Here is a 109,813-nt window from a genome sequence, read left to right as displayed (position 1 = left end):
TCTTCAATTTGACAAATGTGGCCGATCTGTATAGTAAAAATAAAAAAAATATGAACTAATTAATTACTGTCGTTTGGCAGATCTGACGCTTCTGTCATTGCTGACTAAAGAGAACTGCTACAACTAACAAAAAAATAGTTCAAAAATATGCCATGAATGTGTATTTCATTTTTTTATTTTTCTGTTCTTTTTTTCATGTTTTTTTTAATCATCATAAACATTTTTAAAAAAATAAAAAATTTACAACATTATTAAAAAAATACTTCCTCAATCTCTAGATTTTTTTATGATTATGTTTTTTTTTTTTTTTAAGACAAAACATGTTTATATTTTACAAAATAACTTTTTTTTTCTTCCAACAGGGCAAACGTGCATAGCACGTTGAAGCACTGCTAACATTTAAACTGTGATGAACAGGTGTAAGAATAGGTGCAACAGGGGCTTGCATATCTGAAGCGGTTGGAGACATAGAAGACGTGTCTTCTTTGTCGGCTTCTTCATTTATGTTCTGGTTTTGTGGAGAACCAGTTTCTCCTTTTGCTGAATAAAAAGCAGAAGTAACTTGAGAGGAAGTAGAAATTCCTTTCATTTTTAAAGCAGGTTTAACAACAGGTTGGGCTGTTCTTACAGAATCTTCAAGAAATTGATGGAAATTGATATCCTTTCTTGGATTGTTCTGAGCAGGGCCAACAAAACTAGATCTGGAACCAGCAAAAGAATTTCTTCTTCTACTACTGGAGGTTTCAGATTTATCAAAAGAAATTTTAACATCTCCATTGAGGTATTGCTGGATGATGTCAACATCAGCACCCAGAGCAATATTTCTTGGAGGCAAGGGCATTTCTTGTTCCAAAATCCATTCATTAGGAAGAGAAATCTCATCCCAATAAATCCTTTTCGGAATTTTAATATCCACATCTGAAGAACTACTCTGGATCAGAAGAGTATGCTTTCCAGAAGGTTTTGCAATGGCTTTTGGATCTAAATTCGTTTTTAAAAGACGATAATAAACCCTAAAAATCAAAGCAAGAGGTTTACTTCCTTCAATCATATGATATCCAGAAGTTAAAATGTTTAAAATCAAACATTTCAAAATATGTTTGTCAGTCAAAGCCAACGTAATATTAGGAAAACAATCAAAATGGACTGGTCCTTCAGAAAGAGAGGACTGGACCATTCCGAGAATGCTATCCTCAAACCCAAGGAATCTGCCATCTCTTAAACAAAAAAGAACAGAAGCATTGATGCCTAACCTTGTTAAAGGTTTAGCAGCAATTTGCACAGAACCTATGTGAATATATTTAAATCCCTCTTTTATAAAACTTTCAATCTCCTTACTACTGAGAAGAAAACATTTTTCTTGGGATTTAGATATACTATAGGTTTGTTCGACTGTTCGAACATTCAAAGTATTCAAAAAAGTATTTTTTAACCAAGTGGTTTTATAAATAGAAGATTGTTTAATATCTGGGATCTTCCATGATCCTAGATTAGGAGATAGCTCTTCTCCATAAGAGCAATCCTCTTCATTAACAATTTCAGGTGGCAAAGTCGATCTGGAACTAATTGAGGAATTACTCCTCTTCATCCTAACAGGTTTTGATCCTAATCTACAGGGAAGGTTGCATCTCAAAGAGGCTGCGAACTTTACCTAGTGTGAAAGCTACTTCAACCCAGTATGCCATGATGCCTACCTCGGCTTTGATGGGTCTTATAAGGGTTCCCTCAGTTTCTCACACTCAATACTGAACCACCTAGTGCAGAAACTCCCGCACCCGGTAGAAGATGATCAAAACAAGATAGAAAAAAGAAGAATAATGTGCAACAACTAGATACCAGATTGGCTCTGATACCAAGACAGCGGAATGGAGAGAAGAGGGATTGAAGAAGAAGAAGAATCTTTTGCTAATGTGCAACAACGTGTATATATATATATATATATATATATATACACGATCAGGACACGCCATCACGACGTACGATTCGCGATTTGAGCTGTTCATGAAATTAATATTAGACATAACGCGATGCATGGTTATAGTAATTAAGATTCAAATTAATGACCCAATTGCAGTTAGAAATTTAGAATCATGGCTGGTGCACGTTGGCATACATTATAGCCTGTATATAGATCAAGAATTCTATCTGCATTTATTTTTTGTGTACTTTTTATACACTCTACTTATGTAATTGATTACGTATTAAAAATGAATTGACACAGTTAATCACATCAATAAAATATACAAAAAATATATAAAAATGATTGTATATAGCAAAGTTCCTATATATAGATAGCCCTTCAAGAGCTTGTGAAATAGCAGAAATTCACTTAATTATTTGATTTCTTGTTTCCTTTCTCTTTTCAATAGTTTGCCCCTTTTAATTTTCATGATTAATGGCCAAGTCCAACGCAATCTGTCATTTGATATATTTTGTCCCTAATAAAATTTTCAAAATTACATATAATGGCTTCTATGGGGTCAGGATATATATAGTTAATTAGGATATTAACTTATATAAGTCTAGTTGGCCAAATATAGCTCAACAGTAAATGAATCGTACGTTTAACCTCATCAGAAATTGAACAGCGTATTCCATTTCATCCTGATCAATCACTTTCTTTAAAGCCCAACAGGAAAATCTCGGGTGACAAGAAGAATTGGGAATCGTTTTACAGTAGAAAATTTATCTCACACATCTTTCAATCTAGTGTAACACGAACTCACAAAAGATTGATCTTCAGTCAAGGAAGCAAGATATTTCTTTAGTTGAAACAGGCTAGGATCATTACGTACCTTGAATAAGTTGAGTCTCGTTTGAATGTTGAAATGAGTTTAGATGATAAAATATTATTTTTTAATATTATTATTATTATTTTAAAATTTAAAAAAATTCAATTATTTATTATATTTTATATTAAAAATTAAAAAAATTATAATGATAAATTAAAATAAATTGAAAATCCAAACGTACCCGTTCTCTAAACCTCTTCAATGATGGGAATGTTGATAACACTTACAACAATTTCTTTAGTAAGGGAATTAAGAATCCATGAAATGACCGTGTCATTGCAACGAAACCACATAATATGCAATGGTTCAGATTATCTATAATTTAAGTGAAAGCTTCATCTATAAAACTTTTTTAGATTGCGTTTGAATGTTGAGATGTTATCAGATTATCTGAATTGATGTGTAAATAATAGTATTTTATGAGTACTATTTTTTAGATGTGTTTAAAGTTGAGATATATATTTGAATGTATTAAATAAATTGATATGGGTTTAACTTTTTATGAAAAATTAAAAAAGTAGTAGATCACATCAATGATTGATTTGAGATTGGTTGAAATCATTTTACAACCAAACATGACATTATTCTTAGAATTAGGAGCTACCCACATTGATCTGCCTCTTGTGTAATAATTGTTACCATTCAAGGGCTGAGAAATTAGAAGAGAACCAGGACTCTCACCAAGATGAAAAAAAAAAAAGAAAGGAATTTGACAAATCCTCTAATAGAAAAGCAGGGCTTGACGAGGAAGCCATACCAAAGATGGACGCGGAAGCCATATCATAAATTATTGATCTGATAAAGCCCATAAGCAATCTTGCCTGTTGAATTAAACAAGAACAACGGAGAAGTGCAGGGAATCTTGGATGAAGGAAAAAGAAGTCAGAACTTGTGTGTATTTTCTTGATTATCAAGATTCAAAGTACATATATCGAGTCTCTTTTATATACAGAGAAAATATATAACTAAATTGTACATATTTACACGTGTCGAGCTATAAGTTAATATAGGATGGTTAATGTCTTTTGTAAATGTTGTAAGAATAAAAAAGAAAAAGATAATATAAAATGTTGGATCCACGTTTATCCATAGATAATATTTTATATAGAGAAATCTATATATATATATATATATATATATATTATATAGCTATCCACCTTTAAATTATAAAAAATAGAGTAATAATACTCATCATTCTATTATGGAATATTAGATGACTGAAAATTATTTATTATATTTTATTTGTAAACCTATAATTTAATATCACATCATGGAATGATGAAAGGTTAATGAAAAAAATGATAAATAAATTTTTTCAAAATATTTATCTCAAAATTTTGTAAGAAAGTTCAAATCAGTTCAGTATATACCTAATTTGAAACCAATGACTGACTATTGAACCTTTCATGTTGACATCCAAGTCACAAGTGAAATGTCAAAACCATGACACCTCAGCTAAAGCTTCTAGAATAGGCTAAGAATTGTTGGTGCGTATCCTCTAGACACTCTTGTAATTGTAGTGGCAGAGTCTCTAACAAACTCTGCCCTTTGCTCTGTAATTTTTGTTATGCACATCACATGTTTGTAAAAATGTCCATAAGAATATTCAATTTGTAATCTCTATAAAGCCACACTGTACAAATCACTTCTATCAATAAGAATTATAACATTTTCATCATCTGCAAATTCCATCATGGTATCAAGAGCCAGTAAGTGACTCACGTCTTTTTTCTTCTTCCTCCCTCCCTCCCTATTTTCTTCTTCCTTTCTTCTCTCTCATGGCCAACCCTGTTTCGGACAAAGATGGTTCTTCTTCCATTCTCATCCAACTTCCAAATAACTTCTCCCACATAGTCTTTGTCAAGCTTACATCCAACAACTATCTTCTTTGGCGAACCCAAATTGTCCCATACCTTTACGGTCAAGACCTTTACCATTTCATTGATGACTCCTTGTCACCTCCACCCCTATAACCCCTCCATCTCCATCTCCATCTTCCACTCCAAGTCTTCCCTTTGCTCCCAAACCCAATCCATCCTATCTTCAATGGCGCCGTATCGATCAACTTCTACTTAGTGCTATTCTTTCCTCCTTTACCGAATCCATCCTTACTCAAGTTGTCTCCTCTCGCATATCTCGTGAACATGGTTTCTACTATGGCTTTCTCTAGAAACCATGTTCACTTCTCAATCCCAAGCGAAGATATTTCAAATTCGTCACCAGCTCACAAATCTCAAAAAAGGCTCACTCTCTGTAACAAATTATTGTTGAAAGGTTCGTCTCCTCTCCGACACCATGACTGCTGCCGGCAAACCACTTCGTGACTTTCAAGTGGTTTCGTACTTCCTAAATGGCCTTTCCTCTGATTTTGATTCCTTTGTTATTTCTATGTCTACCTGAGCTACGCCTATTAGTTCTACTGAACTATTCAATCTTCTTCTTACTTTTGAGAGCCGAACATCACTTAACACAACCCAGCAAGGCCAACTCCCAACCCCCACTGCCAACATCACCACTCAATCTTACTCTAGGGGTGGCAGATCAAACTTTCGAGGAGGTTGTTACCCTTCTCGTGGCAGCAAAAATTGGGGCGGTAGAACCTCTCATAACTTCTCTTCTAATTTATCTCCATCTCTTTCAAACTTCAACCAACCAACTTATCAAGTCTGTAATAAGACTGGTCATGTTGCTCTCCAATGTTACTACCGCTTCAATTAAGCCTATCAGTACAACCTCTCCAAACCCCCTTCTGCTAACTTCACCTCTTCTCGACTTTATTCTAATACTCAGTGGTATCATGATTTTGCAGCTACCAACCACATAACCTCAGAGCTCCAAAATCTTAATCTCTCAACTAAACCTTAACATAGACCTGAGCAGATAACAGTTGGGGATGATAACACTCTTTCAATAACTAATATTGGTGATTCTCGAATTTATTTTTCTTCCTCTAACTTTATTCTTCACAATTTGTTGCGTGTTCCTCACATTACAGAGAACTTAGTTTCTGTCTATCAATTCTGTTGTGACAATGGTGTTTATTTTGAATTTCATAATTCCCATTTTTTGTGTGAAGGACAATCAAACAGGGACTATTCTCATCCAGAGACCAACGCATAATGGCATTTACCTTTTTCCAACCCCAAACACCATCACTCTCTCCCATGTGCCTCATGTTGGTGAAAGAACTTCCCTAGCTCAATGGTATCATAGAGTCAGTCATCCATTTCTTCGACTTGTCTTCTAGATTATTCGCACCAAATGTCTACCTATTGTTCCTACTAAATCCTCTTTTTATTGCTCTATTTGTCCTTTGGCCGAATTTAGATAGCTCTCCTTTAATATCAATACAACTCGTTCTTTTACTCCATTGCATTTATTTTTTGTTGATGTTTGGGGTCCCTTGCCTTATATTTCTCATGATGGCTTTCTCATGATGATTATAATCGACATACTTGGTTTTTCCCGATTGCCTCTAAGAGTGATGCCACATCCACCTTCTTGCTTTTTCAAAAAAATGTTGAACGATTATTCGATGCTAAAATTAAAATTGTGCAAAGTGATTGGGGTGGTGAATTTCGGTCACTTACCAATATTATCAATAATCAAGGAATAACACATCGACTCTCATGTCTTCATACACACCAATAAAATGATGTTGTAGAGAGAAAGCATCACCATATTATCGAGATAGGCTTTGCCATTTTAGCAACGACCTCTCTTTCTTGTCAATTTTGGTATGATACTTTTCACACAACAACTTATCTCATCAATTTTCTCCCGTCTCCATAACTTCACAACAAATCATCTCACAATCTTCTTTTAAAAATTGAACCTAATTAAACATTTCTCAAAACTTTTGGGTCTAAATGTTGGCCCGCCCTACAACAATTATAAAATCCATCCTCGTTCTCTTTCTTGTATTTTTCTTAGATACAACCCAATACACAAAGGGTATAAGTCTTCGTCTCCCTGCTAATCGTACGTTTGCTTCAATGATAAATCCTTTCCCTACTCATCCTTCATTTTGGGCCTTAATAAAAGAGCAATGCTACGCAATCTCCTATCTTCTACACACTATATTTTTAAAAAAAATTTAAATTTTTTAATATTTTTTTTGAGTTTATTTTTTTTAAACTAATTCAATTTTTCTATTCATTATTAATATATTAAATATTTGATAAAAAATAATAATAAAAAAAAAATATGATGCGTAGAAATTATGTAAATAATAAAAATTTGTTTAGATTTTTTCTTAATAAAACAACGTCAGTTCTGGGCCTCAATCCTCCTCACCAAACCCACACATATCTCCCAATCTTTGTACCCACTTCAGTAAATTTATTTTTCTTTTTCTTTTTTACTGCTAATGCTGCTAGAGAAGTCAACACATATAAAATGGTCGTGGCCACAGCGTTCAAAGTTCAACGCTCTCCTTCCTCTGTGCAACTGGTACAGCCACAGTCTTGAGAGAGAGAGAGAGAGATGGATTTCACAGAGCTGAGAGAAGCAATAGAGGAAGTGGAAGCAGTGGATGCCCATGCCCACAACGTCGTCGCTCTCGATTCCACCTTTCCTTTCATCCGTTGCTTCTCCGAAGCCGACGGCGACGCCTTGTCCTACTCTCCCCACTCCCTCTCCTTCAAGGTATTCTTCTCTACTCTACTCCGACACTGTTGACAAAGTGAGAACTGGGTCGCGGTCACTCGGTGACTGTTTATTAAACGACTCAATCTCGATCCAAAGTGATATATCCCCTGTTTCTAACTTATGTTTCACATTTTAAATCAACGCCATATTTCATTTTTGTTTATGGTTCTTTTTGCACTCTTCGATAGTCTCTGTTCAAGGAATTTTTTTTTAAGCTAAAATTCGAATGGAAAGAAAGAAAGGTAAAAGTAAACAGGTAAATGACGTCAGTAGAGGACAGCATGACAATAGCTTCTGTCTGGAAAGTGCATTTGAGATAATCCTAAACAGCCATTATTCACTCCTAGCACCTCACATGTTTTTACAGGATGAGTGTTTTTCATAAAGTATTTTTCACAGAGCGTGAGGTGATGAAAAATGGCTGATGAGAAGAATGAATTATTCAAGTATAGTTAATAGATTTTCAATACAATAACCTTTTGTGATGATTTTGTTTTCGCAATCAATTATTATTAGCGGCAGCCTTGGGAAAAAAAAGAGTTGCGATGTGCATTAGTTAAGTCTCTAAGCTTACGAAGAATTTGGGTTTATGAAGTTATGAACTGCCAGTCACTCATGCGTGTTAGGGTACTTCCGTATTTCCGTAGTCATGAAAACAAGATTGCAAGATGTTGTGTATATGGGAAATATATCGGTCGTGGCTGTACCGTATAAATTTGTCGAAATTGAAGTTGCTATTCAAATTCAGTATCAATAATGAATGCGCTGTACGGTGACCTGGGTGTTCCTGGGACCAACTGGCAACATTGTTTTTAGGATCTTAGAGAATGTTTGGAGAAGGAGATAAGATGAGAATTTTGTGAATAATAATAAAATAGTTTGTGAATAATAGTGAGATATTTTGAGTTAAATATTTTTTGGGTTTTAGGAAAAAAAAAAGAAAAAATTGAATAAAAAATATTATTAAGTTAAAATATTATTAGAATATAAATTTTTAATATTATTTTTGTTTTGAGATTTGAAAAAGTTAAATTGTTTTTTGTTTGAAAGTTTGAAAAAGTTAATGATTAGTTTGAAAAAGTTGTAATGATTAGTTTGAAAGTGTTTGTATTTGAGAGATGTTTGAAAAAGAAATTAGATAAGATGAGATGAAATAAGATGAGATGGGATGAAATTGGATGAGAATTATTTTCAAACATCACCTTAGCGGTAAAATAACGTTTTGATTTCACATGATATATCCTGGGCCTCGTTCTTGGGTGCAAAAGCACTTTTGATGCCTGTGCATCAAAGCAGAGTATGCTGCATTATCTTTCATCGACTTAAATGTAGTAATAGATGCTGCTATGACTTGTAGCTGCATGGCAGTTGAGGACTTGGAAAAAATAATTCAAGGGCTTCCTTTCTGACTGCATTGCTTTGTGTGTGGCAGAGAAATTTAAGGCATGTTGCTGACTTATATGGATGTGAATTGTCCTTGCATGGGGTGGAAGAATTTCGTAGACTCTCTGGATTACAGACCATTAGCTCGACATGCTTCAAAGCTGCAAAAATCTCATCCATACTCATAGATGATGGAATTGAGTTTAACAAAAAGCATGATATAGAGTGGCATAAAAGTTTTGCTCAAGTTGTCGGTAGAATACTGAGAATCGAACGTCTGGCTGAGAAGATTCTTGATGAAGTAATATACATTTATAATTTTCACTTTTCTTACTTGCATTTTATGGTACTAGAAAAGTTTTGAGCATTTCATACCATTTGTAATGCATGCATATGATGTTCTTTTTATCATCCTCTTTGTTTTAGTCAAATGATTAAACAATGCTAAAGATATTATTTGTTCTAAGGCTTTATCTTATTCTTCAGCTGGTCATACTTTTCATCTTGATGTCCAACTCCATCCCCCCCAAAAAAGGGGAGAATATGCTTGTTCTATGAAAACAATTTATTTGCTCATCGTGAGGCCAAAATATTATGCAGTTTTCATTTTTATCGATAACTTTAATGTCAACTATGCTTTTGAATCTTTGATGCATCTGTAGTTATCAACTCTCTGTTGCATGTTTATGTTTGTTCCGTAAGTATCATTGCTGGAACTAGAGAATTGGCTATTGCTTATGTCTGCAACTTCTTTTGAAAGCTTAATGTCAATCTAAACAGAAGCAGTTATAATTTTTACCTTTCAAAATATGCTCTATGAGTACATTTCTACTTTTTTCATTTCACTCGTTGTGTCTCATTACTTTTCTTGTACCTTTCTTTCGGAGTACTTCTTTCTGTTTCTTGTACATTTTTTATTACGCTTCCATGCCTATGTGAATGAGATATTGATGACCTGCATAGTTTTTTTTTTTTATAGTCTAGATGTAAGTGACGCAGTAGCTTTTTTTCTCCAGGGTGAGTTTTTGAGAACTTGAACATATATCTGTACTCAATTCATCAGCTGTTGCTCTCTCGTTGTCATTATTATTTTGGTATTATTGACTTAGCATCCCTTGTAAAAAAAAACAAAAACAAAAACAAAAGCATCCCTTACTCTCTGCTCTCGTGAACTCTTTGTTCTTTTAAGCAAAGGTCCATGTAATTTTAACGTTGTAATTTATATTTTTCATTTGTATATTACTTTTTTTTGTTTTGTGTTCCCTAGGAGTTGCCAGATGGATCAACTTGGACATTGGATCTTTTCACCGAAACTTATCTGGGAAAGTTGAAGTCATATCCTTTCAGCTTGCTACGAATTTTTTGCTATTATGTTGTCCTTACAAATACTAAAAAGAGAAGCATGTTTCAGTTGATTTCCTTATCATCTCTATCACAGTTGCTAACCAGATATATGGCTTAAAAAGCATAGTTGCATACCGCAGTGGCTTAGAGATAAATACATATGTCACAAAAATAGATGCTGAAGAAGGTCTTTCTGAAATTTTAACAGGTGAGTATAGGTTGTAGAATGAGTTTTCGCAGTGTACACTGCAAGGTATACTAACCAATTTATCTTTCCAGCTGGAAAGCCAACCCGCATTACGAATAAGAACTTTATTGATTATGTCTTTACACGTGCTTTGGAGGTTGCTCTATGCTTTGACTTGCCGATGCAGATACACACAGGGTAACAAAAAGTCTTCAAAGTGATAAATTGCTTAACATTATGCTCTTAATGATAGCTGAGAAGAAGAGGAGCAAGAAATGAAAACTTGGAATCTGGGTGGATCTTTGAAAGGGGTTTCTTGGGAATCCTACTTACAGCTGGGGATGAGTTGCTTGCTTTCAAATTTCTAGAGATAGGGAAGGGCTTTCTCGAGTCAAATAAAAAACATACCTGAAACACACTGGACTTAATTTTATCTTAATGTTTGGGTTTCCATGACATAAATAAATGCCAAGGAGGTGGACCAAGTCTGGTCCACTTCTGGAAAACCAAGCAGCTTCTAAGATTCTATGTTGTTGTTGTTTGTCCTTTTCTCAGCTATCAGAAAAAAGTACTAGAGCAGTCTGTATATTCTTACAGTGTTATTTTTCCTACTAATAATTTTTTTTCCTTTTTTCCTGCAACTAGTTTTGGAGACAAGGATTTGGACATGCGGCTGGCAAATCCCCTCCATCTCCGGACCCTTCTTGAGGACAAGAGATTTTCTAAGTGCCGTTTAGTACTTTTGCATGCATCCTACCCATTTTCAAAGGAAGCATCATATCTGGCCTCTGTTTATCCCCAGGTCAAATTTTGTATCAGTGAATCAAACTTTTGGACATGTACTTTTGATGATAAACTTGGAAGTTCTCTTACAATTAATGCAATTCCATTACTTTCAGGTGTTCCTTGACTTTGGGTTGGCAGTTCCCAAGCTCAGTGTCCACGGAATGATATCTTCCATCAAAGAGCTTTTGGAGCTAGCTCCACTAAAGAAGGTGATACCATAAGAAAGTCTAAATAAGACTTACTCAGAAGTTTAGTATAGAAAAGACAAAGGATATGTTGACATTTTCTTGCTAAATTAGTCTCCACATCTACTTTGTGAGAAGAGCTTCTTTACACTTCCTAACATTCCACTATTCCCTCCCCTCCCTCCTTCTTCCCTTCCTTTCTAATCAATAGACTCGCTCACCTACTACTTGGCTGTGAAATGCATGCATGTTTACAGAAGAAGCATCCTAATGCATAGGAAGACGACAACGGTTTTCCTTATGTATATACACCTTTTTGTTTTTGGTTTGTACTAATACCAGTTGGTGCTAATCATAAATGAGTTTGCAGGTGATGTTCAGCTCTGATGGCTATGCATTTCCTGAAACTTTTTACTTAGGTTTGTTAAAGTGAATATGTTTGATACCAATTTATCCATGATCAAAATGAAAGTTTTTAACATCAAATCATATCAGATGCCAACAGTGCTTACTTCAAACAACCAATTTTCATTTTTACAGGTGCAAAGAAAGCACGTGAAGTTGTCTTTTCTGTTCTACGTGATGCATGCATTGATGGAGATCTCTCAATTCCCGAAGCTGTTGAAGCTGCTAAGGACGTCTTTGCACAAAATGCAATTCAGTTTTACAAGATCAATTTATCTTATGGTTTAACGAATAAATTAACTCCTTACTCTGTGAAGATGAAAACAAATGCATCAGATAATGATGACTCACTTGTTCGCATTATATGGGTTGATGGTTCAGGGCAGCAAAGATGTCGTGTGAGTACTTTTTTTTCCTTTGATGTGATTTGGGCATGTGATTGTCAATTTCTGAGACAAGCATAGGAATATATTTAGAAGTTGATACAGAAGCACAAAATAGGTCTGTCAACTAGGAAAGAATGACTTGGGTCTTTTGTCCATTACAGACAGAAACGATGGAATCTCAAAACTCGTTATGTTCAAGGGTGACATTATTCATGTTTTGTTGATGAGTACTGTCTTCCACAATATGAAGCAGGGTGGCTTCCTTTATATTGTTTGGGACAGAGAAAAAGATAAATTAAACCTGTTTTCCTAATAATGCTAGCTGCATGCATCATGCTATCTATTCGTTTTTTTTTATGGAAGTAACTAGCAACACAATTGTTGCTTGTAAACCTCATGTCATGACATTAATTAGCAGCATGATGTGTCATACTATGTATTTATTTTTATAATGCATTTGTTTTCTCTCCTGTGCTTTCTTCTTTTGCCTTGTTGTAATTGCATAATTCGATTATGGTAATCAGATCAGGGAAAACTAGGAAAATGCATTCACTTTTCATAGACAATGATCTAGGATTAGCCTATTAGCCTGCCAAAATTAAGCTGTAAGGGTTTTTTGTATAGACATTGCAATGTATTTTGTTTCAGATTGTTTTTTGTGCAAGAAGTTCAAATGTATAACACAATGTCTCCAGCATAGTACTGTCTGTTGGCTTAGATCCGCAGTCATATTTTCAATATTTAAGAAAAATCATCGAAGTATAGTACAAACTTCCATCTGTTTTTGGGGCTTGTATATAACTCTTTTGGATTTAGATAATGCTGATAAAGTCTATCTAGTTTGATTTTTCTTCTTCTTCTTTTTTACCAATTTGTTGTCATTGTTTCAGGTTGTTCCAGGGAAGCGCTTCAACAATATTGTTAGAAAGAATGGTGTCGGTTTGACATTTGCATCGATGGGAATGACTTCTTTTGCTGATGGTCCGGCAGATGAGACCAATCTAACTGGAGTCGGTGAGATCAGACTAATTCCTGATTTGTCAACCAAGTGCAGGATACCATGGTACTAAATATCTTTGAGAATCTGCTGGTCCATTTTGCATAATGTATTCCTCTGTGTCCATTTTGAAATTCATGGGTAGCAGCATGTAAATTAGATTTCCCATATCCCTCGTCTCCATCAAATATTGAGGGGTGAAAATGAAGATTGCAAATCCCCTACATTTTTCCCCCCAAAATAATTAGGATGTTTAATAATCTGGACTTCATTTTGACCTTTGATGAAGTGTGCAAAACCCAATAGTGTGGACGAATTTTATCCTTAATAATTTAAAAACTTCTCATTAAAGGTTCTAGAAACATCACTCTCTTTCTGTTGACTTGTAACGCCTTAATGGAAGGCCCAAACCACATAGTCTATACTCCAAAAGGACTAGTCAATGATACAATTGGAGTCCCATCAGAACCTTATAAAGAGCAAGACTTCTTCTTCCTAAGCAATATGGGATCCCATACACCATCTACAATGGACAAGCCCGACGAGGACGTCGGGAATATGATTGTGATACCTCATATGATATGGATAAGGATAGGTGATGTATAGGATCCAACATTGCTTGGGAAGGAGAAATTCTTGCTCTTTATAAGGTTCCAATGGGGCTCCAATATTTGTAACGCCCCAATGGAAGGCCTAAACCACATGGCCTATAGTCCTTTCCTATACTCCAAAAAGACTAGTCAATAATACAATTGGAGTCCCATTGGAACCTTATAAAGAGCAATAACTTCTCCTTCCTAAGTAATGTGAGATCCCATACACCACCTACCCTTATCCATATCATATGAGGGTATCACAATCTACCTCCCTTAAATTCCCGACATCCTCGTCGGGCCTGTCTATTGTAGGTGGCACGGCTCAAGTCCCACATTTCTGGTTGGGATAGGCTCTAATACCATTTGTAACGCCCCAATGAAAGACCCAAACCACATGGCCTATACTCCAAAAGGACTAGGCAATGATACAATTGGAGTCTCATTGGAACCTTATAAAGAGCAAGAACTTCTCCTTCCCAAGTAGTGTGTGATCTCATACACCACCTACCCTTATCCATATCATATGGGGGAATCACATGACTTCTATCTAACATTTGGTTCAATATTTTTTAGTTTTTTTTCTTTTCCCTATTTCAACCATGGTATCACTAATTAGGTTCATGTTAATGGCCTCCTTTGTTTTGCTTTATTTATTTAATTTTTTACTGGTATTTATGCCCAGTAATTGGGCTATGCAAAAATAGACCTACAACCGTGCACTCAATTTATTTGGTGCTTCTGCTAAGAGAGCATCTGAGGAACATAGAATTATTTATCAGTAAACTAGTTTTATTTGCAGCATATCTGACTCAGCAAATCACTCTCTTCTTCAACAGGAAAGAACACGAGGAAATGGTTTTGGCTGATATGCATCTTAAACCTGGTGAAGCATGGGAATATTGCCCAAGAGAGGCCTTGCGAAGGGTTTCAAAATTTCTGAAAGATGAATTTAACTTGGTATGGAGGATAATTAATATGTTAATTGCAATCTGGTTTGATGTTTAATTTTCAAATGTTGTGTCCAGGAAATGAATGCAGGGTTTGAGAATGAGTTTTTTCTCTTGAAGAGTGTACTAAGGTATGTCAACCTAGGATCGCTAGGTCAGTTCGTTATTTGTGTATCCTGTCAGAACTATTATTAGATGTAATTTAAAACTTTTGCAGGGAAGGAAAAGAAGAATGGGTGCCAATAGACTCAACAGCTTACTGCTCTACATCAGCATTTGATGCTGTTTCCCCCTTATTTCGTGAAATTATTGCTGCTCTTGATACCCTGAATATTCCAGTGGAACAGGTACAAAACAGAACTCATAACGTTCATTTATGCTTATTTGCTTAATTTTGAAGCAGTTTTCTATTGGAGATGCTTGATTGCACTGATTTTGTTAATCTCTGTTTCCATCTTTAGAGGAAAGATATTTTGCATATTACTTCCTGATTTAACCCTGCAATGCCACTACTTTCAAAGAAACTCAAAATTTCTGCAAAATTCAGTGTGAAGCATTTGCATGCCGGATCTTTTCACTCTGTGTCTATTGCTGGTCTAGGAATTGGCAAGTCATTTTCTACTGAATCCTGAGTCTATGAAGCCTGCCTCAGTTATATGTTTGATAGATGGACATTGAAATAGAAGTACAAAGAGGATGTAAATCTTGTAAAACATTAAGGAAACTACGGATTAACCTTCTTTCTATACCTGCAGAGAGGTCAAACTTGAGTAATCTATTCAGCCAATAGCCATTAGGCTTGCGTTGACTAACAACATTCTTTGACTTTGGCTTCCAAACTGGCCCAATCTGTCAAAATTGCAGCCTTAGTCCCTGAAGATCTTTTGCATGAGGAATGAAACATAACCATATTTGTTTAATGCATCTGTGTTGTCAAGCTGAATTTTACAAATGATTTGTGATAATGGCTTTGTTCGAGATCACTTTTTCTTTTTCTTTTTTGCTTTCATAATTTGTTTACTATTATTACCTCTAAAATTAAAGGCTACCCATTGTTTTTCTGTTGACATCAGAACTGGAAGAAACCCTATGTTGTTTTATCTGTCTAATTTAATTTGTTCTTTGGCATGGGGAAGTGAACTGTGACAATCTTTTGTTAAAAAGAATCAAAGGCTATTCATGCCGATACTGTCAAGACTTCCACTCTATATTAGTCTTCATGTAGCAAATAGTTTATAGTTTATACACGTCCTTGCAACTTGTCTGAACTCAGCCAAGATTAATGACTGATCTATTTTGAATCTGCTTCCCTCATTTCCAAACTTAGCCATTATGGATGAGACCAAAATTGATTGTTCAGCAGAGGCTGGCGTGCCCTCTGTCTGCAGGACTTCTTCCCAGGTTATTGATTTTCTATCTTGGTGATTATGATTGAACATTCATCAGTCACTTTCCACATTTTCGCTTTGTTTGATTCATTAATGAAGCCATAGTATCTGTTTGTTTGCAAAACCCTGCTTAATTCTTAATAGAGGTGACTGCAATGCCTTGCTGTCTGTTCCTGTATGTTCCATTGTTGAGGGTTCTTGTAATTCAAGTATTAATTGCCTTGCCTTTGTTAACTCTTCTTGTATTTTATAGGTCCATGCAGAGTCTGGGAATGGTCAATTTGAGCTGGCTCTAGGGCACACCACTTGTATTTATGCTGCTGACCACTTGGTTTTCACCCGTGAGGTTATTAGGGCTATAGCAAGGAAACATGGACTACTAGCAACTTTCATGCCGAAGTAGGTGCCGAATAATAGTTAATTTCTTTCATACAATAAGAGAGAGAATTTTAAATGGTTCCTGATTTTCAAAACTTAGGGGGAAAGGCTAGCCACTAGTGACTCCACATCCAATTGACAGACTTAATGTGGGAATACAATTTTTTATGCTGTGATGTCTATTGCTCAATACAAGTGCAGAATATTTTAATGCCTTTATGTTTGTAGCATTTTCTTCTTAATGTTTCACAATGTGATAAATTTCACTACGTAACATGGTTGACTCTACTTAATGGCCAGGTATGCTTTACATGACATTGGTTCAGGATCCCATGTGCATATCAGTTTGTATCAGAGTGGAGAGAATGTTTTTATGGCATCAGGTGGAACTTCTCGATTTGGAATGTCCACTGTTGGGGAGGAGTTCATGGCAGGTGTTTTACATCATCTTCCTGCAATTTTGGCATTTACAGCGCCTGTTCCAAATAGGTAATTTATTTTTCACATGATATTTTACAATTTGATGTAGTTCTTATTATTGTCTCTGACGATGTATTTGATGTCTATTATTGGCATATACCTACCAAGCTGAGCACTTTCATCCAGTCCTAAAAGAGAAGCATTTTTTAAGTTAGTTTGTACTCTCTGAATCCGTTGTACATCCACCACAGCAAATACAGCTTGTCAAATTTCCATGTTACTTGTCAAATTTCGTAATTCTTTTTATTACCCTTTATAAGTACAGTGAATAGATTACCTCAAAGCATCTTTAAATTGAGAAATTTGGGTCAATTATCCAAATAATGTTCCGATCAAAAGATATTCTTATTCGTCTTCTTTATCTTTTCATAGTCTCTCTTTCTCTCTCCCTATGCACATGCGAATGTGTGCGCTCATGTGGGAGGTGGTTGCACATGCAAGGCCACATGTGTTGCTGCATGCCTAATGCTCAAGTGCATTTAATTGTTTTACTTTTCCCTTCCTTTTTCCTTCTTTATATAATTCCTAAAGCCTCATCAGAAGTTCAACATTTTAGGGGCTGTCTTTGCCAGGATTGGAGTTTCAAATTTTCTGTTTTGTAAACTTTTTGCGTATAATGGAACAAATTTGTAATGTAGATATTTATACAATAAAAGTTTGCGTGGGATGTAAAACTTAGTAGGAAAGTAGTATCGTCGGGTGTAATTTTGTTCTTTATATGTTGGTTGTATAGTTAGAATTTTGCTTTATATGGGCTGTTTTCTGCTTTTTTAACTGTTATTTGCCTGCAGTTATGATCGAATAGTACCAAATACATGGAGTGGAGCATATCAGTGCTGGGGAAAAGAAAACAGAGAAGCTCCACTGAGAACTGCGTGCCCACCTGGAATTTCAGATGGTCTGGTCAGCAACTTTGAAATTAAATCATTTGATGGGTGTGCAAATCCACACTTGGGATTGGCTGCTATAGTTGCTGCTGGCATTGATGGTCTTCGGAGGCATCTTTCTCTTCCTGAGCCCATTGGTAAAAATGTGGTCTCTTACACATGACAAGTTGAACATTTTTTTTATAGTTACGGAGGTGCATGATGACGTTTGTTTATGAAACAGATACAAACCCTCATAGCCTTGCTGATAAACTTCATAGATTGCCAACATCACTTTCTGAATCATTAGAAGCTCTTCAGAAAGAGAGTGTCTTCAAAGATCTAATTGGTGAAAAGCTTTTGGTTGCCATAAAAGGAATTCGCAAGGTATGTACCAAATAGGCCTTATGAATGGTTAGCTTGTCGAATTCATTGGCTGTCGGTTCCTAACTTTGTCACTACCCAAACTCCTATATAATATATTGGTGGTTAAGGGAATAAAAACCACATTAAAGAATAAAAGTAAGTTTGTTAATATGAAATGGCATAAAGCGTTCCAAAACATTGACCCAGATATGGACATATTCTGTATAACTTGCCTTAATTTTTCAAAGATGCCTTGAGTTTATTCATTAAAAAAAAAAAAAATCAAAGATGCCTGAGTAGCTTCTGAACTTTTGTCAATGAATCTTGAATATTTCAGCGCATCTTTCTTGCCTGCAAAATAGCAAGATTTCTATGTTCCATGCTGTAGAACATAGCAGAGCATGCTCAGGCATCTTGTACTTTTCTTGGTATGATTCAATAGCATGCACAGATGCCTTGTACTTTGCTTATAAACTAATCGCAAATATAGGCTCAGCTGACGCATCAAAGGCATAAAGCACACTTTGAGTCCTTACTGTCCGAGATAGCAAAATTTGTACCTGACAAATTGCAGGATGAGAGTTCTAAAATGCTGTTATTGAACCATTCTTAAAAGGTTTTTTTCATCAGTTTTGAATGCAAATTACAATGCTGTGTGTGATTTCTTGTTTGCAGGCGGAGATTGATTATTACTCACAGCATAAGGATGCATACAAGCAACTTCTACACCGATATTAAGCCTGATTATTTTCTGGCTCTGGTCAGGTTGGTCGATAGTTGGAAACATGTGGACGATCCCTTCTCTCTGAACTTTGTATTCCCTTTGCTGCTTATTATTAGAGAAACAAATCGTATGGAACAAACATTTGTTTTTCTGCTTTTGTTGATTGGTCCCTCATCTCATTGTCGGAACAAACAAATCGATAGATAAATATTTTGGTTCACTTCTTAAACGTGCAGACCAGTCACATTAATCTCATGTAAATTGGAAAATCAACCAATTTAGTTTGATAGATATTATAGCAAGCATTTTGAAGGAAAATGGATCCTACATTTCCAAAAAAAAAACATGGGGCTATTGAAAGAGAGGTTACAAAGATAGAAAAAGTTTTCCTTTTCTATTATCCAATGTGGTTAGGCAGAGCGGGAAAGGAGAAGCTGCACCACCACCTTATAACTGCATCATAAAAATAGCACCCTTTCAAAATATAATTAACCAAATTGGGTATAACGAACTGACTGAAGTTAAATCTAGTACCATATATACAGGCCACCTCTATAGTGAAATTGGAAAAAGGAAAAGCTATTTAAGAGAAAGAAGTAGGAAAAGGGCAGGCATCCTGTTATTCGTGTCCCCATGGTTTTGCCATTTCAAGTCCTCTCGGTTTCATTGTTGCTGCTAATTGCAGTACTGCCTCATGATGCCAATGCATGGAAAAGTGGCGGTCATGATCACCATGCAGTGCGAGCGACTTTGCCCAAGCACCATAGGCCCAAGTTCAAGCCCGGCCCCTGGAAGCAGGCTTTTGCAACCTTCTACGAAGGCGGTTCCGGAACATTCGGTATCACCATTATTAATACCCACCCTTTCTTTTATTTTGTTATGAGACTTATTAGTTATTTCTCATTGCTTGATTTTCCTTTTATGGAAAAAAAAAAAAAAACAAAATATTTTTTTAGATTCTTTGTTTTTGATATATAGATGGGGTATTATATAATAAGCAAGAATAAGACAATTCTAGCTAATAATTTCTTCTATATCTTATAAAATATTTTCTGGCCCATGAGAAATTTTTTCTATTTTTTTAGGATGAACAGGTATTGCCAGGCCTGGAAATTCTAACTAGCAAGCAAGTTAATAAGATTGATATTGTTTTCTATTTTTCCCTTGGCCTGGCCTAAATATGCAAATATTACGCAGATCGATTTATGCAAAATATATGTATATATATATATATATTTATGATCAGTACGTAAGTTGTACATGCGCTCGGTTATTAGGTAAATGGGAAAATTTAAGATGCAACTCGATCGTACGTTAGTGAACATATATAATATATAATATATATACGTATGTATGCATGTATAAATAGGGGGAGCTTGTGGATACGAAGACGTGGTGAGTGAAGGGTATGGGCTGGACAGTACAGCAGCACTAAGCACTGCTCTGTTCAATAAGGGTCAGACATGCGGAGCTTGTTATGAACTAAAATGTTGGAATGACCCTAAATGGTGCAATCTGGGTGCCCCTTCTCTCTTCGTCACTGCCACCAACCACTGCCCTCCTAACTACAATCTAGCTAGTGACAACGGAGGCTGGTGCAACCCTCCTCGTGAGCATTTCGATCTTGCAAAGCCTGCTTTCCTCAAGGTTGCGCAGTCGTACACGGCTGGCATCATTCCTGTCCAATATCGCAGGTTTGTTAGTTAATTAATTAAATAAATAATATATTCCTAGCTAGCTAGCTGCAGCTTGCTTCAAAATGAGCTTCTTCATCGATCGGTTCTATTTCACAAATAAATATAATAAATATATAAATATATATGCAGGGTTCCATGCAAGAAGCAAGGAGGCATTCGATTCACCATAACGGGGAATCCATATTTCAACCAAGTATTAGTATGGAATGTGGGGGGTGCTGGAGATGTGACGAGCTTGCAAGTGAAGGGTAACAAGAACCTTAAATGGACATTAATGAAACGGAATTGGGGACAGAAGTGGGATACCGATGCAATGATGGTAGGGGAATCACTCACCTTCAGGGTTAGAGCAAGTGATGGTAGATACTCAACCTCTTGGCACGTTGCCCCCAAGACCTGGCAGTTCGGTCAGACCTTCGAAGGCAAAAACTTCAAGTAGCTGGCAAGCATGCATATATACATATATATATACCTGTATTGATTATGTATTAAACCTCCTCTCTTCACCTAGTCTCCTGATCTCGCTCCATCGCTAGCTAGCTGCATGCTACTACTCTTGTCTAGATGATCTGCAGCTCAATCTTCTTGCTTGCTTTATAAACTTGATCAGTCAAGTCTTTGACCACATCTTGTATGATGCTATTATGTATATCACTTTGAAAAGGACGGCCAGCAATTAAGCCGACCTATTAATATCTTCAACAGCTACTACCACATTCCATTCACTACTGCATGCCATCCCACCGAAATTGGGTCTTTCTTTTTATAGCAATTAAAAATAAGAATTATGAAATTAATTTAGATGATGGCAGATTTTGGCGCAAAAAATAATAAAAATAATAATAATAGAGTTCAAAACAAGGCAGGCCTTCAGTTCGTTCGGTACAGTAGAACGGTTCCTTCTCTATTGCAGTTCTTTCCTCGTTTTTCTAAACCTTAAAAAGGCATGGGTTCAAACTAAAAAATCATGGACTCCACTCAACGAAGCTCCAGATGTTTGGACTCTTTGCCCTTCTTTTGGTTTGGTGATAAATGAGATACACATCGAATTTGGCACAAGTATTATTTGACAGCGCCAAAAAGTGTTCAATTGGAAACTATTTATGATACTAATTATTTCCGATCAGAATTTATAAATTGCTCGCAAATACAAAATATCCACAGTAGAAGTGTGTTTTGAAGAAGCCAAGACTCCTTGTAAGTTCTGTTAAGAAACAGTAGATCACCACCCAAAAAAGGAAAAAAACAAAACAAGTAATTCAAATTCCTCACTAAAATCACACTAGATGTCACAATTACAACTGACAGCAACAAAACTTCTAAGCAAACGGCCCTCTTTAAATTACAGAGGCAAAAACCACCCGCCTAGATTTGCATGAAAAAAGGATAATCTCAAGTTGTTTGCCTGATTGACCTTTAGGATATACTTGGTCCAGTTTTTCTTACCTCACTTGTCGTGTGTAAAATATGGAATTTCTTTTGATTGTATAGTAATCCAAGCCTTCAATTAACTAGTAGCAACTTTAATTCCAGCATTGTTTTCACAAAGTCATATGCGCCCGAGCTTGATGTTCCTCTCTAAAAGTATCAGGAACAGTGTCTCGACTCTCACCCTAAAATTCATGTCCAACCATGCATATCACTTCATTTCTTCTGTTTCTTCTTTTTCCGCTTTTCTTCTTTTGTCTCTAACCTTGCATCTAAACGTTTTGAATGTTGTGCTCGAATTTCTAGTAACTTTGATTTTGCATCTCGAAAGAGTGCATCGGATCTTGAAGCCATTAATTGCTGGAAAAACAAATACAAAAATCACCTCGTATCATTTGTTTATTTATTTCTGGCCAAATAGCATATTTCGAATACAATAGGCGAGAGATTATGAATTAATATTCGCACCTTGATATGATCCATAGCAGCAAGGTTGAAACCAAGTGTGTCTTTGCATTCCTGGCACAAATTAAGCCATCATCTTGTCAAGAAAGCATCCTAACTTTCTCCTGTTTTTCTTCTTATCATGGATAACACAAATTGATACATATGCAAAAAATTAAAAAGGCAAGGTCCAAGTTCCTGCATTATGTATGCCGGATTTTCACCTTAAATAATAAAAAAGAAGTATTATACATACAAGACTAATTATTAACATACATTACCGTCCCATCATATGCCCTTTGACAAAGCAAAAATGAGTATATGAGGATTAGACAGAGTTGATAAGATAAAATTTGACACGAATCAGCGGGTTACAAAGGTACCAAGGTTGAAGAGTTGCCAAGGGAGAAACTAAATGGTCTCTTTTGTAGGGACGGTTCTAGGGAGGACACTTTCTTGGGTAAAAGATGAAATTGTTGGTTTCCTTAGGAATCTTCTTAGTGGTAGGTACCTTTCTCTAAGGTACCATTTAGATGGATAACCTTTTATGGGTGTGAAAAGGAAAGTTTCCTATTCCACATGTCTTGACCTCGCTAACGAAAATTATTGATGATGAGATTCAAAATACTTTCTTCTCTAAGTGCAAAACTAAAGTCTATGATTACCTTGACTCTTGCATAAAGAATGCTCTTAAGAACTGTAAGCACGGGTCTGGCAGCAGGAGTAGTAACCAACTGATTATGATGTGTCTGCAATAGCACTGTAGCGACCCTGCAAATGAGCTCAACCTGCAAACGCAATGCAATTAGTATGACTCCAAAAGCTGTTACAATTTGAATACTTATAATAGAGCCTATGCTCCTCCTAATATTCCGGGTTAGAAGACAAAACAGAGAAACAGAACCTTTTCCCTGCGAAAGATTTAAAAGGACATGTTACAAAAAGATGATGTGACACAAATGGTTCTAAAATTGAAAATACAGACACCCTAAAATAAACAATGAAAAGATAAACTACAAAAATAAAAAAGGGATGATAATTATAGACCACTGTTAATTGGTAAATTACAGGCATTTACAACACATGTATCTTACTTATTAAAAAAAAAAAAAATACATATGTATCTCCAAGCATGCCAATGTTTTTGCAACCTGATTTGGCAGAAACATCTACCTTATCAGGATTTGAAGTCCAATCCTTCAAGTAAGATATAAGCTTCAAAGCATCAGAGAACGGTAAAGCCTGCACAGTAAAGATACTGTCAGTTAAACTCCATATCTTACTGACTAGATGAAAAAGGGGAGAGCCCTAACCAAACCAAGCGTAACCATGCATTAATACCTAGTAAGACAAGGTATACAAGGTATCAGTAAACTGTCCACTTAACAGGGCCGTTCTTTCAACTTCTAAAACAATACTTTGTGGGATTATAATAGAGCAGATAAAAAACTACTAATTTTTTAACATAACAATTGTCTTTGAAAAAAATATACTTTAGCTTTTACAAGCTGAAAAATATGTGACACTAAAACAATACATAAGTAGAAGTGAGCAATCCCTAACACATAGAACAGGACAAAACAAGCACGAATAAGTTGACTCTGCCCAATAAGGAGATCCAGAGTTGGACGGGAAGAATCATGGTTCGACCTACTCTGCAGCATGCTTCATTGTACTAAGATAAAACGACAGTGAAGCACTCAGATGGACAATGATTAGGCTCCGTTTGGATACAAAAACACTCTCAACCTATCTCATCTAATCTCATCATTACAACTTTCTTAAATTTTCATACAAAATATAATAAACATTTAACTTTTTCAAATTTCAAAACAATAATAATATTAAAAAATAATATTCTAATAATATTTTATTCAACTCATCTAAAACTATCTCATCTCATCTCATCTCATCTCACTATCAAAACCAGCCCTGAGTTAGGGAACCCTGGCAAAATAAATTTAGCTATCAAATATTTAAGGTTACGAGTGCTCATCCAGGGAAGTTTCTTTTAAATTTAGTAGATCCCTTTCACACGAAATGGGAGGTGCTTTAGTACAACTGATTTACATGTAATTGCTATTTAGTTCCTGACTGTACAGGATAATATTGCAGCACACTTACCAGCAACGTTTGCTCCAGATCATTAGTGTGAACATTAGAAAGTGCACGGAGAACATAATCAGATGGCGAGTGCCCAAGCATGATGACATTTGGTTGGAATTCAGTAACTTTCCCCCTGTTTCTCTCATCCTGAAAGTTACAAAGCCAACCAAATCGATATTAATATAAGAATGAACTCAAAATCATGTCATAGACATTCCATGGACAAAGTCATAAGTATGATAGATCCCTTCTACACAAAATGGATGGAGGAAAGAAGGGGGAGGGGGGCATGTGGGTTGGTCTAATATCCAGGAAAGGTTCCAAAAATTTGTGAAGAACTTTTGTTACAACTTCCCCATATAAGTTTGAAATTAAAAGCAATTTTAGCAAAAGCACTGAATTGGGACTTCCGCTTACAGTACTTTTTCCATGTGGGTCCCAAATCACCTTTTTTTTTTTATATATAAGTAAAATAATGTGGGTCCCAAATCACCTTTTGCTTACCTAAAACACAAGAAAGCCCCACTGCAAACTTTCCTTTTGCCATCCAACCAATGGTATTTAATGGGCATATGGGCACATCATACCAACCAGAGTGGAACAATAATGGGAAAAAATAATCACCTCATGTTCAGCAATACGCTTCAGTTCTACCTCTGCTAAGTCTAGTGCATCAATAATTAAGTCGGTTGCTGTAAGGGTTTCCTGAGTCTTCTTCCCTGCTAAGGCCACAGCACCCTCCTCAGGGACTTCCTCTTTGGTTGCATACCTGTTTTCAAATGCATTGTCAAGATCAGATTCGAACATCTCCTCCAACCTTTTTTCTTTCTCCTCCTGCAAATTCAAAAGGCACATTTTACTTGGTTAAACATTAATCACAAAGATCCATATATAAATCTGAATTAAGGTTTTTATTCTTCCTTTTGATTAAATGGAACAATATTAGCATGGAAGTAACAAACCTCAATGAAAAATGGTTCTTCAGTACGATCCCAACGACGTATGGATCGGTCGTGAGATCCAGTGATAATGAAATCACCACGGTTGCTGACTGCAAGGCACCAAACATCCGCATGATGTCCCTCGAGTGTTAAAAGCAACTCAAATTTATCAGCATCCCAGTATTTTACTAAGCGGTCTTTCCCCACGCTAAACATGTAATGAGTATTGTGCACAAATTGCACTCCCATAACACTGCCACCAAAATAGATTATCAGAATTGTTTAAAAAGATGTGCAAACTCTAAAAGAAAAATCAGGTGGGAGACTGACATAAGGAACTCTCAAATTCCAATAATTTAAGATTATTTTTCGAGGGTGTAAACATTCTTATTCAACGCTCAACATCCATCAAATTTAAGTCTATCAATATGCAGTACCTATCAGCATGAGCAAAAATGGACTTATGGCAGTCACCAAAATCCAAGCCCCAGATCTTTAAATTTTTGTCAGCAGAGCCAGTCACAATCAGATCGCCATCAGATGAAATATCCATACATAGCACAGGTAGCTTGTGACCATATAAGGAAAGAAAAAATTTAAGTGAATCCGCAAAGAAAATCTGCAAAAGGCATAGGTAACAGAATCAGAATGACATAACTGACACAAAAGCAAATTGAAATCCAACTTTGGATTGCGTTAAAATTCACCCATGTGGTAACTTATTAAAAAACAAACCACCCATGTGGTGACACTTCCTTGGCACAATATAAAATAAAGTAAGAAGGGCTCGAAAGAAATATCTCCAATCCACTATTCCAATGAATATAAATTCATATTAATACATATATAATTACCTATATAATTATAAATACCTAAATAAAATAATAAAATAATATATATTTTATAAGTAAAAAATAAAATATATAGTAGTAATTTATATAAAGGAACATGGGACAGCCCAATTTAATTGGAGTCATTTCCCAATTTGTTTTATTGTTATTAAACAATGTACTAACTTGTTTGGGATGTTTGTTGGGATTTTCCTCCCCTATTGTTTTACTACCCTTTTATTTAATATAACTGTCATATTACCAATAATTTTTTTTCTTTTTTAAAAAAAGACATTTGCCCTTCCCCATTGTTTGTACTATCCTTGTATTTAATATAATTGTCATATTACCCATTAAAAAACACACGAAAGAATACATAGAAGGTCCACCTACAATAACAAGATATTAACTCTAAATAATTTTAAAAAAAATTAAATAAAAGGAGACAAAACAGTTATGCATCCAAGGAAGAAAGAATTGGATGAATATAACAATTCAAATCATCCAAAATTCTTGTGGAATCAAATTTCAAAAATACAATGATCCCTCAATTATCAACTTAGTAGGAATCTTCTACATGGAACACATCAATCTAAAACAATGAGAATGTGTAGAGTTGAGCTGATGAGACCTTCACTGTACAATCCAACAGTGCAACAGCAATATATTTAGCATCAGGGCTTACTGCAACCACAAGAACATCATCGTTCATCTTCATAGTCCTCACATTTGAAACTGTTAGGTGTTTAGTATCCTGCAAAACACAAAGAACTCCTTTTTTATATAGGTAATTGAAAATTTTATTGACAAAAAAAATAGGCATAGCCCAAGTACACAAAGCGTACAAGCAGAACACAAATCTCTAACTGACATAAAAACATCCACAGGCAGCAATAATCATGGGTCAAAGCCCAGGAGAATGTAATTTTGGACCACTTTCGGAAACAATTATGAAAAGGGAAACAAACAGACTTAAAAGATTAGATATAAAAAAAATGAGTGAGAGAGAGAGAAAGGCTTCTACAGCATCCAAATTAGCATTTCACCAAATGAGTCATCCATTTTAAATTCCACGTGCTCATGAAATTTAAGCCTTAAACCAAAAAAGAAATGCCACACATTGACACTTCAAAGTGTGAAACGACAATTACATCTGAATTTTGTCCACCCTAGAGATAATTTATATCCTTAGTTGAAATACCCAACTATTTACAATCATCCAGAGAAGATAACTCAAGTTCACGTATCATCAGTGGAATCCATTAAGCTTAAAAAAGGTTATAAGCTCATAAAAAATTGTTTCAACATGGAAATACAAACAAAGGAATTTCAACTTGGAAACATATCCTAAATCATAGGTACAATACACATCTTAGAAATGGTAAGTGTGAAACATATCCTAAATCATAGGTACAATACAATTCTTAAAAATCTTAAGTGTGAAGAACATACTTGACCAGATTGCTGCTTAATCCGGTATTCCCAGAACTTAACATCATGATCAGCACTTCCGGTGACAAAACCATTTTCATTGGGAAGAGCTGCAATTGACCGAACAGAGCCACCATGAGCTTCCACTGCTTCAAGGCAAGTTCCACTCCCCATGTCAATAATTTCTAGAGTTCCTTCTTTAGTTCCAACAAGTGCATACTTGTTCTGAGGAATAATTAAACCACATAGTCCGTACCCAGAGTCAACAGTTCGAAGGCAAGAACCAGTACTTGGATTCCAAATTTTTACTGCATTGTGACTAGTTGACATCAAAAGAGAGTTGTCTGAACTAAGTGTTACACTTCTGACATCAGAACGATGTCCTTGGAGCTCAAAAGCAAGTGATCTTGTGGCATCACTGTTATCAATGGAATAAAATTCCAATAGATTGTTGTTCAAAGACAATGCCAAGATGGCCAAAAAGTTCTTTGGAGTCATTGGACAGAAAGAAATGGAACATATTTTTTTGCTAGCCCGCACAATATGAAGAAGCTTAAAAACATCAGCGGCAGTAACCAATGGGATATTTCCGTCCTCTCCAGTTCCAAGATTTGTGTCCCCATTTTCCATAACCTCAGCTGCCCCTTTTGCAGCTTCTTTTTCTTTCTTCCGATGAAGCCTCCGTTTTGCTTTACGCTTTGCTTTGGCCTCATCCAGTATGCTGAATATCTCGACGGTCTTTCCTGCAACTTGACAGGCAAGCAAATTCCCTGATTTGTTGAATTTCACAGTTGAGACTCTATCTTTGCTTTGTCGCCGAATTTCACCAAACAGTTTCAAAACCTCCCATTTGTTTTGAGTGGATGAATCTCCATTTATCCAAGATACAGGTTGTCCATCTACCAAGTCATGCTTGAGAGCGTAACATCGGAGTTCTACATCTGCAGACCCACTGACCAGAAATCTTTCCTCTGGATCAATGTCTATGGACCATATTTCACTGTGATGGCCACTAACTATTTGCATACAGTGTTGAGTTTCAAGATCCCATACTCTCAAGAACTTGTCTTTGGAGGAACTAACAAGTTTCTTACCGGAATCTAAGAAAACGAGGTCAGTGACCTACAATAAATGAAGCAAATAAACAATAATCATAATTTAAGGAGTGAAAGATATATAAAGTAAGAAAACTAGAATGGATGAGCCAAGCTAAGCCCAGTAACAGTTTGAATGTATGGGTTCAATACAAAAGCTGTAATGACAAACCTGATCACGATGCCCGCGAAGGCGATACAGGCCAGTCTCGCCAACCACGTCCCATAGTATTATATCATTATCCCTGCTTCCAGAAGCAAGCAAGGATCCAAGCTTATTGAATCGAAGTACAGTCACAGCCCCTTTATGTCCATTTAATGTGGTCTCACAGGTTCCTTTCTCGCTATCCCAAATTCTTATGCTGCCATCTGCATAGCCACTGGCGATCTGCAATTAAAACTCTCTCTCATGTATCAACAACACACGTAAAATCGTAAATTGAGAATTAGGGAATGGTGGGGGACACCGTCTTCTGGGAATAGAGAACAATAAAAACATAGGATTTAGCTGTTTCAATATCCCATATTCTCGTGTTGGCTACTACCTTTCCGCAACACATGAATTACCAATAAATTGAAACATACATTTAGATGTTAAAAACTAAGTTATTATAAATAAAAATCTGGAAAAATATATATACATAAAAAAAAATTAAAAAAGACGAAGGTTTTCAGCACTTTAAACCCTATAAAACTGAAGCATGGACACCCAAAGGTGAGCTTTTTTCACATTCTAGGGGCACCGAATACAGAGCGCTAGGTTTCCTCTCGGTCGGATTTTCTCTCTCAAGTTTGGTTTTCTTCGCCTCACTTTCGCGTGAACCAAACACAACGCAAGGGAAAAGAAAATAGCAAAAAGTTGTCACCATTGAGGAAGGGGAAGAGGCAATGGAGGTGACGGCAAGAGAGGGGCCGCGAGAGGCAGGCGAAGGAGCAAGATTTTTGGTACAAAGGCCCTGGCGTACGTGCCAGACGCCAACCTTCTCGAGCGCCGGAGCTAGGAGGAATTTGCCGGAGCTGTCGTAAGTGATGTTGGACTCCACGGAGACAATGACTCCGAAGGCCGCTGCCGGTTCGTACCGAAGGTAGGCCTTCACCATGGCGGAGCTGGCCTGGCAGCTGCTTTGCTTGTTTGATTGCTTTGGGGAGGTTTTTAGGGTTTAAGAGTTGAAGGGGCTTAGGCCCAGCCGCCTAGCGATGAAGGGGGCGTAAGCCTCACCCCTTTTTTTTTTTTTTTTCGTTTGATTGTTTTCACATTTGTCCTATAAATTTCTTTAAAATTAGACTAAAATATACACTTTTTAAAATTTTCTCTTAAATTTTATTTATTTTTTAAAAATTTTATATATCTCGTTATCTATCATTTTCCTATTTTATTAAAATAATATTTTTTTTATTATTTTTTTATCTCGCTTCTATTTACAAATTTAACTACTCACTATTTTATATTTTTTCTTTGTTTGAACTATTACTCTCGAATATTTTAAATAAAAATTTAAATTATTTTTCTGCAGATATAATAATATTTTAACTATTTTTTTAAATTTTCTTAATATTTTAAATTATTTTTAAAAATATTACTTAAAGAGTAATGATATTCATTATTTCAATTTTCATTATCTCATGATATAGTATTAGAAGATTTGAGATTATTTATTATATTTCAATTGTGAACCTATTATCTAATATCACATCATGAGATGCTGAAAAGATAATGAAAAAATAAATCATAAATATGTTTTTTCTTACTTAAAACTATAATAAATATAAGTATGAAAGAAAGTGTAGATGATTGAAATAATCATTTGTTTTATTTTTTATAATAAAATATTTATAAATAAATGATTTAAATATGAATAGTGATACTATTTACATCTCACAATCTGTTCCTAAAATAAGAAATCAGATGAGAGGGATTTTTGTAAAAAAAAAAAATGCTAAAATGTAGAAAATTATAGGCTTTACGCATCCGGGTGAGGATCCTCTTGGAACCATTGAATTTATTAGGTAACTCGAAAAGGCGTTTACTCCAATTTCTCTTTATTGCTTCTCTCATTTCAATATTTATCTACAAACTTTTTTAAATACTTTCATAATACAAATAGGGTAGTGATAGGCTTACTACCTATCTACTACTCATCTACTACTTGCAGTATTTTTATTTTTTTATCATTTTATTTTAAGTATTTTTTTAACATCCTTAATCATTAACAAAAAATTAAAAAAATATATAAATTTACTAATTATCACTTCCTTAACTATTAAGTAAAATAAAAAATTATAAAAAAAATCAAATATAAAAAAAGTAGTAAATGAGTAGTAAAATGATAGTAACCCTATCATTTTCCATACAAATAACATGATCTTCTTATTATATATATTTATATTAATGTTTCATAATACAAATATCTATATATATATATATATATATTATATTTTAATAATTTAATATCTTCTAATAATACACAAATATTAAATAATTAATAATTAATCCTTATTGAAAATTCAAGTTTGGCCCAATCAAAAATAATGTCATCAATTTTTATCTTATTGGTAATGAAAATTTATATTTACAAATTAGTATGAAAAATGCACACTCCACATTATTGATAAGACATAGTTTTTATTTGTAATATAAGTTTAAAATTAATTTTAATTGATAACACGATGCGTCAACAACATGCAAAGTGTGTCCAACACACTAACTTGCAAGTATAAGAACTAATTCATAAATCTAGATATGTGAGCATGTATCATTATGTAGTATATATGTTCCTTGCTGTCCTATTATTTTTCTTGTGCAATTGAATTATAATATATGATGCTTATTGGAGTTAAGATTATAGCAATACAATTAAAAAAAAATGCAGTGAAAAAGAAGTATATAATTTATTGAAAGTTAATAAGAAAGAGCAAAGGATATGATAAGTTGATTGTGGATCAAATTATTATTATTATTTTATAAACTATTTATGGACATTTTGCAAATACTAAAATTAGGGGTGGGTAGCTGGGGCCCCGCTGCCCCACCCTACTTTCGCTCCGCCCCCGCATGGCAGGGTGGGCAATCCCGCTCCGCCCATGCGGGGGCGGGGCACCCCGCCCCACATTTCCCCTGTTCTGCCCCCGCTTACATTTTTATATATATATAAATATATTATATACATATATAAAAACATAAATATATATTTATATTTTACAAATTGTGTATATATAAATATATATTACAATTTATTAGATTTGTTCACAAAATATGTATTCGCAAATTTAAAAACTACATAGTTTAAAAATTAATACATTACAATTTACATAAAATATGCACTAGCAAATTTAAAAATTACAAAATTTTTTAATTATAGTCATATTTACAAAATTTAAATTTATAATTTGTATTTAAAAATGTATTTTTAATTACTTTTGCACTTAGATATAATTTTTAAATGAAATAAAATGTAGTGTTTTTTTAAGTAGAATGAGGCGGGGCGAATTGAGAATCCATCCCGCACCGCGCCCTGGGCGGGGTGCGGAGTGCGAGGAAGGTGTGCCCTCGCCCCATAAGGGGCGGGTAGCACCCCTGACTAAAACTATATATATATATATATATACACACACACACTCGCGCACTCATTGTAATACTATTTTGCAACTTATTGGCTAAGGGTCCAAGTCTTGGTTTTGATAATAAGTTGAGATGGGACGAGTTGATATGATTTGTGAATAATAATAAGATATTTGAGTTAAAATGAGACGAGTTATAAATAATTTGAGTTAATATATTTTATGGGGTTATGAGAAATTAGAGATAAAAAGTTAAATAAAATTAAAATTAAAATATTGTTATAATATAATTTTTTAATATAATTTTTATTTTAAAATTTGAAAAAGTTAAATTATTTTTTAAATTTTGTTTAGAAGTTTAACAAAATTATAATGATTAAATAATGATTAGATGAAAATTTTAAATATTTAAAATTAAAAAAGTATTTATATTTATAATATTTAGATATTAAAATGAGATGAAAGCATATTCCTATCCAAATAGGCCTAAGTCATCCATGAACAAAATGTAAAATACAACCATGAAAACATGGTCCAGCAAATAACAATTGAGATCTCAAACCGGGACTACTCACTTGGGGGCACAAACAAAGATAGGCATAGGCCTGGAATCGAAGCCCATCAGTACTCTCCTCTCCTCTGTATTATATATAGAACAGAAAGGCCGTTGGGACGCATGTCAAGTCCCCCAACGGCTCACTTCTTTTGCCGTTCTCATTTGTTTTTGTTTATATTTGTTAGGTTGTGTTTGGATTTTAAATTGAGTTGAGCTGAATTGAGTTTTTTATAAATAGTAATAAGTTGAGATGACTGAATGAGTTTTGTAGAATCTATATAAAATGAGTTTAAGTATGTTTGGATGTTAAGATGAATTTAGATATATTTATATAAAATTATAAATATATGTGACGTCATAACTGGCACAACCGGTAAAAAAAAAAAAAATTAAAACCATGCAACCGGCTTTCATTCTTTCACAATTGTGTAAACCGATCAAATAGAAACATGAAAATCGAGGAATGGAAAGAAGTAGCCAAGGTAAAATGAAATAATAGAAGTGAAACTTGATATGATGTTTGTCAGTGTGGGGCCCAAAGATGAGTTGTTTATTGAACTTCCATTCAATAAAAGTGAACCTTGTGTTTGGATGTCGGAGGCATTCTAAAAATGAATTCATCTAAGATAAGTTGATGATACAAACGAAGCTTTAAATTTTATTGTTTTTGTCGATTATAAATTCATATCAATTCATTTTATTTTATTTTATTATTATTATTTTTTTAAGTTTCTACAAAAAAATATAATAAATAATTCAATTTTTTTAAATTTTAAAATAATAATAATATTAAAAAATAATATTTTATTTAATTTATTTAAAATTATTTTAACTTATCTTTAAATTCAAATCACAAGATTATATAAATAATAAAACAGTACTGGATGGGCCATCTATATAAATAATAATAATAATTATTATTATTATTAAACTAATCCAACGTCCTTATCATTTTGGATAGTTGAAGTTCCAAGAGGCTATAGATATTATTTAATATTTATTGGGTTCGACGACCTAATCTTACTTTTTACCTTTTTATGTAATCAGTCGTATGAATAAAATATTTAATTTGATTCGTAAATTAAAATCTTAAAAAGAACTTAATGGAGCCTACCCACTTCATCGATCTCCAATTTATTATTATTATTATACCCAGCTACCTAATTGTTCATCGATCCTCCGGTCCAGAACTAGCTAGTGCCTAGCTGCCAGCAGTACCACTGCCGTTTTTACTTAATTCACGATATATAGTTCCTGGTTCGTTAAAACTTAATCATTGCTGAACGTTGATATTTTCACACGAATTAATAAAGAGATAGATGGATCGATGTAGTAAAAGACATTATATAATTATGAACGGTACTACTGTCTGTCGATTTTTATAAGATGAGGCAAGTTAGTGGAAGATTTTTATTGGCTCAGCGCGCTGGCCCGACACAAACACGGCAGATATATATATATGCGTTAGTGAAACAATGACTAGTACTTACTTCATGGACCAAGGAATCGTATATTTTGGTACAAATGTAAAGCTGCTAGCTATAGAGCTGTGACTAAATTGGAATCTGATGCCTTAATTACACAAACGTGTCATGTGTATATATATATAGATATAAAATACTGTATATATATGTCAATATTCGTCTCATCAGCCTACATATGTAAGTTAGGAAAGGATGTTCTTAGGTTGCGTTTGGATGTTGAAGTGAGTTGAGTTGAGTTGAGTTGAGATAATAAAATATTGTTAGAATATTATTTATTATTATTATTATTATTTTAGAATTTGAAAAAATTGAATTGTTTATTATATTTTGTATTGGAATTTGAAAAAATTGTAATAATAAATTGAGATGAATTGAGAAGATTTTTAGTTCTAAACAAAGCCTAAATGTCAGAAAGCATACAGTAGACATTGAGGACATTCCAAACTGCTTGCTAGCTTTGTTTTAGCAAAGGTTATGAATGAAAAAAAAATGTAATTAAATGATCAGCCAAACACGTACACAAGTACGTTGTACATGTTCACCTAATCAATTACGTACTACTTCACATATTGTATATGTATCCTCTCTCTCTCTCTCTCTAAGTCACATCACGGCCTCTATCACAAATGCCGGGAATTCTTTATGCGCATCTTATCAGCACTATCTTTATTCCCACATATATACTACCCCATTGATTCATGTGCTGATCATCATACATGTCCGTGCCCATGATCGATGCTTCATTATGATACAGACCAAAAGGTTCGATCCTCCACTAATGGGCGGCTTCCCTTCGATCCACATCCCCCCAAGCTAGCTAGCTTCTCAAACAAATTATACAGCTTGGACCCACGCACGAGAGAGAGCTCAGAGATCAAAATTTTTATATATAGATAGTACCACGTACTTGATCTGTTCTTATTTGTTTTTCCTTACTTATATTTCTTTGTTTTGTACAAGAGAATGACTTGCCAAATATATATACGTATATATAAGAAACAGACAAGTCCAACGATCATAAACTATATAGATTTTTATTTTTTTTTATTTATTTTACGGTTGCGCTCATGCTGATCACATCCAAACTTATAATAACGTTTTGATTAAACAATGTGGTGGTGGTGGTGGTGGTGGGTGGAGAGAGAGAGAGGGGAGGGCATAACTCAAATGCCCACGAGGTGACAATAAGAAAAAAACAAGAGCATTTTGTGAGAGAACCTTAGCTTTGGGCATGGGGGGGTCAATGACAGTTATGTGAGATCTGTCTCGAGGCCGACAAAAAGAAACCATCTTCATCATTCGACGTTGTGATTTTTAACTTTTTTCATATATATTAATTAGTGGGTAAATTAAGGAGAAAATAAAAAGGAATTAACCGGCGGTGGGGGGATCCAGGGAGGGGGCCGAATGGTCGGCTGCAGATGAGGATAGAAGTTTGAAACTTCGACAGTGACAAAATTCATTAATTAAAGATGCTCGCAGACCCGAATAGTAATTAGCCGACCTCTTTTTATATCATAATTAATTAATTAATTAATTAACTAATTAATATTATTCATGATCATGATAGGACATCATATTGACCCATCATCACCATCCATCTGAATAGATATATAGCGCATGGAAAACATTATTTTGCTCATTTTGTTTGACCTTGACCCTTCTATTTAATCGTTGGTTAAAAAAATTTATTTATTTATTTTTATTTAATAATTAAGAAAATAATTTTAAATATATTGATATATTTTTTTATCTTTTAAAAATAATTAAATATATTAAATAAATGTGAAAAGAAAAAAAGACAAAAAAAAAAAATACCTAGATGGTACGACCTGTAATGAAGGTTGGGCGACACATACGATTTTTATTTATAATAAAAATATTTTATTTTATCTTATCATTATAATTATTTTAAATTTATATATAAAATATAATAATTAATTTAATTTTTTAAAATAATAATAATATTTAAAAATAATATTTTTTTTAATTTTTAATTTTTATTTAAAATAATCTAATTCCATTTCAATATTCAAATCACACCTAATTCCTTTGGATGGTTGTTGGAAGCACCAAAATGGACAATAATATGTGCTGTCTCTCGTGTATAATCCTGTCGGCTCGTAACAAGAAGTAATATCAAGTGGGAAATACGACGAAATATTGTCTTGGTCCTCGCTTAGATAGTCAATATCATCAGAAGATCGGTAAATAATAACGAAATGGGTTATAAATACATTGAAATGATTTAAATTAATATATTTTATGAGCCGATTTTAATAAATGAAAGAAAAAATTTTAATAAAAATATTATTAAAATATATCTTCTTAATATTATTTTTATTTTGATATTTAGAAAAGTTGAATTTTTTTATATTTTGTTTTAAAATCTAGAAAAATTATAATAATTAAGTAATGATTAGATGAAAATATTGAATATTTAAAATTGAAAAATATTTATATTTATGATGTTTGTATATTGAGATGAGATGAGATAAATTTTAAAGATTTTATTATCCAAACTAGACCTTAATTAAAAGCTCGCGCGCATTAATTTCTAGTTACTACTAATTAGTTTCTTAATTAATTATTGTTAATTGACTGAACAGATTTAATTGATTTTGTAATTCCAGGGAGGTTTTTCCTTAATTTTGTTTCGTAGTACTTTAATTAAACAACGATCGATGAACTAAACAAGTTAAGTATCGACGTTGGGTCGATCGATCGACACCGCAGAAAATAGAAATAGGAAAAATAATCTTTGTCAAATTAATACAGCCAATTGTACGTAATATAAAACATCTTCTTCTAATTATGTAAGCATGCAATATATATATATATATATATATATATATATATATATAGTTGTTGATCAAACTTGATCCGTTCGCATGTATTCAACTAATTAAACCTTCTTAGTTTTGATACATTGTCGTTGCATGTATATATTAAATAAATATAGTTCATTATGTATGATCTGTCATGACTAGCTGAATTCTCATGATATAATATATCGGTCGGCTAGTGCATGCTTTATATATATGTATATATATATTGAGCATATATATCATGATAACAACTTTAATTTCTTGCTGTAGTTTTATAGAAAATGGAATCCATATATACGCACTGATCTCCACTCCAGATATCAAGCTGCATGTGATTGAGATCAGATGGTTACGGCGGGATCCTTGATGATCAGGAGCAAATGGATATATATATAATTTAATAACTGATCAACTAGCTAGCTAGGAAATCAACACGTACGATCATTTTGAACAAAGTATATTATATATATATATGCAGAAAAATGTTATTCATCAGTCTCTTCATGATATGATAAGTAAAACATAACAATTACTTTTCCAACCATTTTATATATCCTACGACATAAATAATGAGACGATGATTAAAAAAAAAAAAAAAGGAGAGTAATATATAGTACCACGCGGTACTGATCTACCGATGGAGGCCAGGGCTCTCTCGATCGTTAGAATGAGGATGTATATATCTGCGAATCAGTTTGATTTATATATATAATATCCCCTCATTTTTAATATATGTGTTCGATCCGTTGCCATGATTTCAACACATCTGTTAATTTTTGCATTGATCATCACGAAAACTGATCTTAAACTCCAAGAAAAATTACCGACCTGTACAGCAGCTCGCACTATATATATATATATATATATAGATGTATTTTTGTATCGTATTGTCATAATTTAATTGAACATGGAGTCGCTTTCCCGATTTATTTAATTTATCTACCAAAATGTCAAGGATATTAATGTTTAGATGGGGGGGGAGAGGTGTTTCTCTGAGTCCTTGTAAATTACTCAAAACAAATCATTTAAAAGCATATATAGCCAATCAATGGGCAATCATGCGCGGCCAGCTCCTTTACGCTGATTTAAGAATTAACTATTTGCAACTACCAGAATCCAACAAAAAATGCGTTTGCCAGATAAGAAATATAAAATAAAGAACTAATTAAACTTCTTAAAGCTGTCCATGCAGTAGGGGACCCTTTAGATTTATCGGTGAAGCATCAAAAACAAACATACACCACGAAAAGTATCAGTCAACTTTCATACATGCACGGAACAAAGACGTATAAAAATAATACATAAATATATATATATATATATATATATATAATCTGATAATCTGATAATATATAATCTGATTTTTCAAATGAAAAATCTGAATTCAAACCTCATCTTAAGAAAAAAAAATAGAAAAAAATAAAGCATTTGATGCTGCCAATATAGAATTTTCACACTGTCTAAAATTCATGTTTGTGGAAGAAGATAATCATTAATTTTGGTGAGAGGACCCTACGCTAACCTTTTAACTCGGACCATTGGTTGCATTGATACATTTGTAAGTCACCTAAAAAATAAAGAGGAATATCTTATTTAATAAGCAATGCTACTACTTCATTATATATTTGTCAATTTTCAATTATAATACATTTTCAATATATGTTATTTATTAAAAATAATAAAATTTAAGATAAGTATTATATTTTTAATTTACTTGTATTAATTACAAATGTGGTGTGGGCCAACTTCTGGGTCAAAATTCAAACCCCAGATATAGATGTCATAAAGTTATTATATATAAGAAGGACGTGGGTGAGCTACCAACCGGACTTTTAGTTAATATTTTTGACCGTATGTATATTGAAATGACATAAGATGATTTTATATAAAAGTTAAATAAAATATTATTTTTAATATTATTATTATTTTATAATTAAAAAAAATTAAATTATTTATTATATTTTATATAAAAATTTAATAAAATTATAATGATGAGATGAAATAAAATTATTTCTATATTCAAGTAGAGCCTTAATTTTATTAAAGAATGTGATCTCAATTATTAGAAACACAACCATAATTTAAAAATCTGACCACCTAACCTCATTCTCATTCATATATACACACAACAACAAGACAACAACTTAATTCTCCATAAATTGTTTTTTTTTTTTTTTCAATATGCTATTTAAATCAAATGATTTTCATTATTTCTGACTGAGAGTTATTTTATATTAAAATTTTTAAATAATTTTCTGTGTTGTTTTTAATAAAAACAAAACTCGCCGCAGCATAAGATAAAAGCCAAGATTGCCCCTGGATATTTTATTTGGATAAATTTTATTTTAATTAAAAATGTTTCATTGGCTTTGACGGAGAAAAGAAAAGAAATTAAGGGGTAGGGTATTTACATACATACCAGTTGCTAGTAGAACCCAGCTTCTGCTTGGGATTCGATCCCATCTTCGTCAACGTCGACAACGCTGATTGCTGCAAAAGTAAGTACAGGGAAAACAGAGCTTCAAAAAGTCGCCCTTTGTAACAACTACCGCCTCCACCCATTTTCAGCTCCCTTTTAACTGCTACGGGCCCTGCAACTTCCTCTTCCTATCTCTCCTCTTAAGGTTGTACACATATACACAAGTTCTTTCGACATATTTCTACATCTATATGCATCCACGCGTGTATTCTTTTCGCTTTCATTCTCGCCCGTCACGTTTGTTGTTCGCCGAGTATGTACTGGTTTCCAGTTCATTCTTGTCTAACTTTCACTTCACTTTTGAGATTATTTTTTCATATTTTTGGTTTCTAGGATATTCACTTTTGTAGCAGAATTTAGCTGAAACATGCGATCGTTTGGGAATCAGAACCGGCTTTAATTTTTATTTTATATGTTTGTTGCTCAGGTTGTGGATGATTTACATATATTTCAGACTAAAACAAAAACAAAAACCAAAATATTATTGACAAACAAAATTTAGCTGACTAATTTTCTGAAAAGATTAGTCACTTCAAATGACTGGATCTTGAGCTGTCTTTGCATCTGTTTGAAAATTAGATGAGTTTCGGTCCATATTTGAAAATGCCTTTTCCTTTTGATCCCAAAAACCTTAAACTTGGACCGGGGATACAACTACTTTTAAGTTCGTTAATAAAGATTTATTTCAGCTCCTTTACTTCTGGCCGGAAGAAAGAAGGAAATTGATTTCCAAAAATACATTTTTCCTCCGTCCATTTGGGTAAAGGAACTCAATGGAATAACTGGACAGTAGCAATTTTGAAAGAAGTTTCTGTCTAGATATGTAATTTAAGAATGCAGTTCCGAAAATTGATAAAGATCTTTCTGCTCACACTTGCAGATAGTTAAAATCTCGATAATCAGTTCCTCCTTGTTCCGAGTTACTTTCTTTTATGTCTATGCATCTTGTTTCTCTTTTTACCCAGTTCTTTTTCCAATTCTTGTATTCTTGGGTTTGATATATTAAGTGTGGAAATTCAGTAAGAAATTATTCTCCCATTAAGCTATCTTGATTCTTGTGCCATTGAAAGCTTCTATTCTGCCAGGGTACTCATAAGTCTCTAATCTCTTCTCTGCTAACAGTTCAAAGGACGAGGAGTTTTAGGGGGGATAATTACAAGTCCACAATAAGATCTTTTTGCGATATCCAACATTGTTGGCTTATGAGAGCGTGTGAGACAGTTATAATATTGTAAGGAACTGTTTCCTTCTGGGCATTATGCATGTCTGGCCCTGTGGCCATCGTTGATAACGTGGAAGGAGCAATTTCTCATGCAGAGAGAACAAAATCTCTTGATGCCAGTTCCGACAAAGACCGCACATCCCTATCAACTAATGGTGAAGTTATTCATACTTCTGAAATTGCTGGCTTTAGAGTCGGGGAGCTCTTACTTACCAATGGGGAATCATATTCCGGCTCATTGCTTGGCAGCATCCCTGAGGGTAGAGGGAAGTATGTCTGGTCAGATGGTTGCATGTATGAAGGTGGGTGGAGACGGGGGGTGAAGCATGGGAAGGGAGAACTAAAATGGCCTTCTGGGGCAGTCTATGAGGGTGAATTTTCAGGTGGCTATATGCACGGTACAGGGACATATATTGGATCTGATAATTTGACCTATAAGGGACGATGGCGGTTGAATGTGAAACATGGATTGGGATATGAAGTTTATCCTAGTGGAGACATCTTTGAAGGCTCTTGGATTCAGGGTGCAGCAGAAGGGCCTGGTAAGTACAGCTGGGCTAATGGAAATGTTTATCTAGGAAACATGAAAGGAGGCAAAATGTCTGGCAAAGGAACTCTTACTTGGATGAACGGGGACTCATTTGAAGGAAGCTGGTTAAATGGAATGATGCATGGATTTGGAGTGTATACATGGAGTGATGGAGGCTGCTATGTTGGAACTTGGACATGTGGTTTAAAGGATGGAAAAGGATCATTTTATCCCAAAGGCAGCCGACTGCCTGCTTTACAAGAACTTTACATCAATGCCTTGAGGAAAAGAGGTCTGTTGCCAGATTTGAGAAAGCAGAACCTTGCACATATCCATCATGTGGCTTCTGTGGAAATGGAAAATGCCAAGGTCGGTGGGAGCCAGAGATCTCGTCATAGTTCATCCGATAAGCTCTCCAAGGGAAGTCTGTTGAATTTGGACCAGACTAGCAACAGGAATGTTTCCCTGCAAAGGCGCTGGAGTCTTGAGGTATCAATTGAAAAAGTGATTGGACATGCTTCGTCACTAGGGTTAACTGAGTCTGTCCAAGAAGGCGGTGAAAAAGCAGTGGAGATGAACATTCCAGTCCTGGAACGAGAATACATGCAAGGGGTATTAATCAGTGAGCTTGTATTAAGTAGTAGTTTTTCGGCATCATCTAAAAGAGCAAAACGCCTACAAAAGAAACTTGCAAAAGAGGTTAAGAGGCCTGGTGAAGCAATCATTAAAGGTCACAGGAGTTACGACCTAATGCTCAGTTTACAGCTTGGAATCAGGTGCTCTCAAGTTTCTGACTCTTACTATATCCCCTTATATAGGCTGTTTCAGTTATGACTTTTCATTACACTGCTCTTATCTTTTTCAACTTTTTTTTATAGGTATCTACATTTTCATTTGACAAAAACCCGTGTTGTTTCTGGATAAAATTATTTTATTAAACTCTAACCATTTCTTTTTAAATAAACAGTTGATTGTAGATGCATGATCTTTCGTTCTTCATATAATGAAAAGTATATAGCGAAATGTAATTATCAGACCTTTATGGGAAAGACACATTCCACTCATTGCTGCAGAAATCTACAATTATTTTTGTTGTTGTCTCATATTCCGGTACATTGCATTTTGGAGTTGCTGACCATGCATTAGAATATGGACAGATACACTGTGGGGAAAATTACACCAATACAGAGGCGAGAAGTTCGGGCATCCGATTTTGGTCCCCGGGCTAGCTTTTGGATGAACTTTCCCAAAGAAGGATCCCAACTGACACCACCCCATCAATCAGAGGATTTTAAGTGGAAAGATTATTGCCCAATGGTTTTCAGGTGAGAAGTCGATCTTCGTTTCATTACTGCTGAGTTGAATCTTTTTTTTTTTTATAGGTAATCAAAGATATTGTATTTATAGAAATAGGCAAAGCCCAGGTACACAGGAAGTATACATGAAAAAAGCCTAACTAGAGGTTATAATAGAAAGAAGAAGATCATGGACACTAAGTCCATTACAAACTATAGCTCCTGCCCATAGGAAAAAAGACTTGAAAAAGAAAACTTTAAGCTCATCCATTGTTCTCTCTTGATCATCAAAACATCTACTGCTGAGTTGAATCTTACATGCGGCCCATTTATTTTGTATGATGGTATGCTTGCAATGGTCATTCCTGATGTTTTGTGAGCTCCTATGCTTCAATTAGCAACATAACCAGAGCAATAAACTTCTTTCACTTGCTGAGAGGTTATGTTTTTCAGAAAGTTTTGTGATTGCAGTGTTCCTCTTACTTGTATTAATAATTCATGCAGGGACATTTCTTGTTGTTAGTATGTATTGGAAGCTGATGAAAATGTTATTCACATGTAGGAATTTACGGGAGTTGTTCAAGATTGATGCTGCAGATTACATGATGTCCATTTGTGGGAATGATGCTCTCAGGGAACTTTCTTCTCCTGGGAAAAGCGGTAGTGTTTTCTTCCTATCCCAAGATGATCGTTTCATGATTAAGACGCTACGAAAATCTGAAGTAAAGGTTTGTCTATTTCTCTAGTGGAAAAGATTAATAGTATGAATAATAAAGAAAAAGAAAGGATTAATAGTGTTTGATGGGAATTTAATTTTTTTTTTTGTTGCAATTACTGTATTTTTTTATACCTTCATAGCCTCATTGCTACTTATCTCTGATGGATATTTCTTGGTAAATGATAACAATGTTATTTCACAAGGTTCCGATTTTCAAATAATGTATTAAACTTTCATTGCCATCATATTCTCGTTTCCTTCTTTTACCAGAACTCTTCAATATATGTTTGTTCAGGTAATTTTTTTATCCACCATTGTAAGCTTTAAAAAGCATCATAGACTTAGGGATATCTTTCTGCTCTGTAGTCACCAACTTATACTGTTAGTCCTTAATTGCTCATGATTGTTGAGAATTGTCTACTTACTAATCACTTCTACCAAGTTTGAATGTGGTGGTACTGTAGTAGTTGGTATACCATTGATGAAATTGCTCATTGATCTTAACTGAGACTAGACCCAGTTTTTGTATTGGTAGTGAGCAAATGATGGATGACAAATGATTGATTTATGACTAGAAAGCCAAATAAAAGATTGAATCCAATCTAATGGGGGCAGAGAATAGGTATTATGGTGTGTGGGTATTTGCATATTAGATTTCAAAGCATGGGATTTATTTGTTTTGAGACGAGGACCATATTTGATATCCCATCTCTACTGTGAATAAGTTTTTGAGCAACGGTACATTTGCTATAGTTAAATGTACATTTGCTATATTTTATTGTATTTATTTCTTTACTTATAAAAAAAAAAAATGTACATATAGTTTTTTCTTTTTGCCTGTCATTATATGCCTCTTAAGTTATAGTGACCACAGTTTTGAGGTGCAGGTTCTTCTAAGAATGCTTCCAAACTATCATCATCATGTGAGGTTGTATGAGAACACTCTCATTACCAAATTTTTTGGCCTTCATAGAATCAAACCTTCAAGTGGTCAAAAGGTAATTGGCACAATAAAGCTTCGTTCAATACCAAAAGCATTTTTCCATGGACGCTAATGTTGTAGCCATTAGTTCTCTTTTACCGTTTATGATCCACAGGTTTCAACTTAATTTTGATCTCATATTAAGTTGACTCTTGCATGACTTGTCTCATGTTCCCTCTCATTAAACTTACTTCAAGAATGTGTGATGCTGAGGGATGGAGGGAGTTTTCTCAACATATCAGTAATGATGTGGGCGATGGATCTATGATACAATTTTTACATGATACATGGTGTGGAGATCAGCCTCTGGGGTCTTTATGAATCTATTTTGCATTGCTCAGGTTAAGGATGTATCAGTAGAAAGATCATTTACAGTTCTTAAACGGATCTTCTCAATGGACTGTAGACTTTATTAGTGTGGCACAGGATTGGGAGATGTATCTCTTTAACTCATTCTTTGCTCGATTTTATTCTGATCGGTTGAAACAAGACGAGGAAGAGACGTTGGGCCATCTGGTCCATGTCTAAGAGATGGATGCTTGAAGTCAAGTTGTTCTATAATGCATTGATTCTTCGCAAGTGCTAGCTTTCTATGGAAGTTCATTTGGAGGAGAAAGGCCTCCCAGAGAGCGGCATTCTTTCCTTTGGACAAGGGCATTAGGGAAGATCTTTACTTTGGACAACCTACGCAGGAGACATGTTATGGTGATAGAGTAGTGTTGCATTTGTAGGAGGAACGGGGAATCTGTAGATCACTTCTCTATTGTGAGATAGCCAGCACTCTTGGCAAGCAGTTTTGTATCTTTGGGCTTAACCAGGTGATGCCTAGACAAGTGTTAGATTCATTAGAATGCTGGAAAGGAAAATTTGGGAATCATCATAGTGGGTTTATGTGGAGATAATTCCGCTCTGTTTAATGTGGTGCATGTTGAGAGAGAAACAATGAGAACTTCGAAGATAGTATGAGGATGGAGGAACTCAGAGCTTTCTTTTCTATTACATTTTACCATTGAATGGCTTCTCACTTATGTTTCTCTTGCTGTAGCTTTCAGAACCCTTTTTATTTTTATTTATTTATTTTATTTTATTTTATTTTATTTTATCTCTTCTTCTAGTTTGATGTATCTGATTTATACTCTCCATGTACTTGGATAGTGCCTTTTGATCATTAATAAAATTAATTTACTGGTAAAAAAAGAATCTCATATCACAATAAGCTAATAGTTAGTTCATATTTAATTCCTACCATGCAGTTTCGCTTTGTGGTAATGGGAAATATGTTCTGCACAGAGTTAAGGATCCATCGAAGATTTGATTTGAAAGGTTCTTCACTAGGACGCTCTGCAGACAAGGTTGAAATTGATGAGAACACTACACTTAAAGATTTGGATCTAACCTATTGCTTTTATTTGGAACCCTCTTGGCGGGAGGCTTTATTGAAGTAAGTGATACTATCAAAGCTGCTATGTAAATTTCTTTCTGACTTGAAGTTTACATATCAATTGCCTGTGGCTTGGATGATATGGCAGTAGACCCCAGGTTACTACCTGATGCTGGAAGCAAAAATATGAAGATTGCAAGACAATAATCTGTCCATTAAAAGTCGTGCTTGTTATAGTTTCTGTCTTGATGCCATATTTGTGTGAAACATTCCAAATTCCAAGTTGTTTCATCTTTAGCCTACTGACAAATTTTTGTTGGTTTTAGTTGGCATACACGTGTTAGGCTTGCTTAAAATTTAAAGTTCTAATTCTTTATTGTTGATTGTTCTTTTCTTCTTTTGTTGTTTTAAGTGGATTAGAACTCTGGCATCCATCTTATGCTGGCCTTGTGCATATTGTTAACACAGATATGGGCTACACTTTCCTCATATTTTTTTTTTCCCTTTAAAATGCAGGCAGATTGAGATAGACAGTAAGTTCTTAGAAGGACAGCACATTATGGATTACAGCCTTTTGTTGGGTGTGCATTATCGAGCTCCCCAACACCTGCGCTCTCTCATGTTCAAGCAAAATATAACAGCAACAGATGGATTGGCAATGCTTGCAGAAGAAGGTAGGTTTTATATTTAATGTCTTCTGTTCAAAATTCGGTTCTCTTGCATAATCTGTTAATGCAACTGTAAGAAGGATCTTGATTAAGGGAGGTTAAAAAAAATGAGTAGGACTGAAAACTAGTGTCATGTAATACAACATCTGGAGAATTATCAAGTAATGAGAGATTCTCCTTGAGCTATTTTTCAGTTGAATTAGATCAACACACTGTGATCTGAAGGTGGTACATGTAATCCTGGGACATAGTTAGTGGTTTGACCCATATCGTTTTTGTTATTTTTACAAAGGTGTATAGTAGCAATATTCATTAATCTAGAGGACAGATGTCAAAATTCTGGTGGTTATGTTTCAATTCAGACCCTCTAGAGAATGAGATCTCCAACTACCCACAAGGCCTTGTTTTGGTTCCTCGTGGAACCGGTGATGGCAGTGTTGTCGTGGGCCCTCACATCAGGGGTAGCCGACTACGAGCATCCTCTGCTGGTGATGAGGAAGTTGATCTCCTGCTACCTGGTACAGCAAGGTATGATTTCTTGAAATGCCTAGTGTGTTAATCCTAGTGGCAGTGATGGTGTTTTTCTTATTCTTTTTTTGTTGGGGGGCGGTGGATGAAGTAACTGATGGTTCTCATATGCAAAGCTTTCTGTGAAGTATCCTTTACCTTTGAAGAAAAATATGAATGTTGGAAAGCACTAGACGGTTGACTTTAAGATCGTAAAATGTTTAGATGCTTGATCCCTGCTATCAGTCGAAAGATTTTCTTTTTTAGAATATCTTTAAAGCCTCTTCCACTTTCACCCATCATAGCTACTGTTGTATTTCCACAGAATTTGAATTCTATTTTTCTATGCGACCTTGTTAAGCAGGCTACAAATCCAGCTTGGTGTGAACATGCCAGCAAGGGCTGAGCAGATTCCGGGAAAAGAGGAAACCCAAATGTTTCATGAGGTATACGATGTTGTTCTATACCTGGGAATAATCGATATTCTGCAAGATTACAACATGAGTAAGAAGATTGAACACGCATACAAAACTCTTCAGTTCGATTCCTTGTCCATCTCGGCCGTGGACCCTACGTTCTACTCTCAGCGCTTCCTAGAATTCATTCAAAAAGTTTTCCCTCCAAATGCTGCAACAAGTTAAGTTTTTTGGGTCTAAAAGCTTAATATTTTTCTTGTGGGAAATCTTTATGATGAGTTGTTGTATAAGAATAATAGTGGGCGGAAGCGTCATGCAAGTTGTGTTGTAAAGTGTTGTCAAACAGGCGAAAGTCAGCCCCCCTCCTAAGCACATCTCAAATGTTGGTTGTTAAGAGTGAATTTGATTCTGTTCTCATGGTTAATTAGTTTTCTCTCGAAGCACATCCATTGCTCAATTTGCTTTCATCCCTTTCGCACTCCGCTATTCGCTAGTGCGACTAAATACTAATAATATGGCAAAAATTGTGAAAAATAAAAAATTAAAGCAGGGAGCGATTTATCTTCGGTTAGGTTTGGATAGTGAGTTAAGATAAGATGAGTCGGGATGAAAATTAAAATTTGAATAAAATGTTAGAATATTATTTTTTAATATTATTATTGTTTTGAGATTTGAAAATGTTGAATTGTTTATTATATTTTATGTAAAAATTTGTAAAATTTATAATGATGAGATGGGATGAGATGGATTGAGAGTGTTTCTCAATCCAAATTGAGCAATAATACCCTGCCAGTCTCATATCAAAACTTTGTCCGATCGTCCCCTGCGGAGGGAAATGTTATAGTATTATAAGAGGTCTGATGAGATTCGAGAACATTCGCCAAAAATCGAGGAGAAAAACGAAAACCTTGAGCTCTAGCTATACATCATGGGCTGGGTAGAAGAAACAGCCACACTGTTACACTCCAGTACATGAACAGTGATGGACTGAAGTCATTGTGGGCTTTTGTTGGATCAGTCCTATTGGTTGGATCTATGGCCATTTCTTTAATTTTCAAGTTACCCTTGAGTCGGGTCATGGCCTATTTACTGTTGTTAGCTTTGATTGAACTGTCTTTATTTTTACGATCTTGCTAAGTGGCCTTGGGCCCATTAGTTAGTAGAGGAGGTCAGTATTTGTAGTGGTATAGGTTGCATTCGGAAGGCATCCAGAAACTTAAGTAGTGATTTAAATTTAGAGATGAGTTGAAATAATTTATGAATAATAGAATAAAAGTTAAATTATTTATTATATTTTGTGTAAAAATTTAAAAAAATTATTTTGAGATTTGAAAAAGTTGAATTATTTATTATATTTTGTGTGGAAATTTGAGAAAGTTGTAATTATGAGATGGGATGAGTTAAGATGAATTGATGTGGGTTTTGAATTCAAACAAGTAATGAAAATCCTATTTTTTTTTCTCTTATCATCTTCTTCCTCTTTTATTTGGAGGTGCTCCTCAAAGCGAGCGAGCGACTTCAATGTATTTTTTTCTCAGTAATTTGAGGTGTATTACACACACGTCCATTGGACGTAAGAAAGATGCATCGGGTAGCCTTCGGCTTGTTAGTTCTGCTCATCCTTCATTGTCTGAAAATCCGAAGGTTAGCACTGGTGCCAAAAAATTTGTATCGAGGTAACCTTTCAACTCTTTCACTTGTAAAAATATATCCACTGAATCATGGTAAACCCCGCAAGAATCAATATGGTACATTACGTATAATAACCAATCCGCCGTTATAAATTGGTAAAATCATGGTACCCACCATTTTTTAAGGGGGGGAAAAAACTCCAACAATGTTCATTTTCAGGAGCTACTAAAAGTAAGCTTATCCCATAAACCGGTGGCAATGGTTGGGACCCAGAAAGCCTACTCAAGATGATGCCATGGTGGGCATCTACGTTTAACTTGCCATCTAATTAAGAAATGGGGGGCATTCATAATCGAAGGGAGCAGCAGCCTGCCGGGGTCCCGCAGAATAATTAAGACAAATCCACCTACAAACACACCAAAGATGTAATCTTGTTCAGGGGCGCGCAGTATGCATCTTCGTTATCTTCATTAACACAAGCCCGGTAGGTCCTCTCTCTGTCTCTGTCTCTCAGATGGTTAATTTGGTTGGAGCTCAAGCTTGAGTGGGTCCGTAAAGTCGGTGCGCTTAAGCCTGATCGCTATATAAAAAATGCCTTTAGGCTCTTAGCCTTTTCTTGCCCAACCCAATTCAGGAGCAAAAGACAAGTAGTACATGTCAGGTTTATAATGTATGTGGTGGAGGCAAATTAGAAGGAAAAAAAAAAAAAAAAAAGTAGATAGTGGGACTACTTGAAGGGGAATATGCAGGGTTGAACAATGAATGGTGTCCCCTTTTCATGTTTTAGGAGTAGGTCGTTAATGTTGCACTAATCCACTATTCATCCAAGGCACTTGCTTTGGTCCTAGACATCCATTACAAACGTTCCTAATCTGCTTGTACCAAAACTTGCGCACTTTTAGTACATTATAATGTAGTGAAGTAAGAAGAAACAAATCCCACTTGTAGAAGTGATCTCCTTTTAAAGACTATTCCAATTTTGTAGTCAACAACCTTAGTCCATTCGTACGGTTGATTTGTCAGCTTGTTCGGTTTGTGATGCACTGATGGCGATGTCGACTGCCTTCACCTCGGTAATATTAATTACTTTTATTCTAAAGAAAACGATGCCTCACAATACTATACATTTAAAAAGAAACAAGGGAAATGAAGCAGCTCATCACCGTCCCATAACTGATCTACGTTGGCCTACACGACCAACAGGCTCATCTAACAAAAATTTCTTCATGGAAGGTGAAAGCCATATCAGATAAAATTTCTAAAGATTGTGGCCACAAAATATGATTGCAGCAGCAGCTCACAGACAAGCATGCAAATCTTGAGTTTAAGCACAAAACAAGCTAATGATAATGGAGCTCCTTGTTGTCTAGCTATTTGATATTAATGGGGTCACATCTTTGTTAACAAACAATCAAGGTGCCTCTTCACCTGGTGGGGCAGGAAGCTAGGATACAACACCTGTTTTCTTTCTTTTTGTGGAATTTTTTATTTCTGCTAATTATTTATGCTTTTTTGCAAACAGAGTAACGATATTCACAAAAAAATAGTTCATCGGATTTAAAGTCACCAATTAAAATTACGTTCATACTGGTTCATTTACCCCCACAAACAGACAGAGCAGGATGCCGCGAAAATGGAATGGAATAGCATCAGCATCTAAGAATAAGAGAGAGAAGAGAAAAAGAAAAGAATAAATACGTTGGAATGGTTTGGTTGTCAGAGGTGTTGTCCAGATAGCCGTTTTCTTTAACTTCCCACTTTCTCTGTCTCAAGATGCCCCCATTATTATACTCTCTTTCCTCCTTTTGCTCTCCATCTCGCCCCAACCCCAACCTTATATACATTTCTTTCGCTCTTCCTTTTAGACAGAGAGAGACACGCAGAAAAAGCACTAATCCTCTGAAACACACGTAGACAGGGAGAGAAGGTAGATACACCATCTTGTGTCTGAGGACTAATGGGTTCGTCTTCGGGTCAGAGTAGCGGCAGCTACGATCTCTCATTCAAGATCTTAGTGATCGGAGATTCCGGCGTCGGAAAAAGCAGTCTTCTTGTCAGCTTTATCTCCAACACCGTCGAAAATCTTTCACCCACCATTGGTACTTTCTTTTTACGATTATTATTGTTGTTTTTTAAGTTAACTTTCACTTCTGTTATGTCCAAAGATAGTAATTTTAAGTTCTGCTGGGTTGAGTTCTCTACTTTTCTTGGGTATTCAGTGAATGGAGATTTAAAGATTTGCGATGAAGCTAGTGTGGTTTTTCTCTTTCCACGATTTCTTAACAACCAAACAGAGTCTAAAACTGTTGGATCTATGACCAGATTCTTCAAAACTTTGATGTTCTCCAATTTCTAGATTAGTACAGAATTATATATAACTCGGTTGTTTTGAGTGTTTGGTTTAGCTGCTCTACAATTTGACTACATGAGACTCGTCAAAGGGGAACCCAGTTTATTAATCTTGAGTTTTTGGATTTTAAAATGTGTAAACCTTGAAAAAATGGGAGTTTTTTCTTCTTCAAAGCTTTCTCCATCAATACAAGTTACTTTAAAAAGTTGCGTAATGAGTATGTATGATTATGTACCTTCGTTTACCTATAAAAAAAATTATGTATGATAATATCCCTTCATTTTTTATTAATCAATGCAAGCATTTCTAATCCTCTATGCATTTGGAAGGACTGAGTAGCTTATGTGGTCTATAAATAGAAGTTCGTATTATGTGTAGGCGTGGATTTTAAAATCAAGCTGCTCACCGTTGGTGGGAAGAAATTGAAGCTCACAATTTGGGACACTGGTAAGCTGTGGCAATAGTGCATTCTCTCACTGTATGCTTCCAATTTCAAATCTACAACATATCTGCCTAATGTGAAAGATCCCAGCAAGCTTTCGCTCCCATTCTTTCCCATTTTAGCCAACTTGTCAAATAAAAAGAAACAAAAATCTCAGAAAATTTTTTGGTCGAAATAAAGCCATCCACTGACTCTAGATCTCTATTGCAGCTGGACAGGAGAGGTTCAGAACATTAACAAGCTCTTATTATAGAGGTGCCCAAGGGATCATTCTTGGTATGCTAGCAGCAACAATTTATTCTTAAAATCATGCAAGGAAATATCAACTTTATTAAATTGGTGTATGGATGAATCTTTTTTTTTAGTACACCTGTGCTACCATTCCTCCCATTTGAGATGATATGTGTTATAGCCAAAGTGGAAGAGCGATCTTGGTGTCAGATTTACTGCTTAAGATGGGGATATTTACTAATGTGGCAACAATCATGAATTTTGCAACATCACTTGTCCTTCCACTTGCAAAGTTAACTCTTGTAGTGTACTAAGTTTTTAAAAAAATTTCTGAGGAAAGCAGGGCAGAGACGCTTTTATACAAAGCTGAATAAAATTAATGTGTATTGTCTCAAGCATGATCTTCTAGACACTGTTCTTTAATTTGTTTCTTTCGTAACTGTTTTTCAAATTCAGATATAGGATATAAAATTCACTGTTGCTGGAAAGTAAATTACAAACCCAACAGGAGGTGATCCTGCCATGCTTAAAACTAATATTTGTGATTTCTACCATAAACATTAGATTCAATTCTCTCTCCAATATTTTTTCTGCTATTGGCTTGTTGACTTTGTTCCTAACCTTTCAATAATCTATATGCCCATAATTTTAATAGAGATATTACTGATTTATTCTCTTTTATTTTAGTTTATGATGTTACGCGTAGAGACACCTTTACAAACTTATCAGAAGTATGGGCTAAAGAAGTGGAACTCTATTCGACTAATCAAGACTGTGTCAAGATGCTTGTTGGGAATAAAGTTGATATAGTAAGTTTAATATTCTCCATATCTTACATATAAAATAAAAAAATTCTCCATATCTTACACATTCTGCCAATAAGTTTACAGAAACTTGGCTACACACTCTTTCTGAAATGACTTTTAATGTTGAACTTCTTAGCTAATATATCTCGTTTTACATTAATCTTACTTTAAAAAAAGAAAGTAATGTCTCGTTTTATGTGTACCAATGGATACTCGTGTTATATCCCCTTGACTCTTGAAATATGCCATGAATTTTCATATCTAAAGTGAGCTGTTCTTGGCATATTGTAAAGGTATGTGGTAAATTGCAGGGTGCATCTCCAAGAGTGTGTGTTTGCTCATCACTTTTCTGCTGAGTCATCATTTACTGCATAACTTTTTCCTCAGTTTTTAGCAGTATATGTTTTCCTTTCAACTATAAAAAACTTCATGTGATTATTTGAAAACTTGACCATTACTTGTAAACTAAATTTTCTAATAGAAAGCTCTGAATTTATTTACTTAGTTAGTAGCTATAACAGCTGATATATACGTGGTTCCAGGACTCTGAAAGGGTTGTAAGTAGAGAGGAGGGAATTGCAATAGCAAAAGAGCTCGGATGTTTGTTCCTTGAATGTAGTGCTAGAACAAGAGAAAATGTGGAGCAATGCTTTGAAGAACTTGCGTTAAAGGTAATGCTTATTCCATTTGACATTCCGTTGATCCATGTAATCACTTTATGGTGCCTCCCTCTCGATAAGTATAAGCATGTCGTGGCTTATATGTTAATTATGTTTCCAAGTTATGATGGGGTTATGTCTCAAGCAATGATAGTTTGGCTGGCTGGAATGGCATAAGGGGAGGGGAATGGTCGGGTGAGGAAGGGTTGGACAAGGCTTGGCCAAAACTATGATTGCCATTATAAGTAATGATTTGGCCATTTGTTCTCATTTTTGAGATTATTTTACAGATAATGGAGGTTCCTAGTCTTTTAGAAGAAGGGTCGACTGCAGCAAAAAAGAGAGACATTTTGAAGCCTAAACCGGAAAACCAAGCACCTCCAAACCAAGCATCTCCAAACACTATTTGTTGCTTATAATGCCTCCAAATAGTCAAGACTCACTTCTCATGAACGGATCATGTACATGTTAATGAAATATTGGCAATCGGATAACATGTATTAATATACCCATGTTATGATCAGAACAAATTGCTTCTACTTTTCGCTATTTAAAACATGGCTTTCTGCTTATTAGTTAAACAGTAGTTTTTTCCCCTTTTCCTAATCACGATGCATATAATAAAAAAAAAAACTATGTAAAATAAATAAGAAATAAACATATAAATTTCAAATTTATATTTTTCCATGAATAATGCCAATTTTATATCTAAGTTTATCATATATTGCAATTAAAATGTGAGATTAAACTATGGAAACGATGTATATAGAAATTATATATAAACAAATAGGTAATATATATGTAAACCATAAACTAATTTTATATTTCACTAAATAATGTATAGCAGTAACATATATTTAAAAAAAAAATTTTAAGTAGCGCAATTATATACCACATGGCTAGCTATTCAATGAGTGTAAGGATTTTGGTTAAATACACTTCTCTCGTATAATTACAAGTTTTAAAAGAGAAATAATCTATTCTAATTTAATTTTTTGAAATAAAATAGAAAAAACAGTAACTATAATTTTTTTTACAGATCATGGCGGCCCCCTCGTCTTCTTTTTTCTTGTCATTGTTTGTGAGATCTCTTTGTAGTTGTATTACTTCTCTTATATTTCTATAGGTAAAAGGCTAAAACATGAATATATCATGCGGGATGGGACTTTCTTCCTCTTAACGTTAGGTGTCTATAAATCTTTACATGAACTCGATTAAAATGTAGCGCATTAAGGTTGATATCTTAATGGGGTTTGATCATTTAATTAAATAGCTAGGATTGAGTACTCTTATACATTAATCCAAACTTATTTGGACTGACCTTGTCGTCCATGCATGCATGCCATGCCATGTGCTTATTATCTACCACCAGTAATACAGTAATACATATATATATATATATATATATATTCTTCTTCTTCTTCTGAGCTTTCTGGGAACACAGACATTGCATAACTTAATATATCAAACAGGCCGAGTTAAATGCAGAGTAATTAGGATCTGTGATTTCTTTTCTTTCTTCCTTTTTGTCTTCTTCTTACTCCTTGATTTGTAGTTGAAACCTAAAAAAAAACAAGTATAACTTATTAGATGGAGAAGAGAAGATTTTGAAATCCAATGTATGATTTTGAGGATGAATTGCTGCCTGACGATGATGACTGTGAAGCGGATTTTGCAGAATTTTCAACTTTAAGGACGGGGCTTAGGCTTACTCAACCAGCTTTTAGTATTTGAGAACTCATCATATTCTCTTATTGTTATGAATTAATTTAATAATATTTCTCAAACCAATTTATATTGATATTTGGGATGATATTATTCATTTTAAAAATATATATATTTTTAGTATTAGTCATATCTACGGAGAAGGAAATGTTTTAGCAGACAATCTTGTTATTTATAAGAGCTTGATTTTGAGATATTTTTTTGTAACTCATTTTTTATCTCTTTGTATAAGGTATTTCTTCCTCATAACTGAATTTTTATTAATAAAATTAGGAAATATATATTTTTTTTAAATCACGTAGACATGATTCTTGGAGGGGAGAGAGAGCGCTCCCCGGGGCCTTGGGCTTGAGTAGGGGGTGACAACTGACTGATGCGGTTTGTTTTTTCTCATTTCTTTTTATGGGAAATGATACTTGCAGTCGTGAGCGTGCAGTCGCCGTGCAGTCACTTTGAAAAAAATGAATAAATAAGGGACCCACTTGAAAAGAAATTAATTTTTTAATAGTAGACCCCACTCTTTTTCAAAGCGACTGCACGGCGTTTGCGCATTCCACGACTGTATGTAGCATTACTCTTCTTTTATTATTTCCTACCATCAATTTAGTACTCTATAGTATATTTAAAATTTTTATTATTTTAAATATTTTTTAACATCTTTAATTATTAAAAAAAATATAACTTTATTAATAGTTACTTATTTAACCATTAAATAAAAAAAATATAAAAATAAAGAAAGTAATAAATAGGTAGCAGAAGATAATAAATCTATCATTAAGTAAAAAATTTAAGTGAAACGACATCATTTTATCTAAGATATATATAAAAATATATATATTTGTTCAATCGGCCATTTCGACGGTTTGAACTCAAACTCAAACTGAACCGATTAATGTGGATTTTAACAAATTTCTACTCAAGCCGATTTTGTCGGTTTTTGTACAACTATAGGCTTGAGGAGAAAGAGAGAACTTAATATGGGAGGTTTAGCAATTCAAACCAATCTGAAAACTCTTCTTTACAGTAATATCTTACTAACGTGTTTGGAAGAACAAAAATGATTGATATTTACAGTTATAAAATATATAAATATTATTTTTAAAAAAAAAATAATTAAATATGAGATTTATATAAAAAAATTAATTTTTATTAATAGATTCTAATTTCTTTGAAAAAAATGCTGTCCAGCCCATAACTATATCATTACTAAAAAGTAAAAAACAAATACGAGAAATTTCGGATATTAATACAGAGAGTTGGGCATGCGCCACGCACGTGTGACCCGAACTGTATAATGTATTTGGCATTGTAAAATCTTACGTTGCGAGGTTTATAGGATTCGTCTTGCTGTTCTGCCAGAAAGGAGATAAGGCCGCCTTCTTCAGAGGTACATTAACAAAAACTCCATACAAACAGTTATAATCAAACATATTATACCTTCTTTATTTCTTTTCTCTATAGAAAATCCGTGCTTCTCCCAGGTAACCATAATCTCCTTCTTTCACATCTCAATTTTCCTACTCTCTACTTTCCTCTAACTTAATTTTCTTTTTTGTTGGGGTTTAGGGTTCTATCAAAATTTCAATTTCTCCCATCAATCTCACCTTAGTAAATACATTTGCGGATTTCTTTTCTGTGTCTTTTTCTTGTTGTGTCAAGAAATTGTTAATTTTTCCCTCTGATAAGTTACTATCGGCATGCTGTGTAGTTGCTTTATAGATAGACAGCGAGCACTGGCTGTACATATTTTGCATAACAATTTCTTTATTCTATTTTATAATGGTTGAGGAGTTTTTTTTTTTTTCCCTACCGGAACGGTTGATTTGCTAGGGTTTAAAACCAGCTTTTATTTTGTAGTTTTTTTTTTTTTGAACCTAAAGCTTGTTCTGTGGACCACTTGCTGATTGTTTATTTATACTTGGTTGGAGTAGTAGGTCAAATTTATCCATGGCGTCCCTAATACGTGAATGGGTAGGGATCAACACGTTCGCCTCTGCCACACAGACCAAATTGCTGGAATTGCTGGGAAAACTTAAGCAGGAGGTTGTTTTTCTCATACCTATATTTTGGGATCTTATTAACGAACGTGCTTGCTTGCTGGCGTGTAATTGACCATTTCACTAAAGCTTGGTACATGTGGTGTGTATGGTTTTATATCATTGGGTTTTGAATTTTTGTCCATATATTGGTGTAGAATGTGAACACATTGACAATACTTGTAATGGGAAAAGGTGGTGTTGGGAAGTCATCAACTGTTAACTCGATCATAGGGGAAAGAGCAGTGTCTGTTAATCCATTTCAGGTATAGGCCGAACTCCCTGTTATGGCATTTACGTGGTATCCATGCTATGCTCTTCATATTGATGTATATGGATTTATTTGTTTTCTTATAGTCTGAAGCACCTACGCCATTTATGGTATCACGATCAAGAGCTGGGTTTACTTTGAACATCATTGACACTCCGGGACTCATAGAAGGAGGATACATCAATGACCGGGCACTCGAGATTATTAAACGGTATGTTCTTTCTTGACATGAAATGGGTTTACAATTTCCTCATGAAGTATGTGCTGGCTATGCTCAAGGAATTGACATCAATCTGTTTTAATGACTATGACTTATTTTATCGTAAAACCCTAACTAGGTGTTTTTCATGTATACTACCTGTGTACCTGGGTTTGCCTATTTCTATTAATAAAATTTCTATGATTACCTATCAACAAAAAAAAAAAAAATTGACTATGACTTATTTTCTCTTTTCAAAATTTTCTTCACTTCTGTTCACTGTGGCTGGGTGTGTGAGCAGTTTCCTTCTGAACAAGACCATCGATGTTCTCCTCTATGTGGACCGTTTGGATGCATATAGGGTCGATAACTTGGATAGGCAGGTTGTTAAAGCCATAACAGATAGTTTTGGTAAAGGAATATGGAATAGGGCTGTGGTTGTTCTCACACACGCTCAGCTCTCACCACCAGATGGATTACCTTACGAGGATTTTTGCTTCAAAAGGTCTGGGGCTCTTCTAAAAGTTGTTCGGCTCGGTGCAGGGTTAAAAAGGCGTAATAAGCAGGTTTGTTTTCTTTTTTAATCTTTTCTTCTGATTCTACTTATGGACTCTCATTTTCTTGGCTTTGTTTCTGTTTAGGCCTTCACTGTAGTGTCATTTTCTTTTTCTCTTTGGTGCATGGAGAGAGTTGGATGACTATTTGTTCACTCATGCATCTTGTGGTGCTGGCAGGAAGTCCTGGAATTTGATCTATCTGTTGTAAAATTGAAATCTGCTTTTGGTTGGAAGGCTGCTACTAGTTGATTCTCCTCTTAAGTTGTTAGCATTTCTGAATCTTTTAAGTTTTAGAAGTTAGGTGTTTCTCTTTTCTTCTTTTTTCCCCCTTCCTTCCCCCCACCCCGCCCCCGGTCGCGCGGGGGAAAAAAGGAATGAAAAAAGAAGGCGACATTGATGATGAGGCCTTGATGAGCGACTTCTACAATAATGAATCTTAGGATATGCCGGAGTGTTCACAATTTTATTTCTTGGTAGAGTACCATTTTGTGTAGAACTTATAGTTCCTTTATGTTGGAGCTTAGCAAGTTGAAAAAAACTTTTGTTGGAAAATAAATTTATTCATGAAATTTTGTTGTCGATTTTGTTTCTGGAAACTCATGTCTATTTTGTGTTTCTCCCTATAGGATTTTGCTCTCCCAGTTGTTTTAGTTGAGAACAGTGGAAGATGTAACAAGAATGAAAATGATGAAAAGGTTAGTCATTTCCCTGTTTCAGTACATTTAGCATTGATGTTTTTTATTCTATGAGAGATTTGAGAAGATGGGTTGTGCTTTTTGGTGACAGGTTCTCCCAAATGGAACTGCGTGGATTCCTGATTTAGTCAAAACTATCACAGAAGTCGTGTCAAATGGAAGCAAGTCAATTTTTGTCGACAAGAAGCTGATTGAAGGGCCAAATCCCAATGAGAGAGGGAAGTTACTTATTCCACTTATATTTGCATTACAAGTAAGCTTCTGAGATTTTCCAATGGTGTCTCTGTTCTCATCTGATGCAGGGATTGATGATCTCATTGACGTCTTCTCTTTGCTTGTTGACAGTATTTCTTTGTGGTCAAACCAATAGAGCGCGCAATCGGGGATGATATTGAAAAGGAGAGTAGACCATCATGGGATAATTAGGGTGTGACCAATCTTATGTAACCTCTGCTATCATGAAACTTAATTTTGTTAATGTTGGCATTTCTATATTCTGCAGTAGTAGCAATCTGCGGCAGATGGACTCCTTGGTGTTTTGAGAGAATTCGGTTTCTTGTACTTGCAATCGGATAAATTATGCTCTTTGAATCGTTGTTTCTGCCACTTCATTATATCCCTTGTGACCTTTTGTTTTTATACAAAACCAAGCACTTATAGGGGGGAAATGAGCTTTTCATTTCCCTATTAACTGACCCGTTCCAAAAAAAAAAAAAAAGTCCATATTATTCGTGTTAATTGAAAAAAAAAAAGAAGGAAAATACAAAGCTAAAAGGGGATAAATTGTTGGTTTCCTACGACTCTCTGAACCTTTGCTGTCATGAAATCTTCCTCAATAAGTACTCCGGCCGTTAGAAGAAGGGGTATGAAAGTTTGATGCTGACCGTGTGGATTTTGACCACTCACCGTCTGCTCTCTCACCAAAGTTGACCCCAAATATTGTAATATATATAACTATAGATTTTGATAATCACCCTTTCAAATTATTTAAAAAAAACTTATAATCTACAATTTATAAAAAAAAAAAAACCTTTGATAATCAAACACGCATGAATAGTTCTTTACACCACATTTTCTTCTTACTAAGCTATTTTTTTTTTTTTTTTGTCCTTTTGCTCTTTAAATTTGGACTAAAAATCTTAGAACATGATTTTATTTTCTTGCATAATTTAACAAAAAATAAATACAATCAACCAACGTGATGCGACTTGATAAACTTCATGATGGACTGTATGCATGGCAGGCCTTGAACCAGTTCATGATTTTGATGAGGATCAACCTAGCTGCTTGGAGAAGGATGAAAAACCCATTTTCCTGTCATGGAATAGTTTGTCACTGAATCAGATCTCAAAGAGGGAACCGTACTTGGTATTCTCTATATCATTCTTGTGTTTGAGGCTACTTTTATGCATATTCCCAGTGGTCTTATCTCGTCTCAAAGCCTTTTGGTTTGATGATTGACAATGCTTTCTATCAATGATTGATTTGCGTGCATGGTGGATCAATTTGGTTTGATGATGTTAATTAATTATGGTGGCACCTCATGTGACTTTAATTAATTCTGAAATCGTATTTGTAGATTGGGTTCAGTTTTTTCTTTTATTTTTGGTAACACTCGTATTCACGATAAATATTGCTGGCATGATCTTATATCTTGACCTCATCCACCTGACAACACATGAAAATGATAACTTTCAAGCAAGGTCTTGTCTACTGATCCTTCAATGAATCAGGGAGCGTTTTGCTTAATTGGGATTGTTGTTCTATCACAAGTACACAAAGAAGAGAATATTGACGAAATTCATCATCATGAGTCGTGAAAGATTCCTCTTTCAAGGGTAACTTGCATATTGAGCATGCAGAACGTATATATAGGAATTAACCAAATCTGGGAAATCATGTCTGCAAAGATTCTAATTAGTTAATTAAGATGAGATATTTAGAACCCAAGGCCAAGGGATATTGTTCGAAGATCCATTCTCTCTAATCGATCCCAATTCTCATCAAAACAATATTAAGAGTTTTATTACTTACATGAATTAATTACACACCTAATTCTTATTATATATATATATATATATATTATGCATTGGACCACTTCATTGATCATGCATTGGGTGTTCAAAAAGACTTGCTTTCACTTTTTTACTTTAAAAAGTTAAAAACCTTAACCCATCACTCTCATTCCAAGCCAATTCTATCAAGCAACCCACAGCCTCCTCCCTCAAATCATGGGAGCAAAAAGACTAACAAAGGCAATAGGCATCTCTTCAATGTAAAAGTGCCCACGCCAAGGACCAAAAGGAGAACCTTAAATCACACTCTTTCGAACGCAAGCCATTTGAGTTCACCTTTAACCACACTCTCATTATATTTTAAAACAATTTAACTTTAAAAGGATAACTAATTAAATTATTATCAGGTTGAATTTTATATAGGACGGAAGGAGTAAACCATTAGAGAATAGAAAAATAAATATTTTGCAAGAACTACCCATCAAAGAGGGCAGCCAATTCTCCTAGGTGGGTCCATCCTCCCTCTGTCACCCTAATTAGGATTGATACGAACTCAAATCATGTTCTATATCCCCTGATCCCCAGCTCATGGCTTCAATCTTCACTCCAAGAACAAAAGGACACCACCGCGGTGGCCCGCTGATCTTGTTAGTGATGGAAATTCCACACCAAACTCCATGAGAGCCACCACCTTCTTTGATTCAATAATTCAACACCCATAATTCAAACCTCCTCAAACCACAAATTGCAACCCCTTTCTTTCTTCCATTTCCAAGTTCCTCCCTCTAGGAAATGGATCTTGATGAGTGGGAATACCTCCGGCCTGATGACGGGTACCTTGATTTTCATGCAGTCGGTGAGAAAAAGGCGTTCTGGGGCAAACCTAGTTCTGATTCAAAATCTGTTTTCAACATGAATTACTTCCTATGCCCATCACCAAATTCGATGAAAATCACTGAACCACCGGGGCTGCCTGGTCAAGTTGTCAAAGTTCCAATACATTTGGAACCCACAAGTGGCATCGGCAAGGCCGCCGAAGATGGTGAACCAGTGAAGGATATCACCAAGGTTCCTACTGAAATCAGTGTTATGAGACCAGTAGTTATCCTCGAAAGACCCAATGTTCCTAATACGGGAGTTCTGGAAGCTGATGAAGACGTGGTTTCTCACGTTTTCTTCAAAATGAAGGAAAATGAATTCGTCGACATGAAAAAGGACTCCCCAAAGTCTAGTTGTAGGGGGTTTATGCCTCAAATTGACACAAGTACGTTTCAGTTTGAGGATAAATTAGGTGAGTCCTTGGAGAGCAAGACGACTTCCCCAAGAACCGAAGCTGAGAACAGGGATTGTTGTGATAGAAACAAAAAGGTCACTTGGGAAGAGAGTGGTAGTGGTAGTCTTAACATATGGAAATGGAGCTTTACTGGGATTGGTGCTATTTGCTCTTTTGGTGTTGCCGCTGCTACAATCTGTATTGTGTTTTTTGGAAGCCACCAAAGAAACAAACAGCACCAAGAGAGTCAGAAGCTTCGGTTCCGGATCCACAGCGATGACAAGGTGGGCAAGTTTCTTATGCCTCTTCGCATTATTGTAACCTACTTTTTTTTATTCATTGATCGGTTTAACCTTATTGCATAGATAATTCAGAAATATTGCTGTTTTGGTAAATGATCAGAGATATATTAACTATGATGATTTAATACTTGTTGGGTTAAAGTTGATTTTACTAGGTATGCATACCATTTGAGATATTGAGATTGTAACTAAGAAATTCTAAAAAGGAAGAATGGGATGAGTGATGGACTCTGTCTCTGACTACTACTACTACTACTACTACTCAGATATTGTAGACAACATATACCATCTAATTAGATGTGATTGATTGCATGCAGGGAATGAGCAAGCAAGCAAGCAAATTGAAGGAAGCAATTTCGGTAGTAAGAGGAGTTCACAATCCCATATCCAGAGCACACATTACTTTTGGTGGCTTATCTGAGGCTAATTAAAGAAAGAAAAAACAAACGGATGGAGTTAGTTGTTATGCGTAGTTGTTGAATAAGGGCTTTAGACCCATGTAAAAATACTTGAGTGTTGAAGAGGCATATTACATACCAAACCCTCTTCGTAATCTATAGTTTAAAGTATATGGTCTATTGTGGTGTTTTATACGAATGCATAGAAACAAATGATAGTAATAAAATAATATCATATCTCTAGTCTCTAGACAGACAGACAGATTATAATAAAAAGAAGAAGGAAGGATTTTATTGGACACAAACCCATAAGAAAATATAATTTGGATGTGATAGCCCTACCCACAATCCATTCTAATTGCGCATCGAATTCCATTTCTTCCACATACATCGGCCAAAGCACAAGATTCTAATCATTCCACACCCGGGCGGCTATTCTTCTTCATTAATTTAGTTTTGCAGAGTAGAAAATATCACTATGAGCAATGATACAATGACAACCTATCTACCTTTCATTTACAACTTATTAATAAAAATATATATTTTTATAATTTAATCACGCAAAGCTTCTTCTGTCGTAGTCACGCGGTTCAATCAGGCATGCATGCGTACAGGAGTGCCCAGGAAATACAAATGATGCAAAGCTAAACGTCGGTCTCCCATCAAAATGTCTACTTTTTTGTTTAGACAATTAGCTTTGATGGCGTCATTTGCGTGGAGGAAGGATGAAGATGAGTGAATGACTAAACACCACACAATCCTTTTTTTTAAATGAAATTTATTTAATTTAATTTTTTTTATATAAATCTCATATTTATTCATTTTTTTAAAAATACTATAAATTTTATAAATATCATTTCTCCATCCCCATATATATATATATATATATATATATATATATATATATATACATACTAGCAGTGATAAAGCATGTTTGCCACATCTGTCAAATTGAAGAAACAAATAAAACGTAACTTCGAATATTAAAATAATCTAATGTATAAGAATAAAATTATTATTTATTTATATTCATCATTTATTATGAAATTTAAATTATATTAAAAATTCAAATTAATTAGATAATTTTTTTCTCTTAAAAATATATAGTAAAATTTCATCATTTATTTAATGATGAAAAACTAATATTTTATAAATTAAAGTTAATTTTTAGTGTATAATATAATATTATTCTCTTAAAAATGTTCAGTAAAATTTTATCTTTTATTTAATGATGAAAAATTAGTATTTTATAAATTGAAGTTAATTTTAAGTGTATGATAGAATATTTATATTTTAATTATCTATTTTATGTTAGTTTAAATCAATATTTAAACTTCTATCGTTAGATTAAATCTGAAAATTAAAGATGGAGGGTTGGAATTTAAAATCCAAAAAATCAACATTTTTCTCCACTTTTCCTTTCTATCTCTCTCTCATTTCCCACGAACGTTTGCCTAATTTAGTTAAATAAGAATATTATCATATTTAAATTATTTTAAACTCTAATTATTTATATGATTTTAATTTCTTAAAAATATTAAATAAAATATTATCATTTATTTAATGATGGAAGATTAATATTTTATAAATTAAATTTGATAATTTATGTATGATATGTTATTTATTTAGTTAATTAAAGATATTATCATACTTAAATTATGTTAAAATTTTAATTATTTATATGGTTTTAATTTCTTAAAAATATTTAATAAAATTTAATCACCTATTTAATTTATTTCAATGTTTTTAATTAAGTTAATATTTATGTATATTCAAATCAGTATTTTAATCTTTTACAATTAGATCATTTTGTTGTGATGATGTAGAGAGGGATGCGAATTATGGTATTACGTCGCACACTGATATTCACACGGACAAATCCAAAAAGAAACAGAAAAACCAAACAAACATGCGAAAGAGCGAAAAAAAAAAAAGAAAAAAAAGAAAATCTCTTTACTGTTAGGAAAATATCTTCCTATAACTTAAAAGAGGCTATTTTCATATTACTGTTCATTACTGTTAATGAACAGTAATAAATAGTAAAGAGACTGTGTTTTTTTTCTGTTTCTTTTTGTTTTGGGTTCGTCCGTGTGTATGTATCTTCATATATTACTGCTCATCAACAGTAATAAACAGTAAAGAAGATTTTTTTTTTTGCTTCGTCTGTGTGAATGCCAATATGCGACGTAATATCGCAATCCGCGTGTCAATGTACGACGTAATACCGCAATCCGCGTCTCTCTCTACATCATCACAACAAAATCACCACAAAATACCATAAAATAAAAAAATCATCATACAACTCACCAAATCAACACACAAGTTTTTACACAAATCGCAAATTACAATCATCAGCAGAAGCTTAGGAAGGAGGGAGAGTCAGTGAGAGAGAGAGAGTAGACATGCATGAGAGATAGATTGAGACCATGGGTGGTTGGAGTAGGTTAATGGTGGCCAGAGGTGGTGCCAATGGAATGGACGATAAGACTCACCGATGCACGACGATACCGAGCTGGACTGAGGAAGATTCGACTGAGAGAGACAGCATACATTTTTAAGAGAAAAAAATTATATAATTAATTTAAATTTTATAATAAATTATAAACATAAATAAATAATAATTTTATTCTTATATATTAGTGTGCAATAACGCGAATTTATTTAGCTTCTAATATAAAATCTTGATTAAAAAATTAAGCATCGTGAATCATACGAAACATAGAATGAAGAGACGAAAAAAAATAGGGAAAAAATGAAAATATCCAAAGCTATCTAGGAAAGGAACAGGAAGAGCTACATGAAAAGCGTCCCTTTCCCTCAAACTGCTTCGGTTTACTTGCTGTATGCCCCTGTCTGAACCAAACGGCGTCGTATTTGAAGTTTCCTTTCTTCGACGTCTGGTTATTCTAGAGGCAGCCCAAACGGATAGATAGAGAGATGTATGTGAAAGAAATACAGCCCCAATTTATAAAAAAATAAAAAAATAAATTACGAAAGAAGAAGAAAGACATGTCCAAAGGCTGTTTGGGGGACCATTTTATGGGAAAGAGAAGCAAATACTCCCCCTAAAAGAAAAAAGAAACCTTTGATTCCATAAAAATGAAGAATCGATCTGTGCCTCGTAACTAAGCCAGTCTATGAAATCGCTAGTTAGCTTCATAAGGCTACTCTTTGAGGCATTCTTACAAAACAATCATATTTCAACGCTCAGACAAGGAAGAGAATAGAAGAAGAAACGCGGCTGGTTTCAGATGTTATGAGACATTGAGAACCATCACGACTAGGTTAACTTCGACGCCTTGCGAGCTTTTAAAATGCGGGATCACGCCCTTAATTACTAAGATGCCCTTTATTTTCTCTTGTATAAAAAAAAAACAAAAAAAAACATCAATAATTGGGGCTTCTATTCAAAGAAAATTTTTACTCTATCATCATTTTTTTTATTATATTCTTATTATTTTATTTAATGATGTAATATTAAATAATAAATTCATAAATAAAACATAATAAATAATTTTTAATCATTTAATATCATTATAAGATGATAAAAAAAAATGATGAGTAACATTACTCAATCCGAAATAGTTCTCGTATAAGTTTTTATGATAAATTGTTTATTTTTTTGCAAGACATTATTATTATCTTTAATACCAATTTTCAGTACCCACTTGCCAATATTTTGTTTGCCAATAAATAAGTCATTTGTAGAGGAATCAATCCAATCCATTTTTCTACCGTGATCTTTGAAAGGACGTCGGCAATCATTTAGAGCTTGTTTGGGATGATCTCATTTCATCTCAATTTTTTTTTTTAATTTCATTCTCATACATTACTCAAATACATACATTTTTTCAATTTTAAATATTCACAATTTTTATCTAATCATTATAATTTTACAAAATTTTTAAACAAAACATAAAAAACAATACAACTTTTTTAAATTTAAAACAAAAAATAATATTAAAAATTTATATTATAACAATATTTTAATTTTATAATATTTTTTCTCAACTTTTTATTTTTCATTCTCCAAAACCCAATAAAATATCTTAACTCAAATTATTCACTACTAATCACAAACATTTCACTACTATTTACAAAATTTTCATCCCATCTCATTACCCAAATATCAATTATATATACCCCATATATATATATATATAAACATATGATTTTCGAAAAAGGGCAAAGATTTTAGACCAGGAGGAGGGATAATATTCGCTCATCTGAATGATGTTAAAAGAGAGTGGTAAGTTTGCATGGTTTTTAACTTCTCTATTGAGTGTGTGCGCTTTTTTAGTCTGGATATGATCCCTAAAATTGGCTCAAGCAACATCTGTAATTTGTTGAAAGATTGGGTTTCTTCGCAGATAATTCCTCCAAGAAAATCATTTTCTTTTTGTCCCCCATACTAATTATGCATCTGCCCAGTTTTGATTCTAATGGTGTTATTTAAAGGACTCTTTAACCACAACAGCCTCTTTTCCATAAATAAAACGCCTGAGCATAGATGAGAAATAACCCAAAAGAACACCTATTCTATTTGTCCCTATTTCCACCAGAATGATCTTTTTCGCATTTTTCATGATTTTGAATCTCTCCACGTCCAGAGAAGGCAATTGCTATGCGCTGCACGATCCAACATAACCAGAATATGTTTGTTAAACATGTATCTTTTCTTTTCTGATCTGAGATCAACCAGTTTGAGGCTTAGCAGCTTGAAGCATTTCCACTACAAGAGTCTTCACATCCCTAACAAGATACAAGAAGATGTTAATTTTCCAAGGAAGCAATTCACCCAAAGCCAATGCAGCCAAACATAATGGTTAGCAACCTTCTAAAATCATTATCCTTCGTTAGAGACAATATCCTTGTTCAAAACAAATTTCTCTATCAAAATGGAAGCTTAAACTTTCTGAATTCCAACTCCTACAATCTAAACTTATGGAATTTTTATGTGTAGTCAAAGTGAAAATACAACCCACTGCAAAAGGCTGGGAAACGTGTTGTCTATAACTCTATATCATTACATTATGATTATGATATTTGCTATTTATTGGTATCAATGCATATTCTGATGACTTTCTAAAATGGAATTAACACCATTGTGGGCTTGCAGCATAAACTCCTATAATTACCGCAAAACAAAAGTAAAAGAGCAAATATTACGAGTTCTTTCAAATAAAGTGTCTCACTTCCTATCTTCTGCACGTCTAGGGAAAGGTACTCGAAGCTTGAAAGTGTTCCCTTGATAACCAGCCTAATAGAAGAAATAAGAGAGTTCAATAAGGTAAGCATCAAAACCCAGCAAACGAGTTAGAAAAGAATTGAACAGATAGACTAGCATAGGGAAAAAACCCTAGAAAAAGACTATCAATTTTTTATTTAAAGGCACTAACAAAAGAAAATGTCAAATACTTGGTAGAAACCCCATGGGCTCGAGAGAAGGCATGATTTTCTTAAATGCACAAAGAATAAGTACCAAAAAGAAATAGTTAAGTATTATCAATACCTTAACATTGAAACCAAGGCTGTCCAAATCCAGCATATAAGCAGAGTCCACCTACAGGGATAAAAAATGCAGCCTTTATATTATTAACCAAAAAAGCAATCACTCCCCAACATAAAAAAAAAAAAAAGAAAAAAAAACACCTATGGGTGTTGGTAATTTTCAATGGCATAATTAACACATCCAGGCAATTGAAGCCACCACATCACTTGTATTCACAGCTAGACCCAACCAATTTTAGCTTATGGTAACCAGTTCATTCTAATTTTGACCAGTGGGTGCAGTCTGAGTAATGATGACAATGATAGATATCTGAGGATGAGCTAAAAGAAAGAAAGAAAAATCTGCAGCTTCCTGCTTCAGATGGTAATAAGATGTCCAAGATCAAATTACCGGAATTGATGTCCAGTGTTGCACGATAACTTTTGTATCTTCAGCATGATCTTTATTCATGTGAGACTGAGAAAGAATAGAATTTCAATCAGGACGGTTTTGACAAGAAAAATAACAATGCGGCACATAAGACTAAATTAAGATGTCAGTACCGTAACAGGTTTAGAAAACTGAGCAATCGGATCAACTTTTGCAGAATTATACTCGTTTGCACTGAACTCTGAAATATACAACGAAAGAAAGATGTATAAACTGAGTAGGGAGGGAATGTGGTAAAAGGTGTATAGCAACACAACAAATAAATTCATGGGACGTGCTTAAAACATATACAGAACCATGCAACAATTCAGCAGCAAACACATAAGTGACTTATCTTAAGCGATCTGCGGAGTATCAAATCCCTCCTTCCCTCTCAAAGATGGAAGGACTTGAAAAAGAACCAGACTATAATTAAAAGGAAAACTAAAAGAGCAGTTGGTTGGTTCACAAACCTCCTGATCCTAATACGGCTGTGGCAACCCCTGAAACATACCGTACAACTTTTGGTACGATTTGCATAAATTGGAAGTCACCAAAGTCAACCTTCAGATCAAATTTTTTCTTTCAGTTGCCCACTTAAAAAATATAAGTAAAAAATATTGTTGAGAGAAAGGGAGAAGAAAAAGGAAGCGTGTTACAGAAAAAGAGTGCTAACTATACAAGTTACCCAAAATGCATTTGGATGCCTTGCCAAATATGCTGTACGAATGGCAGCTCTCTCATTTTCAGAAACCTATACAATTGGTACAAACCCAAAAAAAATGTGAAGTTCTTCATCTTAATATGCCGTGAACAGCATAATATAACGCCAAAACAACAGAGTAGAACAAAAACAGAATCAATTAATGCCTGGTTTGGGTAGTGAAACCATCTCAACTCATCTCATCTCATTATTACAACTTTTCTAAACTCCCAAATAAAATACAATAAACAATTTGATCTTTTCAAATCCCAAAACAAAAATAATATTCTAACAATATTTTATTCAACTTTCAAATTTCATCTCATCTTATATCAACTCACTATCCAAACTATGCCTAAGACACTATTTAACACTTGATATAGGTTATAACTTACAAAAATAGCATCACCGTGCAGGGTGATTACTAAATCAGTCCTGTCCTCCACATCTCTAGCCACAAGCAATGAGCATTTCGGATTAGCAGTTAAGTCCTGTAAAAAACAGCAAGATGGGAATTTGAGAAGACTAAAATTTCTAGATAAAAAAGAAGAAAAACTTTACAAGCTTTTTAAAGGTAACATTAAATCCTGTGCCCACAATGATACATTTATACATGCATAAACATATGCACTCACACCTAGAAACATGTGTATATCTTTAGTCACAAGGAAGCAGGAAAAACCTAGCTTTCTGGCTTAAACTAGCATATATGGCATGCGTGGATAGTAACTGAAGAGTGCTGGGTTCAGCAAATACTTATGCAACCAAACATTGGCAGAAGTCAACTCCAATTGCCAGAGCATAATTAATATGGGAGCATTCAACTCATTTCACTTTGCTATCTATTATCAATAAACTAATTCAAAATTTTAGCTAGGGATGGAACAAAGATTGTTTCAATTTTAACTGTATAAGTGATGTATCATGAATCCAAGAGAAAGAAACTTCATAAATTCAACATGAAGGTAATATTCAGTTATAGTTACAATCCTTCAACATAGAGATATGTATTAGAAGTGCACAAACTTTTGTATGAATCGCCAGGCTGCTGACTGCTAATATTAGGGATCCATCTGCATCACAGGCAAAATCAACCATTGACCCCGATGGATAGCCCTCATGCTTCTGCACATGAAAGGAATGCAGAATATGATTAGGCAAGGAGCATTGGATTGGCTGAGCAGTGAGTAGCACGATCAAATACAAAGCAGCTTCAAGATGCCAAGAACATCCGGAGTATATCAGAGCTTTGATTATAACATCACAAACATTTGGTGAAAGCTAATGTATGAGTGATATATATTTCTATGGCCCCATAGGCACTCCGCACTTTTTGGGTAAACATATAAGCAAGCACAAAACAAACAAGACTAAAACCTTATCCAATATCATTTTGTTAAGAATATAATACAAATAATTAAATCTATCATTTTCCATCAGTTTAAACTTTTGAGATAAGTGATAATTTTACATAGTATCAGAGCAATGGTCGTGAGTTTGAACCCTGACTCTACACGCTACTCCATTTAATTAAATATTTCAAGAGCCCACTTATTGAGGTAGAGTCTAATCCACATGTGAGGGAGAGTGTTAAGAATATAATACATTTCACGCATTTAGGTGAGTAAGCAACTATACCTAAAAGTAAATCAGCTGCTTATTTCAGTGATCGGAATCAAAGACCAGAATCAAGTAGGAAACAGAACAACACCCGGACTTATTATTAATTTAAGTTTGGGTGTGGTCAAAACCTGAGAAAAGGTAGATAGCATCCCGCGCACACTGTGATCAAGCACAGTTCGAATCTCCTCAATTGGAGGAAGGCGAGCAGCTTTTTCCTGCGAGAACAAGGAGAAAAAATATAAAAAGAAAAATTCCAAAAACGCATCGTCCATGTACGATGTTTCCAAGGTTTGTGATGGTAATGAGTAAGAAAGAATACCTGATGTGCTTGAATCAGTTGAAATACATCGGAAACATCTCCAGGTGAGGTCTGATTCAGAGAAAAATGCCAACATCATTTTACCATTCAATCACGTGGCGGTTGAGTGTTTTTACTAATGGTTGATAGCTATAAATTGTTCACCCATGAAGAAGAATTATATAATTTCCTATTTGCTTCTAAAACAAAAGAAATATATCGATCACTCATCGTAAAAAAAGGCTAATCGATCAAAGAAGTCAACAAATTAAATAGGGATAATAGAGTTGAATTTGAGCGACGGTTATGAGAGCTGGAACCAAGTTTTCATTCATTCAATAAGTATGAGAGAGAGAGAGAGAGAGAGAGAGAATAAAAGTAAGTACCGGAGGATTGGTGATTGATGAAGGAGAGGAGGATGAAGCGGCCATTAAGAGAGGAGGAGGAGAACTTGAAAGCGGAGAGAATAGCGTAAAGGAAGGGCGGAAATGAAGAAAAGGAAGGGGAGAGTGAGGGGATTTTCTGAGGACATTTATGCGAGAAAATATGAAGAAGGTCTTGGTCGTCCACGGCGATACCAGAAGAGTCGTCATCTCTTCCACTCGACACGGCCGCAACTACCTACCCACCCTTCACCCCCTTTTTATTTTTATTTTATTTTTGTAGGTAATTTCTTTTCTTTTTTATTTTTTATTTTTTATTTTATTTCGAGTCTTAAAGCTCCAATATCCCATCTTCCATCTATCGTAATCAACTTGCGGAGTAATTCCAAGAGTGATGGAAAGGAAAAAAAGAATTGGCTCTCTGTTGTATATCGTGAAGTGAGATCAGCATATTCATTCATTGCATCTGATTTTCTAATCTGCTTGCCTTCTCGTCTAAAAATTACGTGACTTCACTTCCAGGTTCAAACAAACAAAACAGAATCTTAAAAAATAAATAAATAAATAAATATGGCGCCTCATCAAATCGCATTGCAATTATTTATTTAACAGATTGAACCATATCTACAGGGAAAAATCCCTAACAAATGAGTAATGACAGATTTACAGTATTCAAAAAGAGTTGCCATCATCGTTAAATTCAGGATTGAATACAAAGACAAAAAAAAAAAAAACCCTCACCACCATCATTACTAATAACTATTTTTAAAAGTAAATTTCCCAAATCAAGGTCCCCAAAGAAAAAGTTATCCCTCAATGGATCTATAATAAAACACTTTACAAAGGAAGAAAGAAACAGAAACAGATTCAATCCGAATGGGAATAGTCGGGATCGTCGTCTTCGTGAAGATGGGAGGAAAGAGGGGGAGAGCAGAGAGAGAGGGCGATGCGGTGCAAGTGTTGGAAAGGGACGCAAAAGAGGATGTGGAGGACGCGATCGCTGCTCAATCTCTCCGGATTGCACGCTATGTATTGGCATAAGTCTGCGGAAACGTTGGCCACCCAAGCCGCCATATGGCTGTTCAACACCATCCTCGCCTTTCCTCTTTCCGTTGGTTTGCTCCGAAATGGGTAAAAGCGTGTTTGGGACGAGACGAGACGAGACGAGGAGGCTTTGCCTTTACCACCTGCCTCTACATTTCATCCATAATTTCTTCGTTCCCACTTATTCATCTTACATGCCGTGCTTTTTTTGTCTTCTATTGTTGCCATTATATATTTTCCATTAGAATAATAACAATTTAATCAATCTATAACTTTATAATTAATAATATTCTATATATTGTACATGTGCGATCATAGGACTGAATTGTAAATATCATACAATTTATTGAGAGCTAATTAACAGCTACGACTAAACATCTTACCAACATTCCTATTAATTACAGAACAGTAACATTTCTCTATAAAACTATTTAATACATAATTTGTAAGGTTTTGACTTTTGATTGAAAGGAGAAATAATATTCATTTTTTTTAATGAAAATAAAAAGAGTATCGTAGAAGTATTCCTCTAAACTCGCGGTTATAAATGAGAACATTGAGAAGATCAGATGAATTAAACATGAAAACTTATAAAATGAGTTTAAACTACCTCTCACCAAATCTCGCCTCCTAGAATTTTTCTTGAAATAAAAAAGCATCAATACTGCAATTAAGTACCATTTAATTCGGCATGCCTAATCGGCCAATCTCAAACATAATCAACATTGTCTCTTACCTTGGATAGATATTAGATAGAGTGGGGGGGTTACTATCCCAATTTTCAATCGACGACAACGTTCCATTGTCAGATCCAAGATTTTCAATTTTTTTTATTTTCTCAAAATCAAATCTACCAACAGTGTTGGAATGAAGATCAACAACAATAACCTCAATCCAACTTATTAAACAGCGCTTCACAAAGCAATTTGCCAGTGGTGACCTTTCTAATCTCATACCAACAAATATGGAATCAACCCAACTAGTTTATATAGAGCCATTTCTTTTCTTGTATTTCTTTTTTTTTTTTTTTTGGTTCTCTGTAATTTGCTGAATTTGAAAGTTTGTTGAGGTATACCGTATTCCACCCCCACCGTATAATGAGTTATCATATGCCAAAAAACTGGAAAAAAAAAAAATAATAATAATAATACAAAAAGACCTCAATTACCTTATCAAAAAGCTAAAAGAAAACATGCGATAAAATTGTGGTAAAAAAGAAAGAAAGAAAGAGGTAATTGGTAATAAAGTAAGGCAGAGTTCCACAGAGTTTACAGCACATATCCCATATTTTTCACACCCTGCCAATCTAGACAAAAAAATCAGAAAATATTAACTAAAAGCAATATTCCTCATTTCAAACACTTCGAGCCCACTGTTTCTCTACTGAAAGCCCGAGGGTGTACAAAGCACGGTGTATGCCACCACTTGTGTTTAAAATGACATCCTTTACTTTGAGGGTGATCGATTGCTCAAGATCAGGCACAAGGTCAATCACTGATCTTCAAGATATCCTTTCTCCTCCAAGTAAGACACTACTTGCACTGCCATGGCACCTGGTGTGGGGCAAAACCCATCTTTTTGTTGTATTTCAATCTGTAGAAACGTGGAAAAATTATTCCTTTCAAAAAAAAATATTTATTTTTTTAATTTTAAGGTTAAAATGCTTACTCATTTATCGACTTTGATATCCTGGCAGACATGAATACAATTAGTTTTCAACTTTTCATCCTTCAATAAAGACATACCTCGCAATTCAATGGTGGTTCATATGGATCATCTATCCCAGTAAAACCTGCAACACAGTAAGGTTATTTGAAAGCAGCCAAAAGGTAATGGGCAAGAAATATTTGTTTATCACTGATATTATTATTTACCCTCCAAATGCATATTACAAAGTAGGGAATTAGCGTCTTGTAAAATTAGGTAAATAACGTATTTATATAGTTGCAAAGGAAGCAGAGGAAGCCACCATAATAGTAGGGCAAAAAACGATTTAAATTCAAAAAATATAAAACAACAAGATAATCTGTGGTACAGTAATAACAGCAATGGACTAGATGAGAAAGAATAGGTGCTCCTACAGCACCTCCCTCTTGCTAAAGAAGAACCAAGGAAAATCTCACAAAAATTCCAGGAATTAAATAACACCGAGTTGGCAATTCACAATAGCATCATGATAATTGATATGTAATGCTCCAATGGAAAGCTCAACCCAAATGGCCTATATTTCAAAAGGACTAGTCAATGATACAATTGGAGCACCATTGCAAAATTGAAAAGAGCAAAAACTTCTCCATCCCAAGCAAAGTGAAATCTCATACACCACCTACTCTTATCACTTATTAGAATGGAGTATCTCCTTATATTCTCGATGTCCTTGTCGGGCCAGTCTACTGTAGGTAGCATGGCTCAAGTCCCACATTTCTGGTTGTGATAGATTCTGATACAATTTGTAACGCCATGGAATGCTCAAGCCACATGGCCTATACTCCAAAAGGGCTAGTCGATGATACAATTGAAGTCCCATCGGAACATGATAATGAACAAGAACTTCTCATTTCCAAGTAATATGGGATCTCATATACCACCTACCATTTTATCACTTATCAGAATGGGGTATCACAATGTATATGGTTAAATAAAGAGTAAAACTATAGAGCAACCATTGTTTATTAAGCACACCCTACACTTGAAGTGGATGTCCTTTTTTTTTTTTTTAAACCCATCCCGCGTCCCCCTCCCTCTCGTCGCAACCCCTCTCCCTCTTCCCTCGCACGCACGCAGGTCCTTGCCGTTGCAGCCCAAATCCGCCGCCGCCGTTGACTAGGCCTCCCACTGCAGCCACCGAACACCACCACCGAGCCCTTCCTCCTCCCCCAGCCCGAGGCCCATAGCTCCTCCCTCTTCCCTCGCATGCACGCCCTTTCTCTACACAGTTTCCCCATGTCCCGGCTTAGATCCGCCACCTATGGCCGCACATCGCCACCCACGAGCATGCCGGACCTCCAACCCTCGGACATACCCTCCTTCCCCAGCCCACGCCGACCTTCCTCTCTCCCTCACGGCCATATCTGCACCACCATACCGCCACCTCAACAGTCAGCAGCACCACTAGCTCCACCATAGCCTCCCCATGACCACCCCTTTCAGATCCAGCAAAGGATGGGCGACGCGAGTGGTGGGCGTGGGGGTGGGGGTGGGGGGAGAGGATGGGCGACGGGCGGGGGGATGGGCTTGGGCAACGCAGGGGGGAGAGAGAAAGTAAAAAGAATTTGAAATGGGTGAAATCTGAGAGAGGGAACGTGTGAAATGTGGGTTTTGTTGTAGGGAGTTTTTGGTCATTTCCTTAAGCCACGTAAGGTGTGATCCGGCTGCTCCCCAAACAGTGGCTGCTCTCCAAATTTTTTCTTTAATAAATATTGATTGATGTGCATAATAGATTCACTTGAAGATACGATAAGAAAAAAAACAATTCATGTGCCATGATCCATAATAATGTGCTGACAATCCATACCACATGAGGTGGCTGTCAACTCAACCATGAAATAGTTGAGGGTCAGTTTTTAGTTTTACTACCCTAATTAGTCACCAAATAAGGATTCACGTCAGCTATTAGGGATGCTCATATAAAGTTAAAATAAGCTCATACATGATTTCTCTATAACTAAAAAAAACTTTATTTACATAAGGGCGATGCAACATGGGAAAAGTAACCACACTAATATTCATGTGGTGTATTCTTGGGTTCTTTCAAACTGATGATTTTTTTAATAGATAATCAAGAAGTTTTATTCATAATAATAGGCATAGCCAAGTAAATAGGACGTATACACGAGTAATACATAACTAAGATTTATTTACAACTGAAATAAGAAACTCATGGACATTAAGCCCATTAAGATCTATCTCCCCAGCCCAAAGCAAACTGATGATGCAGAGAACACAGCTTATAATGGCAGGTAAATAGTGGCCCTTTCTTTTCTTTTCTTTTTTATTGGCACCGGGTGTCCAGGAATAGCGTCCTAACTAATCTCAGGGGTGCACAGGCCCTTGGCAAAGAGTTTCCCGCAAATGCACATCGGGTAATTCAAGGGGATAATCCCCCAATCCGATGGCCCCTAGAGATTGTTTGCACCCATTAAGATTCGAACCTTGGAAATTGGAGGGAGCAGACCACCGAGACCAAGGCCTTTACCACTTGAGCCAACCCCTAGGGGTTGGTAAATAGTGCCCCTTTCTAAATAGTGTAAGGGGTTTTTAGTTACACATTACAATTTGTTTTCTCCCCTTCTCTTATTGGGATTGATTTTCACCTAATAATAAGCAGACATAACTAACAAAACAGATAACAGGCTCTTTCTTTTCTTTTGGGGGGAAAAGAAGACATCATGTCAATGCACCAAAAGTGCACGGTAAGCATGTTAAAAAGCATACCTTTGATCTTTCCAGCACGTGCCAGCTTGTAAAGGCCTTTTGTATCCCTCGCTTCACACAATGTTAGAGGCATGTTCATAAAAACCTGTTTACATAAAGGTAAAAATGAATTCCACCTTGAAAATAAAAAAAAAAACCAAGTCAAAACCATGCTAAACCTCATGAGGAGCCTTGCCTCAATAAAATTTGCATCTGGCAACATTGCACGGCAAGCATCCCGATCTTTTCTATATGGAGATATCAGACTCGCAATACAGATCAGACCAGCATCCGCAAAGAGTTTTGAGACTTCCCCTAGATTAAATAAATAATAACTTAAGCACAACTCATATGCTGTACTGAAATTGACCAAATGCTAGCCTTCACATTATAATAGCCCTTAGTAAACAATATGACAGACAAGTGAACTTAAATTCAATATAGTCCTCACTGCTCAAACACCTCCAAGTCCAAAAAATTGTCTGTTGTTTTAAAAAAAAACAAAAACAAAAAGAAGGAAAAACAGAAACTTACCAACTCTCCGTATATTTTCAGTCCGATCTTCTGGTTTGAAACTGAGGTCCTTGTTTAGTCCATGTCGAAGGTTATCTCCATCAAGGACATACGACAGCTTTCCCCTAGAGTGCAGTTCTCTACTTAGTGAACATGCCAGAGTGCTTTTTCCTAAACAATTTGGACAAAAGAGTTCAGCAAGGCATAGCATCTACGTCGAATATAGCAGACTACTTGATCTGCATCGTACATGGTCAAACCATCTCAAATTACCCTGCCTCATCTTTTCCTCAATGAGAGTTAGTTGCGCACACAAACATATGCATGGGGGAAACTAAGAGAAACGCCAGGGCACCTTCTAGTCAATAGATCACCCAAATTGCATCCAAAACCAATGCAAGATGATAAAAGTGCAGCGGACACAATAGATGTAAGCCTAATGTCAGATTGGAAATTTACTTTATATGCAAGCCAGCTAGAAAATAAAGTCAACAACCCAAAGTCCAACTTGGAAAAATATGGCATAATATCTACAACAAGAAAAATACCACAACACATCCCTAAGAGCCATGGGCAAGGTGCTAATCTAGGGTCCCTACAATATAGAATATGAAAAAGAGGCTAGTCAGATTAAAAACCAAACCTGATCCGCTGAGACCCGTAATCCATACGACACAACCTTTTTGATTAAGTAGCTTTTGCCTCTCAACCTTCCCAACTGGACATTCTTGCCAAAATATATTTGTTGAATTGCTCAGAGTAGACATCGGAAACTTTCCTTCTGTTCCTTCCCACATATAAACGTCGAATCATTAACAGCAATACAAATATGAAGAATTTTAATAAAAGGTTTTTATCGTCCAAAGTCAAAGATCTCATATTATAATCATATGTTTTATGGTACAAATATAAGAAAAAGGGGACAGAAAGTATCAAACGAACACAGAAAAAAAAATACCCAGATAATGTATGTAGACATATACCTCACACATGAATATGATAAGAAAAGAAGCAAGAAATTTTGTCCAGCAAAGAGGAAGTTTGACATTAGGTATTCAGGGATTGGCTGGAGTGGAGAGACAACCCGTTATAGTTGCCAACCAACGGCTCAAAAAAGGAACAACAAGACTGATCGGGTTAATTTCGGGTCTTCCACACTGATCTAGACACACGCTATTCTGTTAGTTTAATTTGAAGATTCAAGGGCAATGAAGAAGCAGAGAATGCAGATATATGGCTATACTGGAATAAAAAAAGATAATGTCGGGGAACAAACTTATATCGAATTGAGAAAATGCGCCCCCCCCCCCCCGAATTTGATTGATTGTGTATTTTGCGGAAATAATAATAAAAAAGTGCGGTATAAATATGAAATAAATGGGAAAAGTCATGTTGAATGAAGATTAAATTTGGAGACAGAAAGAAAACTGGTAATTGATGAACGTAAAAGCGTACAGTAGCACACATTTTCCATAAAGGAAGCGGACACTTGGGGTTAGCATGACCCATGAAACAAAACGATCGTATATCGGATATATCACAGAGAGAGAGAGAGAGAGAGAGAGAGAATACCTTTTTGCTGGTTTGGGTGAGAGGGAAAGCAGTGAATTGTGTATACGGTGGAGGAGGTGGTGGTGCTCCCGTGCTTTTGGGGGGTTCCATTTTGTTGAGGGGTATATATTGTTTTTGGTTTTTGGAATGAATGAATCTGGACGCACACCGAGTCGAGTGCCACTGCCTCCACCTTCTTCCTGTTTTTTAGCTTTTTTCTTTTTTTTTTTTTTCCTAAAAAAAGCCTTCGCGACTTTGTGTGTCCGTGTGAATGATGCATCTTCGCCGAATCCAACGGAACCTTAGCTTGTGGTCCTGTGGACCTGTGGTCAGTCTCGGATGGGTCCCAACCTTCCGTTTTGGGTGACGTGGAACCTGTAATTATAAATTTATATATGGTTTGATAAAGAGTTTGTGCCATTGGGTAAGACTAAGATTAGTGTGGTGTATTAATAAGAGAAATGGTATAAAGAAGTCTTAGACCATACATATATATCTAATTAATATGGAATTTTTTATTTTTATTTTATATTTAAATGCACACATATTTTATCATTAAGATAGAAGAATAAAAATAATAAATCATATATTAATTAGATGGTAATAAAAATAAAAAGTAAATAAAGATATATTAATAATTTTAATAAAAAAAATGAAATAAAATCGAGAGAGAATGAAAGTAGATGAATAAGATGGGTAGTATCAATAATTTCTAGAAATAGAACGTCTAGGGATCGGAAGTGATGTTAAGAGTATATTTACACCCTCCAATAAAATTGTAATACGTATAAATTTTAAGAAGTGAACAATAGCAGTAATTATAGGGGATGAGTTCCACCTCCAAGCCAATCTCTCTTTCCCCACTTTCTCTCTCCTTTGAAGGTCTGATTTTCTCTCTCTCACGATCTCACCTTCTAAATACCTCTCACTCTCAATCTCAATCACGCTCCCTCTCTCTCATTGCACTCGATTTTGGGATCTCAAGCCCAAGATGCTTATAAGGAAGATGATAAGTTAGCCATTGCCTTTGTCTTATCAGAACTCCACCCAGAACTACAATTCGAATATTGAAGAATAAAAAAATCTATTCATCATTTATTTTTTCACCATTTTTTTATAATTTCATGATGTAGGATTAAATGATAGATTTATAAATAAAATATAATAAATAATCTTTAATTATCTAATATCACTTCATGAGATGATTGGAGGATGATGAGAATTAAGATACTCATCAAAGAATATAAGAGCACGTACAGACTATCACATCACGGTGGCACAAAGACAATCTCAAGAGTCTATAAGAGAGAAATCATAGTTAGGGATCGGAATCACTTCCATCATTTCAAAGAAGGATCTTGTTCTCTTAACGATTACTGTTACTGGTAAACTCCACAATCTAGATATATTGTACGAGTTATTTTTCCAACTGTAGAACAAATAGAATAAAGAGATTTGAAGTTATTGTCCTATAGAAATAGAATAGGTATGTAAAAGGCCCAAGATAATCGTTGTGGTATAAATGGATGAGGTGTCTAATGTTTGTCGTTTGATCCAAAATAAATGGTTTTGATTGTCTTTTAAGATAGAACTCCAACCACCGATTGGATAGGTGAGAATGAACTTGCCAGAGTAGGAGCTCCACAACTGATTGTGTACAACAAAAGGTTGGTATTGAATATGGCCCATTATGGAAACGTCTACTTTTAAGTTCAGCATATGATTACTTGCTGTTGGTCTCGTTTGGTTATGTAATTTAAGTGAAATGAAATGAGACATTATGTTAAAAATTGAATAAATTATAATGATTATATAAAATAAAATAAAGTGAGATCATTTAAATTTGTGTAACGAAATGAGTCTAAAATTTTGATCTTGTTAAGAAGACACCTTTACCTTATAATTTATATACAAATGGAGGGAAGTGGAAGCAATCTTGCTCTTTCCTACTTTTCTGCACAAATAATTAATTGGGCTTGATTCGGTTCTTGCAATATTATTTATTATTCACAGTTTGGATTCCACCTAAATCTAATGGCACTCTGATTTTCTACGTAAATCAGAAGTTTTCAGGACATATATAAAAGTTAAATATTCATTACCTAACCTAATTAAAACTTATTCTTTGAAAAGCATTGATTACTTTGATTCACTTTATCTAAAGAAAACCAAAAATTAAGACTACGTTTAGATGTTGAGCTGAGTAGTTAAATTATTTATGAATAGTAATGAATTGAATAATAAATAAAATTATGTAGAATTCATCTAAATTAAATTTAAAATATATTTAAATGTTAAGATGAATTTAATACATTTTATAAAAAATTTAAAAAAGTTATATATCTCACTTATAAAAATATTAAGTTGAAAAATATTATAGGTCTCACATATAAAAAGATTTTAAATTAGGATGAATTTAAAATTTTAAAAATTTAATATTTAGATATTAAATTCAATTTAAAATTAAACTAAACTCAACTAAATTTAAAAATCAAACGCAATCTTTTAAGTGCTGGTATAAATACAAAGAGATTATATCCTGTGCCATGGTGGAGGAGGCGGTGTTTGTAGATTCTGACACGGAATTCCAACAATAATTCTCTGTGGGTAGCAGTAGCTAGTGGCAATCAACGTTCCCCTCCATCTTTCTATCATCACTACTCTACTCTGTGGCCCCATTACACCATAGTGCACCTGTGTATGCATTTATGGTTTGAGTAATGATACATACTTAATATTTTTATAATATTTTTTATAATACATAATATAAAATAAAGATATTTTTGTAAAGTGTTGTTAGTTTTATATAATATTTTATAATAATACTCTTTATTTTAAAATATAATTGTGAAATATAATATAAAAGTATTATGTGTATATTATTTTTTCATATAGTTTTGGATTACAGATTTCCTTTCATGCCCTTCTAATCAGTTTTTGTACGGAGTTTCATCTTCATCTATTTCCGATTTACTTATTGAGGAAGGTAAGAGGAAACCAGCAAATATTGGAAAATATAATAAAAAAGAAAGAAAGAATAATCCAACCATCTCTCTTTGGGTTGATTCGATCGTCGACTTGTTTAAATGGACTGTGACGTCCACTAGTTGAAGAATGGAATAATTTTTAAGTCCCAACCCAACCCAACCCCCCCAAACTCATGGGAAGGAACTAAAGCATCAAATCAAATTTCTTCCTTTCTCATAATCAAATCAATCATTGTTAATTTTAAGCTTATTTTGAAATCAAAAAAATCTTTTTAATTTGGTGTATTAAACATGCATGAGTGCTACACTCGTTTAATAATTTGAAGTGTTTTGAGTATCATATCATTGCAACTTTTTTATGATTTAATTGCATGTTCATAAAATTAGCAAACACAATAATAAATTACAAATTAAGGAAGAAGCCTAATTGGCTACACTTGTTTGTTTTTCAAAAACATCTCATCTCATCTCATCTCATCTCACCTCATCATTACAACTTTCCCAAATTCTCACACAAAATAAAATAAACAATTCAACTTTTTCAAATCCCAAAACAATAATAATATTAAAAAATATATTTTAACAATATTTTATTCAACTTTTTAACTTTAATCTCAACTCATCTAATCTCATCTCATCTCTAAAAACAAACGGTAATTGTAGCTGTAGATGGACGGAAAGAGTTTGGTTTCTTATTTATCTCATCTTTTAATTGTCACTTTGGATGCGTAGTAGGTCTTCTTAATTGGTGTAGTGGAAATCCAACCTTTTGACCCTCCATTCTTATTGGTTTCTGCGCCTTTCTTCCAAACTTCTCTCAATTATTATCTTTAATGGAGAAAAAAATATCATTTTCTGGACCACTTCCTTAAGACTTATTATATTCTCAATCAAGTAAATCTGTAGAGTGAATATATTATTCACATCATTTAAATGATAAAATTTAATTTTTAAAATTCAAATTTTAAGATTTTTTTTCTATCAAATTATGTCTTTACTAAGTGTATTATTCACACCGACTTATCAATTGAATTTTTTTTTTAATTATTATTAACAATGTTAATGATCATTTTAATTAGAGTGAGAAGAGAAAAGAGATCAATTAAGTCTTGTGCTCCACTCGATGTGGTATATTTTAGATACATGAATAAAATTTTTAGCAATGGTTACATCAGAGAGAGATATATAGTTGTATCATGATCGATCCACTGTATATAAACACACATTGATTCATCTTTTACCCTTTTTTTCAAACAAATAATAATAATAACGTATACAATATAAAGTCAGGGACTAAGAATAAAGTTGAGAGCATGATCAGTAAGGTATATACTATGATATAACAGATATATATATATATATATGCGGTGCTCATTCGGATATGATATATAAACGTTCACTTTCAAATATTGTAAAATGATGACTATATATATATAGTTGAAGATGACAAGTAGATGCAATTGATGACCCATTAGCTAAGCTTAAAGAGAATTTCAACAGAAGGCAAGTTGTTGAATAAAATTGATAGAAAGCTACGTATTAATCAAGTTTTCCTCTTTCTTTGTTTCTTTTTTATTGGCTTTAGCTTTCCTCATTGTGCATTCTCTGTCTGACGACACCTTCAAAAGCAAATATTTAAAATTAAATAACCTGATAATTATGATTATGATTATGATTATTGACGCACACACGTACACGCAAGCAAACACTGAGACACAGAGCTAGCTGTTAATCACTATGCCATTCAAACGGACGGGCAAGGAAGGAGCAGAGAACATTAATATGGCAGGGCAGCTACTTATGTTTCAAAAAAATGACTCTTTTGCAATAATAATAATATGGCAATCGCGTTGGATTGCACCTTCTTCCATAACCATTTGTTGCTTTGCCTTTCCACGTTTGATTATTGTTCTTCTCTCTCTGTCACTCTCCCTGTTGAGTCATTGACTGGCAAGCGACGAAAGAGTAGTAGTAGTGTGAGTGTGAGTGTGTGAGAGAGGTTAATGGAAGATGAGTTTGATATATGCTGTGTGGTAAAAAGGGTATCATATTCTTTTGAGAAGCCTAACACATGTTGGATGACCTTCATCTCATCCTGTCGTCCTATTTCCACAGCCTTCTCTCTTTTGTATTTATGTCAGCACGATTCTGGATTTCATTTGCACTGATTCCCGGCTTGGATTCCTCTCGAATTAGATTCTTATTCCTCCTCCGCTTCTCCTTATTTATTCCTAACTAGATTCCCTCTTATATTAACTTGTATCTAGCCCTCGTTTCTTTCAACCCCAGAATCAAATTCATTTGCTAGCTGCTGAATTTCAAGGTTCAATATATACTACTCTCTCTCTCTCTCTCTCTCTCTCTCTGGGTATGAAACCTATAACATTCCTCTCTATCTTGTAAATGTTTTGTTTCACTCTCTTTTGGTAATCATTCCGCCATCCTTTTCTTTTGTGTGTAATCATCTAATTTCTTACTTGGTTGGAGCTTCATTATAATCTTCTACTTCCCCACCAAAGAAAGAAAGTCTTGTCCGAATTCAAGCAGAGAGATCTAAAAAGAGATGCAGCCCTCTGGTTTGTGAGTTGACCTTTGGTGGACTTCGGCTCTTCTCTAATATCATGGGCCAAGTCCTGGGTTTGGGGCAACTTTTCTATTCCTTCCATCCATTTATATCATTTTGGGCTGGAAACATTAATGCCATGGTCTACATATGCTGACATTTTAAAATATCTTAGGCTCTAATATAGGTCCAAAAATACGAGTATGGGATTCTAACAAATTTAGTTTATAGCGGAATAGTTAGCAGTACAGAAATAAAAACCTTTTTTTTTCTTTTAATCTGATTTATTAGTCTTTTACGAACTGAAAAATCCAGTATTCCATGCCTAGATTAGATTGGTAACGCTGGGTCGGATTCAATCTGTTCTGAGACCATTAGCGATATCATGTTCAGAACAAACACAAGTCAATCTCAATATTTCAATTTAAAAGACTGGCCGGAGGGGGTTATAAGGGGGACAGGTTCATGTTACGGAAGGAAGAAAATTAACAAAGTACCGCTACTGGAGAACTAGCTTACCACATTCAATCAGACTCTGTGGATATTACAACGCTAGCTAGCTGCATGGTGTCAAAATCCATTGGATTAATTTATTACCACATCGTGATGCACAAACCTTATATATTATATATGTGCAAGGCATTTGAATATTATAAGAACACCATTGCCATGCTTTTCAATCTGCAATTCTAAGTTTCAAAAAATAAATATTGGCCAGGGTCTCCTGACATTGTGCCCATTTGCTACTTGCCTGCCTGCAGTTCTGAAATCTTGAGGTCATTTTCCTAGTTTTGTAGATGCTTTAGCAATACTGACTAGAATTTTATCGAAATATTCAGACCATTAAAATTGCTTATACATTAATTATCGAGCAAATACAATTATAGAGATATGCCACTTTTGAGTGACGACAAATGGAAAATGCATTAGAGGCCTTTGAGTTTGATTGCTTATTCCACCGCAGCATGAGGGGTTTCTTTCCTGTATTATCTTTGGAATCTCTTCTGAGAGACAAAGCAAAAATCTTTTTCAATAATGGGTGCCTCTAACTCTTATGCCAACAACTTTGTCTGCTGTTGCCTTCAAAATGCAAACAAGTATTGGTGTTTAGTAACTTCTGCTTGGCCGCAGCAAGACCCACATCACATGTCTCATATGTTTTCTTATAAATTGTGATGTTGATATCTCTCATTTTATGTTTTTGCAGCATATTGCAATCAAATGATAACTGTTAGCTGCTATTTTGTCTGATTGGAGTGAACGAGCTTTTGATCTAATCTTTCTTACTTGCGTCTATTAATATGTTCTTGATTATTGTTTGTTATCGACTCGGACTAACTGCTATATATATCTCTTGTGCTAATGACAGATTGACTTAAATTGACCCATCTTCCTTCCTTGCATCTGCAAGAGAGAGATCTAATTTCTGTGTTTTGCTTTACAGACTGTTTTCAGACAACCATGAATGCACTAGTGGCAACCAACAGAAACTTTAAGCTGGCAGCTCGGCTTTTGGGTTTGGACTCTAAGCTGGAAAAAAGTTTATTAATTCCTTTTAGGGAAATCAAGGTGATTAAATGTCTTGATATTCTCTCCCATTGCAAATTCTCTCTGATAATACCTATGTTTGAAACCGTAATTGCTTTATCGGATAGGAAACAAACAAAAAGGATCACAAGAATGCTAGAACATTTTCATGAAATCACTGGATGTTCTTTCTCAATTAGCTGTCAACATCCATTCCGTTGTCTACGTATGTTCGATTATTTTTTTTTTTTTTCTAAAAAAATGTTAGTATATATGGTCTATATGGATGAGATTAGACACTTTCGGTTAGTTATTTCAGCTGCATATGCCAAGCTGATTATAGAGCACACGATATGAGGCTTTCAGTGCTTAAAAGGCCTAGACTATATTATCATACAAAAACTATGATTTCATTGTTCATTTGTCCAATCAAGTTTGACTTGGTGACTTAAAGCCTCAATGCACACTGTTTACAGGAACTGCTACACCTATCAAGCGGAAAAGTGATCATAATTTGATGATTATTTAAGGATTTTGCTTATGTTAGGATAACCATGAGGCAGATTTGCTTATTGAGGACTCTAATTTCCTTATGCATACCGATTTGATCTAGTTTGTCCGACTCTTCTTTAACTGCTTTTAAGCAAAATTGCAGGTTGAGTGTACCATTCCCAAAGATGATGGCTCTTTGGCATCTTTTGTTGGGTTCAGGGTTCAGCATGACAATGCTAGAGGCCCAATGAAGGGAGGAATCAGATACCATCCAGAGGTTATTTACATTCTGATGTTTGAAATCTTTTGAAACAATGCTAGAGGCCCAATGGGATGATTTTATGGATGATACAGGTTGACCCGGATGAAGTGAATGCTTTAGCACAACTGATGACTTGGAAGACAGCAGTAGCAAATATCCCATATGGTGGGGCGAAAGGGGGGATAGGATGTGATCCCGGGGAATTAAGCATCTCTGAGCTAGAAAGACTTACAAGAGTTTTCACCCAAAAGATACACGATCTTATTGGAATTCACACAGATGTTCCAGCACCTGACATGGGAACAGGTCCACAGGTCAAATATATATTACACTCGAATCTTGTTAAAACTGGCTGTTTATCTTTAAAAGGTGGAATTAGTTTCTGTGTCTGGACTGGACTGGAGGTATATTGAATTTTGAACTGATTTTGGCGCTTATATCTGGTTTCTTTTTGTTTGAACAGACCATGGCCTGGATACTAGATGAGTACTCGAAATTTCATGGATACTCACCTGCAGTGGTGACTGGAAAACCTACTGTAAGTAGATACAGAGAAAGAGAGTCCAGCTCTCTCATCCAATTGTAGCTATGGTTTTAATAGACCTAATTCATTCTTAAATGTTTTTTTTTTATTTTTTATTTCTTATTTTTATGTAGCACATGCACTATGGAAATGAATTTCGTGTTCCCTCATTGTGCCAAGTGCAATGACATTCTTGTGAAATCACTGTGATTCATTCTTTTTCCAATAGAATTTGGTCCTTTGTGTGACAAGGGTCCACTTTTTTTTTTTTTTTTGGCCCTTATACTAGGACCTTGGTGGATCTCTAGGCAGAGATGCGGCCACCGGACGAGGGGTTCTCTTTGCAACTGAGGCTCTTCTCAATGAGCATGGGAAGAGCATCTCTGGACAGCGGTTTGTCATACAGGTGAACCTTCCATATCATGCTACTGTTTTGATCTTTTGGAAATGTGGTACTCTAATCGCTTATCATCCATCTAAGCCGTCATATTATATATATTCTCAGGGTTTTGGAAATGTGGGCTCCTGGGCTGCTCAATTGATCAGTGAGAATGGTGGGAAGATTGTTGCTGTAAGTGACATCACTGGAGCCATTAAAAATACAAAAGGAATTGACATCCCAAGGCTACTGAAGCATGCAAAAGAACATCGAGGAGTCAGAGATTTCGATGGTGGTGATCCCATTGATCCCAAGTCAATATTGGTTGAAGACTGTGACATTCTCATCCCTGCTGCTCTTGGAGGTGTCATCAACAGGTTCTTTTTCTTGCTATATATATATATAAGACAACAAATCCTGTTTGTAACAAATGAACCTTGTTTTCTTTCTATATCTAGAATGCAACAAAATTCAAACTTGATTCATTATTAGGATCGGCTAACTTTCTGTTTCACGGATTAATTTTGAAAAGTGCCTAACTTTTGGTATATGATTGAAGGGAAAATGCAAATGAAGTTAAAGCCAAATTCATTATTGAAGCAGCTAACCATCCAACTGACCCGGAGGCTGATGAGGTCAGTGCTTCCTGTGAATATAGTTAGTGGTGGTGGTAGTAGTAGTAGTAGTAGTTAGAAAAAAAAGAAGAAGAAGAACATTATAATTCACAGCAATTACTTGCAGATATTATCGAAGAAAGGTGCAGTTATCCTTCCGGACATATATGCAAACTCAGGAGGCGTTACTGTTAGCTACTTCGAGTGGGTTCAGGTATAGTACTAATTTTCCTCCTCTACCGTCAACTCATCATTCTACCCCGGCCGCTTTCCTTACACGTGGTCGTCTCGTCTCTTATGCATCTAGTTTTCAGATTTTGCATTCCGTTTTTTTTTTTTTTTTCATTTTTGTTCCGGAAAAGGTGCATACAGATGCAGAAAGTAATGAATAACAAAAAGAAAGAAAACAAAGCCATGCTCTGTTCCAAAAATACCAAAGCCGGTCATCCATATGTGAAAATTCAAACACATGTAGCACATATGCAAAGCATTTAGGACTTTTGTGTGCGTGTGTGTGTGTGAGAGAGGGAGAGAGAGAGAGAGATGGGCAGTCCTAAATGCGTAGTTGTTAAATATGGTTATGAAACTGATTTGGTGAATGAATGCAGAACATCCAAGGGTTCATGTGGGATGAAGAGAAAGTGAACAATGAGCTGAAGAATTACATGACAAAGGGTTTCAAAGATGTGAAGGAGATGTGCAAGACCCACAATTGTGACCTTCGCATGGGAGCCTTCACCCTTGGAGTTAATCGTGTTGCACGGGCTACTGTTCTCAGGGGTTGGGAAGCCTGATCAGACTCCCCAGATTATTATTTGGGGAGAGGAGAGGCTCCCCTTATGTTGTCGTGTCGAGGCTTTTTGGTTGTGAACTCTTCGGAGGGCTTTGGCTTTGTCCACCCAATAACCCCTATAGAGAGTTCTTTTTTTAATCTTTGTGCTTTTCTTTTTCCTTCTCCTTATAATTTTCAAAGTACCTCTATTGCACACTTCTCCCAAAAACTATTTTGTGTCCGTATTTTGCCTTCTTGTGCAGTTGTGTGCCCTAAAGAATGTCTGCCACGAAGCCCATACATAATATAAACCGAAAAATACTTCTCTGGACCTTCTAATCCTTAACTTCAAAGAAAAACTTCCCTAGGCTCCATTGGCTTCAGTCCTAAATTTATGAAGACAACTATTTTTTTTCTGCAAATAAATAAACGACTATGTTTTCAAATATTTTAAGACATAACTTACAATGCACTCAAAGGTTCATCACTGAATACTCCAAAAATAAAATAGTGGGGATTTAATATTAAGAAAATGATATTTGCAACTCTAGGGTATGGTACGCAAGTCCTGCAGTCTCTTTAAAAAAAGTAGTTAAATCTGATACCCACATAAAAAAAATATTTTAAAAAAGTATGCAAAACTCGCACACTCTAAGATTGTATCACGCTGAAGATATTTGGCCCAATCATGGACCGCATTGCATACATGCCAACCCTGGATCAGTAATCATGGATAACCTTCTAGAGGGACCCTAACCAAATCACAATTGTAGCATTCTCGAACTAAATGGATTCTAGCCATTGCAATTAGAAAAAGATTACAAATACTCCAAAAACATCCGAAAGCCAATATCCAAATGTGTTCAAATTCTGATTCTTGAGTCCATTAATAATATTACAGGCTGTTTTATGACCTTCCTCTGCCTCTAAAGCCACCACCTCGGCCACCACCTCTAGGAGGGCCACCTCTGCCACCCCTTGGACCACCCCTTCCACGAAAGCCACCACCCCCACGGCCTCCACCTCTGAATCCACCACCTCTGAATCCACCACGACCACCTCTAGTTGCAGCTTGTGGCTGTCCCCTACAACAACAATCCACCATTGCAGTTAGATCTGACAGGTAAGCACATCGGTAACAAGTCTCTAATTAACCATGAAGAGTTTTTCAATCATGTTTTTTTTTTTTTTTTATTGGCACCGGATGTCCAGGAACAGCATCCTGGGGGTGCACAAGCCCTCAGCAAGGAGTTTCCCACAAGTGTACATCGGGGTAATTTAAGGAGAAAAATCCCCTAGTCCGATGACCCCTAGAGATTGTTTCCACACAAGGGGATTTGAACCTTAGACCTAGGGGAAGCATAGCCCCAAGCCCAAGGCCTTTACCACTTGAGCCAACCCCTAGGGGTTTTTCAAGTATGTTTCAAGGCATGACTTAGTATACATTAATGAGATACAGTATAACTCTTCCAGCAGCATTTGGGGAGATATCATAGTGGTAAGCAAATGAATCAACATCTAAAATAAAGACGGCATCAAGAGTCAAGTCTACAAAAGACAAAATATAAGCAAATCAAGAATGAATAACCATGTTATTATCGACAACTGAACACAACCAACTCCTTCGACAACCACAATATAGAGAACATGGGGGACAATGACACTTGAGATAGCAGCTAAGACATACTTTTGGTTATTATTAGGAGCACCTAAAACTAAAAGTGCAACGTGAAAACAGCGGAGTAAAAATAAAAGGCACCTTTTATTTATTTATTGAAAAGAAAATATATTGGTCCTCATACTTAGGCTGTTTAACTAAAAACAAGTAAGAAATAAACCATTTATAATTTTATCCTTGATTAGTTATACCAATTATTGTTACAGTCTAGCACACTACTTAATGAGTATGCTTTTCATGTTGAGAAGCATGACCCAAGGCAGTGTTTTCTCTAATAAGGTGCCAATTCATCGCGGTTTTTTTCCTTTCATACCATGCACACAAAGTGTACCCTAAGATTATGCATTTTAGTTTTTTTAGGAATGCAAGATACAATCATGGGTTATGCAAGTGCCGCACACTCTTTTAAAAAAAAAGTGAGTAAATATGGGATCCAAAAAAATTAATTTTTTAATAGTGAACCCCACTCTTTTTCAAAAGAAGTGTGCAGCGCTTGCACAACTTATGACTGTATCTAACATTCCTAAAAAACCTAAAATGCATAACACTAGGCAAGATATAACTTTGCACTCTTCTTCACATAGTGCTCCATGCCAGCACATCCAGATGCTTAATTCCTGGCAGCCTGGGTGTCTGGCCTGTTTGGCCATTCAAACCTGGACACTAGAATCTATCACTAGCATGCCTCTGAACCCATAACAGGCAGCTTTCATCTTTGACGTGTAATGAAAATTAGCCCTATATCCCTCTTTCACAGGCACTTGGCACAACAGACTGGTTTAAAATTGCAATGCCTTCACCTGCCCCTACTTTCAGACCCACTCTCTCACTATAGGTCTTTGGTATACATAGAGATATATGCTGTAACCTCCGATATCCTACATACGCGCATTAATATGGACACACACATATGCCATATTCAATGAGCATTGAGGAAACAAGCGTCCAGGCAAATATGTAGTACATTTCTTGCAGCCAAGGAAAATTTTGGAATCAGTTAAAAAATCCAAATGATAAAATGCACCATTTTCAACATTATATGGGCTAGGAGAAGAATATACTTCGGCTGAGGCAGAAATCTTGCGAGAGGCAAAAGCTTTGCAGGGTCAATGTAGAATCTATCCCCAGGCGAATATGAAGTTGCAACAATTCCTTCCATCATTTTAATTGAAAAATACTGCATATCAAAACAGGAAAGTCCAGATGCGTCAAAACTAAACGCAAAAGGCATAAATCACAAGCAATCAGAAACACAATGCCAGGCAAGCGAACTCACAGATTCATTGATGGGGCCGAATATTTCATCAACTTTCCCTATCTGGGTCTTGTTCTGCAGATATATTGGGGCGTTGAAAAAGGGGATCTTCTCGTTTGTGAGCCTTGTGACTGCATCACCCTCACATGCATGAAGGAACGACGAAACCTCTGCAGACACCCGGGCATACATTACTACAACATGACTGATGAAATTGTGAGAATAAACATAAATCTCAATTTAAAAATCTAAAGTTTCAACGTAATTTGAGGACCTAAATTATATGACCAAAATGAATGGCCTTGTTTCCATTGCTTAAGTTTCTAAAAGTAAGGAACCCAAATCGATCATGCAAGGCAAAAACTTCCCTTGTCAAAAGATCCTACTCAGAAAACCCAAGTTGAACATTTTCTTTTCATTTTAGTGATTCCTCAGAAACCAAACAATAAGCTAATATTGGAAAAGATCGATAAGATAAGCAAACGAAAGTGATTTTCTTTTCTGCAAAGATGTCTCAGAAATAAGGTATTGCAAATAAGAGTAGAAACTATACGTATAAATAAAAAAAGAGAACACCATTCTTTTATGGGTTTTACAATACTTTGCATTGTTTTCTCAGCAAGTAAACAGAAAGGAAAAAGAAACAGACCAACGACTTGGTCCGGTGGGCCCTCGTCGCGAAAGCCACCGCCACGACCACCGAAACGGCCACCTCCTCCTCTCCCTCTGAAACCACCTCCACGTCCACCGTCTCGGCCTCCCCTAAAACCACCACCGCGGCCGCCGCCTCTTGGGGGTCGCATTGTTTACGGATTTAGCAGAGATTTGGGAAGAGGAGGAAAAGGGTGAGTGCCAACTTATAGATATCATATCATGGGTTTCTTTAGGGTTTAGGGTTTTATATGCTTCAAAATGACTGAATTGCCCCCAACCTCACCATAACAGTTGTACTAGAATAGAGGATTAAATGATAAATAATATTTTTAATTGAGTTTTTAACTCCGTATCATATCATTTTTGTTTTAATTTAACTATTTTGGGAGTTTTTTGTTTATATTTTTATGATTGCTTTCACATGTTTCAGGTTATTTTATTTAATTTATAAATTTAATTTCTTTTACATTTTTAAAATACTTTTGGTTTTCTATATTATTCGTAAGTTTTTTTCTTGATTAATAAGTTATTACAAGTAAAATGTTGCGTGGTATGCCACATCAGCTTCTGTATCGACCTGGTAATGGCTAGTATCAAGTTGTTCCTCTTTACTTACCCTTTGTTGAAAGAAGAGCTTGTCATTGAAACGACAAAATTTAAATCAATTGTTTTGGGATTATTCTGTTACACAAATAATATAAAATGAGATGAGAAAAAAATTAAATAAAATATTATTAAAATATAATTTTTATTTTAAAATTTAAAATTTTTAAATTATTTATTATATTTTATGTGAGAATTTAAAAAAATTATAATGATTATATGAGATCTCATTTCATTTTCCAAAGCAAATCTGACCTTAATTAATAGCCAATTGAATCATGAATAACAAACTATACTTAGATTCGAATGGTATTTTTGTTCACCTTAAGAAAATTTTCCTAGTTTAATTAATATTACAAATTCGCAAATTAGAATGGTTCTATTTTTTTTTTTTTTTAAGAGAAACTGTCATCATTCTCATTCATAAAAAAAACTTACATCCTTAACCGAATATATTATAGAAGGTCTTTATATCAAACATAACATCATAAATCAAAATAATATAATTGAAGCGCTGTCAATACACTATTTTCTTTTGTGACTAGTATGATATTTACTATTATTAATACTCTCTACAGAATAGTTTTAATTGACAATGAGTGTACAACTTTTTTTTGAAACTATGCAACCTTGTTTTAAAATGAACATATTTTACGTAAATATGTAAAGTGATGTTATTTTTATAATTTACTTTACAAAAAGACTTATCATTTAAAATATAACTGCATAAAAGATTGTAAAAAAATTTCATTGCCAAAAGGCAAAACTGTGCGTCTCCCAAAGGGCCAAAACCATATGCGAAGCTAGCTTTCTTTTGCATAGCCCTAGGCTCGAGGAGATGTCACTCCCTTGCTTGTGAAGCTTCCGGCAAGTGTGGAAATGAAGCTTGAACAGAGAAAGTTGATGGATGTATATGATATGTAAATAGTCGTAAAAAAATAATGAATAATTTGTGAATAATGCTGACCTATTTGTAAATAATAATAAAAATAGTTTAAAGCTACTTCACTTACCAAACACAGTCAGTCTTGAAGAGAAAGCAAACAAACTGCGAAGGCCTCAAAATAGAAGGCTTTGGTTTTACTCTCGAAACGGTGGTTTTTATTTTGGAGATGTGGGTTTCTGTTTTTGGACTCTTGGTTGGCTATTCTCTTTTTTGTTTTTCACATTTAGTAGCTCTTTTCCACCCTCACGGCAATCTCAGGCCGCTATGAAGCAAAACCATGGCCAATCGATTCGATTTATAAAAAATTTAAAAAAAAAAAATTGAAAATAACCGTCATGAAACACCACTCTGGCGGCAATTGCCAGGTTACTATTCGCGTTTATGTTTTTAACAAACCGTTATCCCTCTCACTACCTTAGGTTGGTCAAAGGCTACATTTGCTTTCCAACTCGCATTTTCTATTCTTTTCTTTTACCTTTTCAATTTTCTTTTTTTCACATTCATCGCTGAGAAGCCTCGATTTTATGTAACCTGTAACCCACCCAATCCCAAAATCAAGCCTGCAAAGCTTTTGACTCACATCTGCTTGGGAGGGTGGGGTGATTTGATTTCCCCCAAAATATACACTCTCCACGGATCAGCAAACAGTCCTTCCATAACATATCGAAGCAATGTATAGATTTTTCGACCACTTTTCCTGCAAAACAGTATACATATACACAAGTGAGCAATCATTTTCGCATAACCAAAAAGAAAAAAACAGATACTAACAGAATAATGAACCACAAAGAAAATGAGAAAAATCTGTTCCCTGGAAATCAATTAACTATACTCTAGAAAATAAGCTCCTCTTTTCATATCTACATTTGTATTTCTCTACGTTTATTCCTTAAGCCGGACCTTCCACGTGGAAGTAACTCAATATTACCGAGACCAGATTATCTAAACCATCAATTCTCACAAGCAAGGCTAAGTCAAGAATCAGTAGGGATAATCTTATAGTTAGTTGAACACACACATCTCCCTTTACAACATAACACTCTCAGCACCCAACTCATCGCACCTACCTTTACATGGGCACTTGGGAAGGCAGAGGTACGCAGAGTTTCTTGAGTTTCATCTATCAATTTACGTTTTGGTATGCTCAGGATAAAGGCTGCTTGATCAGCAGTCGCAGCCATAGACGTTATCCTGTAACCACTTTCCCATCGCCGATGAATTCCTTCACTTGGATACAAAAAATCAAGCTCCACAACCTTGTACCAATGAATTAGACGGGGGGGAGAGAGAGAAAATGAATCAGCTCAACTCAAAAGAAGCCTCAACTGTTGAACATTCATCAAGGCTCGACAAGTCATTGGTATGGTGTTAATTTGAATTTGAAGTCTTACCTGATCTGAGAATCCAGCATTCCGGGACATTACAACACCCCAACGGCAGCCAGCAGTTGTCATGGATGTAACATGGAAACCTTCTTTCCACTTCTTATTTATCCACTTGAACGGGAAAGATTCACTCACTTTGTAAGATTGCTGAGTGTAAGGAGTTCCTACAAGATATAAAAAAACTCATCAGACAACGAAAGGCATGCCTAGGGAATTGGATATTTAAGGAGACAAATACTACATAAAACAAGTGTGGGTTTCCTTGATCAAGTCAATTTTAGGCAGGGATCAGCAATTGATAGGCCCAAAAAATCCTGCTTCATATCTGAACTGGCATCTTCCTCCAGTGGAGATAGGCATCATAACAGATATTTAATACATTAGAAGCCATGATTTCACAAAGACAAAGTTGATGCGGCTGTTTCAGAGGTGACAGAGCTCAAGTATTCAAGTTTTGCAGGCAATTGCGTCAGGTGGTAAGATGGGGATGCCATTGGGTAGGTCTCAATTTCAAATCTTACCAACCCCTAAAAAAAGAAGTTTGGGATTCAAGCCCTCAAATAGATATATAATTTCAAAATTTCTTGTTAAAATTTATAAATATATCAAATGAGTTGATTATGTAAAAATAGAGTTGTGGCAGACCGGAGACCTGCTAAACCACACAGGGGCGTGCCTGAGAGTAATTGTAAGCCCCAAAACAAGCTGAATTGAAGCCAGACTAAACGGTATTATATTTCAAGCCACAGAGTTGTTACCATAGAGATTGCGTCAAATGAATGAAGAATCTTTTGTAGTGTTGTCTCTAGCAGACACCCATCTAAACATAAATTTTGACAAGGTAACATTCCTAAGATGGTAATAAAACTAAGAATGCCTGAAGGTATAACATTTAATGCCCATCAAGAAAGAAGATTAAATAAGCACGCCGAAAGGCCAATGCTCGTAAAAAGATATAGGGGGGAGGTTTGGATAGTGAGTTGAGATGAGATGAGATAAGATGAGATGAAAGTTAAAAGTTGAATAAAATATTGTTAGAATATTATTTTTGTTTTGAGATTTGAAAAAATTAAATTGTTTAATTGTATTTTGTGTGAGATTTTGGGAAAGTTGTAATAATTAAATGAGATGAGATGGTTTCTGAATCCAAACAAGGCCATAGTGAAAAGAAGAAATGAATATTTGAGACAATAGTACCAACCAAAGACAACACGCTATAAACCATTTTATACGGTTTGGTCTGACTAGTGATACAGTTTAGGAATGAAAAATATGGAGGAAAATTGCACACACAGACACACGGTATTAGCATAGATAGTTGCCAACCTTTGGACATAACAACTAAGGAACTCCCATTAGCTGCACCAGCAATTGAGCTGATATAGAAATTCTTTTCCCACTGTTCCATAATCCAGTCCTGATGAGAATCCAGACAGAGTAATTGAGATAGTCAATATATCTACTCATTTATAATCACTCACAAAAGATAATAGCAACCAATACTTTTTGGATTACAACCTTATGCAGGAATACTGCTGACAATTCATAAACCTGGGCAGTGAAACCCGTTCCAGCATCCATTATTAGGGCCCAGAGATTTGCTGCGGAAGCCACACAGCTGATATGCAATCCATCTTCATTACCCTTGTCTATATGCTGACGAAGCCTGGAATCTGCTACATTGTAGTGATATCTGCAGTCCAATAAATTTTTTAATCAGTGCCAAGAAACATTTTGCTAATTTCAAATGTAGAAAAGTTGCACTTTCCAGGACAAAAGTGGTCATCCTATTGCATTCAATCTCCAAACAAGCATGCATATATCTATTAATGACAAAATTGCACATCCTACTGAATTCAATTTGATAAGAAATTAATCGAAGGGGGAAAGAGAATTAAGATGGAGGACTTCCTAAGAAAACAATATGAATAAAATTTAACACATAATTAGTTTAAAAGTTAAATTACCTGATAGCAAGAAAATTTCTCAGAAAATCATTAGTTATGAAAAGACAACTCATAAGCAAGAGGCATGAGGCCAACTGACACTCTACGATCATCTATCATTAATTGCTTTAACCATCCAATAACTTTCTCTAATGCAATAATAAACCCCATTGCCAAACAACTTAAAATCATGGCTTCACATCATATAGTTGTTTCACAACTTTTGCCGCAACCTTAACTTTTACTTCATGGAGTACCAGAACAATTAGATTTCAATAGCAAGCAACAAACTCCAGTAACAAAAGTTTATGCAGCTATGAATATCAAACTGCAGTCATATACTCAATTTGAGATATTAAAGCCAGAAGTTTATTTTTCAGGTATATTTGGTCAAGTTAAAATTGGGAAACTTTAACCTGATAACCTATTTGCAAAAACTATATATAGACAGAAAAGATACAATACAATGACATACGGGGGAACCTGGAATGATAAAAAGGTAATTACGAAATCAAAGTAACCACGTATATTACCATGATGCAGGAATTTCAATCCAGAACTTCAAAATAGGACAGAGATAGAGCAATATGTTATAGAGAAACAACCATATGAGCAAAGTAGGCCATAAACCAGAACATGTCAAATTAAATTAGTAGGTAAATTTACCTTTGCTTCATGGGACGACGTGCATTATACACTGAAATCCATTGGGTAGCAGGACTACCTAATCGCAATTTTTTCTTTGGTTGCTCATCTTCTTCCAAATTTATAAGCAATCTCCCCCGCTTTTGCCCAACCTAATTATGCAAAAGACAACAAATGTGGGCAAGAGAGCCAAATATAAAATCCAACTAGATATAGATACAAAAACATATTTCTATGCATATATATATATATATACACATAGGGGTGGAACTAGGATTTGGTGCGTGGAGGGGCGATTAGCAAAGTGTGTCGTATGTATGGGTGAACAGTAACCGATATTTAAGGTAGTAAAGTGTGTCACCGATATTTAACATTAACCATATAAGGTTGTTATCTAGGGACAAACTAAATTATTAAAGCCACCCATCTAAACCTCTCACTTGAGCTCCATTGGACTCAAGTGAAAGATAAAAATTAAGATAGAAATAGTCATGTAAGATTTTTTGAAGCAAATGATAAAAATTAAGTAAACAAAGATAAATTTTTTTGTTGAATCTAATTGTAAAGTCTCTATAATATAGATAGAAATAGCTATGCAAGATTTGTTGCATTCACTCCTAATTGTTAACTTGATGGTAGTATATATGTACTTACTAACAAAACTAATCCAAACAAACTAGCTAGTGGAAGACTTAAAAGGAAAAGTGTAAATAAATGGGAAAAATGAGGTTGTAAATTTACCAAATAGCTTATAAAAAAAGATCAAGATATTTTATTGCCTCTTATGAGATGTAAAAAAAAAAATGAGAATGTGAGATTTTATTAATGACAAAAAATAGGTATAATTATGAAAAAACTAAAAGAAAACTAGACAACTAAGTACTAAATGAGATTTTTGAAAATGTTTTGGGGCAAATTATCTTTATATTAGGAAATCTTTGAAAAAACCATATACTAAAACATATTTTTGAAAAATTTTAGGGGGGGCTATCACAACCAACATAGGTCCGCCCCTGGTATTATACTACACACACAGTATATATATATGCCTGCCTGTATGTATATATAAAATGTGTGTGTTTACATATATATACATGGGGAGAGAGAGAGAGAGAGAGCAGGGTAACCTTAAGAGCTCCATCAATTCTAATTGGCCTTAATGTGCAGGGTTCAATCAGGCTTTCAAAAATAGATATCAGCTTCATATAATTTGGCTCCTCGTCAAATTTCATTTCAGTAACAGCTTCAAGGAACTGCTTGAAAGGGGCTGGACAAAAGCAACACATTAACTCTGGAGAAGTTGACATCTTTTTCTTACAAACAAGAAAACTCTTGTTATCTCCCTGTAAAATTTAAAAACAAAAAGATGAAGAAAAATAAATATATCAGATTAAACAAAGCCTCAAGATGAATGTGTCCAAGAAACACCACAAAACTTACCTGATATCCCTGCCAAGGTAACCTTCCCTTTATGAGAAATATCAACGTGTAAGCTAATGACTCAAGATCATCCCTTCGACTTCCCGTCCGACCTAAATGGGCATGTACACTTGCATACCTTATAGTTCCCCTGCCAGAAGAGGTATACATTCAATACATAAATTGGGCATATATTGGTGAATATTACACAAACTACAAACCTGAATATGTCAGGCCTCTGATCATATTCAACGTGTTGACCAGATGATGCATCTTTCCATCTGGATGCTGAAACAGAAGGGTGTTAATGGCAGCTTTAATAGATATTAGCATTTTGCTTGGCTGACATTCCATTATTTGGTAATTATGATAAAGTGAGTCGCTCTTAGAATGTATTTAGGTATTTTTTCTTTATACTTCTTGTGTACACGGGCTATGCCTACTTCATTCATATCAATAATATTTATCTTTTACTTATCAAAAAAAAAAAATTATGATAAAGTGAAGAGAAGATAAGGAGAAGAAAAAAGAAACATTTTAATTATGTTCTTACTTATACCTAACTTTTTCTCAAAATGTGAGAAATTTTGGTGGGCTCAATAGGAAAATATTGACAGACTTTCCTCACTTTTTCTTTTCCCTCCCCCTTGAAAAATAAACAGAAAAAAATTATCCTCTTTTTTTTTTTCTTTGGGTGAAACAAACATAAGGTGAAGACCATTACTCCAAATAGCTTGAAAATCATGGTAAACGGGGGGGTAATGCCCACACACACACACCACCACATGACACCATGGAATGCCCCAAAGCTAGACCCTTTACACACAGCAGAGGGAATGAAAGACTTCAAAAAGGCTAGCATACCCAAACCAAGATCTATAAGATACAGCTTCTTCTCATCATGCGTTCCAGGTTGACCAAGTAAGAAGTTCTCTGGCTTCACATCTCCATGCACAAACCTTGTTCAAGATAGGAAAGGAAATATATTTATAATTGCAAATTAGTTAAAACTCTGACAAACAGGGGGACAGTTTTTTTTTTTTTGGGGAGAGTGAGCAAGAAAGGAATTAACAGGACCAACCCCTTCAAGTGAAGCTTCTCAAGAATAGATATTGCCTCCACAGCGATGCAAGCAACCATATTTGGTGGCATCCTGTTGCAGATACTAATGGATCAAAAGAGCAATTTCTTTTCATAAAAATAAATATATTTTATACAATACTTGGCATAGCAAACTCGTTGGTAGGTAAGAGAGAGAATCTATATCTCACGATTGGCCAAGAGAATTCCAAACATCCCAGAGACTAGGCCCAAGTATGTCCATGACCTGACAAATGGTAATATCCATCAGACACCAAGTTTGGAAATCCTAATCATGAGAGTCCAGATCAAATCTCACCAGAATGTAAAACTCTCCTTGGCGACCCTTGTAATGGACCCAAGGAATTCCATAACATCCATTTAGAGTACTTGATAATATCCCGAAGTAAACAGGAAAGCAAATAGGTCAGATAATCAATATGGCACATTTAGCGATTGACAAATATGACCTTGCTAAGCCAATCCAGACAGTACAGATATACAACTTACTTATACACCTGCCATTCATAAGGAGGGCCATAATTGCAACCTTTACTATTTCGGTGCTCAAACTTCAATGCGACCTGGGAAAAAAGTATTTTTAAGCCATCACATCTCATGCAATTCATTATCTAAAATCCTTGTACAGCAATTGCATCAGCATCAGCATAGACTTGGCCAACATAGAAGTATAAAGTCATACCTCAATTGCATCAGCATCAGTTCCACCACTTACCCTTCGGCCAACATAGACTTGGCCAAAGCCACCCTTACCCAGCTTCTTTTCTATCTTATATACAGGGGAATTACCTACTTTTACCTGCATGTAACAGCAGAACCACCATCTTAATAGAGAGACTCCTTTTAAGTGAACAACTAGACAATACGAAATTTACTAATTGGTAACTATCACAATAAAAGGTAATGCTATCTAAGCTTAACAAGTTTATACGAAATTTACCGTAGAATGATATGGCACAACAAATATCAAATTTATTTTGAAATAAAGCACTGACATCTTCTCATTAGTATTAAACAGCCCATTCCACGTCAATATGATGAGTGGAGTAAGAATGATGGAAAGAGACACGTATTAACCAGACAATAACAGTCATCTGAAAAGAGTATAACAGAATCAAAGTACTCACAGTAGCTCTATTGCTATAAATAGCAACCACATTTCTGCATACATATTTTCCAGATACAGAGTTTTAAAAGATAACAGTGACACCAAAAAGAGCAAATGAGTGCCAGGAAATACCCTCTCAGGAACAGGAGTTGCGCTTGCTTCCTCTTCAACCCCATTTACTTTGTCAGCGCTCCCACCCTCCATTCCAATACCTATATCTGCCACTACCTCCACTTGATTATAGAGGGGTTCGGCGGCTCCTAAAGCAACAGCTTCAGGAAGAACTTCACAGGGTTCGGGGTCTAAATCTATCAATCTAATGCCGCGGCCTCTACCTGCTGCAGTTGGCCTGGTTGGTACTGCCTGTGAAGGCCCTTTTGCTATAGCTGTGGCATTACCACCACCTCTCCCTCTTCCACCACCAACTCTCCTTCTGGTTCTGTTTTGAGCAGGCTGTAACCAATTGTCTCCTTGATCGATTGGTTGTGGGGTAGGGTAAAGATCATCAACACGCTTTGATCTTCGGGCTCCGCTTCTTAACTCTGGCATCATCACCCCATGCAAATCACTTCCAGTCGATTCACCTAAATCAGAAAATCCCTTCAGATTCTTTCTTTTTTAAATCAAGTGGACTAGATTGGAAAATTTTGGGGCGTAGCCCGCAACTTCATTGGATCTTCTGCAGCCCAATTTCGAAATTAAAATATAAAAGACACGTGATACAACCAGAGTTAAGCAAGCTTATACAAGAAAATCCTTGTCAACAACAAAAAATCATCCTTTACTCCTTTTTCAGTAAAATAACCTTGCATTTGAAGAAAAAAACAATGATCTAAAAGATTATGTGGCAACAATGATGATATATACAAAAAATATTAGAAGACGCAAAACAAAAGTGTTGGCTAGGTGGCTGCTGTGTAAACGATCAGAGAGTAACAGAGAGTAGCGTACTGGGAAAGAAAAAGATACAGAAGAAATATACTTTTTTCGGCAATAATTATCCCAAAATTTAATTTTCCTGATAACCAAGCAATAACAAAGCAAATGCACCTAAATTCATATGCGAGCAAATCTATTCGAACTTGGACATCTACATTAGCACATTAGGCCAGTTTTTTTTTTCATTTTTTTTTAATATATGACAGATGAATAAGGACGGTAAACTACGTCAACAAAATAAATCAAAAACAAATTTTGATCGATGGCGCTAAAACAATTCGAGAAAAACTAAAGCGAAAAAAAAGATACACATTTGAAACCAATCCGATCATTCAATCCGTGGAAAATTCACAGATTTTAACGTATTCAAACGGATCATCAAAGCAAGCTGGGCAGTGCAACGGACAATAAAATAAAAACCAAAAAAGGAAAGAGAAAAGAGCAGACACAGATCGATCCCAAGAAAGAGCAAAACCAGAACGATCGGAACCAAGGGAACGCACCGGACACGAGTCAACAGAAGCCGATCGATCGCGTTGGGATCTTCTTTTTGTTTGTCAGTGAAAACGCACGCACATATTTAGCAGAAGCTGGAACTTTTATTGAGACGAGAAAAATATAAGGTGGAGGTTTCGGTAGATAGTGGTGTTATGCGATAATAGAGAGAGGAAATGTGTATGCAAGTAAAACGGAAGTGGTGATGTTAAAATGGTGATGATGATGGCGGTGGCCTTTGGGTTGGGTTTGTGTGTGTGTGTGTTTGTTGTCTTTTCTCTTATTTTCCCCTCTCATGTCCTTCCCCCTCTCTCTCTCTTTTATCTCTGTGGTCATGGCTATAACTATGGCTTGTATTAAATATAAATATCAATGTACAGCGGTGTGCTGTCTATTAGACACATCTTCGTGCAACTGTGGCCTTGTAATACCCAATAGGATATTTATTTTAATTTAATTTTTTTTAAGACAACTTGTGGCGTATTATTATTATCTCCTTTTTTTTCCTTTTTTAACAAGAAGAAATTATCGTTTTGTTATTATAATAATAATAATAATAATAATAATAATAATTACAGTATCTCAGATAGCTTTGGGTTTGAGTTTTCACCTATATAATTCAAATTACAGCAGAAGATTTGTCGGATACCACACAAAAAAAAAAAAAAAAAAAAGAATAGTGCAATAGGGTGTGTGGTCGTGGGTCTTCCAAGTTTTATTTCATTCTTGGGCCAACTTCTTTACTAATTTTTCGAATGCCATCTTTTGTGCAAGAGTTTGAATTGAATGTGACCCTTTACTGTCTTCGAAAGATGGGCAAATGATGCATATGCCATGGCTTGGGTGCTCTTTTTGGCCTTCGTCAAAATCAACAATAACTTCATACTTGTCTCATATACTGCGTGTTTCACTACAATTGGTTTGGATTTTGAAGTTTTAAGCAAAGCTAAATGGTTAATTTGTGAAACAAAATTAGCTCTGTGTTCTTTTGTTATTCGATCGGGCATCAGATTGATAATAGCCAGTGTTCGACTCTAAATTCATAACAAATCTTGCATACCACAACAAAACATTATATAAATTATTTCTTCTATTTTTATTACAGATATTGATGTGATTGTAAATCTTGGATTTACAAAGACTCATCAATTTTTTATTAATTTAATGTAACATATAATTTACATTATAACCATTACTTTATAAAATTTATTCAAAATTTTCAAAAGCCTTGTCATCGCACCAATCACTGAAACTTTTTCATTATAAGTAATCCTACATTTAAACCTCGTTATCATATTTATTTGGCATGCGAATCATAGACACATCTTACAAAAAAAAATTGTTTTTCTCTATTCCAGTCTACTTTTAAAACTTTATATTAACGTCATATTTGGTACACCTTTGAGTCAGGTTTCAGCAATTCAGTTCTTCATAATTGGGCCTGCAAAAGTATAGAAGAATGCAACTGGGAGAGGGAAGTCTTAGAGCCGGAGAGTCTCCGATGTCAAAGTTAGTAAAGTCTCTTAGAAGTTTGTAAATAATGAGAGAGTCTAAAGAACATAGAGCTTTTCTCGTACCTAGAAGTTGCTATTTATACCGGGAGCTTGGGGGACAAATCGTGTCTACCCCCATGGAGTTCATGTCCTTTTCACTGTTCCTTTTATCAGAGTTATTTAATGCAAAGTGCCTCTGCAACGGTGTCATTAATGTGGCATGTAGTTCAGGTAGTGGTGTCTTTAATGCGGTATAATTCTTCGATTTGCTTTATTTTGCTAGTGTCTTTGGTTATCCATCGATATTCCCATGTCAGAAAATCAAAGGCTCTCCGTCTTTTCCCGTTCCGCCCTGTACAAGTCCCCATGAGCGGAGTACGACCGAGCGATGTCAAGCATGTCCGTCCCATAAGCCATCATTGTTTACTTTTAAGGGGGAAATCACCTTACAGTTATCCCGCCAATCGAGAGGAATTGTGTCTTTTCTTCCTTGGTTAATCAACTTTCTCAATTGTGATTATGCAACCTTTTCTTTCTTGGAATGGGGGTTGTGGACTTATTGGCGCTCACGTGTTGCACTTCTGCTCCCCAGCTATATTCGAGTGGCCTTTTCGTCTTTACGCAATATCTGGCAACGGTTCCCCTTCAACTTCCATGGTTGTACTTTAACGGTTTCGTTCCGCATTAAATAGCACCCATTCAGTCCCTTCATCATTACTCACGTAAGGCGATTACTTGTTTCTTATGTCGCATCACTGGATACGTTTTGCTGGAATCGCGGCAATCGTGTGATTCTGGTACTCCTTGGGGCGCGTGGATGCCTACTGCCTTGGGATATCAACCGTCAAGCTCGCCTATATAAACAATATTTTGAATTTCGTACCGTACCAGCCAGTAAAGCTAAAATATACCGTTTCTATGGTGTAGCCAGTACATGGAAGCCTGTTGTTTCATACCGATCATAATGACTGTTTCGGCCTGTACCGTCCAATATTTCAGCCCGTACTGGCCAATATTTTGGCATTTACTTTTTCTTTTTTCATTTTTTGACCCCCCAATTCATACCAGACTGTTTATAATTTATATATATAATTTAGTCATATATAAACTATTATTTTAGAATATAATTTTTATATATATTTATATATATAATTTATTTATATATAAACTATTCCGAAATGATATCCAAAATGATATCGGTACCGAAATATATCATTTCAATATCTCGACCGAAACAGTCATCGGTACGGTATTCAAAACATTGATATAAGGTCTCATTCATTCTCAGCAACAGGTTACTTTGTCTATTCTCTCTTATGCTATGTATCATGTGTTCCTCTTTATCTTTCAAGCTCTTCCCCTTATGTTGTTCTCTCCAAGTCCTCTTATTCATTTAAGCACTTCTTTTTGTTTGCAAATGGCCCCCAAGAAATCCTCGCGTCCTTTTGGGTTGGCCAGGCCTTCTAACGCTGCTAGTGCTGCAGATGGACAGGGCAACATTGCTTCAAAGGAGTTTGTTGGTTTCTCGTGGCGTTCGGAGATGACTCTCGTTGAGTTGGAGTCGTTGAGGGAGACCTACATGATTCCTTGAACTATGGAACTTGGAACTCGAGGTATCTCTTCCTATCGAAGGGGTGGTAGATTCGAAAGGTTATGCCTCTAAAGTGGCGATGCACCTCTTCTCTTGTGGCCTCAGGCCGCCCTTCTATTGTCGAGTGTGAGAAGTGCTGGAATTTTTCAAGTTGGAGTCTGCTCAGCTCCCTCCTAGTGCGTGGAAGATCCTTGTGTCGTGTTGCATCATCTGGCATCACGTGTTGGAAGAGGTAGGGGCTGACTACCCAGATCTCACAGCCCGTGAGTTCTTCCTCACCCACAATCTTCTGAGTTGAGGTCGTCACACTTATGGCAAGAGGTGGGAGTTCCCTATTGGCCAAGTCAATCGGCGCACATTCCCTGTTTGCGCCATATAGGGGGTTGTGGGCGATGACAAGGGTCATCGTCCTACTGTGATCCCGGACGAGATACTCAAGATCGAGGTCGTCCATGCTTGGGCGAAGGCCCATCCGGACGAAGTTCTTTTCGGAGGTTCTGCTAGCCAAGAATAGCCTTTGTCGGTGTCTCCCCCCCTTTAGGGGCCAACTTGCTCTCCGACGTAGCATTCCCACAAAGGGAGGTCACGTCCCAAGTCCGCAGCCGCTCTCCCTGCCCGCCGATGGAAGGGAAAGGAAAAAAGGCCCAGAGGATTTCCCTCATTGGAGCTGACTCTAACGACTTTCTCATTCCTCCCGAAGGTCCTTTTGTGGAGGTACTCGTTATTCGGCCCAAGCCGCCGTCGCCCAAGAAAGCGATGACGATCGCGAAATATTCCTTGTGTCGTGCTATTGTCTCGAAGAGTTGTCACAAATGTTCAACCTGAGCCACTGGTCCTCGGGTCTGCCACTAAAACCATTCCTGGGACCCGCCGGGCCTTTTGGTTGTGAGGGGGGCCTTCAACAATCCCCTCGCCCCTCGACATGGCCTCCCAAGATCGAGGTCACCTCAGTTGGTGATGAAGTGGCAAGAGCCGTTGCTGGGGACGAGAATACAATGGCGGGCGTTCCTTTGACTGAGGTAGCTATGGCGCCTACCATCCTTACTGCGGATAAAGAGGCTGTTGATGAGGTCTTTGAGCACTATTGGTCCACAGCTACAAAGAGTTGTGTAAACCATATCTGCAAGGCAGATAGCAGGCTCAAGAGGCTTTTCACTGGGGGTAAAATATTTGCTTGTAAGCTCTATGCGCCTCTTATTTGTTTCATTCTTGGATTTTGACTCGGACTTATGTGGCAAGGCTTGGAGCGTTTGGCGGCGTTCATCATGGACAGCTGAGAGGAAGTGGTGAGTGAGAATAGAGCACTTTGTTCGCTTGCACAGCTTGTGCAGTGGAGGAGCAGAAGAAGAAGAAAGAAGAGGTTGAGGAGGCCCTCGTTGACTTGTCGAAGTCCCAGGATGGGGTTGGCCTTCTTCGTCTTGAGGTGGCATTTGCCTACAAGTCAAGGGAGGGGCTACAAAAGTCTCTCGACAACTATCAGCAGGAGCTTGAGCAGCTGTGGGCCAAAAATTCAAAGCTACGCAAGTGGCAAGACTCCGACGATCGGTCATACAAGCGGCTGATAGAGCAATTCAAGAAGGCTTCCCAGTCTTTGACGGACAAGACAAAGGCCCTCGAAGACGAAAGGAAATGAATGAGGGATTTGGAGACCGACCAGGCCGAGGCAAGGCACGCTTTGGAGGCTCGGTATACTACCATACGGGGTCTGCGGGAGGAATTGTCTTATGTCCGTGGTGTCCGCAATGATGCCTGATACTTTGGTTACACTAATGGCATGGAAAGGATGACAACCCATATCCTCTGAAATCTCTGATGCGATCTAAAGGCTCTGAGTGTGCGGGAGCTTCATGCAGATGAAGTGTCCGTATAACGGGCTGCTCTCCTCGGGAGGGATCTAATCGCAAATGCCCTTAGGGGTAGCTCTGCCGGGCATAATCCCGTCCACTGTTGGTTGATTCTCCTTTGCAATATCCCGACCGGCTTTTCTGACGAGTCTTGCTCTTCTCTACTGTTCGCTCGAGGTTTTGGTTTCAAACCTCGTTTCCCAAAGCTCAACCTCACTTTCAGCCTTCATTTTCGCACACTCCAGCATGCAACGCCTTTTCTCACACCCTAAGGTTACCCTCTTATTGTCATTTCACCCTCTCGTCTTCACCTTCTCCAACAGTTTTTCGAGCCCTTCCTTGGTAGGCGAGCAGCTCCTGGTGGCGTCTTTGCACTTGCTGTCAGTGTGTCACTGTACGATTCAATTAGTTGTCTCATTACATCCTTATAGACTACTTGCTTCATGGACAAGTTTGGGTCATAGGGTCGGTTATTGGATCGAAATCCAGTGGGCTTGTGAAGTGGGAGAAAATTCTCTTACACTTTAGTTAATTTTGATTTAATATTCTTGTATATTTTTCAATTTACAAAATAGTCATTTTGTGTATATAATACGGAGTAGCTAACTTCGTATTATACAAGTTAACTTCGTATAATACAGAGTAGCTAGCTTCATATTATATAATACAAGTTTAGAGGTTCAAATTTGGCATAGTTTCTTTAAAAGAGAGAGACTCTTTAAAAAATAGATTTTTCAATCAATCTCATTTTTTTCTAAAAAGCTACAATATTTTTAATATATCTTATCTCAATATTTAAATATTATTTAAATATAAATATTTTTAATTTTAAAATTTTAAATTTATCATCTAATCATTATTATTTTCTTAAATTTTTGAACAAAATATATAAAATAATTCAATTTTTTTGAACCTCAAAATATAAAAATAAAATTAAAAAAATTATATTCAAATAATATTTTAACTTTATAATAATTATAGTTAACTATTTTTCTCTCATTTTTCAAAACTCTATAAAATATCTTAATTTAAATTATTTCATTGCTATTCATAAATGATCTCATTATTATTTACAAATTTTTCATTTCATTTGTATAAT

General features: G+C 35.3%; 12 protein-coding genes and 1 non-coding gene across 23 annotated transcripts; 7 read left to right on the top strand and 6 right to left on the bottom strand.

Moving 5' to 3' along the window:
* Positions 1 to 7,195: 7,195 nt before the first annotated feature.
* On the top strand, positions 7,196 to 19,115 carry LOC109005694 (protein fluG). Its single transcript, XM_018984734.2, has 18 exons — positions 7,196 to 7,439; positions 8,875 to 9,126; positions 10,093 to 10,160; positions 10,262 to 10,377; positions 10,449 to 10,554; positions 11,002 to 11,158; positions 11,256 to 11,351; positions 11,698 to 11,746; positions 11,868 to 12,130; positions 13,009 to 13,181; positions 14,548 to 14,668; positions 14,737 to 14,789; positions 14,876 to 15,005; positions 16,300 to 16,445; positions 16,725 to 16,913; positions 17,696 to 17,928; positions 18,015 to 18,157; positions 18,812 to 19,115. The coding sequence occupies exons 1-18, from the start codon at positions 7,278 to 7,280 to the stop codon at positions 18,872 to 18,874; spliced, it is 2,520 nt and encodes an 839-aa protein (XP_018840279.2). The 5' UTR covers positions 7,196 to 7,277; the 3' UTR covers positions 18,875 to 19,115.
* Positions 19,116 to 19,223: 108 nt separating this feature from the next.
* On the top strand, positions 19,224 to 21,394 carry LOC109005696 (expansin-A4-like). The gene is made up of 3 exons (XM_018984738.2): positions 19,224 to 19,698; positions 20,230 to 20,554; positions 20,687 to 21,394. The coding sequence occupies exons 1-3, from the start codon at positions 19,494 to 19,496 to the stop codon at positions 20,994 to 20,996; spliced, it is 840 nt and encodes a 279-aa protein (XP_018840283.2). The 5' UTR covers positions 19,224 to 19,493; the 3' UTR covers positions 20,997 to 21,394.
* A 401-nt stretch (positions 21,395 to 21,795) lies between these two features.
* Positions 21,796 to 30,043, bottom strand: LOC109005693 (WD repeat-containing protein 3). Its single transcript, XM_018984732.2, has 12 exons — positions 29,698 to 30,043; positions 29,004 to 29,219; positions 27,759 to 28,859; positions 26,938 to 27,060; positions 25,914 to 26,095; positions 25,498 to 25,729; positions 25,160 to 25,369; positions 24,554 to 24,682; positions 23,603 to 23,671; positions 23,095 to 23,217; positions 22,454 to 22,504; positions 21,796 to 22,345 (listed from the first exon to the last, which is right to left on the bottom strand). Exons 1-12 carry the CDS (start codon positions 29,929 to 29,931, stop codon positions 22,202 to 22,204), a joined length of 2,814 nt encoding a protein of 937 aa, XP_018840277.2. The 5' UTR covers positions 29,932 to 30,043; the 3' UTR covers positions 21,796 to 22,201.
* Positions 30,044 to 39,663: 9,620 nt separating this feature from the next.
* Positions 39,664 to 47,878, top strand: LOC109005695 (phosphatidylinositol 4-phosphate 5-kinase 9). 4 transcript variants are annotated; one of them, XM_018984735.2, is made up of 9 exons: positions 39,667 to 39,881; positions 40,859 to 42,263; positions 42,645 to 42,812; positions 43,345 to 43,510; positions 44,388 to 44,498; positions 45,736 to 45,923; positions 46,380 to 46,537; positions 46,894 to 47,059; positions 47,403 to 47,878. In XM_018984735.2, exons 2-9 carry the CDS (start codon positions 40,999 to 41,001, stop codon positions 47,677 to 47,679), a joined length of 2,499 nt encoding a protein of 832 aa, XP_018840280.1. In that variant the 5' UTR covers positions 39,667 to 39,881; positions 40,859 to 40,998; the 3' UTR covers positions 47,680 to 47,878. The 4 variants fall into 4 exon arrangements, with proteins under 4 accessions (XP_035544121.1, XP_018840280.1, XP_035544120.1 ...); XM_035688227.1 differs by having other exon boundaries at positions 39,677 to 39,755; XM_018984736.2 differs by having other exon boundaries at positions 39,876 to 39,989.
* A 2,895-nt stretch (positions 47,879 to 50,773) lies between these two features.
* On the top strand, positions 50,774 to 54,146 carry LOC109005698 (ras-related protein RABC2a-like). Its single transcript, XM_018984741.2, has 6 exons — positions 50,774 to 51,185; positions 51,815 to 51,883; positions 52,089 to 52,154; positions 52,797 to 52,918; positions 53,458 to 53,586; positions 53,865 to 54,146. The coding sequence occupies exons 1-6, from the start codon at positions 51,044 to 51,046 to the stop codon at positions 53,991 to 53,993; spliced, it is 657 nt and encodes a 218-aa protein (XP_018840286.1). The 5' UTR covers positions 50,774 to 51,043; the 3' UTR covers positions 53,994 to 54,146.
* Positions 54,147 to 56,581: 2,435 nt separating this feature from the next.
* On the top strand, positions 56,582 to 59,673 carry LOC109005699 (translocase of chloroplast 34-like). Of its 4 annotated transcripts, none has more exons than XM_035688984.1 (8): positions 56,582 to 56,686; positions 57,231 to 57,342; positions 57,494 to 57,601; positions 57,693 to 57,817; positions 58,107 to 58,371; positions 58,989 to 59,057; positions 59,149 to 59,310; positions 59,403 to 59,673. In XM_035688984.1, the coding sequence occupies exons 2-8, from the start codon at positions 57,247 to 57,249 to the stop codon at positions 59,481 to 59,483; spliced, it is 906 nt and encodes a 301-aa protein (XP_035544877.1). In that variant the 5' UTR covers positions 56,582 to 56,686; positions 57,231 to 57,246; the 3' UTR covers positions 59,484 to 59,673. The 4 variants fall into 4 exon arrangements, with proteins under 4 accessions (XP_035544877.1, XP_035544879.1, XP_035544878.1 ...); XM_035688986.1 differs by having other exon boundaries at positions 56,619 to 56,686; positions 57,234 to 57,342; XM_035688985.1 differs by having other exon boundaries at positions 56,623 to 56,780.
* A 1,857-nt stretch (positions 59,674 to 61,530) lies between these two features.
* LOC108983591 lies at positions 61,531 to 63,299 on the top strand. Its single transcript, XM_018955289.2, has 2 exons — positions 61,531 to 62,629; positions 62,965 to 63,299. The coding sequence occupies exons 1-2, from the start codon at positions 61,865 to 61,867 to the stop codon at positions 63,076 to 63,078; spliced, it is 879 nt and encodes a 292-aa protein (XP_018810834.2). The 5' UTR covers positions 61,531 to 61,864; the 3' UTR covers positions 63,079 to 63,299.
* A 2,502-nt stretch (positions 63,300 to 65,801) lies between these two features.
* LOC118348078 lies at positions 65,802 to 65,962 on the bottom strand. Its single transcript, XR_004801224.1, has one exon. It is a non-coding gene; the product is annotated as a small nucleolar RNA snoR138 (small nucleolar RNA).
* A 1,457-nt stretch (positions 65,963 to 67,419) lies between these two features.
* Positions 67,420 to 72,245, bottom strand: LOC108983588. 2 transcript variants are annotated; one of them, XM_018955283.2, is made up of 12 exons: positions 71,976 to 72,245; positions 71,611 to 71,661; positions 71,420 to 71,506; positions 70,695 to 70,793; positions 70,064 to 70,159; positions 69,654 to 69,719; positions 69,439 to 69,529; positions 69,100 to 69,167; positions 68,948 to 69,013; positions 68,558 to 68,608; positions 68,215 to 68,305; positions 67,420 to 67,797 (listed from the first exon to the last, which is right to left on the bottom strand). In XM_018955283.2, the coding sequence occupies exons 1-11, from the start codon at positions 72,180 to 72,182 to the stop codon at positions 68,237 to 68,239; spliced, it is 951 nt and encodes a 316-aa protein (XP_018810828.1). In that variant the 5' UTR covers positions 72,183 to 72,245; the 3' UTR covers positions 67,420 to 67,797; positions 68,215 to 68,236. The 2 variants fall into 2 exon arrangements, with proteins under 2 accessions (XP_018810828.1, XP_018810827.1); XM_018955282.2 differs by having other exon boundaries at positions 68,241 to 68,305; positions 71,976 to 72,244.
* Positions 72,246 to 74,164: 1,919 nt separating this feature from the next.
* LOC108983579 (adenylyl-sulfate kinase 3) lies at positions 74,165 to 79,657 on the bottom strand. 3 transcript variants are annotated; one of them, XM_018955262.2, is made up of 7 exons: positions 79,515 to 79,656; positions 78,586 to 78,729; positions 77,964 to 78,113; positions 77,626 to 77,744; positions 77,451 to 77,535; positions 74,762 to 74,808; positions 74,165 to 74,609 (listed from the first exon to the last, which is right to left on the bottom strand). In XM_018955262.2, the coding sequence occupies exons 2-7, from the start codon at positions 78,707 to 78,709 to the stop codon at positions 74,508 to 74,510; spliced, it is 627 nt and encodes a 208-aa protein (XP_018810807.1). In that variant the 5' UTR covers positions 78,710 to 78,729; positions 79,515 to 79,656; the 3' UTR covers positions 74,165 to 74,507. The 3 variants fall into 3 exon arrangements, 2 of the variants coding, with proteins under 2 accessions (XP_018810807.1, XP_018810806.1); XM_018955261.2 differs by having other exon boundaries at positions 78,586 to 78,723; positions 79,515 to 79,654; XR_001994896.2 differs by having other exon boundaries at positions 74,495 to 74,609; positions 74,685 to 74,808; positions 78,586 to 78,723; positions 79,515 to 79,657.
* A 4,832-nt stretch (positions 79,658 to 84,489) lies between these two features.
* LOC108983585 (glutamate dehydrogenase 1) lies at positions 84,490 to 89,841 on the top strand. Of its 2 annotated transcripts, none has more exons than XM_018955280.2 (10): positions 84,490 to 84,803; positions 86,488 to 86,612; positions 87,226 to 87,339; positions 87,417 to 87,638; positions 87,788 to 87,862; positions 88,137 to 88,253; positions 88,353 to 88,603; positions 88,786 to 88,861; positions 88,968 to 89,054; positions 89,449 to 89,841. In XM_018955280.2, exons 2-10 carry the CDS (start codon positions 86,505 to 86,507, stop codon positions 89,632 to 89,634), a joined length of 1,236 nt encoding a protein of 411 aa, XP_018810825.1. In that variant the 5' UTR covers positions 84,490 to 84,803; positions 86,488 to 86,504; the 3' UTR covers positions 89,635 to 89,841. The 2 variants fall into 2 exon arrangements, with proteins under 2 accessions (XP_018810825.1, XP_035544514.1); XM_035688621.1 differs by lacking the exon at positions 84,490 to 84,803 and adding an exon at positions 84,830 to 84,848.
* A 392-nt stretch (positions 89,842 to 90,233) lies between these two features.
* On the bottom strand, positions 90,234 to 93,423 carry LOC108983586 (putative H/ACA ribonucleoprotein complex subunit 1-like protein 1). The gene is made up of 4 exons (XM_018955281.2): positions 93,195 to 93,423; positions 92,567 to 92,715; positions 92,352 to 92,467; positions 90,234 to 90,697 (listed from the first exon to the last, which is right to left on the bottom strand). The coding sequence occupies exons 1-4, from the start codon at positions 93,346 to 93,348 to the stop codon at positions 90,520 to 90,522; spliced, it is 597 nt and encodes a 198-aa protein (XP_018810826.1). The 5' UTR covers positions 93,349 to 93,423; the 3' UTR covers positions 90,234 to 90,519.
* Positions 93,424 to 95,013: 1,590 nt separating this feature from the next.
* LOC108983582 (casein kinase 1-like protein HD16) lies at positions 95,014 to 104,099 on the bottom strand. The gene is made up of 17 exons (XM_018955268.2): positions 103,795 to 104,099; positions 102,485 to 102,936; positions 101,927 to 102,043; positions 101,734 to 101,807; positions 101,543 to 101,612; positions 101,415 to 101,470; positions 101,225 to 101,296; positions 101,008 to 101,102; positions 100,365 to 100,431; positions 100,165 to 100,294; positions 99,852 to 100,067; positions 98,746 to 98,876; positions 97,652 to 97,826; positions 97,460 to 97,550; positions 96,140 to 96,297; positions 95,816 to 96,004; positions 95,014 to 95,445 (listed from the first exon to the last, which is right to left on the bottom strand). Exons 2-17 carry the CDS (start codon positions 102,902 to 102,904, stop codon positions 95,386 to 95,388), a joined length of 2,121 nt encoding a protein of 706 aa, XP_018810813.1. The 5' UTR covers positions 102,905 to 102,936; positions 103,795 to 104,099; the 3' UTR covers positions 95,014 to 95,385.
* Positions 104,100 to 109,813: the final 5,714 nt, after the last annotated feature.

The sequence above is a fragment of the Juglans regia genome, chromosome 3 (assembly GCF_001411555.2).
Source record: "Juglans regia cultivar Chandler chromosome 3, Walnut 2.0, whole genome shotgun sequence".
NCBI classification, from domain to species: Eukaryota; Viridiplantae; Streptophyta; class Magnoliopsida; order Fagales; family Juglandaceae; genus Juglans; species Juglans regia.
This window is presented reverse-complemented; position numbering and strand designations above follow the sequence as displayed.

Excerpts from the sequence above, each read along its gene's own strand:
- LOC109005694 (XM_018984734.2), top strand. The coding sequence starts at position 7,278 with ATGGATTTCACAGAGCTGAGAGAAGCAATAGAGGAAGTGGAAGCAGTG. Across the intron at positions 10,161-10,261 it reads TATCTGGGAAAGTTGAAGTC|AGTTGCTAACCAGATATATG; the intron begins ATATCCTTTCAG and ends CATCTCTATCAC. Across the intron at positions 14,669-14,736 it reads TGAAAGATGAATTTAACTTG|GAAATGAATGCAGGGTTTGA; the intron begins GTATGGAGGATA and ends TGTTGTGTCCAG.
- LOC109005696 (XM_018984738.2), top strand. The coding sequence starts at position 19,494 with ATGGTTTTGCCATTTCAAGTCCTCTCGGTTTCATTGTTGCTGCTAATT. Across the intron at positions 19,699-20,229 it reads AGGCGGTTCCGGAACATTCG|GGGGAGCTTGTGGATACGAA; the intron begins GTATCACCATTA and ends ATGTATAAATAG. Across the intron at positions 20,555-20,686 it reads ATTCCTGTCCAATATCGCAG|GGTTCCATGCAAGAAGCAAG; the intron begins GTTTGTTAGTTA and ends ATATATATGCAG.
- LOC109005693 (XM_018984732.2), bottom strand. The coding sequence starts at position 29,931 with ATGGTGAAGGCCTACCTTCGGTACGAACCGGCAGCGGCCTTCGGAGTC. Across the intron at positions 24,683-25,159 it reads AGCGTATTGCTGAACATGAG|GATGAGAGAAACAGGGGGAA; the intron begins GTGATTATTTTT and ends TGTAACTTTCAG. Across the intron at positions 23,672-24,553 it reads ATCTGGAGCAAACGTTGCTG|GCTTTACCGTTCTCTGATGC; the intron begins GTAAGTGTGCTG and ends TTTACTGTGCAG.
- LOC109005695 (XM_018984735.2), top strand. The coding sequence starts at position 40,999 with ATGTCTGGCCCTGTGGCCATCGTTGATAACGTGGAAGGAGCAATTTCT. Across the intron at positions 42,264-42,644 it reads AGTTTACAGCTTGGAATCAG|ATACACTGTGGGGAAAATTA; the intron begins GTGCTCTCAAGT and ends GAATATGGACAG. Across the intron at positions 42,813-43,344 it reads TATTGCCCAATGGTTTTCAG|GAATTTACGGGAGTTGTTCA; the intron begins GTGAGAAGTCGA and ends ATTCACATGTAG.
- LOC109005698 (XM_018984741.2), top strand. The coding sequence starts at position 51,044 with ATGGGTTCGTCTTCGGGTCAGAGTAGCGGCAGCTACGATCTCTCATTC. Across the intron at positions 51,186-51,814 it reads AAATCTTTCACCCACCATTG|GCGTGGATTTTAAAATCAAG; the intron begins GTACTTTCTTTT and ends TATTATGTGTAG. Across the intron at positions 52,919-53,457 it reads TTGGGAATAAAGTTGATATA|GACTCTGAAAGGGTTGTAAG; the intron begins GTAAGTTTAATA and ends ACGTGGTTCCAG.
- LOC109005699 (XM_035688984.1), top strand. The coding sequence starts at position 57,247 with ATGGCGTCCCTAATACGTGAATGGGTAGGGATCAACACGTTCGCCTCT. Across the intron at positions 58,372-58,988 it reads TAAAAAGGCGTAATAAGCAG|GATTTTGCTCTCCCAGTTGT; the intron begins GTTTGTTTTCTT and ends TTCTCCCTATAG. Across the intron at positions 59,311-59,402 it reads CACTTATATTTGCATTACAA|TATTTCTTTGTGGTCAAACC; the intron begins GTAAGCTTCTGA and ends GCTTGTTGACAG.
- LOC108983591 (XM_018955289.2), top strand. The coding sequence starts at position 61,865 with ATGGATCTTGATGAGTGGGAATACCTCCGGCCTGATGACGGGTACCTT. Across the intron at positions 62,630-62,964 it reads GGATCCACAGCGATGACAAG|GGAATGAGCAAGCAAGCAAG; the intron begins GTGGGCAAGTTT and ends GATTGCATGCAG.
- LOC108983588 (XM_018955282.2), bottom strand. The coding sequence starts at position 72,182 with ATGACGACTCTTCTGGTATCGCCGTGGACGACCAAGACCTTCTTCATA. Across the intron at positions 69,168-69,438 it reads AGCCGTATTAGGATCAGGAG|AGTTCAGTGCAAACGAGTAT; the intron begins GTTTGTGAACCA and ends TGTATATTTCAG. Across the intron at positions 68,306-68,557 it reads GCCTTGGTTTCAATGTTAAG|GCTGGTTATCAAGGGAACAC; the intron begins GTATTGATAATA and ends TTCTTCTATTAG.
- LOC108983579 (XM_018955262.2), bottom strand. The coding sequence starts at position 78,709 with ATGTCTACTCTGAGCAATTCAACAAATATATTTTGGCAAGAATGTCCA. Across the intron at positions 78,114-78,585 it reads TACGGGTCTCAGCGGATCAG|GAAAAAGCACTCTGGCATGT; the intron begins GTTTGGTTTTTA and ends CAAATTGTTTAG. Across the intron at positions 74,610-74,761 it reads AACCACCATTGAATTGCGAG|ATTGAAATACAACAAAAAGA; the intron begins GTATGTCTTTAT and ends ACGTTTCTACAG.
- LOC108983585 (XM_018955280.2), top strand. The coding sequence starts at position 86,505 with ATGAATGCACTAGTGGCAACCAACAGAAACTTTAAGCTGGCAGCTCGG. Across the intron at positions 87,639-87,787 it reads ACATGGGAACAGGTCCACAG|ACCATGGCCTGGATACTAGA; the intron begins GTCAAATATATA and ends TTGTTTGAACAG. Across the intron at positions 88,254-88,352 it reads GACAGCGGTTTGTCATACAG|GGTTTTGGAAATGTGGGCTC; the intron begins GTGAACCTTCCA and ends ATATATTCTCAG.
- LOC108983586 (XM_018955281.2), bottom strand. The coding sequence starts at position 93,348 with ATGCGACCCCCAAGAGGCGGCGGCCGCGGTGGTGGTTTTAGGGGAGGC. Across the intron at positions 92,716-93,194 it reads CCCACCGGACCAAGTCGTTG|AGGTTTCGTCGTTCCTTCAT; the intron begins GTCTGTTTCTTT and ends GGGTGTCTGCAG. Across the intron at positions 90,698-92,351 it reads AGATTTCTGCCTCAGCCGAA|GGGACAGCCACAAGCTGCAA; the intron begins GTATATTCTTCT and ends TTGTTGTTGTAG.
- LOC108983582 (XM_018955268.2), bottom strand. The coding sequence starts at position 102,904 with ATGATGCCAGAGTTAAGAAGCGGAGCCCGAAGATCAAAGCGTGTTGAT. Across the intron at positions 100,432-101,007 it reads TCTTATAGATCTTGGTTTGG|CATCCAGATGGAAAGATGCA; the intron begins GTATGCTAGCCT and ends CTTCTGTTTCAG. Across the intron at positions 100,295-100,364 it reads CAGAGGCCTGACATATTCAG|GGGAACTATAAGGTATGCAA; the intron begins GTTTGTAGTTTG and ends CTCTTCTGGCAG.